The sequence below is a fragment of the Anthonomus grandis genome, chromosome 5 (genome assembly GCF_022605725.1).
Source record: "Anthonomus grandis grandis chromosome 5, icAntGran1.3, whole genome shotgun sequence".
Taxonomy (NCBI): Eukaryota; Metazoa; Arthropoda; class Insecta; order Coleoptera; family Curculionidae; genus Anthonomus; species Anthonomus grandis.
In genome coordinates this window covers 24967652-25076102 of record NC_065550.1, presented here as the reverse complement: position 1 = coordinate 25076102, position 108451 = coordinate 24967652, and the positions used below count along the sequence as shown (strand labels likewise).

The 108451-nt window shown below is 31.8% G+C and overlaps 8 protein-coding genes and 2 long non-coding RNA genes across 11 annotated transcripts; 6 read left to right on the top strand and 4 right to left on the bottom strand.

Moving 5' to 3' along the window:
* Positions 1 to 1113: 1113 nt before the first annotated feature.
* LOC126736381 (uncharacterized) lies at positions 1114 to 6427 on the top strand. The gene is made up of 2 exons (XM_050440710.1): positions 1114 to 1320; positions 6151 to 6427. The coding sequence occupies exons 1-2, from the start codon at positions 1238 to 1240 to the stop codon at positions 6425 to 6427; spliced, it is 360 nt and encodes a 119-aa protein (XP_050296667.1). The 5' UTR covers positions 1114 to 1237.
* Positions 6428 to 6430: 3 nt separating this feature from the next.
* On the top strand, positions 6431 to 7578 carry LOC126736380 (probable methyltransferase-like protein 15 homolog). The gene is made up of 2 exons (XM_050440709.1): positions 6431 to 6902; positions 6957 to 7578. The coding sequence occupies exons 1-2, from the start codon at positions 6431 to 6433 to the stop codon at positions 7553 to 7555; spliced, it is 1071 nt and encodes a 356-aa protein (XP_050296666.1). The 3' UTR covers positions 7556 to 7578.
* A 3536-nt stretch (positions 7579 to 11114) lies between these two features.
* Positions 11115 to 43479, bottom strand: LOC126735876 (C-1-tetrahydrofolate synthase, cytoplasmic). The gene is made up of 16 exons (XM_050439969.1): positions 43381 to 43479; positions 40264 to 40324; positions 39713 to 39911; positions 39525 to 39661; positions 39236 to 39470; positions 34679 to 34790; positions 25562 to 25784; positions 21924 to 22097; positions 21737 to 21873; positions 20839 to 21171; positions 17225 to 17463; positions 13939 to 14128; positions 13628 to 13880; positions 11557 to 11842; positions 11339 to 11491; positions 11115 to 11271 (listed from the first exon to the last, which is right to left on the bottom strand). Exons 1-16 carry the CDS (start codon positions 43430 to 43432, stop codon positions 11182 to 11184), a joined length of 2874 nt encoding a protein of 957 aa, XP_050295926.1. The 5' UTR covers positions 43433 to 43479; the 3' UTR covers positions 11115 to 11181.
* Positions 43480 to 49950: 6471 nt separating this feature from the next.
* Positions 49951 to 52405, bottom strand: LOC126736298 (protein FAM136A). Its single transcript, XM_050440588.1, has 3 exons — positions 52173 to 52405; positions 51889 to 52107; positions 49951 to 50376 (listed from the first exon to the last, which is right to left on the bottom strand). Exons 1-3 carry the CDS (start codon positions 52257 to 52259, stop codon positions 50254 to 50256), a joined length of 429 nt encoding a protein of 142 aa, XP_050296545.1. The 5' UTR covers positions 52260 to 52405; the 3' UTR covers positions 49951 to 50253.
* A 4743-nt stretch (positions 52406 to 57148) lies between these two features.
* On the top strand, positions 57149 to 60206 carry LOC126736518 (NADH-cytochrome b5 reductase 3). Of its 2 annotated transcripts, none has more exons than XM_050440905.1 (7): positions 57149 to 57317; positions 58325 to 58415; positions 58952 to 59089; positions 59141 to 59259; positions 59313 to 59526; positions 59584 to 59769; positions 59824 to 60206. In XM_050440905.1, exons 1-7 carry the CDS (start codon positions 57291 to 57293, stop codon positions 59994 to 59996), a joined length of 948 nt encoding a protein of 315 aa, XP_050296862.1. In that variant the 5' UTR covers positions 57149 to 57290; the 3' UTR covers positions 59997 to 60206. The 2 variants fall into 2 exon arrangements, with proteins under 2 accessions (XP_050296862.1, XP_050296863.1); XM_050440906.1 differs by lacking the exon at positions 57149 to 57317 and adding an exon at positions 57426 to 57610.
* Positions 60207 to 63268: 3062 nt separating this feature from the next.
* Positions 63269 to 64091, bottom strand: LOC126736513 (uncharacterized). The gene is made up of 2 exons (XR_007660682.1): positions 63812 to 64091; positions 63269 to 63744 (listed from the first exon to the last, which is right to left on the bottom strand). It is a non-coding gene; the product is annotated as an uncharacterized LOC126736513 (long non-coding RNA).
* A 36-nt stretch (positions 64092 to 64127) lies between these two features.
* On the top strand, positions 64128 to 66154 carry LOC126736525 (uncharacterized). Its single transcript, XR_007660687.1, has 3 exons — positions 64128 to 64230; positions 64439 to 64585; positions 65803 to 66154. It is a non-coding gene; the product is annotated as an uncharacterized LOC126736525 (long non-coding RNA).
* Positions 66155 to 70253: 4099 nt separating this feature from the next.
* LOC126736302 (UDP-N-acetylglucosamine transporter) lies at positions 70254 to 76363 on the bottom strand. Its single transcript, XM_050440592.1, has 7 exons — positions 76221 to 76363; positions 75717 to 75816; positions 74678 to 74786; positions 74489 to 74611; positions 73958 to 74172; positions 73714 to 73897; positions 70254 to 70880 (listed from the first exon to the last, which is right to left on the bottom strand). The coding sequence occupies exons 2-7, from the start codon at positions 75738 to 75740 to the stop codon at positions 70423 to 70425; spliced, it is 1113 nt and encodes a 370-aa protein (XP_050296549.1). The 5' UTR covers positions 75741 to 75816; positions 76221 to 76363; the 3' UTR covers positions 70254 to 70422.
* On the top strand, positions 75350 to 84407 carry LOC126736303 (growth arrest and DNA damage-inducible proteins-interacting protein 1). Its single transcript, XM_050440595.1, has 4 exons — positions 75350 to 75559; positions 75616 to 75824; positions 75884 to 76099; positions 84087 to 84407. The coding sequence occupies exons 1-4, from the start codon at positions 75430 to 75432 to the stop codon at positions 84333 to 84335; spliced, it is 804 nt and encodes a 267-aa protein (XP_050296552.1). The 5' UTR covers positions 75350 to 75429; the 3' UTR covers positions 84336 to 84407.
* Positions 84408 to 94177: 9770 nt separating this feature from the next.
* LOC126736172 (synaptobrevin homolog YKT6) lies at positions 94178 to 95777 on the top strand. Its single transcript, XM_050440410.1, has one exon. The coding sequence runs from the start codon at positions 94377 to 94379 to the stop codon at positions 94974 to 94976; it is 600 nt and encodes a 199-aa protein (XP_050296367.1). The 5' UTR covers positions 94178 to 94376; the 3' UTR covers positions 94977 to 95777.
* The last annotated feature ends 12674 nt before the right edge of the window (positions 95778 to 108451 follow it).

The window sequence follows — 108451 nt, the reverse complement described above, 5'->3', positions numbered from 1 at the left end:
CTTAACAATAACAAATAATGAAGTGTTTATAATTTGTGTGTCTATTAATTAACTTTCTAGTATAATGATGGCAAGAACATTTGCCGAAATGCCATCACTCCTGAAGTTAGGATTAGCATTTTATTCGTGGAGAAAAGACTTTCCCTATTAACTTTTTAAAGTTACATCGATTCCACTTCAGAATGGACTTTTTCCTTAACAATTTCTATACCACGTGCATATTCCCGGTAAACACAAAGACGTATAAGTAAAAAAATAATATCTAGCTAAGACGAATATTATAGGATAATTATTTTCATAACATTTAAAAACCATATAATTGCCCAAATCTGATCCCGATTTGATGGTATATGCAGCGTAATATCTCTTGAAGGATTGATTTCTGTACACCTTCACAAATATATAAGTGACGTACATATTTTGCAAGCTTCTGCATTATATAAAGAGGATATGCCAGCTTCCTGTATTGCTCCACATATTTGTAAATCTACCCGTAAGAACAGCGACTGCGGATAAAAGCTTGTCAGTTTTAAGAAGGTTAAAAACATATCTTCGCAGTACAATGGGTAAAGTAAGATTGAATGGGCTAACATAATATAATATAAATTCATCTCGGGAAATTGGTCTCGATGAAGTGATCGATCTCTTTTGCAAAAGAAGTCTCGACGGTTAAACTTGTCAAATTGGAAGTGGTAGCATAAATTTAATTAATAAATTAATAATATTTAAATACATTTACTCAATAAATAATACATGTTTTGGTCTGCTTTTAGTTAATATTCTTGTAGCCCTCCTCCTTTAGTTCCTCCTAGATCTGCCCCTGGCTTTAATGCAGGTAAGAAGTAAACAAAAAATGAGTTTATTTACAATTTCCTAGGTTTCCGCCAAAAATGGAACAAATCCGGACATTGGACGGAACGGAAGCGCACCAAACAAACAATTTGACAACATTGTCACGATTTTACCCAATTGAAATCTCGGATTCGCTGTAATTTTTCCGTTCCGTTCCGCTTTTATTAGCATGGGGATCTACCATGAGACGCCATTTCCATATTCCATAATTCTCCGCACATCTCTACTAATCGTCACTCCTGTCAACTGTCATCGGCTATGTCACGTGATACGTTTGTTATGACGTTTTAACACGCGATTCAAAAACTTGGCAAATTTCCTTTGCCAAAATTATATTTTTAAAGAAATGTCCATATAAATTTTTTTATAGTTTAGCGTTATTAATATGGCTTATGCGGCAGGAGCTTACAAACGAATTATTAACGTATTAGAAAAGTGGCCTCTTGACAAAAATAAATCCGGTGGAAGGTAAACCCAAGACACATTTTATATCTTTCTTTGAAAATATAGGTCTTTCGGAAAAATCTTACAGGAGAAAACCTAGCATTTAAATCTAGTTTGGATTAGATCAAATCGATGGAAATGGCTTTATAGACGAAACTATTTTTGCTACACTTTCCTGCATTATCTCTTTTTATAATCTTATGTTGACAATAGTAGGGGTGAACCTTGGATGAGACTATTGAACCATTTTGGCAAACACTTATTTTTTAATTTGCATCTCAGATTACTTAACAATATTATGATAGTTACAGTCTGGTTAGTATATAATTATAAGTTTTAATAATAATGGTTATGAACCATCCTATTATTCATATTCATAGTGTTCACAGTTCTTTGTCCAACTTGCTATCACAGATATTTATGTTATTTGGATAAAGTTTCCTCACCTAATGTATCCCAGATGTAGTCAATTAAATTAAATTATTTTTCTTTGTAGCTTGTTTTTCTCTTTTCGCAGTTGCTTTATATGTTCTCTGAACTTTTCCTTGGTGTTATTCTAGAAAATGTCAATGTTACAGGTATATAATAATAGTAATATTGTATTATATCGGATTTCAATAATATCAACTTGATATCATCTATCTTTATCATCACCATCTAGGCATGAGCCACTACACTACAGATTTTTTGTGATTCTCTGTTGATCTATGCTATACTGAGCCCTAGGGCACTCCACTACATACACTGTTGTTGTCTTATACCTGTTCATTGTTACTTGGAAGTTCTTGTCTGAAAGAAAACATTGAATAAGCCTCCAGAAGTTACCTGTTACACCATAAAGCTTAAGAAGAAGTCTAGTATGAAGAGCCTTGTCAGGGGCTTTTAAAGTCCAGGGAAATAATGTGTGTCAGCTCTCTTTCATCCATTGCATGTGACCAGTCATTAAGAAATGTTAATAAATATATTGTGGTAGATCTTCTAGAAAAAAAAGTTGAGTTACTGATTTAATATTATTCTGTGATATACAAGTAATATTTATCAGCCTGTCTCCATTTTAAAACAACTTTGTTTATTTTTAAGCTTAGCTTTATTTCCTGCAGTGCCTTCCAAGTGAAATTTATGTTTTTAAGAAATTTGTGATATCTGGTTATTGCTGGTAAAATGGGAAATCCATCTACAGATTCCCATGTGTAAATACACTCAAATCTCTGTGCACATTCCTCTGATATGTCCGGCAAATTGAGTATTTTCTCACTTGTTATCAGGTTTTTCAATGTCATAATAGTACTCTTTGGTGTCGCTGATATATTTATAGATCTGCTTTTGTGATTTTGCTGTCTAGAGTCCATTTTAATTTTTTTTTTGGACATATCAAGCTTTGTATTTAATTTAATATTATGCTCTTGATAGGCTCTGTAGGTTTGGTTTTGCCTGGTTTTTCTATATATCTATCCCACAATTAATGTTTTTTACCTATTTTGTCAAAAAGGTTCCCACTGATTCAATTCTTTGTTGGATTTACTTTATCAGTTCTAAGTGGCACAGATTTGCTGTTTGCTTCTGAAATAGTCTTACTGTAGCACTCACATTTTTCATTAGATCCTGCTAAGAGATTCTGCTCAGATAAATATTTATTAATTGCATCAAAGTCAGGCTACCAAAAATCTCTTTTATGTTTTTTTAGTTGGTTTAGTAGCGCAGTTATAGTTAGGTTGAGTTTTTGCTGTGACATGGTCGATTTGTCCTAAGAGAGAGCTGCTTTCAATATGATACAATGTCTATTTGACTAAGAAGTGGAAGATCCAGTATGAACTCTTCAGCATTGCATTCTTGTATTTAGATAACTTGATTTGCATTTATTTCCTTATCTGTCTTCAAAAAGTCCTGAGCACATCTAACCTGCCATTCTAATGTCACAGTTTTCCATGTGATCTGGGTTTTGAAGTGTGTGGGTGAGTAGTTGAAGTTGCTAAGTATAAAGTCTTTTTGGAAGACATTGTCAAACAATTTACAACCTTCATCAAATTGTTCTGTACTGAATTTTTTATCCATAACTCTCCACTTATTTTTATGAAACTGTGGGATCTTGTCACTTGTGCGATTTAAAGCACCAAAAAAAATTAAAAACTTGCTAAATATCTACTTAATGTCATACAAAGTAGGAATATATTTTAAATCAACTATAATGAACCTGTGACTGTTTAGTTATAAAATGAATTTATCAGAAATTATATAGGTATAATAAAATTGAATTTTTAAGACACTTGAAAGCAAAAAATTATTTCTGCTATATTTCCCATTTTTTCCTCCAAAATATTCCTTGCAATTCGCCACTACCATTTGAGCTATAAAAAATATATGTGTGCTACATGATCTGAAGAGGATAAAAGCAGCGGCAAATATGGAACCATCAACAGATATTGTTAATCTTTTGTGTAAATTATTAGGCATTCTAGTTGCTTACTTGTTCTGCACTATTCATATATCAGTTATTAATTGCAGCTAGTCATACTTAAATTAATTGTTTTTTCGTCTGCAGTATGGTTGATAATAATAAACAACTCATTCAAAACATCATATTTCCAATACCAATTTCACATATATTATTTTCTACTTGACAATTCTTGTTAAGAGGTGTGTTTAATATGAGTTAATGTTGTTCTGTTATAGGATAGGCCTGTCAAAAAATGGTCAATTTCAGTCAAAAATCATAGTAAAATTAATTTTCAATGCATATGGAGAGACCACTTCCCCTCCAAAATTTACCTCTAGATCTGCCACTGGTTCAAACTAGTTCTTTCAGATATATAAATATTTCATTGGAACAATTAGACTATGACATTTGCTGTATCAATACACAACATGCTAGTTAAAATATTTCTAGTAGGATTAATCTTTTTCATGTCTCTAACATTACTATGAAGTTTCCTATACTATTAGAAAGTATTTTTCCAATGTATAGTCATTCATTTTTAGTTGTAGGTTGTTATGGTCTTCTTATCTTGATAAATAAAATGCTGAAATAATTATTTTAAATATGAAATCTCAATGAGTATAAAATTTTTCCAATATAGTTGTACTTCTACCAGGATTACATATATAAATATATATTTAGTTATTCTTTATGTATATTTATGTTATAGTATATATGTAAGTCAGGCTACCAAAAATCTCTTTTATGTTTTTTTAGTTGGTTTAGTAGCACAGTTATAGTTAGGTTGAGTTTTTGCTGTGACATGGTCGATTTGTCCTAAGAGAGAGCTGCTTTCAATATGGTACAATGTCTTTTTGTCATTGGCTAAGAAGCATAAGATCCAGTATGGACTCTTCAGCATTACATTCTTGTATTTGGATAACTTGGTTTGCATTTATTTCCTTATCTGTCTTGAAAAAGTCCTGAGCACATCTATCCTGCCATTCTAATGTCACAGTTTTTCATGTGATCTGGGAGTAGTTGAAGTTGTTAAGTATAAAGTTTTTTTGGAAGACATTGACAATTTACAACCTTCATCAAATTGTTCTGTAAATGTTCTGTCAGAATTTTTTATTCATAACTTTCCACTTATTTTTATGAAACAATGGGATATTGTCACTTGTATGATTTAAAGCACCAAAAAAAAATTAAAAACTTGCCAAATATCTACTTAATGTCATACAAAGTAGGAGTATATTTAAAATCAGCTATAATGAACCTGTGACTGTTTAGTTATAAAATGAATTTATCAGAAATTATATATGTAGGTATAATAAAATTAAATTTTTAAGACACTTGAAAGCAAAAAATTATTTCTGCTATATTTCCTATTTTTTCCTCCAAAATATTCCTTGCGATTCGCCACTACCATTTGAGCTATGAGAAATATATGTGAGCTACATGATCTGAAGAGGATAACAGCACATGTAGATTTTTCATAGCGGCAAATATGGAACCATCAACATATATTGTTAATCTTTTGTGTAAATTATTAGGCATTCTAGTTAAAAATACTTGCTTACTTGTTCTGCACTATTCATATATCAGTTATTAATTGCAGCTAGTCATACTTAAATTAATTGTTTTTTCGTCTGCAGTATGGTTGATAATAATAAACAACTCATTCAAAACATCATATTTCCAATACCAATTTCACATATATTATTTTCTACTTGACAATTCTTGTTAAGAGGTGTGTTTAATATGACTTAATGCTGTTCTGTTATAGGATAGGCCTGTTAAAAAATGGTCAATTTCAGTCAAAAATCATAGTAAAATTAATTTTGAATGCATATGGAGAGACCACTTTCCCCCGCAAAATTTACCTCTAGATCTGCCACTGGTTTAAAGTAGATCTTTTAGATATATAAATATTTCATTGGAACAATTAGACTATGACATCATTTGCTGTATCAATACACAACATGCTAGTTAAAATATTTCTAGTAGGATTAATCTTTTTCATGTCTCTAACATTACTATGAAGTTTCCTATACTATTAGAAAGTATTTTTCCAATGTATGGTCATTTATTTTTAAGTTGTAGGTTGTTATGGCCTTAAGCCAATCTTGATAAATAAAATGCTGAAATCATTATTTTAAATATGAAATCTCAATGAGTATAAAATTTTTCCAATATAGTTGTACTTCTACCAGGATTACATATATAAATATATATTTAGTTATTCTTTATGTATATTTATTTTATAGTATATACATATGTACCTTCATATGTTCAACTTATTTGCTCATTTTCTAATTTCTCATATTAATCTATGTTATATTATAACTATGAAGTATATTTAAATTATCTAAATTAAGCTAGTAATTATTTCTTGATAATACAGGAATCAAACAACTGTAATTAGAATTTATTTTTAGGGACTACAGAGAGTTCCTTGAAAAATACATAACGCAAGCTTACAAAGACAACCAATTTGAAAAGAATTACAAATATTGGGACCAGCAGTATATCTCTCTGCAGAAATTAGTTAGTAACAGCAACAAAAATAAATACAAAAGGTCACTAACTTCATCAGCTACCACTCTTACTGCAGAGCAGTGCAACGAGGTACTATCAAATCAGTTTCTAGAAGAGTTACGGAAAGAAGAGCAAAAATCATTCTTTAGGAAGTTAATTTCTATTCGTTCAGAATAAAATATGAATATTTTAAGATTTAGCTCAACTGTTAGAAGGTTCTGTACTAATATAAGTACAGCTAATGTAGTAGAAGTACCTCATTTGCCAGTAATGGCCAGTGAAGTCTTAGAATACCTTAAACCAAAGAAAGATGAAGTAATATTAGACATGACTTTTGGCAGTGGTGGTCACTCAAGGAAAATTCTTAACTTAGAGCCAACAGTTAAAATTCTTGCTGTAGATAGAGATCCATTGGCTTTTTCTTATGCTCAGCAACTAGCAGAAGAATTTCCAAACAGGGTCATACCACTTCTGGGCAAATTTTCTGAGATTCCAAAATTGCTGAACCAAAATGGATTTAATAAGGGGTCATTAGATAGCATATTGTTTGATTTTGGTTGTTCTTCAATGCAATTTGATATAGCAGAAAGGGGATTTTCAATATTGAAAAATGGACCATTGGATATGAGAATGGATGGGAATAGAGATCCTGGTAAGATAAAACCATTAATATTATATTCTTTTTTTAATTTAGCAGGTTTTTCAGGAGTTCCTACAGCAGCAGACGTCCTTTCCAACTGCACAGAAGAAGATCTATATAAAATAATAAAATATTATGGAGAAGAAAGGCAAGCGCGCAAAATCGCCAGAACAATAATCGAATCACGCTATCTCTTTAAAAAACTAACAACAACAGAGGAACTCGCAGATTTAGTAGAAAGTGTAATAGAAAAAGATGGCAAAATAGATGAAAAAACGCATAAGAAAAAGCATGTTGCCACTAAAACTTTTCAAGCACTAAGGATCTTCGTAAATAACGAACTGAATGAAATTAACTATGGTTTACTTCTAGCACATCACTACTTAAAAATTGGTGGCAAATTGGTGACAATCACCTTCCACTCTTTAGAAGATACAATAGTGAAAAGACATATATCGGGAAATATGGTGGAAAACTGCGCGAATCCTTTACCGTTGAAGTTCAGTAGTCACAATTATAATGCCAACGTAGATGAAGTTAATAAGATAATGGAAAGCAAGTGGAAAATGCTGCATAAACATGTGATAGTGCCCACTGATGAGGAAGTGGAAAATAATAGTAGGAGCAGGTCTGCTAAGCTGAGAGCTGCTATTAAGGTTAGGTAGGAGAATAAATTGTTTAGAATTTATTATTGGAAGTTTTATTTCACTCCTCGTTGAAAATAGATATATCTTAATTATCATACTGATACAAAATTCGCAAAGAAATACACAAGTATCAGTCTTTAAGATCCCAAATTTTATTTTTCAGGTTAGCGGTTACCAGATTAAATATAACTGCATTTTTACACAATAATTAAGTAAAATAAAATACATGAGAACTTATAATCAATTAATTTTTATTTTACATGCAGAATCTATATAACCCCAATTTAAATTGAATTGAGGTTATATAGATTGAAATGAATGAATAAATAAATGGTCATGTATTTTATTTTATGTCATCCACCATGGGATACTCTGTATAATTGAACTTAAGGCATAAATGTCACAAACTTAATAGAACTTTTTTTTGTCCCCAATTCCAGAGGTACAAATCCGATGTAAAAAATACAGGAAAAGTAACTAAGAAAGACAGGAAACTAGACCTATAAATTGAATAAGGCTACACAATCTAAATGCCAGAAGCGTTCCGCCTAAGTCACCAGAAGGGTTTTCCTCAAATTTTTGTGCACTTGGTTGATCGATGTAGAGGCAACATATTTTAGATAACTATAAGATGGCTGCATATTTTTACAGCAACTCTTACGGTGGTGGTGTTGCAATCTTCGTTAGGACAGATTTTGGAACTTATGAGCATCTTGATAATAATAAGTTTAAGCAAATCATTTTGTGTGTGGCTGGTGTGATACAAACTGTATTCAATACCGAATCCTTGTTTGTATCATCCTTTTAGTTCCGATTTGTAATACTTTGAAAAATTGCTAAAATTTGTGTAACACTTCATTCACAATTCAAGGTTCATTTGTGTTAATTTTAACTATGAGTTTAATTGAAGGGTCATCCTGCACATTAAAGTTTTACTAATGCTACCCAGCTCTTAACTAACCTTGGACATATGCTGTTTTAAGTAAGTCCAGTTTGTTGAGGTTTATATTTTTTTTCTGAGGAAAGCATTAATTATTTCAATCATTTGCTTTTCAAAGAATACTTGCTGCCTACTTTTGATAGACTGGATTTGGATAGTAAGTTTACTTATTTTTACAGTCTGTTTGACGTGAGCTTCCCCTATGCGGCAAAACGTAGATGCTTCCAAAATAATTCCAATTCATAGATATCACCCTCCATTATTAACGAAGGTAAGCTGCTACTTACTAGCTTGTTCGTGCTCAACTAAAGTCTCCTAACAACGTTTTATTGATCTCATCTTGCGAAACCCGATAGAGTATATGCAGAAAGAATATAGCCACTCCAAAAACAAATTATATTTCGCAAAAAATATTAGATTCTTCTAATTAAGCGCGTGCATCTTGGAATGTTAATGTTACAAAAACGAACTATTTAAACCGCAGGCCAAATACAGTTCCTTCCTAGTCACAGATAATGAAATAGATATTATTGGTAGTAACAATATAGCAAATTAATTGAATGACTAATGTTTATGGACTCGGTGACGAAGGCAATTTTGAGGCCCCTACAATCATACAAATGCCTGACGTAGTCTCTCTCACTCTATTTCCTATGACTGAGAGTCAAACAGTTGAGTTTGTAATCTGAATTTAATACAAAAGCTCAAGTGGAGCGGATGAGGTACTTTGTCGTCTGTGTTATGCATATATTTGCTCCATTGACCAATCTCATTAATTTATCCTTTCAATATGGATATTTTTCAAAAGAATTAAAAACAGCACTTGTTGATACATCTTTAATTGGCAAATATAGATTTATTGGTCCTATTATCTCTGCTTTAAGAAATTTTTGAAAAATCTTATAAAGGAAAAACTTGTCGCATTTCTCGATCTTTTTAACATTTTGTCATGCCATCTCTTTTGTTTCAGGGCTGGAACTACAGGTGCTATAATGTCCTTTTATTTCTGTATTTTAAACAATTTTGATTTAAAATTGAAATCTGCTGCTATTTTCTTTGATTTTATTAAATCGTTTGGTACTGTAAACCACACTATGTTTTTTAAGTAAGGCTTTGCATTATGGTATTATGGTGGATGTGCCTATGGCTTTAATCATATTTGTCAAATTGATTCCAAGCTGAACAAATGGTCGAGTGACATTTTCTGACAGGGTGGCAAGCTCGTGTTCCTCAGGGAAGTACCCTGTCAAAAAGGATGACAGTTATATCACCTTATTTACTGGTGATACATCGGCAATGGTCTCAGGTCATGACTACTAGTGTCTTCATATGCGAGCTATTTGGTAACTCGCTTTGAAGCATAGCTGATCTTTCTTACTGGTTTCAACAAAATAGTTTTTGTCTTAACCGTTTAAGAACCTTCTTATCCTTTTTACCACTGTTCCGAGAAAGCTTATGGCGCAGGGAGAATTATACTCTAATTGAAGACTCACCTAAAGTTTTGGGCATTATAATTTAAATGCATGTGGCAAATTAGCTCCTACTAACTATTTCAAACTGAAATTTTTTCAGGCTTAGGGATTTTGTAGGTACTTACATACTTAAGACCTTTTACTATATGCTGCAGTACATTCTACTTTGGCCTGTGGTGACTCCTGCATTACTGAAAAGGCTTTGATCTATCAAAAAACCCATTATCCGAACCGTGTTTAGAATTCCTTATTGTCATGTCGACAAGCTTTGCTAGGTTTGGAGATATTATAATCATTATAGAACTCGAAATGGAGATACATTTTTTATATTCCTCTCACTCATTTATGCCAGGTACACGATGGCCCTGTGATTACCTTTCTCAGGATTTTTAACCTACTGCCAAACCACCTTAAGTGTTGAAAGTCTTTCAATTTTTAAAAGGTCATTAAAGACTATGCTTCCTGATCATCCGTGCTTTATCTACTTATTACTTAATTGACAATTCCGATGCATGGAATTATGTCTATTTAAATAAATTTAAAAAAAAAACAAAATAAGATATAAGTCTTTATATAAAGTTTTCCAGTATCTCGGAAATTAAATGGTTTAACCTAAGTTAATTCAGGGATCAAGTAGACTTTCAGAGATTTTGCTTTTTCCTCAAGGCAGGATTCAAGATCCTTAAAAAGAAATTTTGTAATGGTAACACCTGATTTTAGTAATTGCTCAAAAGTATTGAAACTATAGGAAAATGCTAATATTCATCTAAATGAATTACTCTTATTTTAATGCATTATAATTCACATACCGTGATAAACCTTCATAATGTACAGGGATCAATTTTTCTCCTAGGCGGACGTCTTTATAATTATTAGATACCAAACGAAACATTTTATCGTATTTTCTTAGGATGAAACTCAGATTGCGAGACAGAAAAATCTGACAAATTCACAAATTTAGATTCAAAATGTACAGAAACGTGAATTTCTTCAGGTTACATGCTTAAATAGTTTCCTTATAGGGCCTCACTTTCATAAATTAAACATTCACCATATTGTACATTTTGAATTTAAATTTTTGCAAGAATCTTATAGTCACTCCAGTCTTATATCTCTATAGACGATTTCAATGACTTGAAGGGGGTACATAAAAAAAAACATCGAATTTGTAAAAATAATTGTATTTATTAAAATTTAAATGAAAAACATGTTATGTATACACGAATTCATTTTTAAAAAAGTCCTTCGATTTCCCCCGTTTCAATGTTCAGATCTATGTCGTAGATTGCAGGCCTTGTAGGTAACCCTGGAATCCTTGTGATCTGCAAATAGGTTATCATAATTTAGACCCTTACTATCCAATTTAAGAGTTCCGGTTAAGATACTTACTTCTCCGGTAGATGGAATGATGAATCCTGCTCCTATGGAAGCAGAAACGTCCTTAACAGTGAGTGTGAAACCTGTGGGAGCACCCTTAATGGCAGGATTGTCACTTAAAGAAAGCTGAGTTTTGGCCATGCAAATTGGCAAATTACCGTAACCCTGTATAAAAAAGCAAGAATAGTAAAGGAGAAGATAAATTAATATTATTAAAAAAAACTCCGTACCTGATCTTCGTATTTCTTCAGTTTCTGCTCAGCCAAGTCGGTATATTTAACATCTCCGGCCCCGTACATTTCCTTGGCGACAGTTTCAATTTTCTTCTTCAACGGGAAGTCGAGGTCGTACAAGAATTTAAAGTTCGCCGGTTGTTCTACAGCCTTGGAAACGGCCTTGGCGAGTTCCTCGGCACCATCGCTGCCCATGGCCCAATGCTTGCTAAGCACTACGTCATAGGCGCCTGCCTTTTTCAGTTCTTCGATGACCAGTTGAACTTCTGCGTCAGTATCGTTTCTAAAAAGAGACATTTTGATTTATTTATTATTAAAAAAACACTTTAACATAATAAGAATAAGACAAATATTTTGAACATGCAAGGCTTGAAGTTTAGAAGATTCTTTCATAGAAGTGCAATGTAAGGAAATCACAAACAAGAAGTTTCAATTTTTTGAACAGGCCGGAGTACGACGATACGATTTCATGATAGTAGGTTTTGATATTTCTCTTCAATCTCCCCATAATAATGTTTACTATCTTTTTAATTACCTAGGTAACTGTCAAATTGTAATTTACTGTCAGGGTCAAGTGTGTGTAATTAATTGTGAGTTTCAAAATGAACAACTCTTCAAATTATGAAAAATACGATATGTTGGAGTGTTTTATTCTCTGTTGTCGAAATGGAGCGGAAGTATTTGAATCTCTTATAGGATATTTCCAGCAAAGTCATATTTTTTCACCTCATCAGCTTAGTTAAGAACTTATAAATGATTTCCAACAATTTTTTTTGGCTACTTATAATAAAATTAATTTGTTTTAGAAATACAAGTATAAATTTTTTCTACAGCTTTTTACATAAGACTGTTGGCACTTTATGTCCTCCTGGGACCTAGCGTCCATTTAAATGGGCATGCCAGTTTTATGTTTCCAGTTTCGTTAATTTATTATTTAAGCAGCTTAGACCTCGCATCCACTACGTTGGACACTTCTGTGCTGCCGCCCAGTCCGATTCGGTCGACTTTAATTGTGCACTTGTAATTGTTCTGTTGTGATGGCGGCTGCACGTGGTTCTCGTTATGATGGTATGTAGCCTATTTTTTAACGTTTTGTAATGATTTTTGTGAAAGTTTTTATTTGCAAATGTTTAATACACAAATTTAAATAACATTACAATAATAAAAAACTTAAATAAGTTTTGTATTACCCTAAGTTATTCGCGTCCATTTAAATGGACATTGGATCTATCTCATGCACATTTTAAATTAACTCATAAAATTTATTTTAGGAATTGTTGGCAATCAAAGAGTGCTTCGGCCAGGGGAAGATGACGAAAAATTGGAGCAAATACTAAAAATCATTGGAAATGATGACTCTGACATTGAAATGTCTGATGATGAAGAAGAAATTCCAACTATGGATAATTTAATGGGGAGAGAAGAAGAAATAATTAATGAAGAACTAGTAAGCAGCAGTGAGGAGGAAGAAGAAGAAGATAGAATTTCTCTTAGTGTCCTGAGAGAAAACTTAAAAATGGCCAAGCAATCTGTGGATCCTTTAAAGCGAAAGTTTTGGAGAAGAGATGATACTTTTGCATCTCCAAATTTTGAAGGCCCCTCTAGTGAATGCAGCGCAGAGCTCCGGTATGATTGGACTGCAAAATCGTATTTAGCCATGTACTTTAAAGATGAGTTATTCCAAAAAGTGTGTGATTGCACAAATGCAAGGAGTATCTCTTAAATTGACTCTTAATAACATTAGAAATTTTTTTGGAGTAGTTTGTTTGATGTCCTATCTAAAATATCCCAAAATCAGAATGTACTGAGCAAAAACCACTAAAGTTTCAGCTATTGCAGATACAATGACTCGAGATAGATTTTTTGCTATAAGAAGTAACCTTAAAATCGTCATTGATGGCAGCATCGCTTAAGATCTTACCAGGTTTCTTTTCCTGAAATAAGAAAAAAATACTTTTTTTTTCTAAAAACATGTCCTTATGCACCAATTAATAAATATTAAGAGCAAGAAACAGTCTTTTATTTCTTGATTTCTTTCCTTGGTATTAAAGAAAAAAACTCTACTCACGTATGATGATTAAGAGCAACAACGACGGGAACGCCAAACTTTAAGGCGTTACTAATATGCTTCATGGCATTCGGCAGACCTGCTTTAAGCAGTCCCAAATTTTCCTGAGTGTATTCCGGAGCCAATGGGGCTCCTGGGGCGACCGGCGGTCCACCGCCGTGCATTTTTAAGGCTCTTATGGTCGCTACCAGCACTACTGCGTTTGGAATTTCACCAGAAATTCTACATTTAATGTTGAAGAATTTCTCCATGCCTAGAGGTTTTTTTTGTTTAATTAATATTGTCGAATTTGATTTCAATGTTTTATATACCAATATCGGAAGCGAATCCTGCCTCAGTTACAACTATACCGTCTGGACCGACCAATTTCAATGCGATTTTATCGGCGATAATAGAATTAGCTCCGTGGGCGATGTTTGCGAATGGGCCGGCGTGTACGAGAACCGGAGAACCTTCTAACGTTTGTAACATGGTTGGCTCGATGGCATCTTTAAGTAAAATCTAGAAACCAAAGTTTTCATTTAAGACTCAAATAGCAACAAACTGAAATAAATTAAGCCCAATAGTTAGTACAGTAGAGCCTCGTTAATCCGAACCTCCAATAACCTAAATTGAAAAAAAAAACAATAATGATCACATGGCATAGGTCAGTGTACACTGATTTCTCGAAAGCATTTGATAAGGTTCATCATTCAACGCTTTTTGGGAAGCTGGAGAATTTCGGTGTGCAATATGATGTAAAAAATGGTGGTAGTAAGTATTGGTGGGAGTTCAGAAATGCCTCAAGCATCTCACTTGGGTCCGATATCATTTTCTGTCTGTTTTTCTAATAGTACAAAAGGTAATTTGTATACGGATGATTTGAAGGTAGATAAAGCTATTAAAAATCCATCAGATTTTCAAACATTGCAGTCAGATATTTCGAACTTACACATTACTACACTTTGAATAAATTATTTATTATTCCTGAAAAATGTTACTGTATACTTTTCTCAATGAAATCACCGCAAGTACAGAACAAATGTGATTTTATCTTGGTTAATTATTAAGATATTTAAATAGGAATTTGGTTGTAAACTTGGATTCCAGGCTGTCGTTTGATTTACATCAAGAGAATTGTGTTAGTCAAAGAGCGATTAAAAATGCAGGGTTCATATCTCGAATAACTACCGGTTTTAGCAATATTAAATCATTAATTTTATTATATAATTCGTTGGGAAGGCCTATCTTTAAGTATGCAACAGTTGTTTGGAGTCTGATGTATCACAAATATATTGATCAGTTGGAAAGGGTATAAGGTAAATTCGTAAATATATTAATTTACAAATGAAATTAGGCATTTTCTCAGCTATAGTGAAAACCTTACGGTACGGAGTCTTTAGAAAAACGTTATTTTTTATCTTATTAACTTTTGTATATAGGTTTATTAATACACAAATTGACTTCCCTTTCCGTTTAGAAAGCTTATGTATTAGTACTAGCCTTTTCATTCTGCGTAACAGGCAAACTTTAAATATTTTCAGGTACTCCAAGTATTTGTCAAACTCCCCATTAATTAGATGTGCTAGAAATTTTAATGCATTTGAACTTGCAAATTCTAACGCAAACTTATTAATGTATTTAGGCGCCATTTAAGACAACTTGATGCTTAGTTCTTGTAAGTTTAATTCCTTCCCTTTTTAGGTAACCATAGCATTATTATAAATTCTCATTATACTACTTTTTACTTCGATTGTTATAAATTTATTACCTACTTCCATATTGATTGTTCTTTGAGGATTTAAAAATAAGTCAAATATTAATTTCTGTTTACTTGTTAATTGGTTCCTATCTGTGCTTTTCGTTTTTTGGATAGTTAAGTCTTTCTGTTGTGAAGCCTTTGTAATAAATAAATTATGTCTCTTGTAATCCGAATTTTCATGTATGCACTAATCCGAAGCCAGATTTAACCAGTTTAAGCTACATACAACAGTAGTTCAAACAGGTTGGTTACAAGCATTTTAGATGTGCATACGTGTCTTTTCACCGTTGAATGACATAGTCGTATGTAGTTTATGTAGGGGTGTGGAAAAATTACTCCAAAACGTAAACATGTCACATTTCCTTTAAACCAAAAAATTGAAATATGGAACAAATTACGTCGTGGGTTTAATGGCAAAGTTTTAGCTGCAGAGTATCCCGAAAATTGTTCTATGATTGGTTCTGTAGGCAAATATTAAGGCATATTCCTATATTATACGACATTTTCGTGATAAAAACAAAGTAATTCTATACCCAAAGTTATGGCAAAGATGACTTTGTGGCTAGTGGGGATTGGATTGCGAAGTTCACAAGCACACATAGCTTAAGAGCGTTAAAAATATGTGGCGAAAAGTTATCCTGCAACGAAACCGCTATCTATCCTTTTCCTGACGTTGTCGAAGAAAATTAGGAGTTTCAATATTTCTCCTTCTCAAATATATATCGCCGATCAATCAACTTTGTACTGAAAAGTGCTGCTAGAGGAAATATTTTTATAAAAGATCAGCATTAGGAAGGAAAACGTGCAAATAGAGAGTAACAATTTTGGCCTGCGTAAATAGTGAGGGAGCTAAAAAATCATAACTGCTATATTACAGAAATGGTTTCACCATTCATTCGTGCCTCAGGTCAGAAAATACTTTGGCAAAGATACATGGGAAAAAGTTTTCCTACACATTTTGCAATATTGCTGGACCAAAATTGTATCCGAACGGTGAATATTTTGGAGTCAGACGACGATCTTCGTGACTTGATTCAGTTTGGTGACGCGATATGCTCTCGTCTCAGATATGCTATTATCTTTGTCACAAGAAACCTTGAATGACGACGAAATTAAGGTTTGGATTAAAAATTACAAAACTTTAATGCCACTGAAAGAAGGTACACTGAAAATAAGTGACAACGAAGAACAACAGGAAATTAGTAACTTAAAGACTGTATAAAGTAAAAAGTGGTCCTGTAGTGGGCAGAAGAAAACGACATTCGTTTAAATTATATTGAGTGCAGCAAAGATTAAAAGAAAAGTTGCTTTTTGAATGCATCAAAAAAATGTTAAACAAACAAACAATATTACAAGTTTTTTCAATAAATATTAGTTGTACATGTTTATTTAATAAACAGTAGTTGTATAGAACAGACTTTATATCCAGTAAATCATTTAAAATAAACTTGTTCGGTAGTCCGAATGTTTCACTAATCCGAATTACCCTGGATTTTAATAGTTGGGATTAACGAGATTCTACTGTATTACACTTTTGTATTTTATTTAGCATTAATGCAATGGTAAGGTTAATCCAAATAAAAATAAAAATGAGTAACACTTTTTCACCGGTATTTTTGTTGAACTAAACAACCCAATATCTATTTTTCTTAAAACAAATAGTAGTTATTATAACAATCAGGATTTCTAAGCATAGCGCTTATTTTTAAATAATAAAAACCAAGTACATTTGTTTTTTAGATATGGAGAAAATTTGCGAAACTAAATGCTGTAATGTTTTTTTTTTTACTTTCTTGCTTATTTAGTGCTTTGAAATAAATAATATTTTTTGCTACTTTGACTTGTAAGAATCGTACCATCAAAGCTCCAGTTACTCCCAAATCGTCGGCAGTCACGGGGTTGCCTTTCCTGTCAAAAGCCACGACCATTTTAGACAGTCTATCCTTAAAGTCTCCCAAATCTTTGGCTAAAGCCAATACGGCCATGATTTCGCTCGCCACGGAAATCATGAAACCAGTTTTCCTGGTCATTCCTTTTTCAGTTGGGGCTTGACCGATAGTGATTTCTCTAAGGAACCTGTCATTAATGTCGACCACTAAAAAAAAATCATATGTAATTTTTTCATGCTACAATTATAACTAAAAAACAAACTTTAAACGACGATTCTTTTTAAATAGGCTTATTGCTACAAAGCCGACTTTTAGGTGCTAACTTCTAGAAGACATAGAAATGTTCAACCTTCGAAGTTTCCTGCCAAGAACCAAAACACTCTATTGATTTGATATGTTATAACTAGTATCTGTGTTAGTGATCTGGTTTGTTTTGTTTTGAAAATTAAAGTATCTTTCTGGCAGGAAACTTTTATGTAATTCTAGTCTAAACCGCACGCATGAAAGTAGAATGAATTACCAACTTTGTATAAGTAGTACCCAATAACGCCATAAAGCAAAGGGCGCTGCGCAAGAACGATCATATGACTACGCTTCACATTCTTTTTTTTTTGGTGGCATGTGGCATTTAATCATGCAGCCAGTTAAATTTTTTATATTTTATTTGATTTGCCATTATTACGTATCGTATATTTCTAACTACTCGGATAATTGATTTAAAAATATCCTTTTATTATCCTTTATCCTTTATGCAAATTATGTTTTTTTTTTATTTTTAATATCTAGATATATCTAATTTATAGGACAGTTCTTAGCTACATTATCCTATCCTAAAACATTTAAGACAGTGAGACAAACTTCACGCCTCTGGGGTCTGTCAGGGCAACTTAATACAATACAAGGAATATTGACCACGGAAACATAAGGGAATGAGACCTGGAACTAGGATAACTATTCTAATTAAAAATCTAAACTAAATACTAAGTCTTACATTTCTAAGGAAGGTAATTAGATAATTAAATATTGTTGCATTTTTTAGTGCCAATAGATGCATAATATTAAATGGGCCACTTTACATTCCACGCGTAAATCAACCACTAGTATCTCGATATCTTGAGTATATTTTTTACTTCAAAAAATATGTGATTTAGGTCACCTGTAACATTACAATTTGTGCACAGATCAGTAGGTAATACTTTAATTTTGTTGAGGTGTGCTGGGTAGCAAACATGTCCCAATTTCGTACGAATTATAGTTGTTTTAAAACGACTTGGCACGTTTAGTTCACTATGCCAGTATGCAGAATGTATTTTTGGAACTAATTTGCAAAAACTTGTTGGAGATTCTTTGCAAATATTTTCCCAAATATTATTCCACTTAACATTTGTATTTTTCCTAATTATTGCGTATATATCACAAGGATATATATATAAGACAAGGAACATCAGGTATGTAGTTGTCGACGGCAATACTATTTTTGGCTAACAAATCTACCAGCTTATTACCTTTAATACCAGTATGAGCCTTAATACCACATTCGCGTAATATAATAATTACATAATCAACTGCGATTAAAACCATGAAGAAACCGAAGGCATTTGATTTCCTTTATTACATTTCAATTATTTAAAATACTATTCAACCATATCCAACCGGCCGATGAAATTTGGATGCGCAGTGTCAAAACCCTTTGACGAAGACTGTAGCTCATTTAAACAGCACCGGTGGTAGAGGCTACATCGCAGTGTTATAATCGAGATCAATTAAGTGATAGTGACAGATGTTTTTTGTGCATTTTCAAAACTTATTAATTTTAAAATGTCGTTTTAAGTAAAATAAAAAATAAATTATTAATCGATCAAAGTCGTTTACAGGAACTTTAGAGCCAGTTTAGGTGAATGGAAAGATTTGATTCCGATTAATTGCATTATTTGCGATTACAAATTTTTCTATACAGTTTAAAGTCTATAAACTAATAAAAAAGTATAACTCTATAAACAGAAGCTCAGAACTATGTTTCTCGTAAAAGAAAATCTTTCTTCAGGGCGGTCAGAATGTTCTCATAGTGTTCCATATTATTTATTAATGATTTATATTAATGATTAATTTTTACCAGATTTAAACTGTTGAATTAAATGTTTGCAGATGATTTATCCATAGTTTATCAAATTTTTGATGATCTTGATATCCAAAAATTACATTGACCGTTTTTTTTACCAAGTCCATAAGTACACTAAAACCAAGGTTTCTCTACTCAAACTCTTAATTTTTTTAAAAGTATATTTAAAGAATAGATATTAGTCTGTATTACTAGGCAGTAATGGTACATACATTCGGGCAGCAGATTTTCTGACTTTAAAAATGGGTCAATTTTATAATGGGACCATTGTTATTTTTAATGTATATTTCTGATATGAATAGATCAGTTCTAAACTCTTAAACACAGTAATATGCTGAGGACTCAGAAATATGTATCATATTTTCATTGTCGGATATGCAAGATATTAACACTAAATTTAATTCTGATATTGAGAGCATTGCGTCAATTTGTAAAGATCACAACTTAGAAATAAATCCTGCCAAAAGCTTGGTAGTCTCCTTTGGAAAAAAAGTTTTGAATCCAAATATTAAAAATAAATTCAGTATTATACCTCTCATACTACTGTATATACCATATCTACTATAACTATCATTTGAAAATCATATAATAAACAAAATAAAAATAGCATACATGCGACTAAATAATGTACTAAAAACTAACTTGTGTAACCACATCTTATCCTTTCTCTACTTAATTACGGCGATATAGCTTTTTCTGGAAGTTTAACTTTTTATATTTCTAACAAAATTCAAAAACTATAAAACTATTATAAAACTAGTCACCAGCATAATACGAGAAATATCCACGTGAACTTTTTAGTACCTCAACACCGATCAAATTACATGCATTGATCTTTCTTAGTACTGTAGATTTTTGTTTTGGTTAGGGCTAGTCTACATAGGTCTTTACATAATAAATTATTTTGATTTGATTTGAACATTTTTAAAGTCGATAAGTGTTACTATATAATTTTTTCTAAACCTGTTTCAAAATAATACTTGACATTCAAGAGTTTTTAAATCAACTATTTTTTTAATTTGGTATGTCATCTAATTTAATTTGTATTATATACATTATGTTATACCTGTGTTAAATATAAAAAATTACTTACCATTAAAAAATTCTCAATTTATGTTATACCACAAATTACTTTAACACACAAAGGGTTCGACCGATATGTATTTGGATTTTTCGCCTCCACAGAACAATTAAATACCAGAGCATCCCATATTTTAATACAGGATCTCATGTTATGTATGTAAATCTTTATTTTTTGGTACATTCGCATACACCACGTGCTTATGTTGCATACTATTTTATTCGTTAGGTTAGATTGATTGAATTACATTAATACAGGTTAGGTTTGTTCAATATAAATAAAACGATTATCCAACATCCATGTGGTTTGTCTGCAGCTGCATTTTTATAAATACAATACGCGCTTTTGTCAAACGTTATTTATATTAGTTATACTACTTACCCCTATTCCAAAGAACATGTTCTGGATCAATGTCCAACCTAGCAAATCGAACCCTCTCTTCAGGAGTCAAACTGTCAGGATCGGTTTTAGTAATGCCGAGTCTCTGTAGTCTCCTCAACTGGATCTTTGAGAAAGCCCTGGTGCCTTTAATTTTTGGCACAAGACGGTTGTACAAATCCTCGTCCTTTTGAGTGGCTTCGTGGAAAATCCTGGTGTCCAGTTGGGCGGCAAGGAGGTTATTAGCTGCTGTAATGGCGTGGATATCTCCGGTTAAGTGAAGATTCATTTCTTCCATGGGTATTACTTGGGAGTAACCGCCTCCGGCAGCACCACCTACGGGAAACCACAGAATTTATTGGGCGATCGAATGGTAAGTTCAATCTTGAATTTTAGGAATTTCATTTAGTCAATTCGGAAAGGTAATTCAGAATATTTATAATATTAATAAGAGCACAATGAATGCTGGAAAAGTCTTTAGAGCATCCAATTTAACACACAGTTTGGGGATGTTATCTAAACTCCTTTAAAGATAAAATACCAGAAGTTCAGTAGTTTAGTTTAATAGTTGGTATGTTATGATTTATTTTTATTGTAGCGTTTCGTGTTGCACTTTATTTTTAGGGACAGGTGCGTACTTTACACAAATATTTCATTTAAAAATCAACCATTATTTTAATAAAATAGTAAATTATACACGGTGTTCAAAAAACTCTGCTCTTCTAAATCATTATTTAATGTTATCAGCCTGTTTATTTTTCTTATAAACAAGCTAAAAGAAAAAAAATGGTGAACTAAAAGGAAATTATCGGCTAAACATAAAATTTTGCTTTTTTTGACCCATCACTATATATATTTATATATCTATACACTATATGTATAAAATATATCAATACCTTACCTTTAACTCCAAAGGTTGGCCCCTGTGAAGGCTGCCTCATGGTGGCAAAAGTGTTTTTCTTCATTTTTGTGTAGAGTGCTTGAGCGAGTCCCATCATGGTTGTACTTTTACCCTCACCAAATGGTGTTGGGGTGATACTAAAAAAATCAAGCTTAATACTGCTTTATTTTTTTGTAATATTACCTACGCTGTAATGACAACATATTTGCCCTTTTGTCGGTCCTTAACCCTGTCAAGGACGGAAAGAGATATTTTGGCCTTTTTGGTGCCGTATTGCGATATTTCGTTGGGCAACAGTCCAATTTCTTCGGCTAGTACGGAGATGTCCTTTGGTGTTTGGGATCTTGCGATTTCAATGTCACTAAAATTTAAAATACGTAAGAAAAAACTGAATTACAAAGATGAACCGTTGATTTTCTTTAATGTTATTTGGTTCAGGCATACATTCTTGCTTATTAGTTCTATGGTTGGAACCTTTGGTGTGACACTCGAATCCACATTTGATATATCATAATCAAATCATAAATCAAATAAAACTTCTCCCGAAAATGAAACACGTGTCGAGGGAGTAAAATAAAGAGTTTTGGTTGGTGGTAAATCTGTTTTGTGATTTTTTGCTTATTATTGAAAAAGACGTGTTATTACACTTACTCTATATATATTATTAACGTTGCACTTTTTGTTGTCTTTTTTAAAATTGATTTTAGTGCTATCAATTTTTAATTGGGGTAGTCGTTGGTAGCATTGTCAAATATCAATATCTATTGATTGTATTGATTCTTTTGTATCTACAACTTATTGGCAATCAAACAATCGATCGTGAGTAACTTGAGTAAATATTCGACTACTCGCAAAGACCAAAAGTTATAAGTGTACTAATTCAGCTAAATACATCGTCAATTTAACTGGATAGTCTCATAAGCCCAGGAGATTTGTACTACATTGAACAGTTTCAAGAAGTTGGACCCTGAAGTCTTTCCTTCCCATATAATGGCATTTAGAATCCTCATATTACTTCTCGCTTGTCGTGCATATGCTTTCGAAAACCAAATTACTATAGAAAAATTATCTTATAATTCCAGATTACTACCGATTAAATGAGGATTTGCTAAAGTTGAAGAATATACCCACATTAATTTATTATTACGACCTTAACCCTATCATTTTAGAGGTGAATAAACTGCATGTCAAGGTTTTAAACGTATCCACAACAATATATATTAACATGGGCTATAAAGCAGAAACTGTTGACTACCTTAAAATATTCGAGATTATCCAAGATCAAGAAAAATTCAATTTAAAAGAAATTATACCACGCAGGTTTAAGCGAGGTTTGACGGCATAGGTTCGATAATTAAAAATCTCATAGATTACATTAACTAAAACAAGCAGTTCAAATTTCGAACTTTTTGCAGAGTTCCGATTATATTAATCATACAATAAATCAATCGATTTATGTGAAATTATTGGCTCAATATTGCAAGACATTCAAAACATAAGTAACGTTTTCTAAACTGAAAGTTTTACAGCCCTGTATTATAAAAACTAATAACCTATATAACGAACTAAACATAATTCAAAAAATAGTAGGTGCAAAGCACATGCCTTTAAAAGTAATTAGTTTTAGAAAACACTTTGCTCTATGAACAAACAATTAAAATAGAAAGTTTAGAATGGCATTTTTATTAAGAAATACCAATTACATGTCAAATTTAAACTATTTCCATCTTTACTCGATACTTATACAGAAACAGAGCATGTGTAATGTTACAATACCCAAAAAAAATGTTTGATTAAAAACTATTTGCACCTCTCTTAACGGAAAAATTAGTACCAACAGATTTATGGAAAGGTCTTCTTCTGCAATAGAATGTTACAAAAGACATTCCTTGTGCCATCTAATTAGCAGAAAATAAAAATCGAAGTATCTGCCAACAAGTATAGGTGAAGATCTCCAAACCAATCTTTAATCAGCTGTATCTTCAAAGAAATATACAGTCATTATACCCAATGAAGAGACTCTGCAGCGCACACACTGATGACATCAAATGACTAGGTAAACTGCATAGTCAGATTATCCACAACCAATCTTATAATGGAGAAAACAATTCGCTACCCCAACATATACCACCCGAAAATAGAGAAGCCTAATAACTGCCATCAGTTATCTAATCTACAAAAGGATCCGACTAAGATGTGCCTATTCCCAGACAAATACCCCTGGAAGAACCCACCTCTCATTGATGAGCCTCCTATTCAACTACCCCATCAAGCCATGGAACTGAATCTGTGAGGGAAGTTAAATTATAAACCACTCACCCTATATAAATATTGTTAACTTTTTTTACTTTCAGCCTAGTTTGCATTTCATTTTATCTTTTGTTGTATTCACTGTGCTTTTCGTTTTAGATCTCTTGAAGTTTATATGTATTTTACCTTATATTTCTAATAAATAAGTGTCTTTATAAGGGGATTTTAGTGCTATCGATTTTTAATTCGTGTTTTGTAAGTGAAAAACATCAACGATTAAAAAAATATCTAGCAGTTCTACCACAAACTTTAGGGGATTTTTTTAAACTAATTACAAACAAAAAATCCAAGATGCGAAATTAAACATCAAATTTTATATTTAATTTCTTACATGGTTTCAGTTAGATATAATTTTTGTTCAAATTGATAATATGAGACCAATAATATTTTTAATATATTATCTGAAACGTACCAATATTTGTAAATATAAAGAGTGGCTAACAGAGGTTATCTAAATCGGGGATTTCTAATTCTTGTATAAATGCCAAATTATCATTTATTTAAAAATATCAAAATCATTCTAATGTTGCGCAATAATGTTAGAACTTTCGAACGAGTTAATATCCCGAGATAATTTTTTTAATTATTATTTATTCATGTACCTAAAATTTCTCATCACCTTATAAATTTTGAACCAAATAGTAGTATAAAGGAAAAAATTAATGACTATATTAAAAATTACCTATTTTGACAATTTCAGTTTAGACTGATCAACAAAATATCCTAAACAAACTTCAACACGATAACTATTTTTCATAAACTATCTATGAATTAACATAAAATTTAAAAATTTTTGTATTAATATTCAATCGTGAATATGTGATTTCTAAAAAATTAAATTATAATAGTTGACTAAAGTATGAATTTCAAAAATTAGCCTTTTGCATTATCTTCTATAAGTTGAAAATACCCAGTTTTAACCGGACTACGAGTAGCAAATTGTTAATAGGGGTCAAATCAATACAACACATTAAAACTGGAATACGACAATCAATAACGATCTAACTTTTATTTATTAAATGTAAAATGCTAAAATGGGCTTTTTTTGGTATTCATTTGCATTAAATTACGTAGATATTATGTATGTTTATTATGTTAGTCTTATATTCTTTAGAAGTGAGTAAAACTGGAAGAGACAATTGAAAACACACATTTTCCGTAATACAATCAAAAATATTTAACTTTCGTATGCCACTTTTACTCCATTTCACTAGAATTGCAGGTTTTCAATAATTTGGCGTTTTGATCAATTAAGGGAATCACCCATTTTCCAAAAGAAAGCCACTAATTTCTTGAAAAAATTAATATTGATTATCTACAGTATCATGCATTTTGTATTAGTCACACGTTTCGCTTATTACGGCATCTTCAGACCACAAGAAGTCTTTTGCTAAACTTATGATGCTTTGATAGCTGAAACATATAACTAATAAAAAATTCTCGATACTGTGGATTTTGAATTTTAATTTTTTAAATAATTTTAATGGGTTATTAAAGTAAAATTGTCTTTCTTACCTTGGTACAGGTGTTTTCAGCCTTAAAGGCAGTGGCCTCAAATTCCAAAAATGTCTTACTCCTCCTAAAGCTCTTTCGGCACTATTTACCGTATTTTTGATCAACATGCCTACAGTCATCGGCCCTACGCCGCCCGGAACTGGAGTAATGTGAGATGCTACCTCTTTAACTTCGTCGTAGGCCACATCACCGACCAATTTTTGGCCGGATTTTTTGGTTGGATCTAGAATTTTGACAAAATATGTATATTACCTGTGTAGCAAAAAAAAACTTTTTTTTCAATAATTTTTGGTGAAAACTGATAAAAATTTAATCTTATTTACAAAATTTAATAAACCTAAAGGGTTTACCGCCTATACTTATACAGAATAAATGAGATAGATATTTATTTCATGCTAATAAAGTATATTTTACAGAAGCATACAATATCTGGACCACAAACTGGAATAGTGGGGTTTTACACAAATACTATACATATACAGAATATCTAAACATCACACATCACAACAGTTTATAATAAAATATTTACAAATCAATTAAAATGTATGCATAAGACCAACATGAATTCTAAAGTAAAATTTGTCTAAATTCGCACATGTTTTTTTTAACTTATAAGTAGTATTGCCCGTTTCACAAAGAAATTATATCAAGTTAATACGTCATTATATATCCGATCTCCAGATTAAATTCATATAAGCATACAAAAACTTATTAATATATTGGGCAGTAGAAAATAAATTATTATTTTATTCTTTCATACAAAATGATTCCAAAACCATGATATCAGGTTTCTGGAGAAAAATTCTTAAAAACCTGGAAACCATTTAAAAAAAAATTAAATCCCTGGAAGATTTCATAAAATCTCCAAAATTTTTTGGATAACATTCAAAATTCCTGTAAGAGCTTGAAAAATATTTAAATATATCAGCTAGCAACTCTCCTTTTTTCAATAGTATTCATATTTGTAATAACGTTTCATTCTTTTAATAATTCAGCTTAAAGGCAGCAAAACACAAAGACATTAATAATCTAATATCTATTGGCAACTTGTAAATCCTTAATATAGATAAGATAATAGTGATTCAGAAAAAATTGAAAACTTCTATAAACTCTGATATATGCGACTACTATATTTTTACCAATCCTTGCAAGATTGTTATGAACGCCATTATATAAAGTATAATTATCCAGGCTATCCCACGACGAACTGCAGAAAAATCTATACACAGATTTTATGTATAATATTCTAAAGGCTAAGCGCTACACAACAGCCAGGAAACGAGAACGGGAAGAGAGTTACAAGACATTACTTATAATATACCCATGCACAACGGCTTCCGAAGAACGTGAATAATCCCTGGAACGGTAACGAGAAAGTTGGCCAAGTTTCAACTTAAATAAATAAATTTTAACTTGCATCACAAGATACCAATAAAACCATACTGAAATGATGTTTGTAATTAGAATATTGGGAACATGCTTCCTCTCAATAGCTCTCAGGGTATTTGGAAAATCCCATCTGTTATAGAATTGGGTACCAAGGGCAGTCCAGTGATTTTTAGTTAGTGTTTTTAAAAAACGTGCTGTGAATAAACTAAAAAGTGATAATACCTGAACGGTTCTGTTTACGACGTGAAAAGTGGAAATGGTCACGTACACAGTGTGAACAACCAAGATTATTTACAAGACAAGAGGTATTTTTTTCTGTTTTAAATTTGGAACGTAACTATTGGATCTTGCAACTTTAAATGCCCATTGGCTTCATTTTACTAAATTTGATGAATTATAATTTAGACGATAAAATTTAGATACATAATTATTTACTACATAATTATGATATGTGTCTATTATATTTTTGGCAAATTAAAAGTGTCGTGGGTAGGCCTTCGATATGTATTTAATATCATATATGTAAATATCACGCAAGTGTTCTATATGGTACGTATTGAAAATTGTTCTTTGTTTTTTCTTTTTCGAAATGCGCTTCAATTTTATTTAGGATTGTGAGTAGACAATATATGGGTAAAGATGTAAAATATAATGAACTTATTGTGTACGTTTCTAAGTTAGATTTTTTCAACATCGGTTTAATTTTTTTCTCTTCTTTTTTTGACAGTTTGTCTACACAATTTAGCTTATATATGCAATATCTGAAAATTAATATAAATGTAATATTCAATGGAATGGGAAAGAAAGTGGAATAATTCTGGTCTAATTGAAAATTTTATTTGAGATGAAGTTTTCTTTACATATATTTTGACTTTTCATTAATGTGAAATTTTCATTTATAATAGATGATTTGGGTAAAAATAAATATATAAAATATTGACTAGAGTTTTTTTATAATTAGTTTTTGTTTTGTTCTTTTTAAATTTTTTTTGTTATTATTCTTTTAATGAATAATTCCTGTGGTCACTAATATAACGACCTATATTAACGATAATTTTCTCCTTTATTTTCTTAAAATGTGTAGTTATAAAAATTTTACCATTGTGCTACTTTCTTCTTATTGTATTTAAAGTCTTATGGTCGGTTTTATAATCGTAATTATTCTATATAATACTTAATTAAATTTTGTTTTTATCTTTAAATTGTATTTATTTTGTGAATAAAGAATCCTCGTTTACGTTCTTCTTCCTGTTCTTGTTCCAGGACAATTGTGGGGAGAAAGCGGACTTTCCGGAGTCCAACCATTTTAAATTTTATGTAAAACATTACGTTTGCATGCCTATACGTAACCATTAATTTTTTTAAAACAAAAGCTTCTAATACGAATTGCTGTGATGAGAAAAACCTAAAAACTCGATAAAGATATCTTGCACAAATGTAATAGTTTTCAAAATATCGTCGATTTTATATATTGTTTTAATAACTATGATAGCTCATCAGGAGAACGTGCTGGGACAACAGGGCATAGCATAGGCTATACCCTCAGAAGTTTACTAAATAAATAAAATGGTTGTGTGACATTTCTATCTCTATAAACAATTTTACGAAGTCCAAATCATTTTGGCATTCATTTAAAGAAATAATTAATTTTGTTCCATTTTTTAGAGACCCATGACCATGAATGCGTGATAAAATGTGCCGGCACTATCTAAGTTATATTTCTTACAAAAGCAGTGGTATTGCACAGATTGTTAACGATGTGTTATGTAATCTTATAAAAGTTTGAGACTCAGTTGATCAAATGTATGATGGTTTAAAAACATTACATACTCTGAGAGTCATAATCGAAGACCTTTAAAAAAATGAGAATTTATATGAATGAACCCGAATAAATCCTCAAAAAGGCAAGAAATCTATTTGAAAATCCCTATAATCTTTTGATGCTTTTACTAAATTCGGTAAAATAAATAACAATAATACTATTAAATAATAATCACAAATTAAAAAAAAAACAAAAATTAAATATAAGGACTTTTGTATAGGTTTAATAATGTTATTTATAAGTTTTAAGGCTTCAAAACATATAAGAAAAGATATCTGTTAGATTCACTTCATTTATCAATTAATTCAATTTATTTAAGAAAGACAAAACAATATTTACCTTTTTGAGCCATATTAACAAATTAAATCAATAAAAAAACTCGTTTAAACACAATAAGCCTGCCTAATTATGATTATGTGTTCTCCGTACGACCTCGAAGGTAAAACTGCCACTGAACAGTCGTTCTTCCACCAGATTTAAATTACTTTACAATGGCATGTGTACGGTAATCGTGGGGACTGATTACAGTTTAATTATGATAATATAGACTGTCTCGATGAAAAATATTATTAAGTTATCGGAATGACTGATAAAGAATTTTCATGTATTTCGTGTAATTTAATTTAGTTTTTCGAACAGGTTGCACCTTCATAATTGTAAAATGCTGAAGCAAGAAATTTAAAGAGAGTAATGATAAAAAAGCCATAAATAAAAGTAAAAATTATATGTATTTATTATATTTCGACACTCTGTAAAGTAATAATGTAAAAATTAAAGCAATGTAGCAATTTTCATAACAAGTTTTACCATGGTGCATTGGGCATATATTTAAATCCTAAGGTGAATATTTGCTTTTAGTTTCTTTGAAGTATTTGATAGTTATAGTTATTTTTAAACTATTATTATTCTATAACTAACGATAGAAAAATAATAATTTATATGGGAAGTTTTATGAATAATAAATATACCTGGGTCAAAGCATCAACTATTTAGTGAAAGGAGCATATTGTTGGAAATATATATTTCGTGAATATTAAAAATGGACCACGAAAATGTCCAAAATTAGTTTTAATAACCATATTTTTTTTATCATTTAAACTAATATGATTAAATGCGTTTAAGTGCCTATCAAACATTTATAAATACGAAAAAGTTGCCGAAGGCTATCTAAAACGAAGCAAAATGATGTTTTATCCAGTAACGTTTATTGATAATAATTGTATTAATAAACAAGAATATTAGAACCAGAATGTTATGAAAAAACTAAGAAACAAGAAAAAAGTTTAATTATGCCTATTATCCAGTTTTGTAAATATGTTTTGTATCTAAATCGGAAGCTTTATTTACAATTTTGGAGAGTTTCTTAGAATAAAACCATTGATTAGAAACTAAATATTTGTATAGAACACTATAAACATAGAAGATCTTTTTGAATAAAAAGCAGTATTTTCAAAAATAAGGAAAAATAGATCAACCCATATTTATATAATGAGAAAAAGTTAAACAACAGATTACAAAGAAATAAAAAATTGGCATATTTATTTCCGTCTAGATATATTATAAAAATATGATAAATTTAAATAAATAATTTATTTTTTCTTTATATTTTAAATATCAAGTTTAATATTTTTGTATAAAGTTAAAATGCAGCAAAAGAGCTAATTTATTTTGATTGCTTTCCAGGAATTTAGGGAATTTTTCCATTTTATTCCAGGCATTGGACTGACATATTTTTTTTTTATTTTCTCCAGGAATTTAATGAAAACGGGGGATTATGGGCTTCTGGACTCATTTTAAGTGTCTTCCAAGAATTTGACATCATCTATATATCTTTCAGGCCTGAAAAATTGTTTTTTATGTTTTGTAGGAACTTGGGTATATATTCAATTTTATTCCACAAATCTGACATAGTTTCTTTGTCTTCCAGGCCTCCGAAATGATTTTTTATGCTCAACAGGAATTTGGAAACACTTTTCATTTTAAGCCAGGAATCTGACGTATTTTCTTGTCTTTCAGGTCTTGTAAATCTAATAAGTTTACGTCGATTTTTTATTTTGAGAGAACCACCGATTGATGATTTTGGGAGAACGGTTAGTGGTGCCAACATCTTTAATTTATTATTGAATTCCTTGGAAAAAAAAATAGTTATATAGAAAGAATATATAGAATAAGTAATATTATATATTATATAGAAAGAAAAAAGAATTTATATGAATTATAACTTCATAATATGAAATAAAATAATTCCCGTGGATCCCACAAAAAGTCTATTTTAACACAGTCCGTAACGGACACAATTATGCCATCCTGTACATTAAAATTGCTTATGTATGTGCTGATAATCGGAATATTTCATTTTATGCTTAGTTTACATTTTTAGTCTAAAAATCTAGTTATAATTTAAAATATAGCATCATCATATGGGTGAGTTATATAATAATAATAATAATAATAATAATAATAATAATAATAATAATAATAATAATAATAATAATAATAATAATAGACGGTTTATATTTCCTCATAAGATATTACATATCCTCACTCATAGATATAAATAAGTTTACAATATAAATACAAAGAAAAAAAAATCCATCAGTGTGTATTAATTCAGCATGTAACTGTAAAGAGGAAATAAAGGTCACGTTTCAGCTACCCTCAGAAGAAGGAGCTGTTAGGACCTTGAATATTACACTATTACATAAACACTATTACTGAATATTACATAATTTAAAAAAAAAAGTCACGAACCGCATTATAAACTGTACGAAGCATGCCCTACATCCATAACTAACCGAAAAGAAAAGAACTCTAAATTATCCTAGCTTACTTATTATTTACTAATAGGAGGCAGGAAAGGAGGGACGAGGGGGACAGGTATATTGACTATATTTCTGTTGTAGACTCTTATAGTAGAGAAAAATATACATATAAAAATTAATATTTCCAAACGCGCGCCAGATCCAAACACGGAATCCCGACACAAAAGAGAGCAGAACCAGGGCGACTGATTTACCAGATATGTCAGTAACAAGAAATAACATAAATTATTTCAATACATTAAATATTATTTTGGTTAGATGAAAGAACCACTTTTATTGATTTTTTAAAAGCCGATGTAGATTTAGAAAAAATCCCAAATTTTGTATTTATTAATTTTGGATACAATATTATAAGAAAATAACTTTTTAAAAATTTCTTTCTATGTAAAGGTATAGATAGACAAAAGGTCATGTCTGCGAATTTTATATTGTGAACGTTAGTACGATATCTGAGCTTATTATAGACATATGATGGTGCTTTAAATTTCATTATTTTATAAAAAAAGCATATGGAGTGCAACGCTCGGCGATTTAACATATTAAGCCATTTAAGATCAACTAATTTATGTGATACCCTTTCCCTACGTCTAATTCCACAAATAAACCTTATGCACGAGTTCTGTAATTTTTGAATTCTTGCAAGGTTAGCGCAGTCTAAAAATGGTCCATATGCTGTATCTGCATAATTAAAATGGGATAGAATTAACGAGTCGCGTAAATTTTTTTTTGTTTCTTTTAACAAATAAGATCTATGCTTGTAAAGTTTTTTCAGCATTGAAAATTCTTTCTTAAGACAACTTGTAATATGATCTGTGAACTTTAGCTTGACGTCTATCATTAGGCCTAGAGTTTTAGTTGAGACATGAAAGGGGATAAGTTCTCCATTAAGAATTAGTTGGAAATGATCCAAAACCGCCCTTCTGCTATTATCACCACAAAATAACATTGCCACGCTCTTGGCTGGATTCAATATAAGAGAATGATCTGTCGAGACTCTATTTACTAGAGCAAGGTCAGCATTCAAACAAAAATTAGCTCTTTCAATATTACTAGCATTAAATGACAAATATAATTGTGTGTCGTCGGCGTAGAGGTGGTATTTACAGAATTGCAATTTATCCATAAAAGCAGACGTAAAAATGCTATACAACAAAGGCCCCAGAATGCTACCCTGTGGGACGCCAGACCTTACTATTGCCACCCTAGACTTATCTTCTCCAATTAAAACTCGTTGTGTTCTATCACTTAAAAAAGATAAAATTAATTTAGTAGCTGTAGTATTAAAACCGAAATAATGTAAAATATTAATCAAAAGTTCGTGATTTAGCATATCAAATGCTTTAGAGTAATCAAGCAGTATTAAAATCATTGCATCACCCTTGTCCAAACTGGCGACAACCTCATCAGTGACGTCAGTAAGAGCGGTAACACAGCTAAATCCCTTTCGAAATCCCGACTGTTTTTGTAATATAATATTCTTATCAGTAACATAGGCGGTAATTTGTTTTTCCATTACTTTTTCCAAGATTTTTGAAAGGGCTGGTAAAATTGAAATTGATCTAAGTTCGCCAAAATTTAAGGGATTATTATTTTTAGGAAGTGGCAAAATAAAAGCAGACTTCCAAGATTTTGGAAAGTACGAGTTAGTATTGAAGTAGAAATTGAAGGTTTCGTTTGTCGGAGGAGTAATATTAGAAGTTAAATAATTGAACCAGTCGTTAAATTCATCGACTTTTTTTAGATGTTTGGGAATTTGTCTAATTTGTAATTTATTATATTCAACTTATAAAGCTCCTTCCATTTGTCTCGAGTAGTGCAGTTTTGAAATTTGTTATTTAAATAAGCCTTTTTTTCATTACGTACGGCGGTGGTGGTAAAATTTCTTAGCTGCTTATAATAGTTCCAATGTTCCAAATTTCTTGTTTTTCGAAAGCGCATTAAAGCCCGATTTCTGTGTTGCTTCATTATTTTTATATTATCAGTAATCCAAGGACAGTAAGGTCTATTTTTACAAGTTTTAACAGTAAGAGGTGCGTGAATATCTAGTATAAGTGTCTTTAAACATTGACAAAAATTCACTATAATTTCTCCTTTAAATAACTCCAACTATAATTATTTCATTCTCAATCTTTACTTTAACCCATAAATGCTCGATTGCATCAGCACACTCGCGGTATATAATTGAGTAATTTAATGTGTTGTGGATATATAAACCAACCCCACCACCTCTAGTGTGTCGATCTTGCCTTTCAAAGTTGTAGTTTTCAATAAAAGTAGCCTGATCGTCAATGCCCTGAAAGAACCAGCTCTCCGTTATGCCAATAACACCGTAGTCCTGGCCCGCCACATGATTCTTAAGAATATCAAAGTTATTAAGAAGTGATCTGACATTACCATGAGCACACAACATGAAATCAACAAATTATAATATAAGTTATAAGAAGGTGGTAAGAAAAGGATATGACATGACTTATAGAAATCTGGCAATAGATTAATATAATGTTTTGAAAGTAAAATTTCAAAGAGAGATACTTGTACTACATATACAGTGACATTCAAATATTTAATATTAGAAATCTTTAGGCCTTTTTTCATCAATAACATACTTGACAAAAATTCAAAAATTTTTAAATTTTGGGTGGTGTCTCACATTTCCACTCAAAAATGATTAAAATTTGCTAAAAATTTCAGAATAAGCATATTTAAAATGTATGCCACTGAGATATTATACCATGTAAGCAGGGTAAATAATTTGTAATATATTATTGTCTATTGTTTATAATAATTGTATGTAATAATTAAAATATTGTATATAATATATATTTTAAGCTTTTATCGTTTTATGAAAACAGTTTTCAAGGATTTTGATGAAACTGGATTTTTTGTTAAAAGTTAGGAGTTTCTTTAGGGTAAAAGTCCACAAAACCTAAATGGTGTCTAACCCTTACAAATTGCAGATTATTTTACAGAAAGGTTTAGATAGTATTTACTGCAAGATAACAAGATCTTGATTTTAAAATTAAAGCTTGTCGGAGCGACTTATAAATAACCTAAAAGCAATATTCAAAATTAAATAGTGCTCACCTGGAAGACTATTAATTCCACAATCAATGACCACAGCTCCAGGTTTCACCCAGTCTTTCTTCACAAAATGGGCTCTACCGATGGCGACTACCAAAATATCAGCTTGCTGACACTAAAAACATAAAAAAACTTTATACCCACTAGAAAACAAAACAATAATGCTTAGGCTAATAAAATAGTAAGCCATATCGCAGCAATAAATATTGAATTTTTTTTTATTAATTACTGCCTGATAGGATGCCTTGAACCTATTGGGTTAACTGGTAAATTACAAAATAGAATCTAATTTGCAATCGATATAATTTTCGTAAAAGCATTAAGGACGCTACTAAAATTGACATTTTTAGGCTTTAAAAATAATACATTATATCAGGGTGTATACAGTGCATTTTTTTTTTATCTCGGGTCATAGGGTTTTACGTGTAATATTTTCAACACCATGTTAGAACCTGTTATATTTAATCGGTAGGATTGAAACTTGGAACAAGTGAAGTTTAAGTTAACAGACTTTAAAAAATACCATTATTTTGCAAAAAAATTTGCGAGAAACCTATTTAAAATACGTTTTTCTGATGAAAAAGTTTGCTTTTTCTGCACCTCGTAACCTTCATTACCTTTACACTTCAAAGCAGGTAGACAACTTTAGTGTTATCCATTTTAAATTACTGTTTTATCGTTTATTATCCTTGTCTTGATAAAATAACCCAGCAGAAAGTGCAACGTGTACGAAATACGCGCGTATCAATGGCATTGGCTAAAAATGTCATTTCTTTTCCAAAAGTTTCATTTTCTTACATTTATGTATTGGGTATATCAAAACCAAAAGCCAAATTATTTGTTATAAAAACTCCAAGAAATGCGATTCATGATAGATAATATATAAGACATAAGACATAAGACTTCACATCATAACACAGCTCTTTTCTCTTATAATCGACTTAGACCTAATTTTTTAATTCCAATATCTCACTTTACAAATGATTATAAAACTTTGTTGACTTGGAGGAACAATTGCACAATTAGTTTTTTTTTCTCTGCAGATTTACAAATGTATTTAATATTTTTTTTTTTAAATTTTCTAAGTGTTCTTAATAAAGTCCCGGTCGATAGATGCAAGGAAATTATTTAACGATACAAAATCACCACTTTTGAAGTCGAAAAACTTTACTGAATATTTCAGAGACCTTGACATATATGGTACTGAAAAGACACATTCATACGGAGTGTGTCGAGAGCCAGTGACCGGCAATAAAAAATCATCCGCCAATCCAGAAGATTATTAGATTAATATTAGAAAAACAAAGATCAAGAAATGTGCCTTCCGGATTTGGTAGCTGAGACATTTCTTTACCATCTAAGTAATTAAATACCTGTCCAAGCAGTGAAGCTGGTGCGACATTCGAACACCCATCCGAAAAGGTAATTTTAAGATTTTGATTTTCATTAAACCAAGTGCAGCCAGGTAGGTTAAATTCTCCTGCAATACTAAATAAGCAATTCGGATGGGCTTCAAAGATCTCCAGTACTGTATCACAGAAAGCACTATATTGACCCATATCAGATTTTGGCGGCAGGTAAACCACACCAAAAACAATATTCTTAAGATTAAGTTGTACAGAAACAAAAACTTGCTCTAACGATGAACAAGAGTGTTTAATTAATCGCGGTTTTAACTCCTTCCTCACAGCGAGTAAAACACCCCCACCATCCCTCTTAGCATTTGGTAAATATCAATAATTTTTTTACTTTTGGTCTAAAAATAAAATTTGAAGTAATTTAATAACATCGCTATCAGTTTTTCAAGTCGCATTTTCAAAATATTAAGAAAAACCTAGGAACAAAATTTTAGTTTTTTTTTCGCACCCTTGAAGTACTTGCTTAATTAATGAAAAATAAAATTGTAAGCAAAAGTTATTGTATAATATTTTTGTTATATTTACAATAGGCGACATATTAAACTTGCTGTCGCTCGGTCATACGCTACTTTAAATATAAACAATTAATTACTTTTGATTAAAAGCCACAAAATTTTCAACAATTTTACTTGGAATTTAATTGTCTATCGATGAGTTATCTTTAGTAGAGGTTTTTGACGACATTCTTGACTTACAGAGCAAGACTTCTGCGGGACCGGATGGCATACCCAGCTTGCTACTTCGTGAATGTGTTTGTACTCTGTCGAAGCCTATTTGCACTTTATTCAATCTGTCTTTTGTCGGGAGTATTTCCTTCTTTTTAAAAGAATTCGTATATTACGCCGATATTTAAGTCTGGCAATACTAGTGATGTCAGTAATTATCGGGGAGTTTGTATACAGTCAACCTTGCCTAAACTTTTGGATGCACTTGTAACCAAGCAATTGTCATGGCAATGTAAAAGCCTTATTATTAACAGTCAACATGGTTTCCAAAAAGGTCGTTCCACTGTTACTAACTTAATATGTTATGAAGATTATTTGTTTAATGCTTTTGGTAAGGGTTCACAAGTTGATGCTGTTTATACGGATTTTTTGAAGGCGTTCTACTGGCAAAGCTCCAAGCTTTGCGTTTTGGATCAAATGTTGTTTGTTGGCTAAGGGACTATCTACTGGGTAGATCGCAATGTATACGGCTTAATAACTTCTTATCTAGCAGCTTTTCTGTGCCATCTGGCGTTCCTCAGGGATCACATGTGGGTCCGTTGCTTGTTACTATCTTTGTTAATGATATAGGATTATTTGTAAGACATTGTGAATTTTTATTATTTGCTGATGACTTGAAATTGTTTTTGTCTATTGATTCTAATGTTCAATGTCAATTGTTACAGGATGACTTGCATAATCTCTATGAATGGTGCAACCTTAATGGTTTAGATTGTGAAGTGTTATTCAATAACTTTTGGAAGAATTCGCAATCTTACATTGTTTGATTATAGTATAGGTTCCACTATTTTAAAAAGGGTAACGGAAGTTAGGGATCTCGGAGTAATTTTCGATTCTAAGTTGATATTTTTGTCTCATGCTGAAAAGTTAGTTCAGAAAGCGTATAGAAATCTAGGGTTTATAACTAGATGCAGTCAAGACTTCTCATGCTCTGTCTATAAAGTTCTGTACTGTTCGTTATTCCGTTCTGGTTTGGAGTATGCTAGTCCCGTATGGTCTCCATTTTATAAGTCGCATATTGAAAATATTGAGGAAGTCCAAAATAAATTCTTAAGAAATTGTTCTTTTAAACTTAAGGTTCCATTAGCTGGTCATACTGATTACAAGTCGGTCATGTCAGTTCTCTCTTTGGACTCACTTGAGTTAAGGCGTAATAATTCAGACTTGTGTTTTATTTTTAAATTAATATCTGGCATGACTGATTGTGATTATCTTTTAAAAAATAGGCTGATTAAATAGACTAGACTGAAAAAACTCTTCTATGTAGATTTTGATAGTAGTTCTTATGGACAGCATAATCCTATAACTAGAATGCAACGTTCTTTCGATAGGTATAGTCTTGACTTGCACGTTTCTTTTAGCAGTTTTAGGAGTTCTCTTAAATTAATTGATTAATTAGTGACTCGCTACTTTAACAGGTTTCTTTAAATTAATTTGTAACTTTGATTGATTTATGTCTTACTATTATCTAGCTTAACTTGTATTATTATTAGTATCTTTTGTGTTATTTTATTTTTGTAAAATTGGTGGATACCGTTAAATAAAAAAATAAATAAATAAATAAATAAATTTAAAGTAGAAAGTGACCGAACGACAAAAGGTTTAATATGTCGATTATTTTTAACGTAAGAAAAAAATTATATTGATGACATTTGTCTAGAATTTTATAATTTATTAATTGATGGAAAAAAATAATTAGCTAAAATTAAAAACTATAACAGTAGGTAGTAGTGCTAGGTATGATCCTCTCAAGGCTTAGAAGGTCGGAAGTTATTTTTTTTTACCGTATTTGAGAATACAAAATCGTGTGAAATAAATTTGCATGTTTCAAGGTCACGCGAAGGTCAAATTCGCGAATAATAAAAATTTAAAAACCCCAAAGATGTATGATATGAGATGTGATATTAAAAATGTTTTTTAAGGTCATTTCAAAGATAAGATGTGATTGAATTTGACTTTGAGACCTTCATGAGCCCTTGACAGGCGTCTTTGGTAAAATTGTGCGTACCTTTCAAACCCGATATAAGAAATAATAGCTTCCATAAAAAAAAATCACCTAAACCTTTAAATTGCCTTGAAAATCCCCTTTTCAAAAAGTGGCGGGAGTGTATGCATTCACCCACTATGTCTATAATGCTTTCTCTGAAACGTTTTTTTCATATATGGGCGACCCTCTATAAAATTTAGTAAGAAAGTATAGTAAATATAGAAAATTGCATCAATAACAAAAAAAACAGCATAAAAAGCTCAGTATATTGGAAATAAAGCATTTTCTCTCTGAATTAACTACCTGGAATGTATGCTTCTGCCACTATCCACATTACGATTTTCAAAATACCTTTCTAAATCAATTATTTCATTTCTTAAAAAAAAACCCCAAGTAATTAAACTACCTTCCCCAACAAAACCGAAATTACCTTCTCTTTCAAATTTTTCGTTTTTGAATGACACACCGTCACTGTCGCGTGATGCCATTTTAACAGCTCAGCTGCGGGTGTTCCGACTATTTTACTTCTGCCCAAAACGACCACATCTGCGCCCTCTATTTGTACTCCAGACTTTTTAATTAGCTCCAGACAACCTACCGGAGTGCAGGGAAGGAACCCGGACAAATCCCCTATTGCTAGTTTTCCTTCATTTATTGTATGTAAACTGTAAATGAGGAGATATTATAGAGGATATTATGAATTTTGGTGATAACATTACCCATCAACATCTTTTGAAGGGGAAACGGAGTCAGTCACAAGATGCGAGTCAATTTTGTTATCAGAGTCTAAAGGCATTTGGATAATTATACCATGAACTTTTGGGTCATTGTTTAAATTTTGTATTTCATTTAATAACTGAAACAAAAATTATAAGAACAAGACATGATGGTAAATTTACAGTTTTACCTCATCTTGAGTGGTGCTTTTAGGCATTTTAATGTGATGGGCGTGAGCTCCAACTTCTGCAGCAGCTTGAATCTTCATTCTGATGTAAACATTTGAATCTTCCCTGCCTCCCACTTGGACTATGGCTAGCTGCGGCAAGTATCCTGGTATTTTTGACTTGATTCTTTCCACATCACATTTTAGTTTGGCTTTTATTTCTCTAAAATATAAATAATTTCAGGTTTTTCTGTAATCATTGATAAAAGCCAATATTAGTACTTCAACAAGAACATCAATTAAAATTTTTTTGTTATCCATCTTAAGACGGTTTAGGATTATTTGAGGTCAACATTTCTTTTTTAAATTAGAGCACATTATCCAAATAACAAAAGCACCTAAATACAGTCACAGAAAATTAACAATGTTTTTATTAGGCAAATATATTATTTATTTTCTTGTTATACTCAAATAAAGAATGCCTAAAAAGTGTGATTTTCATTAAATATACTAGTTTTTATGTAAAAATTGTAAACAACATAACACACATATGCTACAAAAAAAAACAAAAATACCTGGCAAGCTCAGTTCCAGAAAGCACTTGTCCCCTAACAGTACTCATATTGGTAGTAACACCTAGACAAATGAATTAAGTAATAGGGGATTAAACTGAAATGAATTGATAGAATGTGTGGAATGAACAAAATTAAAGAAGATATGAGATTCTTGAGGGTTAAATGTTATCATATTATTAAAGTAAAAAACAATTCATGAGATATATTTAATATAGAGTTTTATGTTGTGTTTGCTGATAACATATGCCCCCTGCTGCGAAATAGGTCTGTTGATAAATTCGGATAATTGACGTAAAATAATAAGTTTTTGAATTTGTTATTAGGATTAATGGAGATTATTAATGTTAATTGGAGAATATCAGACATGCATTTTTTTTAGTTGAATATTTGTCTTTATATGTAAAAAATGTTAAAATTGGGTAAATTTTTTAACAGTAATTTATAGATCTAATCTGAAATATATGTCATACATAAACTATGAATGTTTGTAATGTGTTTATTTAATTATTTACAAATAGAAATATTTACTTGGATCAAATACTTTAACTCTTCCTAATTCTTCTATATTTTACAGCCTACCTAACAATTCCTATATGACATAAAAAGTCTCTAAATCATCTCTTAGAGCTCAAAAAATTAAAATTGTCAAAGAGCCAAAATTCAGCCTGTTGGGTACACATTTTTGACTTAGGATTTGCCCATTACTAGAAAAATATTATATGTAGGTATTATTATTGTAGCTAAGTTTAAATAAAATAACAAACAATTTGATAGAGCTAAAATCAAGAAACTAGTTTAATTGTTTTACATAAGAAATTACTATTTGAAAACTGTATGCACAGGAGAATGTTGGAGATGAAACTCTTATCTCTTCTGAGATCTTTTCTTTTTCTAATTTTAAAATTCAACAACATAAACTTAAACAAAAATATAATAAACTTCTCTCTTTAATGTCTTTGAAATCCAAAGTATTCCTATATGTTTCAAATACTAACATTATGATATTATTCTGAGATTTTTAAAAGTTATATATATCAATAGTATTGGAACTGAAACAAATTTAATGCTTTCTTTGCTTTAATAGGTTTTTATTGTTTTACTTACTGCAAATGACAACAGTAGGATCTCTAATAAATCTAAATCATAAACCTTTGTTTTCATACTTAGTCAAAGTCAAAATATACTTTATTTGCTAAGTTTACAAACTTGTTCTAAAAGCTTCCTAATCCTAGAATTTATAATAGAAGTATTTATTTGGTTATACAGGATACAGGACAAAAACAGAAAACAGAATCGATTTTGATTGTACATAGAAGCATATTTTATATAATCAAAGAAAAAACCAAAAAAGAAGAAAAGAAAAGGCGAGAACCAACATAAAACAAGAATAATAAAAAAAAAAAAAATCTGATCAACAGATATATAATTAATTTTAAATATTAAAATGAGTCGTTAAAATACTCTTCAATGCTGTAGTAAGCTTTTGGTAAGATTAATTTCTTTAGTTCTCTCCTAAACTTTTTAAGGTCTGTAACAGTCCTAATCGAAAAAGGAACATGATTAAATATTTTACGACTAATAAATATAAAAGAGTTTCTCGTAAGTGAGGAGGTGGGGATTGGAAGAGATAGGTTGCCCACTTGACAAGTATTATGACTGGTGCAGGATGGTGGACTTATGTGTGAGTGTTGCAGTTTCCAATATAAAGACTGAGAAAACTGTTAAAATTCTTTCAGCTACAAAAAGAGGTTTACAAGAGACTCTCAGACCAACACCACACAGATACCTTAATGCTTTTTTCTGAATAGTAAAAATTATGTTAAGGAGTCCCTTGGAGCACAAACCCCAAAATGGCAACCCATAACGGATATGAGGGTCTATTAAGGCGAAATAAACTGAACGAGCAAACAACCCCCACCAACTCATGCCTGGCAACCCTGACTGCAAAACAACTAGAAGAAAGTTTAGCAATGAGGCCCAAAACATGGTTGTCAAGCCTTAAACTCTCATCAATGAAGAGGCCGAGAAATCAACAATAATCCCTACCATGTAGTGGGCTCTGCTCATCAAACAAAAAACTCCCTACATTACACTTAAAGCCCAGAACAAAAGTCTTATCAACATTGAATACAAGCTGATTGCAGATGCACCACTCTTTAATTTTATGAAGGTCCTCTACTATGAGAGATGACTACTTTTTGGTCTTTATTATGCCACAGAATTGTAGTATCATCAGCAAACTGAACCACTAGTCCATGCAGCGATAGAGAGCTTAAGTCATTAACATATAATAAAAATAAAATAGGACGCAACACTGACCCTTGAGGTACACCACATTTAAGATGTGCTATCCCTGACAAAAATCCAGATGCAACCACCCTCTGGGTGCGGCCAGACATTTTATATAATTTAGATTTTTTATAATTCTAGAAAACCTTCTGGAGATATTCGCCACACTGTTGCCTACTACCACAATGATCAATATAAGCATCATATTGATGTGTTTAGGCAAATGTATATTATCATTAACATCAAAAAACCTCTATATGTCCCTTTTTGTAATGGACTACATGGTTTAATAATTTATTAAACATTGGAGGAGAGCTCCAAATGATTTGTTAAGTTTCCAAAGATTTTACTTAATTGAAAGCTTTCCAACCCTTGATACTCATACTGATATTATGCAGTTCTTTTTAAGTTTCTTACCATTTTCAGTACTTTCATTAGAGTTGTTCTCCTTATTGCCAATAGTTTCATGAAAATTAAAGGCATATTTTTCAGGTTGAAATAAACCTTTTTCTGTCCTAGCTGGGGGTAAAATAAAATCTTTTATTATAGGCATACTAGGAGTTAAACCTTAATATCCAGCAGCATAAAATAAATTCTAAATATACTGTTAAAAACCCTTTTTTTATCTTTGAAGGACTGAACTAAATGTGAGGTTATGTAAATGTCAACAAAAATGTTTTCCCGCCAAAAAAGGAGCACCAAGAATATCAAGGAGACTAAGAATTTACCGCGAAATTTAAAATCATAGAGAAAGTTCTCTTACTCTTTAATTTTGTTCAATTAATTCATTGTATTTAATAGAAACTTTAGTAAGTTATATAAACTTACCTTTTATCACTGTAACAAAATTCCTAATAATTAAATTCATTCGAAAGTACATTTAAAACACTTTTTTGCTTATAAATTCATATTTATACTGTTTTCTAGTGTAATTGCGGGTTTAGTACTACTATATAGCAAAATTTATCGTAAAAATGATCCTTCTCCGTCATCAAAAGTTATTATTATTTATCCTAGTTTTGCAAGAATACGTCTGTGTTCATATTGTTATATATTGAGCAAGAACAATTTTATTATTACTTCTAGGCAAATATATTTGTGTTAATCTATTTATGTAATCAGGTTTGCTGATTTAAAAGAAAACAAACTTTAAAGATTGATTAGGCGAATTGGATCATCTTTAAAACAAGATTCAATTTTTATATTTATATATATTATTGTATTCAATAAATCAATCATATAAACCTTTTTTATCATTAATTTAAACAAATTTTTTGACGAACGTAAAAGAAGAAACAAATAATCATCAGCATAATATTCGATTCAAACTTCAATATATATATAAATATATAAAAAAACTTCCACCTGTTTAACATCCTATATCGCACAATATATGTTTAAAGTTTAGTTAATTAACAACCCAAACAGCATCCTCCAATAGATGTCCTGCATTGGTCCAAACTAGGTCAAAATGTCCATGAATTAATTATGGACATCCTCTGAATAATAATTTTGTACAAGCCAATGGTTTTTAAATTATCTTTAACAAGGGAGTTTCATTGACTTACAAAAGATGTTTTGAAATGTGTAATTAGTTTGCCCGAGTTCAATGGATAGATTTTTTTGAGAAGCTTTGGACTAATATTTTTATAGATCCGTCAGACGCTCTTCACGATGTTTCTTCATTTTGATGAATTTGCATAACGTAACTTGGATTTACAATTTTTTTAATACAACGGCCTGAAAAAATAAGAAACCATTGGTTAAATTAATAATATGCCATTGAACTTATTATGATTGAATATTTGTACGGATCCATCAGATTTAAATCTTTTTTTTTATATGTATAGGACATATTATCAATTTAGGTTAGATTAGGTAGTACCTATACAAGGTCCTGGATGGAAAAAAGTGAAAAGGCATCCCAAGTAACAATTTAGGTTCTAAAAAGGTTATAAATAACTCCTAGAACCTGTTTAAGAAAAATTATTGATTATGTTATTAAGCACAAAACGTTATTTATTAGCCCGCATAACCTCCTGTAGTAAAAAAAGGCCCAGCCCTAAAGAGGTTGTCGTTGCCAATAGGCCCTGGCCAATTTGAAACCAGATCGCATATCGCAGAACCTATATAGCTAATAGAAATAACCTTTATCGAACCCGAAGATGCCTAAAAGTAACCTGTGTAGAACCTGAAAGCTTTTACGCCTACCTGTTTACAACCCTTAAGCAAAGTCCTTTTAGACTTTTAGGTGGTTATATTTGGCCTGTTCGTCAGCTTTTGGGATTTCAGATACATATTGAAGTATTAAAATTTTGCCATTTAGTTTTAAATATGCTATTTCAGAGATACCAAAGTATAAAAATCTGACCTTTTAGTTTTAAATATGATACAGCCAGGGTAAAAATAAGACAACGCCAAAATAAAAAGCAATGACGACATTTTCAGTAAGTATGACTTTATTTTAGAAAAAAATATATTATACTGGAATAGATGACCGATTTTCATTGCGCACACCAGTTTCTTGAAAAAGTTGGGTGTAATTTAACTGTAAAACACGCGCGCCTTTGATATCTTACAAATTAAACATTATTCAGTGCCAATAAAAAAAAACAAAAAATTAATATATTTTTATTTCTGAGATGCTTTAGTGATAATATGTACTTAAATGCTCCAGTGTCTTTATATATTATCTAAATTGTTTACATATTACATTATTTTTGCCTGTATTTGAATAGCTTATAAAAATGGAAGAATTACATTTTTTCTTCAAAATTGACGCCTAGCAGGGTATGCTTTTAAGCTGCTATAATAACTTAAGTAAGTATCAAAAGCTATGTCGTAGGACAAAAGGCTTAAAAAAATGCCAGTGGGTTTTAAAAAAAGCTAGAACAGGGCTAACTAGCATCTTCCAGGATTTATAGGCCACTTTTAATAACCAATTAGCTGGCAAAGTCTGGGCGAATTTCAATAAATGGCTTTTAGGCATTTAGTAGGATCTATTGGCATTATTTATTACTACGCGGGATTTCTTGATTCTTCTTTATTGCAATTCAGTTTGCGTTTGGTTTTGGTGGTTCCAGTTACTGTGAAAATAAAAGTGTGTTTTTTTATCGTTCAAATTGCATACAGGGCTGTATTTAGGTACATAAAAAGGTAAGTTCATTTTAGTTCATATAATAAAGATAGGCAATGCGATTATGATAAAGATAAATACAGATTGTTGCAAGTTTAGAGGTTATGAGTACCAAATCATTTTTCTCTTAACACACCTATGCAATATTTCAATTCAAAGTATATTAGCACCACAAAAAAATGGAAGAAATATAATGATTGTAAGATTGTATGTATTTCCAATAATTTAATACGATGTGAATCCCCGAAAATCAACACTGTCAGTTGTTATTTGTTGCCAACAATCGACGAAAACCAACCTAATGCGAGGGGATCCGGTGTTGCCATGTCTTGTTGCTAAACCTCTGTATTTTTATTTAAAATTTTTAAAAGATCTTTAATGGCAACGTGTCTAATGTTATATTTCAGTGCCCAATCTTTTAAATCTTGATTAAATTCAAATTTCTTAAAGTCATCAATTTCATCATCCTCATTCCAATCCATCGATGAACTTGGTTGTTCTGAAGCCAGTTTTTCTGTTAAGGTACTGGCATCGTGAATATCTGATTCTAGAGGATCAGGTTCAATGCCAAGACCGCCATCAGTTAAATTATGAGAATTATCTTCTTCCGGTGTATCTATTGCAAACTAAATTTTTTTTTACGTTATAATCTACCAAAATTGTCAATATTTTACTTGTCATATTTACCTGACCAGTTGTAATTCGTTGGAAATTTCGCTTCACTTTTCTTTTAAAATTACCACTTCTTACAATTTTGTGCCAAGACATCCCTGTATTCTAAGAATAAGTGACGTAGGTTTTAATAGTCGCGACCGTCCGCAAACTGTGTTTTATTGTGACTAGTTGGTTAAACCTTATCCCATAAAGTTATCTTATTATCCATATGACTTTTAGCAAATCCTTTAGGTGTTAAAAAATGCTATATTTTCCGGAATAGGCCGTATAAAGTGCCAAATAGTTAGGCAATTGATTCAAGACCATATGGTTCTGAATAGGTAATTTTAATGCTAAAATCGTTCTATATTGGAATTTTGATTGCCAAATTAATGCTGAAATATAACCTCTCCAAAACCTTATTATCTCAAAACCATCAAGCCCTCGTTTATGGCCATAACAATATTATTGTTGACACTTGACTAGAACTAATTAGATTTTTAATATACCTAAGGTTCCTAGTTCCTATTAGCACAAAATTTAACCTAAATAGTTCCATCAAGCAAACCAATGACTATTGCAGAACCTTGGTGCGGCTAAAAGGCAACTTTAAAAACCAACTGCTTGAGAAAATGTTACTTGGGATTGGACAAACTGACATGAAAAGCCACTGGACTATTTTTATTAATTCATTAGACGTCCATCTCTCGTCGAAAACTATATATCTTCCTTTTAATGAATATATATTTATTGTCTTATGGACTTACTAAATCCTTAATTTCATGGCTTCAGTAAAATAAGAAGTCACTGGTTAAACGATAATAAAAAGCCATTGGCCAATTCCCATGGATGTGTTTAAAATGAAAATCAAAATAGTACCATTTAATGGATCTGTTTCACAACTGTATAAACGTCCAATAGGCTTTTTGCACTGAAACTTATGTTGTCATTGGATCTCCATCCATGTTTTATTTTATAATTATTTAGATAAATTACGGATGAGGAAAAGTTGTCCAGTGGACAATTTTATTGAATGGTCCTATGGCCAGCAAAGTTTGTGATATTTGTAATAATCCTATGGACATCCGTTGGTTTTTTAAAAAAATTAAACGGATATCCATTGGACATTCATATTTCAAAACAGACCCAACTAGCATTTTTGGCAAAAGCTACGTAATCGCGACTATAAAGAATACTTTAAAGTTGTGGTTACTAGTCGCGGGAACCGTTTAGGCACCGTTCTGTTACCACTTTTTTACCAAAATTGGGAATGATTTTGCTGTAGCAAATACGTAATTCTATCGTCCCGGGAACTTCTTTTTAACGTCCCATAGTGGTTTTCGGGATGTCGTAAAGTAGGAATTGTACAGTGCTAGTTACTAAGAAGTTACTGAGACAATATTATGCAAACATTTTGATTCTCTTTCTTTGTCAACACAAATAATTTTATATGTCCGTCTTTATTCTAAGTGATGGCGTTGTATCGGGGTTAATCTAGTTCATATTGTATATTTAATATAGCTGATATTATCGCTTACCGGAGTGGAAAAATGTAAACGAAGCAAATTTTACTGTTAAACATAGGCAATATAGGACGAAAATAGCCTCATTAAAATAATGACTTTTAACAAAAAAAATATACCAAGTCTAAATATGTAAATTTAATTTTTTAAAGAAGGTAGATAATTTTTTTCACTCTTCTTTACTCCTATGAATATAAGAAGTCTATAATTTAATAAAAATTGCTTAAAATGTATAAGTATTCCAATATTAGCAAATTCATAAAATCGTGTAATACCTTTTCACAAAATGGAGTCAAATAATTTAAAAAAATATGGCGAATTATTGTTAGAGTTACCAAGAAGTTTCTTTTGTTACTTCAAAGTAAAATTGAATTTCAAAAAATGCTACTATAAAGTATATTTTACTGCATAGTAGAAATAATTACTTAAAGGTAATTTGCTTTAATACCCAAGGTGGTAAATATTACTTTAAAGAAGAAATAAGAATAACTATTTCGGTCTTGTTACTGATAATATTACTTCAAAGTGTATTACTGCGTGGTAATATTTTGATGTTCCTATGTAGTCGCAAGAACTTGAAATTTAACTTTGTAATCGCGCTTACTTCAAAGTTCCCATTTAATCGTCCCACCGACGAATATTTTCTACTTTATAGTAACGACGTTGTAAAGGTAATTAGGTCAGGTCGCTAAGCGGTATCAGCTACCATCAGAGTTACCGCAAAGTAATATAATTACTATATAGTCAAGTATTAAGTTAATATTACGTATTTCTTACTACTATTTTTTACTTGGCAGTTATTTAAACTTATAAGATATTTTTTTGGTACCAGTTACCGATTTATTACTTGAATAAAGTAATATAGTCAAACAATGTTGTAGCCCTAACTAAAATTGCTAGTTGGGGAGGAAACCTTTGTATGGATTTTTGCTTTCTGGGAAGTATGAAATCAAATTTAGATTAAATTAATTCAAGTTTTAACTATGGGATTCCTTAACGGAGTAACATAAGCACAAGATACTGAAGACCCTACTACCTCCTTTCCTAAGAGCCACATTCATAACTATTCAACTTTGGCAATGGCAAGAGTTTAACATAGCAATTATAAAAAAGTTTTTTGTGAAGGCAGTTAAAGGAATGGATGGGCAATGCTACATAGTGTGAACTCCTGGTACTAATTTTCCCTATAGTTTAGAAGAGATTCAAAATCTAGTCTGTATAATTCACCATAAGCCAAACCACAGACATCTCTATCATCACATCTCCTATTTTCTTTAAAATAGTGCTCTGTTGTAATACACGCAATGTGCAGTAGTCCTATAAAAGTCAATACCATATCTTATGTATGAACTTTACAGCTTTCCACACAGTTTTGAGATGTGGCAATCGTATTACAGCCTGGAATCTAAGAAACTTATCGGATTCGTTAGTCCTAATCAAGATAAGCGTATATTTTTTGATAGCCTAGCCTAGACCGATGCACGCATCTTGGGGTTCTTTTTTGGAGTCTTTTTTTGCCTCGTCTGTCCTCTCCTTGCGCTCGGCCGTTGTCGCACTGCCGCTGCCTGTCTTAAAATCTTAGGTTAATTAATTGTATATCTTACTTTGCATTCCTATATAAAAACGTTATTTTTATTTTTGTAAATTGTAAAGGGCTTTTTCATCCCTTCTTTGCTTGTAGGGAAAACGGTTTTATAATCGAGAGATTAGTCCTATTTGTCAATGTAATTTTTTTTCCTTATAATTTTTATTGACCTATAAAACTGTAAATTTTGACAAATAAACCATTTTGATTTGATTCGATAAACTTAAGAGAATGGCAAAAATTGCATTGTCAGTGTTCCTTGAACTTAAAAACCAAAACTACGAGATAGAAAGGAGTTTACGGTTTTTAGAAACTTAACATTCACACCTTGATAAGTATTTCTATAATTTTAATGTTTGCTTATAATTAGCCCCTATAATATCAATGTTTGTCCCAGTAAAAATATATTTAATATTTTATTTTATTTATTACTTAAAATAATATTGAAAAACCTCACCATTTTAATGGGGTATAAAACGACGGCAATAAAACTATGAATCTAAAAAATGACAAACTTTTTTATTTCAAAATAAAATCCATTCATAACAACCTCTCTGGCACACACAATAAAAAATGCCTCATAAGATTTATGAATTACACTAGTTTTGTACTATCACAATTATCAATATAATATGTAGCTTTAATTAATTTACATAGCTTTTCTACAAGTATATTTATATATAGATGCTAGCTTCATTTTGTAAATAATTATACAATAACAGTTGAATTTCAAGCACCCATAATACCTGTAGTTGATATTCACTTGCTATGTGGCAGTTTTGACACTCTATATTCATCCCTCTCTATTTACTGTTTCCTTTAGAAAGCTCTGTCTTCATCCTATTAAATAAGCTGGGCATATATCCTAATTGCTTATCAACACATTTTGTGGCACAGTCTTCAAATATTTTTGTAAATTTGTCAACCTGAAAAGATATATAGATTTTCAACTAAAAACTCAATAAAAAGCAAACAGTAAATCCCTTATACACCTCAGGATAAGTGTACTATTACCAATATAAGATGATAGCTTTGGAAAGTATTACTAGTAACAAGGATACATCCAAGCTTTTTGTAGAAGTGAATGATAAAAATTATCTTCGTAGGAAAAAAATTATTCATCAAATTAAAATCTTGAAGAAAGATGTGAAGTATCCTAATAAAAACTTTAAAAATCATTTCCACATGCACTCTAACGGTTTTTGGTCAATTGGTCAGTGAGAATTCTCTTGGAGGTGTCTAATAGAGAAAAGAATATAAGTGATTGTCAAGAGATTGCTAATGTTTTTGAAGGTTACTATGACTCTGGTTTAATGTTAATAAATGATTAAATTAAGGAGAAGCTTTATTGTTAAAAATAAAAGTTGAGCAGGTTCTTTAAAGCATTAAAAATTGAAAACAAAAAAAAAAATATAATTTATTGGCCTATATTTTTAAATTTCACTTTAATTTTTAACTCATTAATTCGACAAGAAGTTTCTTATTGCTTGAAATATGCAGTTACTCCAATAAAAAATCTGGCAATTACTTACTTTAAAATTACATGCTTAAATGCATTTTAAACTATGTAGCAAAAATATTTATTTTAGGAATTGCTCTATAATGACATTCTTCATCCCTTTAAAATTCACAGTTCACAAAAACATGATTTTTAACCTGGGAAGACCTAGTTGAATGTTATTTTCACTAACTGTAGAAAAGATTTACTCTATATCAATCGAACAAATAAACTTTAGTAATTGCAATGCATGTATATATTTAATCTCCACATCAAATGCAATTAATATTGTGAATAATCTTTTTGAATCTTTTATATCTACATCCATATTCACTCACTTTTTACCATATTCATTAATAGCTATATTGACAACATGCGGATCAATTAGTTCCATGGATTAAATGATAGACTATTTTTATTTAGTACAGCCCTGTTTACAAGGATTCATTTTAAGGGTTAAATTAGTGCATGATTATCTCTAGGATTAAAATGTCAGTTGAACGGAGTTTATCAGTTTAGTCGAAGAATAGCTGGTATGTATACTGAAAAAATAGTCCTCATGAGGTCAGTTATCCAAGTATTAAATATTTGGTACACATGTTGTAAATGTAGCTAATGATTTGATTAAATGGGTTAAATATTCAAAAACTATTTTCTTTGCAGACAATATTAAAATTCTTAAGAGATCTCTTCACTGCAGCATACTTGGAGGCTGCAATGTGGCTGGTAATGGAAATGCAATATATTTAATGAAATGTAACTCAACACATGTATAACTATCATATCTTTACAATTACATGAAAATATCAATTTTTTTATGTAATTACAAATGTTTTTGTTCAATGATATCTCATTTTCATTCATACAATTTAAGTGATTTGCATCTTTGAGATTACATACAAACTAATAATCAGTGATCATGGATTTTTACTATACTTACATCTGAATCTGTAGGATTAGGTCCCATTTTTACTCTAACTTCATCATTGCAATCCATAACGCACCTCTGAAGTTTATTTTGGAGCCCTTCTAATTCTTTTTGAACATAGTTTTGTGCCCAGGTCAATGATGTCGAACAGGATTCCACACACTTTTGCACTCTCTCCAGGGAGGTATCCTGATTGTCGCAACAGGTTGCGGCACATCTGTGCATGTCTGCCTGAACCCCAAATAAAATAAAGGGAGATTATTTGGGGGCTGAAAAAGGATTCATGTCATGTTTACCTGCATTTTACGTAAGTATTGTAGGTCTAGCTCGTTAATCATCTTTGTCATCTCTTGTTCTATCCGTTGCCTCTGTTGTTCGACCATTTTAAAGGCTGTTTTCTATTTTGTCAAATTTTTAATAAAAAACGTGATTTAAGCAGTGGAGAGTCAGTTGAGTTTTCAGTTATTTCTATTTTTACTTAACCTCAATCTTGTTGCGGGCGGTGACAGTCGAGTCTTCACGTGTCTGCTTGGTTGCATAACAACTTAGTAAGATATTAAAAGGGTGGGGAGGAGAATGACCATCATAGATCTATTTGTTAGTCCGGTCGAATTAGCGACAACATGGGTTAAAATATTAAGAAAATAATGGATGTTTTAATTATTTTTTTAAACAATTATTGCACAGTAAATATTATGTTTTTTACCTATCAATATCACAGATATAACTAATGGCAAAGACTTATTATCTCGTTCCATTTATATAAGTATTACCACGTAGGATATCGCAGTAAAAAAATTAAACACAAAAAATCTGTCGGGCTAGATAAAATCCACCACCTTACATTTTCAAATCATATTGATTTTCTAATTGAGTCCTATCCAAATATATGGAAAACTTGAAAAACAGTTTAACAAATAAGTTTGTCTCAAAATGGAGATAAAGCTGATGTTTTAAATTATAGACCTATGGCTTTAAAACGTCACAGTTTTATGAATGAGAAGACAACAGTTACAAATTTTATCACATTTTTGCAAAAACTGAATGACGTGCGTTGACTAATGGATAGGTAGATGATATTCCTTTTTCTAATTCTAAAAAATAATTTAAAATTATTGTGAAGGTGACACACAGTATTTGAAATATTTTCGAATTATTTTAAATTTTATAGAGCAATTAATGGTACCAGACAGCTTCTTCAACATAACCTGATGGACGTCGTAATGAGTTATTTATTCCAGAAGAACTATAGCCGGCTTGCACATAGAATTCTTCATAATAATATAGATTGTTCGAAAAGTATATAGGTGGAAAATTATCAAAAAAAATCCTATATACAAATCCGTCTCTAGAGATGAAATTAAGTTAATCACCCAATTACTAGTATCACTTCTATTCTTTATAAAGCCTTGGAATTGATTATCTGTGACCGTCTATTTCGTGAAATACTTCATGTCAACATGGGTTCTTGCTCAGTATATTAATGGAAAATGTCAAGTTGATATTATCTATACAGATATGGAGAAAGCATTTGATATAGTGAGACAGTGTACAATCCTGAAATCTTTGTCAGACTTGGATGTATCCTATTACTAGCCTAATTCAGTTATATCTCAGTTCTAGGTTTCAATGTGTTAAAATGAAAGTTTTTAAGTTATGTATCTTTAAAAGTACTTCTGGTTTTCTATAAGGCTTCAATCTTGGACTACTCTTGTTTTGGCTGCTGTCAACGGCCTGACTTGCAATATTAAAAATGCAAGGGGATTCTTGTTTGCCGATGATTTTAAGTGTTTCCTTCAGATTTAGATGGAGAATTCAGGCGTTGCAAGATAAATTTTGCGATGTTGCGAGCTGAGACCAATTAAATAGCTTCAGATGAAATGTCAGTAAATGTGCTTGTATGTCATTCACTCTAAATAGTAATCCTATAATTTTTAATTACACCTTAAATGGTGAAAAACTTCAAGTAGAGGGATCTAGGAATGCTTTTTGACCCGACTCTTTCATTTTCTAAATACATTTTACCTAGAGTAAGAAATGCTAAAAAATTTCTAGATTTATTATTAGAACCACTAAGGAGCTAAGTATAGAAGTGAGTCTTTATCTTTTTGATAGCTTAGTTTTTCCCAATCTTGGAATATGGGTCCATTATTTGGTCCCCCCAGTACAGTATCTAAGTGGCAATGGTTGAAGACTTTCAGAGGAGGTTTTTAAGGTTCATGTATTTTCGAAAATTTGGTATATATCCCCAGAGAGTCATAATCATAATCATTTAGTGCAGGTTTTTGATAGACTGTCTCTGAGTTAGAGAAGAATTAGAACATTTTTATTCACCTTTTTCAAAATACTGAAAAATAAAATACATTGTTGTCTGAAATTCTCAGTTACCTTTCCTTTAACGGAAATTAACACTCGCCGTCTATTAGTATTTTATCTAGCTTATCCACGAACCAAGTGTCAAAAAAATACTCCCATTTGTAAACATTGTGAATATTTTAACCTATATGCTTCCGATATTGACATTGACATAAATAAACTGAAACAGAACTGAACTGATCAATGATGTGTTAAGGATTTGTCATTGTATTTTATTAGTGTAGGTAATTTCTGCGTTATTATGCGCATTGTGTATTTGCTCATTTTTGTATTTCCTTTTATTATTTATTTCAGTACTTTTTATGGCACGTATCTGTAAGTGGCTTTGTAGCTGTTGATACTTGTAACAAATAAATAAATTTTTATTAACGGTAAACATTCATAACAAAAGAGATCGAAAGACTTTTTATATAAAAAAACAAATACCAATTTAGATAAAGAGTCGCAAATTTTTGAATATGCAAACCTACTAATGATATTGACATATTCTATGAGTCATTTAGGTTTAAAGAAATCATATTTAATGCAGAATATTTTTATTTCCTTCAACTCACTTATTGAGTTATCTGGGGCGAAGGGCCTTATTGGTAATCTGTAGCCCAAGTTATTGGTTATTAGTAACAAATTGTAATCATTTAATGGACTCTGTCTATAGATTGCATAAATAGCGATAAATATAGATGCATATATAGGGTTTTAGGGCAAGGTTTTAACTTGATATTTATATGTTTTTACACAAATTAGCATAAAAAGCTCAGCAGTAAATTTTGCAACTAATTTATCATAACCATAGATATTATGCTATATAAATTATTTGTAAACTTGTCTATTACTATTACCAACTTAAAACCACGATCCTAAATTCCAGAGTACGGGGCGCCATTACAGAAAAGTGCTTTTTTTTATAGTGTGTCTCATATAAGTCATATTCCAAACTAAAGTTCGACGATTTTACTTTAAGCTAATGTCTAATTTAAGTAATTTATACTCTCAACATATATTTTCTAAACATGAACATTTAATTGGGCTGTAAAAATAAAAATTGTGGGTTTAATGATAAGGATATGTCTTTAATAAGGTTTGGATCGTTAATAATAGTTGAATAAAAGTAGATAATAGCTTCTCTTTCTATATTATGAAATATATCCATAGGACTCACTTAAAAAGATATAGTAAGGTAAGCTCATTATGCTTTTCAAAATATCTTTTGATGAGCTGAAGGCCAATGAAACTTTATGGGATAATTTGAAGTCTAGTGGCTTGCTCCTTATTATCCATAGGATGGTCAATATATTAACTCTGGAAAATTCGATTTAGTTTCCACAAATACAGTATGTAAAGCATTTAGGGTACTCATTATGTACTGGGAGTTATGTGACCCAGTTCCTGTACAACCCGGACATCGACCTCAAGGTTCTGATGAAAGTGCTTATTTTATATTATTGTTATGCTTAGTTTATATTATTTTGTTACACTAATTAGCTTACGATTAATCGATATTAGATATAGAAAAACACTCCATAATTAATTCTCGTCTTGAACGTAGTTATTTTTTGGTTGTCATATTTAATAAAATTAGTTTTTTTAAAAAGTGTATTTTCAATATAAAATACATAACTGGCGCAGTCGGTCGTAACTCAGAAGATCTTTTGGACACCTGTGTGTTTGGAAACCGTGTGCGAGATTCCTGAAAGCACAAAATCCAAAAATCGTTAGTTTTTACTATTTACTGAGTAAAGAACCTAGAAGAAGTCACCGTTGCGACTTGAAGCAGCATAATCGTTAGTGATCCTTCATTCCTTCCTTATTTTAATAATTATTGTGAAAATTCAACAATCAACTAGAAGAGGTGAACTTGGAAGAATTGGCTGTAGCTCAAAAAACGTTGTCTTCAGTCAACCTTCATCTCATCGAAACCTCCACCACAAATTACCACTGGATAACCCCCACAGCGATGCTAGCCATTCTCATCCTATGTGCAATGGCTTATGGCTCATGGAAATATATCATGCAGAGGAAGAAGCAGCCTAAGAAAGAACACCCCGATGCCCGGATTCCTCTTCGCAAAACAAAGTTACCCATGTTTTCCGAACTTGAGGAGGGAGGAGTTATGTGACCCAGTTCCAGTACAACCCGGACATCGACCTCAAGGTTCTGATGAAAGTGCTTATTTTATATTATTGTTATGCTTAGTTTATATTATTTTGTTATACTAATTAGCTTACGATTAATCGATATTAGATATAGAAAAACACTCCATAATTAATTCTCGTCTTGAACGTAGTTATTTTTTGGTTATCATATTTAATAAAATTAGTTTTTTTAAAAAGTGTATTTTCAATATAAAATACATAACTCGGGTGACCCAATAAGACTGTTTCTCGGCGATATCTCGGAACCGTTCGTCATATGACTTTTAATATGAGGTAAATCGGTCATGAAGAATCGCTGGAAAATATTTCTGGTTCATGTTATATTTCTATTCGAAAATGTTTCTAGTTCAAGTTCTAAAAATGACCACTAGAAGACGTAACTGCCATCTTAAATTTTAAAATTGCATTTTATTTAAATTTCGCATAATAAACTAATTTTTTTTCACATTCAATTATTTTTGCAATAACCTGATTTAACTTCTTAACGGTTTGACCAATTTATACAAGTTTGGTATCCTTGAAAAGAGCATTTCTTGGGCAATAAGAATCAATAAAATCAAGTTAATTTAGCTCAATCATTCTCCGCCAGGAGGCTAATTTTGAGACCATGATCCAAGATTCTAAAATATCAAATGGAATATGACTTATATTCTAATTTACCCGTACTATACGCATTACAAAACATCGTAACGGAACTATAAATACCTCTCTAACATAACCTCTAACGCACGGAACTTGATTATGATGCCTCAGGGGGCACTCGTGGCCTCTTTGAGACATTAGACACCACATTTGAAACCACAATAGAAAAGTGTATATTTTCCTGTATTTTAATAATATTATTAGAATTTAAATAAATACTTAGCTCAAATATATAAATTAGTTATGGTTCAACTATCATCAGTTAGCACGGTAGGAAAAATTTTAAAAAAACCTATTAAAAACTTGTCCAGGTTATGTAATTTTAAGTGTGATATTGATGGAGATAAGAAATGTATAAATAATTTGTTTATAACCACTTTAATTAAATTGGTTGTACTAGTCTGAGAAGGTCACAGTTAAAGTTAACTTGACGTTTAATTTCAGTTTGGTACTGCTTTACTGATCGGTACCAAATAAAAGGTGTTTGCCATCATTTTTATTGTGCGAGTATATGCTGCAAAACACACTAAACATAAAGAATGTCCAATGAAGAGAGCAATCAGGTAGCTTACTTTAATCACAATAATACATATTTTAATTCATATGTAATTTTAATGATTGAATATTCATATCAGTCATTGTTATGCATAGGACTTGCTTAAAATTTACATTTCTAATTTATATCTAATGGCTTTTTATTGGAATAACAACATAATGAGTATAATCTATTCTCAGTAGATACTAGTCTCATCCATATATAAATGATAACAATATAAATGCATTTTTATTTTAAAGCAAGTTCAAAGTTCAATTATTGCTATTTACTGAAATGTTACTGTGCATGTTCATAATGTATTAAATAACTTCAAGGAAATAACATTTAAAACAGAAACAACATTTTCCTACCTAACAACAATTTGGCATTTATTGCAAATCCCTAGTTCTACTTCTTTACTAATCTAAACAACTTGATGCCTTTTGGATAAATATTTTGTTGACAACTCCATCATAACTGAATATCAAGCTAAGGGATGGTTTATTACATAAAAATACTTACTGTAGTCTAAGAATATTAGGGCAGCAGTTCCACTGCTATAATTTCAAGAACCTCTTTTATTAGTGATGTAGATGCCCTTTATTCTTTCCTGAATCCATAAATTTGGAGAATACAAATATTTTATGATAAGGAGGCAAATAATTAGGTCCTATGCTTAATCACTTAGGCCTAAAGTAAATCTTAACTATACATTTTTACTATAAAAATTATATTGTTGCAGGTGCTACCAATAGCTCTAGGAATTGGTGTTGTGGTCACCTCATTTGTAATTTATAAGTTCTACTTTGCAGCCCACTCGTCGTCCAGTCAAGGTAAGCTAAAGTAATAAATAGTTGTTTGAAGAAAATGACTATTTAGGTAAAAGTACTAAACAAACCCATATATAGGATAACAGGCTAAATGCAAAAAGAGTTCCCATTTTAAGAATGATTGTGAATCTTTTTTAAAAAAAGTTTCAATCATATTCTAAGTATTTTCCCTTTTAATCAGTGGTGGAATGATTTTATTTGTTTTTAAATAGAATATTCCAGGCATATTACATTGTCATATATTCTTTGACTGAATGAAATAAGGCTATAAAATCTTGGTATTATTTATTTTTATTGCTTTTTCTATCTGGACCTTAATATTTTGTAAGCAAATTGTGGAAACAGAATTTGCTAATTTTATTCTTTTTCCATTCCTCTATGTTATGTGCTGAGGAATATTAATTTAGAAATATGTGCAATATTGCATATTTCTTAGCACCTCATCTGATGCACACAAGAATGTTCATATATGACTATAATTAATTTGTATTTATAGGGAAGTGATTTATTAAAAATAATCAGGATTTTTTTTGATATAGGAAAACGTGGAAAAGGCAAAAAAGTATTACTTCAAGACCCTCAAGTGAAATATAAACTGCCACTAATTGAAAAAACTATTATCAGCCATGATACTAGAAATTTCAGGTTTGGACTTCCATCTAAAGACCAAGTTTTAGGTAAGAGTTGGTGCTATGAAAACTATCATATCTATTATTATCTTTAACTAGGGTTGCCGGTTGGTCAACACATACACTTATCAGCAGTTGTTGATGGTAACTTAATTGTTAGGTCCTACACCCCAGTATCTTCAGATGATGATCAGGGATATGTTGATCTGGTTGTTAAGGTAAAATAAATTAAAAAATGATTGTTTCAATTGTACAAGGACAATTATTTTAGATATATTTTAAAAATGTCCACCCTAAATTCCCCAATGGAGGTCTTATGACCCAATATCTAGAAGCAATGAAAATTGGTGATACAATCGACTTCAGAGGTCCTTCTGGCAGAATTCAGTATGTTAGTCCAGGCACGTTTTCCATAAGGAAACTCCGCAAGGATCCCCCAGTTACAGTTAAGGTTAACAAAATTAACCTTATTGCTGGTGGCGTTGGCAAGTTCATTTCTAAATTTAATTATTTTTTTTTTAATCAAGTGATTCGCATTTTAGGTATTACACCAATTTTGCAACTTATCAGGCAAATTGAAAAGGACGAAAACGACTCTACCCAATGCGCAATTTTGTTCGCCAATCAAACCGAAGATGATATTTTGTTGAGAGACGAACTTGAGGCCGTAAGCAAAAAAAATCCCGATCAGTTTAAATTGTGGTACACTCTGGACAGGCCTGGACCAAGTATGTCTCTTTTTGGAGCTTATTTTTTAATTCTTTAATCGTTTTTGATTTCAGATTGGAAGTACAGTTCCGGATTTATCAATGAGGAAATGCTTAAAGACCACTTGTTCCCCGCCTCTAAAGATACAATTACTTTGATGTGTGGTCCACCACCTATGATTAATTTTGCCTGTATACCAAATCTGGAGAAACTTGGTCATGATAAAGATCTACTTTTGGCTTATTAATTGGTTACAGAATATCTCAAAGGTGTTTTGGTTGTCTAGATGATAGAACTGACATTATCAACTTATAAATGACATGGTTGCATTTAAGATTGTTTTTATTGTACTATAAGTATTAATTCATGTGAATTTAATAAATTTGCAATATTTATAACTTAAATATAAGAGGATTAATGTTTTGAAATTTTTAATTAAAGTCGTTGTTGCACGTTACTCGGATTTTGTTTTATTTACAATATGGCGTTATGGGTCGTTACTGATTACAATCTTTCTGAATAATTTGTTTCGTAAAAAGGTCTTTAACTTTGAAGTAATTTGGTTCAAACAGCTCAATGATGAGCCACCATAATAAGTGCCGTATTTATTTCATTAGCCATATCGCAGTCACTGCATCATTAGAGTCTCTGTAAATTATCCTGAAGATTATCTTGAAGATGAACTCATCCTTTGACTTTACTTGGGCTTAAGGTTTAAGATCATCGGCAAAACAAATTCATTTTCTAAAAGTAAAAAACGTTACATTAATTATCTCTGACATAAACAATTCTACACCTGTGGCAGTTTATGATAGTGACATAAATATAATTGCGAAAACCATAAATGATGGAAACTACACATTAGCAGTGTATTTTGACTTGAGTACAAGACTTTTAATATAATGGATCACGGACTTCCCTTGGATGTCCTGAAATCAGTAGGACTTTGTGGTAAGGACTGGTTTAAGACATTTTTGTTCACTCAAATCAACCAATGTTGAGATTAGGGGAAGAAAAGATGGTATTATAAACAACACCTACAGATCAAGTTTCACAACCACTAAAACAGGGGCTCCCTAAGGTTCTCTTCTATCTATCTCCGCTTCTTTGCATTACATTTTGTAACGATCTAAATAGTATCCATTAAGACCCTTTGCTAATGACAATGCACGAGTGGTTTCGCATAGAAATGAAAAAAAGCCCTAAATCTTGAAAATTCCGTTGCGGCTAAAACGCAGAAGTGTGGTGTGATGAAAAGTTGTTTGTCCTAAACTCTGGCAAAATTAAGTTTATCCAGTTTCAAAATAGATATACAAAACAAAAAATGCTCAGGCTCTAAGTAAATGAGGTAACATTCAACAGACTGATGACTGGTATCTGATCCCTACTTGGAGCACTGTGCTCCGTTATTACTGAGACTGGGTATATAGACTATGTCTTCTCTCTTGATCTTTTATTTTCAATTTCAATTGCAACAAATTCCTTAAGAAAGCTGGCCTATAGCTGCTCATATATAGCTAAATTCTATATTTTATAAACAGGTGTTTGTCAAGTAATATGTTTGTGCTTTTATATCGTATTGTTTGTCTCAATAAGTTTGCATTTTTACTTTTACATGTTTTAGGATGGTTAGTAGTATCGTATTACGATTTTAGTTTTAGTAACATTTTTAGACCGTACTTATACATTAATTTAATGTAATCGACAAGCAATAAATTTTAGTTCATTTAAGTAAAAGAGACCTATGGGGATTTCGTGCAATGCTAGAAAATATATTGATTTTATTAATTTGAAAAAGAGTTTTTACTTTTACCCACCCTGCAAAGTTTATACACAAGACTTTAAACGATCAAATGCTTTTAAAAAATCGCTGTATACGAGACGAACCACTACTCCGTTTTCCATAACCTGAGCTAAAAATTCAAAAGGTTTAAGTTAAACATCATTGAAGAAGCTCAAATGAAAATATAGGTCTAAAGTCGTACTGTAGATAAATCGCTTCGAAAACTTTGGGTATATTATGTATTTACATAATAGATTAAGCACAGACCAATCAGGTCTACATTTAATATCATTTAATAAATATTCAGGTCATTTAATATCTACAAATATTAAATGTATATTGGAAATACCTGGATTAGTTCGTTAGAAATATTCATGGAATGTTTCATATTGATATTTTCTAAATGTTTTAGTTTTCTTATTTTATACATATTAATTAAAGGAAAAAATTAAACACCATTGTTCCTCTATATCTTCTGGTGCATAAACCCCCACTATATGAATAGATAAATATGTGGGTTAGGGTTAAAAATCTTCATTTCTTCGCCAATATTTTTTTTCTGAGTTAAAATTAATTTAAAATTTTGTTTGTTCTCGCATAACAAATTTAATATGCAATTTATAAGCCTTAAGCCTATTAAAACGTTTCACAAATGTATTTTCATTATCTGATGTCAGAGTATCATCACTTTAACTAGACATAATTAACGTCAAGCTCTCTAGACAACTAAGAAACAATAATTATTTAATTTAAGACCCTAAACTAAAGAATATAGATTATTGCTAATCCAAAAAACCATTATGAACCATAACTATAGATATAGGAACCAAAAAGTTCAGATTTGGTCTCGCATCTAAAGAACATGTTTTAGGCAAGATCTTTATATCATTTACTCGAATTATATAATTAAATTTCTTATATTCAGAATAGCTTACCTGTTGTTCAGTACATTCACTCATCAGTATAACAATTAAAGGTCAATTAATAGATCCCCCTATACCAGCCCTCCAGTGCCTTCAGATGATGATATGTCAGTGAAAGTTAAATAGTCGCAAACTACATATATATAAGTAAATCTTTCTCTATAGGTGCATGTTGAAGATGCGCTGCCAAAAATTCTCATCTTATGACCCGATATCTAATGGAATGAACATTGGGGACAGCCTTAGATTCTGTAGGACCTGAAATACAGCGATCGAGGTACTTTTTCTATTAAAAACGCCCCGATAATAATTCAATAACTGTTAAAGTTCAAAAAATTTATATGCTGGTGGTGTAGGTCGGTTAAATATTTATTAATTTATGTTTGAAATGATAGTATATATTACTAGGTATTACTCCAATGTTATTTTGCAATCTATTAGTGTAGACAAATTGGCAGTTGAGGTGGAAAAAAATTGTTACAAGTGTTTCTCAACGAGAATGTACTGGCAGTAATGGAAATACTGCCAAAATTCCAGTGCCAAAGTCCACTGGAAACAAATAATGCCAAGTTGCAAGAAATGGAAAACGCATTTTTATTTTAAAATAGGTATTGCAGAAACTACCAAGTGTATGTTCTGGAAAATACTTGTTAAAATACTAAATTAATTGTTTTTTAATTTAAACAAAAAGCTTTTATAATAAGAAGTAAATACCTATACAACAATGTTTTTCTGAGCTACACGTACAAGTCTAACGTAAAATGTTTTTGTTCTCAAGAAATGTATGGTCAAAATTAAAAAAAAATCTGTACATACAACCAATATAAGGTATTTATGTATTTATCTTTTTCCATCTACAACGGTTTTAACAATTAGATTGTCTGCATCCCTTTCTGCTTGTGCTTGGATGCCTGCTTCAACCAGACAAGTCTTAAGAAGATTAATAAATTCTCGTTTATTGTTACTGTTCTTCAGAAAATCATCTTGAGACATAGTAATGGTACCCTCTGGCTAAACTTTTATCTCAGCAAAGATACCCTATCTTTTGTTCTGCAAATTACTTTTTCATCTGCAAAAAATTTTCTCACTTTTTTAGCATTTTATGTCTAGATTTTTTCTCCAATTCCTTCTGCCAAATGACAATTCAGCTTCAGGGATTATTGCTGAGAAAATTGACATAAAATCTCTACATTGGAACAGATTGTATTATGTGTATTCCTCAAGCCAGTTTAGAAATTCTTGCAAATTGCTTCATCACGTTGTTTTCTTGGCTGATGTAATTCTAAGTGCTGCTTTAAAAAAAATTGATTTAATACCAGTAAAGTCCTCCATTACAGTAGTGACTGGTATACGTACCGACATGCCAGCGCTTCACCTTGCCAGTGATGAATCTGTAATTCAAATTCAAATACTTTTCATTTGCCAAATATTAAATTAAACAATAATGTTCATTTTGATAGTATTTACAATGGCAAATAGGAGTGTCCCTAGGTTATGAGCCAAACCGTTAGTCTGTACTCGTAAACAGATGGTACAGACGAGACAATCCTAATACAATTCTAAAAATGTTAATAAAAGAAAAAAATATATATGTAAGTATATCTAAAAACTAAAACAATTATTCATTAATATAACTATGTATACAAAAACCATGGTTACAGAAAAATTAACTCTCAAAACCATCTATGCAGTGGGGACAGCGCCTATGCAGGCGAGGGAATAAAGAACCGACATAGGACAAGAAGCCAAAAAACCCATATGGTACTATATTTCTAGTAATAATATGTCACACTGTTGTTTTGTACATATCTAAAAAGACGTGGAAAATATTATAAATTATGCTCTCTTAATAGCTTAAAAACGTGACGAGGATATTGTGCTGAAAGACCAATTTGAAGGTATAAGAAATAGTGGCATGTTCAATTATAGTTCTTTTAAACAAAATTAATGTTCTCCGTTTAGGTTGGTAATACGGTTTTTTAGGATTTATTAAAAGGGAGATGCTTAAAAATAATTTGTTTCCCTTTAGAAAGAATATAATTACTTTAATGTGCCGTCCACCACAGATAGCTCAGTCCTGCCTGTCGAAACTGGAAAAACTAGGACATGAGAATGATTTATTATTTACAGGTATAACGATTTATATTTATACCGATTGCAAAAGCTTCAGAACTCATGTATTCGCCTAATTTTTGGCATACGCAGACATAATCACGTTTTCCATAGATTTTCCGAGCTGGAGTGGTTAAATATGCAAAATCGTAGGGTTGCTCGTTCACTTAATTTTTTTTATAAAATTCTTAAATACCGTAGCCCACCTTACCTATATCTTAAGATTACTCTTAGAAATGATGTTCACCATTTGGGCTTAAGAAGAAACACAATTCATATTCCAAGACATAAGACTCAATTATTTAAAAGGTCCTTTTCCTATAATTTTGCATATTAGATGAACTCTTTGGGCATACATTTTGAGTTGGGTTTGGTGTCTGTTCAGACTTTTCGCAGGGGAATGATGGTGCGTCTGATGAGTCAACAGCTATCTGAGTAAAAGATTGAAGGGTCAATATTGTTAGTTTGGGTACGGGTGGAAACTGAAAATCTGTGTTTAGTGTGGGTAACTAATGTGCGTGTTTTTTTTTTGTGAGAGGTACTATGTTAATGTTAATGTTCTAAATTTCTTGGGTAGGTGTGTATAATTAAACTTAGTCGTTAGTTAGTTTTTTTTTCTAGTTTTTTTAAGTTTTGGCCACAATGTTAAAAACCAGAATCTGCCTTGGCAGAATTCTGAATTTGTCGGCCGTTTTATAAATGTGTATTTCTTTCTCTTTTTTTTATGTAGTTATGTTGAGTTTGCAAATAAAAAAAATATTAATTATTATTATTTATTATTATTCGTTTAATAAAAACTTAAGTTTGTCTGACTGGAATCTAATAATAAATGTAGTATGTCCTACTTTTAATTCTTATAAATGTACAGGGTGATGCAACGATTGTAGACACAGAGTAGCTTATTACACTGAACATAATATTTTTCTATAATGTGCTCCTATAATACTAAAATACTACTTTAAATACTAAAATGTTAACAGAACTTTAGTGTTTCGCATATTAAAATATACAACAAAAAATACCCGGAATTATGCAAATATGCCTTCAAATACTCGGTGTTTAACCTTAAAAAAAGCACCCTGTATATTACAACCTATTTTTAAAATGTGGAGAATATGCAATTATACAATAGCCCGGGAATACGTTATCCCCAAATAGAATTTTCAGGTCAATAAACTACACTGCGCAGAGAAAATATATCTGTCTAGGTATAAAATGTATTATAATATCTATAGTTTTTAGAAATATGATGAAAGAGTTGCAAGATACTTTCCTAGTAGAATACGAGCTTACAGAAAGAAATCGGTTCAGGCATAACAACGATATGCAATTTGGGTTTAGTTACTATTACTACCTCATGTCCGAGACTGTTAAAAGATCTGTTGAGGTCATTTTCGATGAGTTTCAAATTCAAATTCAAATTCAAAATTGTTTATTTTGCCAAAAGTAAAAAAATACAAGTATCATTTAGTTACACATAATATATACAGTTGACAAAAAAGGACCAATTCACGATTACAAAACCGGTAACAGTGACCGCTGAGCGGACGCCTGCGAAAGGACCCTTAACCTAATAAATAGCTACTATAATAAATACAAAAAAAAATAAAATAAAAAATAGTACATACAAAGTATGCAAAGAAAAATAAATAAAAAACTACTTAATGAAATAATTCCCAAAAAAAAAAAAAAAAAAAAAACAAAAGAAAACAAAAAGACAAATTAAAAATAAGAGTTCTGAAGAGAATGGGAGCGCGCAGAAGGAAAACGAGTCTTGATGACAGTTAGATTTTAGGGATAAGTCAGGGCGTGGCAGAATATTAGAAACAATACGAAATAAAAAAATAAAAAATCAAATAAAAAATCTCAACATCGAAATTATTATAATATTGATCTTATTTAAGTACTTAAATTTAGTTATGTGACTTTTAAAACTTATAACCTAGTCTGTTCTTCCAATAGGATCTTATTTATTGAATTTTTAAAAAACAAAAATTTTGAATTCTTAAGGACTTGTGTCAAGCTATTCCACATTTTAACAGCAGTGTATGCAAAACTTTTTTCATAGCATGAAGTTCTATGGTGGGGTACAATATAGCTTTGGTCATTGGCGGTACGCTGTAGCCCTAAAGTAGTTCTTGGAAGCGGTTTAAATTTTTCTAAAAGGTAGGGGGGTTTGCCAGTACTTATTACTCTGTGTATGAAACAGTAAAAATGTTGTTTTCGTCTGTTGGCCATATTTGAAATTTTAAATTCATTTAGATAGGGCGTTATATGCTCTCTATAAGATATATTATATGATAACCTCATACACCAGTTTTGCATCTTTTGAATGGACCTTTTAGTTACCAATGATAGCGAGTCACCATAGACAACATCACAATAGTCAAACAGGGACAGAACCAGAGAATTACATAAAAAATATTTTTGTTTTTGAGGTAGATACTTTTTAATATAATTAATATTTTTAAGTCTTAAATATGCAGTGGAAAGTTTACTATTTATGTGTTGCTGAAAAGATAGGTCTGTGTCAAAAATCACCCCCAAATTTTTTGCATTTTGAACGACTGGTATAGTATTATTATTTAAAGATACCTGAAATATTTGTTCAATTTGTTCACGAAGTTGTTTATCTTTGTTTATTATAAGAATTTTAGATTTATTTGCGTTTAATTTTAAATTATGGTTCTTTGAATATAAGAATAATTGGTCTAAGTCATTAGTAAGTTTTTCTTTAGCTTCTATCACATTACTTTTCACTACAGGTATAGTAAGTTGGATGTCATCGGCAAATTGATTGAATTTACAAAATTTAACACTCCTGTACATATCTGCTACATAAATGGCAAATAACAGAGGAGAAAGGACGGATCCTTGAGGTACTCCCTTTTTGACAAGTTTGAGATCCGACTTTATTATTGTAGAGTCTTTTTTTGTACTTACGTAACTATACCTAAAGGTTAAAATATTTTGTAACAAATTTAGTGCATCTGTAGAGAATCCATAATACTTTAATTTTGCTAATAACAGTTCAAGATGTACCGTATCGAAAGCTTTACTAAAATCTAAAAGTGTCATGCAAGTACTATTTGTTTGTTCTTGATTTTCTCTTATATCATTGAGGATATTAATTAAAGCTGATGTTGTGCTAAAATTCTTTCTAAAACCAGATTGGCAGGTTGGGACTATATTTTGCTGTTCTATGAATGACTCAATTTGTGAGTAGATATGCTTTTCAAATATTTTTGACATAGCAGAAAGTGTACTAATTGGTCTTATATCTTTAAGGGTTTTTGGATCGTTAGTTTTAGGTAGTGGTAAAATTTTTGCAGTTTTCCAGATTGTTGGATAAGTTTAAGTTAATATGCAAGAATTAATAACATTTACAATAGCATCCGCACAAAAGGGTAGACACAATTTTATATCCCTTATTGATAAAAGGTCCTCGCCAACAGCATTAGATTTTATTTTAGAAATAATTTTAAACAAATTTTCATGGGTAATTAATTTGAATTTTAAATTAATATGAGTAATTAGTTTGTTGTTTTTATAAAAGTCAATGAGATGATTTGGTACTGTATTAGGCTCATTATCTGTTTCTAAAAAAAAATCATGTATATGAGTGGCGTTATTAAGAGTTTCCGGAATATCTATTTGATTATTTTTAGATGTAAGATGAAGTTTTTTTGCTGTACTCCAAAAAGCCCTTCCATTACTCTTCGCAAAAGTATTAAAAAATGTAATTTTTTTCCTAGCAATTGCATGTTTTGTGAAGTTTCGAAGCTGTCTGTAATACTGTAAATGTTGATCTAATTTTGTTCTTAAAAATTTTCTGTGGGCATTATCTCTTAATTTTATTAACTTTTTAACATTATCTGTTATCCAGGGTAAGTAACACTTTTCAACAATTTTTTTAGTTTTTAAGGAAGCATGTTCATTTATTATTTGTATTAAAGTGGAATTTAAAATGGAAACTTTTTCATTTACATCGTTAGCCCTATACAATCGATCCTAAGATATTAACTTCCCTTAATTTATAAATGTGTCAGTGTTAGTCAGTCTTATTATGATTTTTTGGTATCTTGAGAAGAGAATATATTAAATTGTGATCCGTAATACTTTGACAAATAGCCAGGGATCCAGATTTTGTACAATTAATATTTTGACCTGTGATTATAAAATCAATGAGGCTATGTGTCTGATGTGTAAAGTCAAATCTAGTAGGTTCCTGAATGTGCTGAGTATATTGAAATATTTGTAATAACTGCCTAAGCTTGTTGGGGTAGGTAGAGTTACTTAAGAGGTTTATATTAAAGTCGCCCACTATAATAATATTGTCATAGTTGACAGATAAGTTACCTAACATATCCTCAAATTGATCAAGAAATAAAGAATTGCTCACTGTGGGTGCTTTATAAATATTGATAAAAATATGGTTTTTGTTTTTAATTATAAATTTTATAGCTATATATTCAAATAAATTTTGATTTAGATCAACTAACGCAAAACTTATGTTTTTATTAATATACAGTGCTACCCCGCCTCCCCTTTGAGCCCTATCTTGCCTAACAAATCTGTATCCAGGAATATTATACAAGTTATTAGGTATACCTGGATTTAACCATGTTTCAGTTAAACCCAGTATATCAAATTTATATTCTGACATATAATTTTGGAGTTTGATACAGATCAGTCACTGTAGGTAAACATTTATACCAAAAAGTAATAATTAATAATACTTGTTACAGCACCTGGTCTGATAGGGAAATCAGAAATTTGTTGACTAAAATGTATGAACTGCCTTTGAATTATTAAATGTTTGATCATTTCGAAAGCATTTTGCTGCACTGCAGCGAGCTGCTGGGCTCTTCTGAAGTGCCAACACCTCCTTATGAAAGATACATCGATTCTTGACTGGTAAGAATGCAGTTTAATAACAAATTATCATTTATGTTTATATTTTGTAGCCAACTATTAATAAAAATAACAGTGTCCATTTTTGAGTAAATTTTTAAAAAGCAAATTCGGGCAGAAACTAAAGTATCGGTTCGAAGTGATATAAGATGCGAAGAAGAGTGTTTCTACTTTTAAAATGCTTGTTTCGAATATTACAAACGCTGTTATGACCTTGGATGAAGTCAGAAGTAAACCAACGTAAGTATAAAGTAATCCTCAGCATTATCATTTATTAATAAGGTATATAAAATAAAGTAGTCAAGATTTTTTAAATGTCTTTAATTTTATATTCTGTAGATACCTAACATTTAAAAAGAAATATTTAAACATTCCAAATATTAATTTCTGACACCATGCAAAATAATAATTATACAGGCCCGGCTAATAAAGGTCTTGAATGCAGAATGTATTACATTAGAATAAAAAAAGAACAATAGCGTTTCTGTGCTCCCCCTCTATTAACCACGATCAGAATTAAATTGAAAGTAAAAATTGCCGAGACGTGCTGCCAAGCATTTTGGTTTTCTGTTTAACTGAGCGCTTTTGTTTTTTGTTGCATATTAATGAAGGGCATTCTGGTACCAAACGAAGAAATTTTTCGGGCGTGTATATATATCACAGTGCTGCCATAGATCTATTATAGGTACACATATTTTAGCCCTTGTATATATAAGCAACAAAACTTAAATATGTATTACTTTTAGTAGCAAAATATGTGTGAGTGTCTCAAAATAATACGTTTTAGTATTTAATATTTTAGATTGGACACCCCATTTACTTTTATTCAATCTTCCTTAGGTTTATCGTATAAAATAGCAATTAGAACACTATGTCACTATTGCATATAGTTCACAAGTAAAAAACCAATCTTTTCTATACTATAACGATTTTAGTAACTATTATACCTTATACGTCGCCGAAACATCGGGTTTCTTCGGCTGGTACCCGTACAAAAATATCGAGAAAATAACAAACGCTGCCCCGAACACAAACTGACCGCTCAATTGAAAATCAAATAAGTAAATCGAACCCAAACAGGAAAATATTATGGCCAACGAAGTCGCGAATCCTTTAAGGATATTATCTGCGTATTTAACCACGACAGCTACAATCAATCCTCCGCAAGCGTTTAAGACTACCAAATAGTTTACAAATTTATCGTAACCGAAAAAGAAACCTTTTTCAGAGATGGAGGATCCGTCATAGGCGTAGCAGGATACAAGACCCAATGGGATGGAACAAAGGGAGAGTTGCACGTTACGCATCCAGACTGTTACATCACTGCCTTTTAGGATTTTTTCAAAATAAACCCCGGCGAATCCTGAAAGGGCACAGGCTGTTAAGGCTGCCATGAAACCTGAAAACAAATATAATTTTATCCACATTGTTTTTTTTTAGTTTCAATAAAATTTAGAGATGTGTTCCTTAAGAATGGGCAATCTCTGAACTGGAGATACTACACACCAAAATATGGCGATTGAGCTTAACATGTCTTATACAAACATAGCAGGTCTACGAGATACTGGGTATTTATAACTTAAGCCTTTATTTGTTAGTCTATAACTATTTTTTTTTACCATGTGAATAGCGGCCTTTACACGTAACGTTTTAACCGCGCGCCTGCGGAACGCGCGATTGCTCGCATGCAAATTTGGATGGTAAAAACTGCGATCAAAAATGTGGCTCAAAAAAACTCTAGTAAAGTAATTTACCAAGAAACTCTTGCGTTTGGTTAAAACTGTTTGGAATGAATAGCGAGCGTAAATCCTTACGTGTAAAGGATAAATCGCGCGCGATTACGTGGCGCGTGGCACGAGACGTGGAATTTGTATTTTTTGAAAAGGTTTAGGAGAGGTTTTCTTTATATTATCTAATTTGTATATTCAAATATGTCGGTATCTGAGGAAAATAAACGTATAATTGCTATAGTGGCAGCTGGCATAACAATGATGCCCAAAAAATCGAAAAAGCGGAAACGTAGTGTTTGGGTTAAGGATTACCGGTAAGACTTATGTTTAATTACTTTTGTTATATGTAACGTTTGTAACTATTACTTCGTTTCTTCATCAAAATAATATTACAGGTCCCGGTATAATGATATTCCATTAATTCAACATTTGCGAGAAAACTATCCTGAAGATTATAAAAATTACCTAAGAATGGACAATACTTGTTTTGACTATTTGCTGAATTTGGTAAAAGTAAGAATATTAAAAAAAGACACAATCATGAGGAAAGCCATTGGTGCCGAAGAAAAACTAGTTGCTACTTTGAGATTTTTGGTCACTGGGCGTTCCTATGAGGACTTAAAATTTTCCACAGGGATATCTGCACCAACTTTAAGCATTTTAATACCACAAACTTGTAAGGCTATATACGAGGCATTGAAAGAAGAACATATTGTAACGTTAATTACTACAAACAAACAAAAAATATAAGAATGACAAATTACAATAATTGTATATTATCATAATAATGTTTCACATTATTTTGCAAACTGTGTTCTATTTCTACTTCACTATTTGAATATGACGGAAATGTTACTCCACCAGGGGATGGTGTAGGGGTTGGTACGTACTGATTTTAAGACGTTGATGAGCTTGCAGATGAAAAACTTAAGTTGCAAGAGTTTTGGCATATATATCGGTATTTTCAGATAATTGATTTCTTAATCCTTTTAATAGTGCAGAATTTATTACGGACTCTGCATATAGTGCTTGATCGGGTTGCATTCTTTGTAATTTTTGGCGTCAAATTCACTCAGATTTTTTTGGGACCTCAATGCCATTGTGCAGACTTTCATAAATTCATATACATATGGATACATAAGAATGGATGCTAATTGCAAAAGGATTTTACGAAAAATGGCAGTTTGTTCTAGATTTCAGATATTCCATAGACCTATTAATATGAAATATGAAAATATTTGTTATGTTGTTCTGGCCATTTGTGCCTTGCATAATTTTCTTCGTAATCGCTCCACTTCTTACATTAGTGCAACAACTTTTTATAGGGAAGACACATCACATATTTGTTAAAAGATGATGACTGGCGAAATAATTCAGTTAATATTACAAATATGCAACCAAGTAGATCTACAAATCCAACATCTGCATCAAAAGAAAACAGGAACAATTTTAAATCGTATTTTAACAGCGCCAAAGGTGTAATTCCTTCGCAAGAAGAAATGATTAAGTTGGGAAAATGTTAGTAATCAATAAAATATGTTTGTTTCGAAATAAATAATATTTACATCGTTTTTCTGTTGATTATTATTAGGCTGTGACGTAGTAGATGCGTTAATATTAGGTCCTTCACCATATTCAGATTCAATCAGATCTTCGGTAGTTTCCTCGTAATTATTCGAAACACTATTAGCCGGAATCTCTTCATCCATGGTGAATTGAAGGAGGTCAAAATACCATAGCACTGGTGTATATAAATCATCTTGCAACATTCCAGATCTTTTGCTATCCTTCACTTTTTTCAACTCTTTTCTAAATGATCCCCTTTAACAACAAAATCTTTGTTGGCCTCCGGAAACCCAGCTTCTTTGCAGAAGTTAACGAGTTTATCATAGGCGACATTTTTAAGATTTCGGTTACTGTATTCCTTGCTTTTTATTTGTCAAAGGCATGGACATTCTCGGTAAATATTAATAAAATCTGTAACAGCTTCTTTGCTGCAACAACGACTGTCCGACATAACGCGCTCCAAAAAGAAACAGTTCAACTGGAACAAATATGTATATAAAATAAAAACATGATCTTTTTATTTCGCTCAGTTAAAACCTTACGTGTAAAAAATCGCGCGTGCTTGTTCAGAGAGAATCACGCGTTCAAACCTCTCGGATTTATTTACCTTTACACGGAAACACTTACGGGTGCGATTGATCGTGCATTTCGAAAATCGCGCAGTTAAAACTTTCGGTGTAAAGGCCACTATTTACTTTCAGACCTTACCTTTTTATTCCTTCAGAAACTCAATATCATGACACTTTGGTGAAATAATAAAATATGAAAACTCTGTCACATAAAATCTAGTTTCAATAATAATAAGTAAATTTTTATTTTGGTAAAAATTTCAATAAAAACCTATTGCTAACATACAAAGGCATTGTATAGTTATAAAAACACTATAAATTACTATTAAAGTTTCTTACTACATTATTTTCTGTTTAATAAACTTACCAATTAATCTATTTTGTTCCTCAGCATTTTTAGAAATAGCTTGTTCATGTCCTTGTGCTAACTGTACCAGAACCACTCCAATAATTAGAGTTAGCAATGACAGCCACTGGGTTTTTAATAGGCTCCTCTTCAAAATGAATACTGAAAACAAGGCTGTAGTAAGGATTTTCAGTTGGTATGTTACCTAGAAATAAGACACTTCATTAAATTTTTTGATCCTTTACCAGATAATAAGTCATTATACCTGATATGTGGCAGCATCCAAATGAGAAGATGAGACATACAAAAGATTATTTTGTACTAAATATACAAAAGAAGGTACACAAACTTTAAGTGTGTCAATGGGTTGTTGGATGATTTGTTTATAAAGAGTATCTAGTAGACCCACTACACTTTTTGCTTCAAGGTAAACCAATGCTAAGCAGGTTATGAGTTTAACTACTTCTGACATCAGCACAGCTAAAAGAGATTTTTTTGTGAGGGAACAGGTACTGACATCATCAATGAAAAATTATCATATATGAGGTTTTATGCAAATTTCAATAAAATAATGATATAGAAGTGATAGTTTTTTAAGTTTAATTGAAATTCTGAATGAAGTTTTATTTTATGGAAAGAGTAGCACTTTTGTCTAAAACAAGTTTTCTTCTCAGAAAAACAAAAACTTTATATACCAGAGATTGGGGCAAATAAGGAAACAACTTTGACTATCTTTCATTCATTAATTTACCCCTTAGGCAATTTTCTATTTAGTGTTGTAAGGGACTATACTGACCTGTCGATGAAATAAACATATCTCCATCTCTGGTTCTACTATATCTCATACTAAGCCCAACAATAGCATTTTGTAAAGTAAGTGTTAACAAACTTACATATTTTAGGGTTTTATTAACCTCACCTTAAAAAATAGAGGAGAAGATTAGTTAATTTTAGAAAAGAATTTGGAATCCTTGTTGGATGTTACCTCTTTTCTGCATTTTGGTGCCTTCAGTTTGGTCACTATTGCTAACTTCTTTACAGTCTCTTTCTTGGACTGAATTTGAACACGCGTCAGCCGTTAATAAGCTGCCTTTCTGCAATTATTTTAATTCAATGTAACACAGAAGTTCAACATAATGACCTTTAAAAGGTAAACCAGTCATAAAAAGAGGAATATGAATTGTTTGTTTAAATGCTGGCAAATTATTTTTCAACAAAGCTAATACCCTCAAGGGTACATTTAATCCTTTATAAATAAGTCTTTGAATCATTACACGTACACAGATTTTTGCCACATTTCAGTAGTATTTTCATAAAATAATTTCAAATATCAAAAATATTTGTTGACACGTTGAAGGTAAACAAAAATATGTCTTAAATGTCAAAGTCAAAATCAGCTGATTTCTTAATACAACGTTGTCAAATGGGTCAAAACTTGTTCCGCAAGACAAATACGCACAAAAGAGATTAATAAGAGGCTTATTTCAAATTTTTTCATAATGAAATAATTTAACGTTATAATTATAAACGATACCTTTACACAAGTTTTCTTAATGAGCGTAACTGAACAAGCATCTAGTAAACGCTGCTTTACTATAATAGACGTGGCAACGCTGTTAGAAATTTTTATACAAACGCGTTTTGAGGTTAGAACTCATCTTAACCTCAAAACATTTCTATTTTCCTCTACATTCAATTTTACTATATATTAATTGAGCTGCAATTAAAGATATAAACATGTTGCAAAATAGTAGCTTAAAGCTAAGAAATTTGCTGGAAATTCATCGAAATGTACTCTTTGCATTTAGAAGCAGTTCCTCCCAAATTGACATAGAACAATTAGAAAGTGACCAGGGTAAAATAGAAGGTAAGTTTAAACAACTTTGTAGGTAATCATATTTAAACTATTGAAACAATTTATAGTAATTGATGAATCAAGCCGAAGGGAAGAATTAGAACTGAAAAGAAATAAATCCCGTTTAAAAGAGCATGACTACCGAAAACTACATGAACAAGATCCTTACCCTGAGCCGACTTTCTGGTACCATGGTACCTTAAAACATGTGAGACGCACCTACGGTCGATATGGCTCTGCTTCAGGGATGGATCCAGCGTTATGTTGGCCTGTAAAAGTAAATTAATAAAATTCATTCAAAATTTGTGTATAAAAAATTATCTTCATAATTTATAGGAGGAATTAGAAGAAGCCAAAGAATATGAAAGTGTTAAGTATCCATTTACTGTTAAGCAATTAATTGAACAAGCAAAGAAAAATAGAGAGGAGAAAGAGAAGAGTGTGTTGAAGAGGCAAGAGGAAATTTGCCAGAAAATGCTAAAACTAGAGCAGTGGAAAAAAGAGCTACATGCCAAGATTGAAAAACGAAGTGCAGAAGCAACAGCTGCAAGGGTAAATATGTTTATGAATTTATTATTTTACTTTTAAATCAATTATAAGTGGGCTCAATGAATAAACCTAAAAACAGCAAAATTTATTTCCTTAGAATTTTATTAATTTAAATTTTACTCACCCCATATCAAGTCTTCACTCTGATTTAAGTTAATTTCTTTACATCAATAAAATTCATTAAAAAAAAAACATATTAAAGATTATTTAAATGTTTACCTTTGCCACCTCACAAAATCTTAATGTATTCTATACACTCTGGTCAAGTTATAATATGAAAAGTGAAAGTGGAATCGCGAGTCAAGGCGCGTCGCAGTATAAGATTCTATTGTATTTATATTGAATTAACTTTTGAAGATAAAGAAAGGTTGTAGTATTCTAATCATTTGTAAATGTAGTTTTTCAAAAGAGATGTGAAAATATCTATCTTTTTAGTGTTAACATTTGTATGTTAATATCATGTTCATGCTATTTATTTCCCAAATTTTAGGTTTTTTTGAGTGAAAAAGTGCTAAAAAAATATAATAGAAAAAAAATATAATAATAATAAAAATAATTTTTTACCTTGTATACCAAATAAAGTTTGTTTCCTATTATTTTAAAATGTAGAACTAAGGGTATATTTATTGAATAATTTTGAAAATATTTAAAATGGTATAGATACATCCAATCACAATTTAAAATGAATTAATGTGGACATTTTGCTGAATGGAATTAGACCCTTGTGAGAAGAAATAACAATGAGGTTTTTAGTCCTTGCCAAATGATTTTGATAAAATAAGTGGAATTAGCCCTAAAAAGACCTTATATTAAAGCCAAAGATTATTACCTTAAGTGATTAATATGTTTTTTAAAAGGTGTGTCTGAAAAAAAAATTGTTAAGAATTATTAGATGAAGAATTATAAATTATTAAAAAAAATTAGATGCGTAAAAGAAAAATGAAAAAAGTAGCCTCAACCAACTATAGTAATAACTCCTATTTTACTGGTGCACATGTAAGCAAGCAATGAAAAACTCAGAATATGTAAAGAAATATAATTAAACAATAAGCAGTAAATAAATAAAAATTCTTTTGATATTACTTTAAAAACAGAAGATTATTAAAATTATACTGTAAAGTCCAGATATAGTCAACTTAAAAAATAGATCAAAATAGGTTCACTATAGTTCGTAAGTTCATTTTAAAAGAAAAACAGCATGATTCTAATCTTAGAATATATTTTAATCATTAATTGAAATAATAAAGATTTTAATTGACTTTTATTATAAGAATAAACAACACATACAGTTTTTATAATATAATCTTTGTGTATATAATTGTTTGAAGTCAGTTTGTTGAACTTTTACTCATATATCCTTCTAGGGTAGAAAAACTATTCCAAACTTCTTCGGGAACTTCACGTGATTGCAAAAAATGCGTATTTCTGTCATTTTCTGGGTCATTTCTCTTATTTATGAAGTTTAACATCATCTTGATCAAGATCTTTCTCGTTTTCGTCATCATCACGTACGACTTCTACATTTAATACTAAGAAAAATAAAAGACAAGTTTTCTTTTATTCTAAAGTTAATTTTATGTATTTTTATATTAGGGTCAATTGGGGTAATTGTGGACAATATTTAATGTTTTGACTTGCTAAACGATTTTTGTGGACTTCACGCATTATGTTATATATGTAAATTAGCAGTCACATAGCTCATAGTATCTTCTTTGATAATTACTAGTGGTTTTCTGTAATTACAAGTCACATTAAATATATTCAACATGCTTGTCCGTTTACATTTGCCCCTACTCTTTAGGGGTAATTGTAAACAAGCATCTCTTGACACATTTACTCTACCAGAAAAAAACCTGGGGCAAATGTAAACGAACTATATAAAGTCGCTGCGTAGCACAATATTTTTGGATATAAGTCGTGTTTACATTTACCCCAAAATAATGTGACCTTAAAGGTTTTGCTTGCAATATAAATGAAAAATCGAGATAAAAGTAAATATTTCCAACAGTTCTGTTTATTTTAACTAAAACTAAACTATTTTTCATAACGCTAATAAAAGAAATTTATTCTAAGTATGTAATTATAATAATATTATAGATATAAAAAATTAGTTTTGCTCATAAACAGGAACTATTGCTGGAAAGCTGTATAGTATTCTCTCTCCCTTCATTTGAATGCCAGGATCGGGAAGCACACCAATGATTTGATTCAAGTTTATATAACTGACATCAGTTTCAACCATGTTGAAAAGCATTTTTGATGCATCCCAGGATTTAAGACCAGTCTTTTTGATTTCCGTTAATTTTTCATCCACAGCTTCAATTAAACAAACATATTTAAAAAGAGTAGTCTTTCTCTTTCCACCTTTGAACTGCACAAGAATAAATTTCCCTGTGGACAAGTCTGAACTCTCGACTGTTTTAAGCTCTATATCTTGTTTTTCCGGTTCTGCCCAATCTATTTCATCATCAGTATCACCTAGACTTATTTCTCCATCAGAACTTTCCGACTCTGCCACTCGACTTCGGCTCTAACTTTTAATTGTCCATTTTCGGATTAGCCTTTTTTTTTCTTTATTTTTCTTCTTCTCTTCTGCTTCTCTTAGTCTTTCCAAAACTTGGTTGGTTGTTAATATCTTTGTTGCTTTAATCTCGGTATGACTTGTTTTTTCTCTTCAACAATATCTTCACGGCGGCTAAGTGGCAAGAAAATGTTGGTAATTTCTGTCGATTTACTGATAGTCGATGACGTCGATGGTTGTGGACTATGGGTAGATGCAAAATAATAGTAAACTAGTTAGTTCGTTAGTATAATTATCTTTGTTTTTAGTTCGTTAGTATAATTATCTTGGTAGATGCCACTAATAATTTTTGGTAGTCAGTTGACGATGTAGAAGGCTGCTGTCGGCTTTCAGCTGATGACACTGAATGATGTTGACTACAACATGATGAAGTTGAAGGCATTTGATCGTCGACCGTGGGTAGAAGTGGGTTTGGTTCAGAAATTGCAACAACAGTTGATTTAGAGGATACTGGTTGGATAATAATAGCATCGGATGTTACAGATTTCGGAGCTTTGAGGGCAGCTTCGTATTTGGCCAAGTCTGGTGTAAATTAATTTTGTGGGAATTTGTTTCGATCAACTGGGTATACGCCAATATTTTTAAATCTAGATATAATATTGCTAGAAACCATAGACTCTTGCCAAGTAATGCCAAGTAATTCGGTAAATTTTTCCTTAGTTAGCCGTCCACACCCTCGTCCCATTTGTTCCTTACCAAACTTCACCAATTGTTTATTCCAATTCACCTTTAAGGGTCGGAAGACACACTTGTCCAAAGGCTGAAGCTTATCCGTAAGATGGCTTGGAAACTTTATCAAAATAATATTGTTGTGCATTGCCTCTTCAATAATTCTGACGCTCATATGACTGCTGTTACCATCATACAACAGTAGAGCTGCTTGATCTAGAAGGTTTTGGGAAGTTCTTAAATCTTTAATGTGAGGTATAAACCCTGTCGTAAACCACTGGAAAAATTGCGGCTTCTTCATCCATTAGTGGATGCCGCATATAGAGTTCCTGGATAGGCGCTATTGGAAGTCCAACGAGCCTGAACTCCAGCTCCCTTGAATACGATGAGCAGTGGAAGTGCTTTTCCATCGGCAGAAACACATCCTAAGACTGTCGTCGACTGTCTTCCAGAGCCGCCAGATATCCGGCACAGGGCCTTTCCTTTCTCTCCAATTGCCCTAATACGATAGGGATCATTATTAAAACCTGACTCGTCAGCATTAAAAATAAAGCTTCCTTTATCATCTAAATTATTTTCATCAATGATTCTTTTCAGGTCATCAAGAAAATGGTAGACGATCTCAGGTTTTCTAGCATCCTTTCGCAGTTTTTGCAAATGTTCCGGTTTCTTAAGAGACAGTTCAGAATGTCTTCTCATGCATGAGTATTACCAGTTTTCTCCCGGTACTCCATTTTTAAATGGTTTTCTTAAACCTTTTGCATTAACATACTCTCTAACCAGTTGTCTAAGTTCTGCTTTGTCACATGGTAGACCCATCGCAGTACGTGCCAATAAACATTTCACTATTTCATTTTCGATATCTGAGGATAAAACTTGGGAACGTCCACCCTTTGTCACATTTAATGGAGTCTTTCTTCCTTCTATCCTTTGGTAAATAACTGATCTGGGAACACCATAGAACGTTCCTGCTTGACGATACGTTTTATTTTTATTTTGGACATCTGCGACGGCATTCGCAACGTCTTCAGTTGTATAAGAAGGTGCTTCTTTTTGCCTTACATAAGTACGAGGCATCTTTACACTGCAACAAGACAAAGAAATTACTCATTTTACATAAATTATCGGCGAGACACTAATTTTATTATGTTTACAATTACCCCAAAAGTGTGTATACATTTCCCCCAAGAACAAATTTAATAGGGAGAAATGTAAACACTGAATTATTTTAGTGATTATAAAATTTGTCGACAGACATTTAGGCGTAAAATAGACACAATAGTATAACAAACAATGTCCAAATGAAATATCTAACTTACCTCGATGATTTGCATTCGAAAACTTCAGTGCCGAAATTCAAATTGCATCAGCCAACTAATGCAAGAAGAGCACAAACAGGAGTAACATTTAGAGGGAAACCGAGTTCGCCCGACGTCGGCACGACTCGAATAGTGAGCTTCGCGCCAAATTTGAAATCTAAATGTTGTTGTGTTTCTTATTTTAGATGTGTCTACAATTACCCCAGTTTACGTTTACCCCAATTGACCCTACCTTTTGAAACTGACTGGATAACCTGCTCCTGTGTTATAGATTCGGTTGAAATAACATGGTCATCAATAGAATTTGTCAGTCATCTCTCTTTTTTTCATTTCCATTTCAATGGTCTTTGAATATCAGTATTTTCTTTATATGTTTTCGTATTATTGTTTATTATTTGCAGTCATTTAGGGGCAATTATCATCTGTATAAAATTTATCTTCCACCTCAAAAAATCCCGCACGTTTAAAACAGTCTGCAATGGTTTTTGTACTTCCTGCCAAAGCAGATATAGCACCTAAAAGACTCATTGGAAAATCTTGTCCATTATCAATTGCTTGTAAAATTTTTATTATCATTATCTTTGTATATTGACCCTTCAATGAAGGAATTACACCTTGATCCACGGGCTGCAGCTTTGAACTGATATTAGGAAGCATAAAGACCAATTTAATATAGTTTAGAGGAACTTCGGGATGTGCTGGAAAATTATCAACTAAAAGTTAAATTTTTCTCCTGTTCTTCTGCATCTCATTGGAGCAACTCTTCACTAAACAAATTAGATGTCATCCATCCCTTACTGTTTGCTCTGTGTCTAACTGGCAACATTTTGTTTTTAAAAAATTTGGGATTTGCGGACTTTCTTTTTTCTGCTCTAGACATATTTGCAGCGGCCAACAATGTTATTCTAACTTTAGACATTTGGCCGCCAGCACAGGTTTCTTCAACAAATTTTAATGTTTTTTTCTGGGGTTAGTCTGTAAAAAATTCCGGTCTTGTCAGCATTAAAAATGTCATTACTACCATAATTCTTACGAGGATCGGGCCCAACCAGTAGTAAACCACTTATTAAGAACACCCATGTCAGAGCACTAAAACTGTTGGGATTTTTGAAAAGCACTCTGTCTAACTTTGATATTATTGTGTGTTTTAAAAAAGTTTGCCGTTCCCTTGTGAGATCTGTTCTAGAATATTCAAGTAATATTTGGTCACCATTTTTTAAATGCCATATAAACAATTTTGAAAAAATAGAAAAAGTGACATTTTAGTGCCTATAAACTTAAAATCCCCACGAAAAAAATTCTTAATGACTTGGTAAACTGTTGTTAGAGGTTATTGGGAAAAATTGGTCATTAGTTATTGGGAAAATTGGTTTTAAAGTTCCTTAGAGAAACACTAGGTGTACTGTTCATTTTATTTAGAAACTTTAGATAGGCCAGTAAGTAAAATTTGCCAGATTTCTTTTCCTCCTCTTTAAATTCATTTAAAAGGAAAGTGATAATATTTATAAATAAACCTTAAAACTGTCACTGTCTCAATCTGATTTTGTTCCGTTCTGTATAGTCAAAGGTTTAATAATTATGTTATGTGTGAATCTAGAAAATTATAATACTATGATATTTATTCTTGGAATATTATGTTTATATTAATTTATTAGTTATTTAAAAAACAATTATTGTAAATGGAAATCCGTTAATAAACTATTCTATTTAATTCTATATATTATAATATACAGCGTGTAGAAAATGACATGAACCTTTTTTTAAAATACTCATTAATATAATGAATTTAACCATAAAACAATGTTAAACATTATCTTCTAACTGTAACCTGATTTTTACATGAAATACATTATAAACTGTCCTGCTTCAAAACTAGCAGAAAATATGAATAAAAAATACAAATTGAAGTGGAGGTGAATTGGTATAATAACTGCCGTCCTTATTTAAAACATCCTAACTCGCAAATCGATAAAGCTGAGCAAATTGAGATTTTATGGAAACTAATATGCAGTCCTCATATTTTGAAATAATTATCTGATTCTTTTTATACGCTTAGAAATTTGTTTTTTACATTTGTGGGTAACGTTTAGTAAAAGACTAAATTCAAAATTTGGTGAAATTTTAGGAAAAAAAGTTAGATAGGACTTTTTAACTTAGTAAAGTAATTATAATAAAAAAATATATCTGTTTTTGGACTGATTTTTATTAAAGACATTTCAAATTAACATTATAACTAAATTACTAACTATTAAAACATTAGAACATTAAAAACAGTATGAAAGTAAATCATTATGAATGGAAATCAGTTACTCAAAAAGTGCTTGACTCTTACTGGAAATATACCTTTTCTTTACTGTAAGTATCATTATTTTGGGAAACGATTAATTCCTCCCAGAATATCATTCGATTAGCCGGAATAATATGACGTAGCTTAGAAATCAAATTTTGATTTCTTTCTAATTTTACACCTCTACATTGTGTTCGGCAAGAAGGTTTTGGTAACTCATCCTTATAATATTTAGCACAACAAGTTCAAGAGCTTAAATTCTTCCGAAAAGGCATTTTTGTAGTACAACACATTTTCTCCCCTTTTAAAGTGCAATGTCAAAGTGCATGTTCCATATTCTGCAATTGAGGTTTGGGAACAATTTTTTGAAGCTTAAACTTGGATGAACAATCATTCCAATCAAAAAAGTTTTGTATGTTCATCTCTTTTACATGGACCTTAGATGAGTTTGCCTTTTCTACAGCCGATTTAAAATCATTAAAATCGAATACCTTACCGTCCTTTTCAATCATTGTTCTACCTGGTGATGGAACGAGTCAGCGGACATAAAAGTGTGACCAGATTGAAAGTATTTTATTTCCAAATTCTCCAGTTCAGTCCCAGTAGAGTTTACAACGTAAACAAAATAAGGCCCAATTTTTGTTTTGAGCTGCACAGTTGTCAAGCCAGATCGTAAAATTACGCATGTCTCTGTTATATAAAAAAAATTCAAAAAAAGTTGAAATAAAATCTTTCTTATCTCGACCCGCAACTCCTTCGTGTCATATTATTACCACCGGCTTTTCGAATATGCCCCTACTGGCACAAATGAATATTCTATAAACGGAATGCTACTTAGGACATTTTACCTTTGAAAAAGATAGATAGGACATTTTAATTTGGGATTATCGTCTTTGCTACACATAGGACAATATATTTAGGTGAATTTAAAGCATAAAAAATGTAGTTAGGACTTTCTAATTTAGCCAAGGAGGCAGATACCATTTGATAGGTTAATAAAATGTAATAATCCCAAAAAACGAGAATTTTGTAGTTAGAACGTTTTAACTAAGGAGGGCAGTATACTGGTTGTAGAAAAATGTCTTATAAATAATGTAAGTCAAATAACGCATGTAACGCTTTCTCTCAATTTAGGAAAGAAGAGAACGTCTAATCGAAGAAGTAAGGAGACACTTTGGGTACAACGTTGATCCAAAAGATGCTCGCTTCCAAGAATTATTAGAAAAGAGAGAAAAGGAAGAAAAGAAGGCAATGAAACAAGCAAGGAAAAAAGCCCATGACGAAAAAATAGTTAAGAGGATCTTGGATAAACATGGAAAAGCTCAGCTGCCGGCAGAAAATATATCAGAGGATCCTAAAAATGAAAATATTGAAAAAGAATAATATTTAAAGTAGTGTTAATGTTGTAAAATGAAAATGTAATTAGAAATGAATTAAAGTTTTTTTTTAAACCTATTTAAACATTATTTCATTTATTTTACCTTGTACTATGTACTATGTACTGTAAAGCACACGGCTCACGATACATTCCACACAGTTCATAACATAACGGTTATTTTGCTGCACATTCCAAATAATGTTTACCATTTGAAGAATTATAAAAATTTTCAATGGGATATGAGTAGACCAGAATAAATATTGACCACAGTTAGTAATTATATATTTGCCTTGTCGTCAACAATTTTCGATTTTAAAACAGGAAATTTAGTAAAATCTTTGAAAAACGTGGCCGACCAAGAAAAACGACGAACAAAAATTGAAATTTAGAACATCGCTCAAGTCAACATTTTTTATAAATAAAAATTATTCAACCGACTCCACTTCGCAAAAAAGGAAGTTAATAACTATCTAAGTTATAAACACTCTACTTTTTATTAAAAACGACATATTGATGCGGCATTCGCTTCTTTGAATTAACATCCACATGATGTGTTTTTATCCATTCAATAAAATAAGCGCCATTGTAATAAAAGATATAATCAAAACTATGTTTTCTTCCAGAGCACGGTATTATTCTTATTAAAAAATTGTCTAGTCTTATTTAAGCGGCCATTTAATCCAGTGCGTATTTTCGATTGCGTAGTTTTCATTCAAGTATTATTTTATTAAACTTTATTTTAATTAATTTAGGATATTATATAAATAAATTATGAATTATTTTTAAATAGAATTTTTGAGATATTGAAGATACCATTGACCTTGCTACAGCTGGCAATAGGTCGCAAAAAAAAAACGAAATCCATCAAACAGTACTAAAATAAAAAATAAACTCGGAAGGTACCTATAATGTGGGTGATGCATATTTGTAAATTGGCATGTTTGTTAAAAGTATTTTCTTTTAGATAGGGAACTAAACTTTACCTAGCCACTGAAGGTACAGCTATAAAAAAATTATTTTGCATGTGAAAATTTCTTCATGCAAGATATTCGATTTCAAAATTACTTGTACCCAAACGCTACCAAACTAAAACAAAATAACTTTATCCTCAAACATACATCACAGAATATTCTAAATAAACGATGTTCTATAAATATAGAACTTGAAATAACTAGGTTTCATTGACATATTTTATAAAAAATAAAGATGGAAATTTATCGATTTGTAGTAAAGCCTTTTTAATAATTTTGGGAATTTTAAGGTTTAGAGTTTAAAATATAGCGTTAATGATGTTGTTTGTCACATAGTGTATGAGAAAGGAAATAGAATAGGTGATAGGATAGCTAAGTAAGAAATACATGGATAAAAAAAGTAAAGACGTTTATTCCTAAAATGCGTCCAATCTCATTATCCTAGGAAGAAATCAGAACGTCAACACCTGCCAAGTGACTTATCTATAAGGCACCTATGGAAAACATACTGCAATGAAAACAAAAACTTGACGGTAACGTATACTATTTTCGAAAAATATTTACCAAAGATTTATGAATCCTGCAACTAATGCATGCACAAAATGTATCAGATCAAAAAGTTTAATTACTGCTGAAAGTAATAGTGATAATAAAGCTAAACTAATGTGTACCTTGCGAGTGCATAAACTTAAGGCAAAGGCATTTTATACAGCTCTAAAAAGACTTAAAGTTACCTTTGAGTGCTAAAAAAATATGATGTTGCTTCAAGTCCCAGATCAATCATATTATTACTCCAGGCAGCTTTTGTACCTTTTTAGCTATATGTGAAGAAAATTCAATTTACAAACAATCCAAATATCACTTCATAGTTAGAAACTTACTCATGGTTACAAAATGTGGGCGCCAAGGGATCCAATAAAATCTCGTCAATGATATATCATAAGTATCTTTTTCCATAGTGAAACATTCACTTCTACTGGCAGATTGCGTTTTTGGAAGGATAGAAAAAAAGAAAAAAGAAGTCATAGTTCATGCTGACGAGCATATATAAAGATATTTTCCGAATTCGCAACTGTTCTGATTTTGGAACCAAATTGTGAAGGTTTTGGAAATGGGTGCCTCATATATATATTATACACAGATTTAAAAGTTTTGCATCAACCTAAATTTCCGAAAGTTTTTTTAACGACAAAAATAGATTACAAACTTATTAATTGATTAATTCTAAATAAAAAAAACTACTAAAATGCTTGTAAGAAATCTTTATTAGTCTAAAGGTTTTTTTTTAATAGTTTTTCTTAATAAAGGTACCTACTGGAAAACTTTTTAATACCGTGTATTTTCACCTCTAGGATCTATGGAATCTTGAAGTCGTCTGCCCAGTCTGTGAGATTGGAGATATGCTGTCGAGGACTATTGTGCTATTCTTCCCGAGGAGCATTAACAAGCTCTTGGTTAGTCCTAGGTGAGTTTCTGCGTGCTGTCGTGTAACTAATAAACAACAGAACCGTTATATTCACTTAACCATCTGAAGAATCTCAACTATGGCAATACGAAAAGTGCAAGCAGATACGTGGTGGTTTGGGAGTTCAAGTATCGGTCTATAATAATAATTGGAACGGTATTTTTTTCTCAAGAAGCAAGAATTTGTTTGGTCATCGGATATGGAAGAAAGTGCTACTAGGAGGAAGTGCTATGTTCTGAGCTGGTGTCATGTCTAATGGTCGTACATGATTAATTTATATTCAAGGCACAATAACTGGTGACACATAAATGAGGGAGATTCTCGACCCTTACGTCATGTTATGGCGACGAGCTGTTGGTGAGGCCTTCGTTTTTATGGATGATAAAGCCCGACCTCACCGTACCAGAGCTGTAAATGAGTATCTGGAATCGGAAGGCATCAAACGTTTGGACTTGCCCGCAGATCGCCAGACATGAATCTCATAGAACACTAGCTTGTTACATACTTCCAGGGCAGTGACAGTACGCGTAAACCCACTTAGGACTATACAAGAGTTTGTTCATACTACTGGGGAAGAATTACAGAATATTTCTTAACACAATATCACCAATCTAATAAAATATTACAAAATATTACATTGGTGTGGTTTTCTTAGAAAAGGCGTTTAGGACTTTTCTATCTAAAGTCCTGATTTGAACCCCACCAAGGTTTTCAGGAACAATTAGATCGCCATCTATCAGCGTTCTACTATCAACGGTAATACTATCTAGATAGACGATATACAGATATATATTGTCCTCATCTCGTTATTACCTAATATAAGTAAAATTTTTGAAAGTGCTAAGGCTAGTTTTGTTTTTAGAAAGTAATAAAGAAATCAACGGAAGTCAAAATGGTTTTAGAAAGGGTAAGTCGACCATTCGTGCTATTTATCATCAGGTTATGATAAAAATACTAAACTCACTAAGTGTGCTTAGACTTTTCTAATGCTTTTGATAGTGTAGACCATTAAAAACTAATAAAAAAATTAGATAAGCTTGGTGTAAGGGGCATTGCACTTTTCGTTTGTTAAAATTATACGTAGAAGGTAGAACGCAGAGTGTTGTAGGAGTAGATTTTTAAGGTACAAAATTTTTTCCGAAAATGATAATGTAACAAAAGTTGTTTTCCAGGAATCAATTCTGGGACCTTTGCTGTATATTTTTTATATAAATGAGGTGGATGATGTTGTTGGAGATACTACTGTACTTACTCTACGCAGATGATATCACATCTAGTCACGATAACCTGAAGATACTGAGAGAAAAAGTTGAGTCAGTTGAGTCAGAAAAAGTTGAGTCAGTCACAAGTCTGTTGGTGCGTACTTTCTGGCCAATAACCTGCTTTTAAATGTATCCAAAACTCGTATCCAAAGTACGTACTCTTGAAAGTGCCACGATATCGGTATATCATGCATTTATTCATTCTCGAATGAATTACGGACTTATTTTTTGAGGACATTTTGCTAGGGTAGAAAGGTATTTTTACTTCAAATAAGATAAAATAAAACAATCTTTAAAATTAAACAAAGAGATTCATGTAAGCCTATATTTATCAAAAAAAAAATATTAACATGAATCTCAGTGTAGACGAGACTGTGTTTTGTTTGTCAAAAATAACGAGGAATGTTTTTAGTGAATCTTGTCCAACACATAATTATGATACAAGAACGAGTAGTAATGTGGTTACTCAATATTATGATTTTTCGTATTATCAAAAAATTGTAGAATTTTGTCTTGCAAAGATTCTTAATAGCTTTATAATAATAAAAATAATAATAATAATAATAATAATAATAATAATAATAATAATAATAATAATAATAATAATAATAATAATAATAATAATAATAATAATAATAATAGTTTATAGCGCAGCAACTGCCGTTGCTAAAATCATGAAGATTAAGATAAGGATCCACAATGACTCTGCAAGAACCGAGCTCCCGATACCGCCATGGGAGACCAGACTTCAACGAAAAATTCAGAGGTTTCGAAAAGATATCGGCCAACTAACAGAATATCTGAGGGGTACACGAACAAATAGACTAAAACAGAAAGTTGATGAAATTTTGCAGAGAAACAACATCCACACTCGGCATGAACCAGAAAATAATACAGCTTAACAATGCCTGGATACTCTAAAACAGAAACTTTCCTTATTTTCAGGGCGCCTACGAAGATACAAGACCAGTAATAACCGAAAACGTGACAATCTTCGTTTTGAAAGGGCCGAAAAACAATTTTATAGAGAGCTAAATTCAAAATCAGATCACCCAGATAAGCAATACCCCACGAAAGAACAAATTCAAGATTTTTGGGCCAAACAACTTGCAATATCAACGCAAGCTGGGTTACTGAAGAGAAACAAAATAGTAATAAATATAACCAGATGGAACATCGACCATTCACTATCGAGGAAGTCAACCAGATTATCCAAAAACTGCATAATTGGAAATCACCTGGCCCAGATGGAGTTCATAACTTTTGGCTAAAGAAACTACGGAGTGTGCATCCTAAACTCTCAGAATTAATTAACCACGTTATTCTTAACCCACAGGAAATGCCAGCGTTCCTAACGCAAGGAGTAACCTATCTACTGCCTAAAGACCAGAACAACACACAAGATCCGTCTAAGTACCGACCGGTAACGTGCCTACCTACTTTGTATAAAATTATCACTTCATGTTTAACACAGCGCATTTATCAACACTGTGAGGAAAACAACATCATAGCCGCACAACAAAAAGGATGCGCTAAAGGGTCTATGGGCTGTAAAGAACAACTTATTATCGACTCTGTCATCAACAACCAGGCATATCACAACAAGAGAAATATTTTTACTGCCTACGTCGACTATAAGAAAGCCTTCGACTCAGTACCACACGAATGGCTTATAAACATATTAAAAGTGTATAAAGTTGATGGCAATACTTTGTCTTTTCTAGAGAGCGCTATGACAAGTTGGAGAACAACGATCCAGCTCGAAGTACAGGGTAAAAGCACAGTAAGTACAAACAACATTCCAATTCGAACAGGAATCTTCCAAGGGGACTCACTGAGCCCATTATGGTTCTGCCTAGCTATGAATCCTCTTTCGAACCGTCTTAACTCTACAACTATGGGTTTAGCATCCGAGATAATAACACCGAGATTGCAAAGCTAAATCACTTACTGTATATGGATGATTTAAAAATAATGGCCGCAGCTAGGAACCAACTAAACCAAATGCTGCATATAGTAGAAGAGTTCTCCAATGACATCGGCATGCAATTTGGACTAGATAAATGCCGTACTCTCAATATAATCCGAGGAAAAATTCAGCCAGGAGAATATCAGATGCAGAATGTCCAGACCATCGAGGCCATGGGCGAAGACGAAATTTACAAATACTTGGGGATAAAACAATCACAAACGATTGAACAACAAACAATGAAATGCGAACTGACTAACGAGTTTGTGAAAAGGGTAAGACAAGTTTTGAGAACCAATCTCAACAGCAAAAATATGTTTAAGGCACTTAACTCCTACGCATGTTCAGCTCTTAGTTATTCTTTTGGGGTAATTAATTGGAGTAGGACAGACATAGAAAGGCTACAAAGAAAAGTGAGGACCCTACTTACTAAAACGCACAACCACCACCCTCGAAGTGCCACTGAAAGAACGATGCTTCCCCGCCACCTTGGAGGAAGAGGATTAATAGATCTGGGTAAACAACTTGAAAAACAAATCACTAACTTAAGATCCTATTTTTACAGGCAAGGAGAAAATTCCACGCTGCATCGCGCAATAAATCAAATAGACGATTCCACTCCTCTACAACTTAAGAGCGAGGAAGCGCGCAGCTACTATCATACGGACCAGGAAAAACTCCGCATCTGGATGGAGAAGCCCCTTCATGGGCGGCATCCTAATGAGATCAGCCAAAATCATGTCGACACTGCTTCGTCGAACTATTGGTTGGTATCAGGCAAGATGTTTCCAGAAACCGAAGGCTTTCTACTCGCCATCCAAGATCAGGTTATACCAACAAGAAATTATCTCAAGCACATCGTCAGAGAACCGTCCGTACAAAACGACAAATGCCGGTATGGATGCCAAACATCAGAGACAATCCAGCACATAATAGGAGGATGTCAGGCCTTTGCAGCGACAGAATACAAAGAACGGCACAACTCAGTTGGGAAAATTTTACATCAAGAGTTGGCAATGAAGTTGGAACTTATTACAACAGAGAAGGTTCCGTATTATAAATATACTCCAGAACCCGTAGTGGAAAATGACCGATATAAGTTATATTGGGACCGCAGTGTACTTACCGATCAACATGTAAGGCATAATAGACCAGATCTTATTTTAATAGATAAAATTTTCAGGAAAACAACTCTAATTGACGTAGCCATACCGAACAACGATAATCTGCAAGAGAAACACACTGAGAAAATCGCCAAATACAGAGATCTAGAAATTCAAATCGGAAGGCAATGGAGAATGGATAATGTTCAGACCATCCCAATTGTTATATCGACAACGGGTGTAATACCGAAGAGTCTACTGGAATACCTTAAACAACTAGGAACTGGCGAACATCTATATAAGCACATGCAAAAGGCAGTACTACTGGCAACTGCTCGCAGCACCCGGAAATTTCTAGGAGATAACTCTACATTTCAGGTCACTTGAGGACACCGAAAAGGCCCCCACAGACCACAGAGCTTAATCCTTTTCATATCGCAGGTATCTGGGATAAGTAAATGATGAATAATAATAATAATAATAATAAGTCTTTTATTTGCCACTATTTACATGATACTAATTAACATCTTAAACTATATCTAATTACAAAATTAAAAAAAAAAAAAACAAAATAATAAGTCTAAATTATCTATAAATATACATATTTACAAAATAATACCATATTATTATTATCTATATTACTCATAACACAATCCTATACTAATCCACACACACGCCATACACATATATGTATATTGACATTACTAGTGTAATAACAACTACTATAGCAACACAATAACGCTCAGTGCCAAATGAATGCGATAAAAATTTAGCAGGGAAACATTCTATTCTTGTAAAAATTTCTTATAAAAAAACTTAAATCTTAAAAATAATAATAATAATAATAATTATTATTATTATTATTGGGATAAAATCAAGTTAGTTGTAAAAGGTTTCTGATTAAAAAAAAAACTTGATAAAATTTTTAAATTCCATTCCCGAAAATGTACATTATTAGGACATACAGCGCTGTCCAGAAGGACCTAAAGGTGTAGTTAATAGACATGAGTTTTTTCAAGATTGATAATAACAAAACTCTTTATTTCAAATCACATGAAAAATTTACAAGTTTTTTAGTACAAGTCATACTTTTACCAAATATTTTTAATTTTCTTGAATATACAGGGTGTTCCATTGATCATGTTACAAACGTCTAGGGCAGATAGAAAACGTCAAAAGAAAAACAAAAGTTCATACAAACATGGGTCCGGAAAAGCTTCCTCAGGGAGCTAGAGCACTTTGAAAATAACCTTTAAAAACTAGGTTTTTTTTAATAGCTCCGGAACTACTTTAGCTACCGCAACCAATTTTGAGAGGTAAATTATTGTTAGTACGTTTATTCTTTTGAACCTACTAAATAAAAAAAATATTTACCAGGGGCTTCAGAATCAGGGGGGTATTTGGTAAATTTAGGCCCATTTCTTTAAGACTTTAATTTCTGCCCGTTTGGGCATTAGATTATGATGTTCCTATGCTTTTTACATAAAAAAGGTGCTCTTAGTAAAAGTCGGTAAATGGTAAATATCACCGTTTTTGTGAAAATTGACGAAAGGCAAGTTATGAGATACAAAAATGAATTACCTATTATTATTAATAAACAATTTAAAAAAAAATCTGACGTAAATAAAAAATAAATGTTTAAAAAAAGTTAAGGTAGCCACTTTATTAAATTGGTACTCAATTTAATTAACTGTCACTTTAATTACCGTGAAGCATAAAATGTTTAATTGACTTTAAGTGTAATAAAAAACCAACAAATTAACAATTTTAGAAACGTAAACAAATTTTATTAAAGATTGGTATTACAAAAATAAACTTTGCGTGGTTTGGATTACTTCAGCAGCTGCGGAAATTCTGGTCACCAGGTCTTCTTCTGACTCGACTGGAGTTTCATATACGAGACTTTTCATATGACCCCAAAGAAAAAAATCTAAGGGTGTCAAATCTGGTGAGCGCGCTGGCCAGGTGATAGGGCCTCCGCGGCCAATCCAGCGCCTTCCAAAATTTTCATTTATAAACTCGCGGACAATAAGTGAAAAATGAGCTGGCGCTCCATCGTGTTGTAGCCATAAGTTCTGTCGTATATTTAGGGGCAGATCATCTAATAGTTCTGGCAGTACATTTCTTAAAAAAATTAAATAAATATTTCCCGTTAAACGAGGAGGCAACATAATTGGACCAGTTAAGCGTTCTCCAACAATGCCGGCCCACATATTGACCGAAAACTTATATTGATAGCTCCTAAAATGAATGCCATAAGGGTTTTCCTCACTCCACACATGATTATTCTTAGAATTAAAAATGCCTTACTTTGTAAATAAAGCCTCGTCAGTAAAAAGGACATATTTTGGAAATTAAATTTCTTCTGTACACCGGTCAAGAAACCAGTGGCAAAAATTCACGCGGGGCATAAAATCATTGGGTCCTAATGATTGCACCTTCTGCAGGTGGTAGGGCCGAAGAAGCTGTTCATTAACAACGTTCCATAGCCTAACATGATTTACATGCATCGCATCAGCTACTGCTCGAGTACTTACTGATGGGTTATCTTCAAATCGCTGAAGCACTTCTTCCTCAAAATACGGGATTCGGATGTTCCTTTGCGCGCCATTATCTTGGCGTTTTATTTTAACGGAGCCAGTGTCCCTGAGCCGTTGATTGACCCTTTCAAAAAGTGTGTGCAAGCAAAACAAAGTGCTCTAGCTCCCTGAGGAAGCTTTTCCGGACCCATGTTTATATGAACTTTTGTTTTTCTTTTGACGTTTTCTATCTGCCCTAGAAGTTTGTAACATGATTAACGGAACACCCTGTATTTGCTATCTTCGCTAATATCATAGCAAACGGAATTGAGTTTTTTTTATTAATTTGATTTTTTATTAGATTAGATTGCAAGGGTTGTGACTCAGTAGTTAAACGAAATTTATTCATTCATACCCGCAGTCCATCATCCTCCACCAAATTTTAAAACGTTTGCGTGATTAAATTCCGCTACGCTCGCCGCATTGTTCTTGTACACTCGCCTTAATATCCAATGGCTTTCATCGCTGTAACGTCAAGATACGTCATCATTATCTTCACCCTACGTCATCCCTTTATTTGTTTTGATATTGGATATTTTTCTAGTTGGGTTTTTGAAAGTTTGCTTTTACTCTACATTCTACTTTACTACATTCCATCACTGTCAACTGAGTACTTTTACATTGTCTCTTTTTAGTCTTTATTTTCAGTGAAACATAAGTGTTGTTTGTGATAAAAATACCAAAACTTTCTGTTAAAATGGTCAAACTATTCAGTATTTGTGTTTTATACAAAGGACCCACTACAGCCACATGGTTAAAGTCAGCGTTTGACTTGCAAAGCTTCAGCTACTTCCAAAGAGGTTCTGTACAAGAATTTATGTTGTTCTGTGCTAAAACCATCGTCGAGAGGACTTTGCCTGCTTCAAGACAGTCTGTGAAAGAGGGAGACTACTTTTGCCATGTCTATGTTAGGGCAGATAACCTGGCCGGTGTCGTCATTTCAGACCATGAATACCCTTCTCGAGTGTCACACACTTTGCTCACCAAAACACTGGATGAATTTGCAGAAAAAATCCCAGCAGCAAACTGGCCTAATTTACAAGAACGCGACGTCGCTTTTCCACAACTGAATGTATATTTAGCTAAATACCAGAACCCCAGGGAGGCAGATGTACTAACAAAAATCCAGGCAGAGTTAGATGAAACAGTAATTATTATGCATGATAATATGACAGCTGTCCTGAATAGAGGGGAGAAACTAGATGACTTAGTTTCAAAATCTGAAAACTTAAGTATACAGTCTAAAGCTTTTTATAAGACAGCAAGAAAAACCAATGCTTGCTGTAGTTTTACTTAAATACTTTTAATGTGTGTCAAAATATTTGTTTAGGGCCTCTCAATAAAGCACAGTACCAAAACTTAATTTTATGTTAAAAACTGAATGCAATAAACCTAAGAATTAATATGGATAAGGGAGGTAGTATAGTAAACATAATTTAATTTTTTTAAATAATATATTAGTGATGGGATTAATTATTAATTTAATAATTACTACAAGAGAGGATTATTAAAGACACTTTAAAAAAATGTCCAAAATCTGAAAACAATGTGGCGATGACTGCAGTTTTAATTATCTGATGACCTAGTCTGTTAATTTTATGAGTAGGTTCAATTTAATTTTAAACAACACATATTATCATCAATTATAATGATTACCAAAAGCTGTTAAAGGGTAAATTAGTATTATCTTACTCTTGAATTTTTTTACATTTTGACAGTATTTAAAGTGTGGTGATGTGGTAGACAAAAGGATATACAAATAGAGAAGAAATAAATTTATTTCAAATCATGACATCTCCTAAGATCTTGTTTTTCATTAAGTATGGATAGCAATAATTATAAATTAAATTCTCGATCCATTATTTTCTTTTTTGGTCTACCACATCAACTCAGACGTTAAGTTTTCCTTTTCCCACACTGAGGGTAAATAAGTGTACTGTGCTTGTAAATTATATACCTACTTATACCTAAAAATGCTGTATGTGGATTTCTGTATTTATTATATATATGCAATTGTTAATGTTTACATGTTAAAAAATATGTCTATAAATTAATGGAATTGTAAAAAAATATAATGGAAATAAAATTGTGGAACAATTGTTTACAAGATGTTTTAATTTTTTAAATATATATTTACCTATCCTATTCCTCTTTTAGCTTTAAACTCTATGACCTCAGGAATAGGATTAGTTTTTAAGAATATGAGTAAGTAATGTTCTGGGCCAATAAAGTTATTAGCATATTTTTATTATAAAAACTTTTTAATAAAAAAAATATAAGTTTTTATAGCAGCTAAATTTAAGTCACCAAGATTAAATTGTCTGATAACTTTTAAATAGGTAAAACCAATTAACCTTTAACCAACCATGTAATTATAATTTATTGTAATTTTGAAACTACTGGAAGAGGCTTTTTTTATTTTTAAGGGTTACTAAGCAGAATATGCCCATATCACATATTATTTGGACTCCTATTTAGTAATTCTACTGACTTAAGTAGTTTTAATGTGTTTTATTGGATAATAAACTGTGTAAAGAATCATGGCGAGGCCATGATTCAAAGGGTAGCCTTCATAAGCATGTACATAGACTTACTTTAATTTTTTAATATATAGGTACTTTTGTACTTCTGGGATATAGAACTGTACATCCTGTAACATCAAAATATAATAATATTAATAATAGGCCTTTATTTTTTAACTTGGCGAAGTTCAGCATGGCTGTTACTAATCGAGCATACATACAAATTTTTACTTATTGGCAACTTAAGGTACTAACTAGGCAATGATACTTTTGTAATTATAAAGGTATACAGAAGGTAACGCAAGTGTAGGAATGACATTTTATAAAATCACTAAAAAAATTTGACGTTCTATGGCGTAAGTATATTGTTTTTACCAATTAACAATTTAAACTTGCCTAAGTAAATGTTGCTTATATTTTTTCTTAAATCTCAAAAATGGTAGGTCATACAGTTTGCAAAAAATATCAATGTTGGCTAACTTAGGTAACAAATAGAAAAACGAACGTTGGCAAAAAAAAAAGAAAAAAGAAATATCATCTCGAGTTTCAAAGCAGTCAAAACTCATTTTGTATTCAAGAGATCTAAAATTACCTTATCAGACTTCTTCAGATTTTTGTTTGAATTCATTGATTAAAACATCAATATGTATGCTTATAAATTATATGTTTAATTAATCTGAGACCATAGATTGTTCTGGTAAATGCCACTATGTTTGAATGTCTGTAGTTCCAAATATGATGTTCCTAGAATGCTTCTTTAAAAATAGTCATGGAAGTTTTGATATTGATATTCTCTGAATAAACCAAAATGTTCTAGTTTTATCAATACATGTTCGGAGACAAAAAGATATCCTATTCCCTTTTTCCCTATTTTGCCGGATTCCGAGCGTTTAACACACATTTAAACTTTAAAGTACTATAAGTTCAGACCTATTCCAAATATAAATAAAACTAAAAAGATGTTGTCATTTGGCAATAGCTGTAATATAAAATTCATTAAATATTTCAAAGTAGATAGTTTAAAAAAAGAAAAAAAATCTTTCTGCTTTTCCACATGTGTTTTCGTCAGTCATTAATGTAATTTTCGACTGTAGATCAATTTTTGGTTTTCATGAGTTTTTTTCCTAAATCTATTAAAAATCTAAAAAAAAAAAAAAAAAATAAGGCAAAGAGGTTTTTAATAAAATAATTGCATCAATGCAACCTTTTTGGTTTGGGTAAAACTTATACCAAAATACTTATGAAATTATAACAAAAACACAAAAATAAAATATTGAAATAAACAATAAAAATAAAATTGTAAACAAAAATTACATTCTTTTTTCTAATACGAATTACATATTGCCCGTTAGGGAAAAATTAGGTACACTTAAAATAGGTATAATCTTTTGTTTCTGCTTCTTTTTAACGTATTCATTCACAAATTTGGTACATCGCAGATGAAACCACTTAAGGCAGAATCACACCCAATGTTTTTCTATTCATCCTCCTCTACATCACTTATGAGATCTTCTCCACAATCTGCTATACTTGTCTTTTTCTTCCTTGACATTCTCCTTTTCTTGGTCACTATTAAGTGCATGTTTTTTACGTTTTGCCTTTATAATTTCAGCCGTTTCTTCTCCCTTTTTGTTATGAAGATCTGTCCAAGCTTGACTACTTATTAATAGGGGCATTGTGTCTTTATTGTTGGCTTTGTTCTCTTTTTCTGTAAAATTTTTAAATTTAAAACGTTATTAAGAGAAACTTTAAGAGGCACATAGCAAGTCTGATGATTTCTTGGCTCTACTACTACATCATGGTTTCCTTTAGTCGATTACGCTAGTTCTTTATATGAAATAGATTCTTCAGAATTATTACTGTCATTTTGCAAATCTTTCATCTTACGTTCTTCATTAATATTTAAACTCATACTTTTGCTAGTATATCGGTTTCAAAAATATTCTGGGCTGTTGCTGCCTTCATTCTGTTTTTAAACATAAACCGCCTCCACACTGACAACTAGTTCTTCTAAACTATAAGACTCAGCAATAAATCCTAATATGGAAGAATTAAACGCGAGCAGATCACTATTTGTGGACACATCATTATTTGGCTTAAAATTATGGACATCGCTGGAATGAGTGGAAATATTTATTTTCCTTTAAAGATTTTTTTTCGAATGGAATTTTATGTGATGTGGGAGTAGAAGTTGGATTTCTTCGTCAACGTCAAAATCGTCAATAGTTCTCTATGACTTCTTGACAATTAGTAACAACTTCTATGATCACCTCGGTGTTGTAGTCGATCTCAAAAGCATTAATTAGAAGGACTGCACCCAAGTTTCCATCGCCTTATCAAGGTTTGAAATTTCCCTAATGTGAATCTAAAGCATTAAATTCACATCCATGTCATCCATTCCATGTTCTACTAACTTTGACTTTTTCAATCAATTATTTTGCAAAGCTTATTTCATATTTAGATATACCAGGTAGATTAAGTTCCTTGTCAATTCCCGCAGTATTTTCCGGTTATGGCCAGAAGTTTTTGACACATTTTTTGATGCCAATCAAATCTTCTATGTTTGTTTGCTTCAGTCAAAAATATTTTATTTGTTGCACAGCAACTTTTAACTTCCGAATTTCTTATCCTACTACGAGCTGTATGAGCAGAACCAGGAAAATGCGTTTCTTCTTTCGCCTTTATTGCTATTTCAAACGGATTGTGTCTTAGAAAGCCAACTAACTCTATCTTGAATGTCGTTTGAAATTTTTGGTCGACCAGAACCTGGATTTCTTACAGTAGCTCCATATTCTGCAATTTTTGCCTTAGCTAAGGGAACGGTATTTTTACTAATGCCCAATTATTCTACGATTCTTCCTATAGGAACTCCATCCATCAGACGAGTGTAGGTATATTATCCCTTTATGGTTGAGGAGATAATGCGGGCATTTTCAAAAAACGATTTAATTTTTTTAGCACTGTTTAATAGACATTTAATGCTGTTTACAATGATATGTGTCACACGATGGGGTTCCCATTTGACATTTCAAAGTGAGGCTAGCTGGAGGTGAGGAGGTGATTGAAAGACTTAATAACTTTTTTATTTTTCAACATAAACAAATGATATTTGGTATATCGATAGAATAGTTATAAGAGCATCTTTTGACATATTCTATTGTTTACCATCACTTCCGGTTTAATAGGAAGAGACACTAACTTTCTTATTTTAAATGGGACACTTGGTATATTATTACGTATTTCGATAGAAAATAATATTCTGAAAATAATGATACTCTATTTGCTACTTTTTATTTTATACTGATAGAAAAAATCATTTTTTTTTTAAATTTTAAGATAGGGTGCCATGAATGCGTTAAAAGTTTTAGTTTTTAATCAAGTAATCACAGAAAAATAGTTTTCATTGCATTTTATGACTTAAATCGTTTACATGCCTATTTAAAATGTCCAAACTATTAACTTTGGCAATTACTTTATTTTTTTAAATAGCACATTATTGGGAACAACCACTTTTGAAATGCGGTTTCTTCTTCCCAATAATTTGATATGAAAATTTTTAATCGGTCGATAAATAAGTCCATAAAAAGAAAAAAACTAAGTCACATAAATAAACGCATTTAATTAATAAAAATAGAAGGCTTTGATTTCTTGAATAGGCTGCGTTCTTTAATTATTTTTTAATTGACATTATACATGACATCTTGTTAAGCGCAATTATTATTTGTTATTTAAATAAATTTGTTAATATTTTAAATGTTTACCAATGAAGAAAAAGTTTATATGCCGTACGCTATATTCCGCACATACGAACATTCATTCGATAAGAAGGGGGTCGTTTCGAACAATACATGTAAAAAGTTTTGTATTAAAATAATTTATAAACCTCATATTATTTCTATTTGTTTATGGTTTGTGTGTACCTATGTTATGTTAGGTAAATGGAAAATAAAATATGTAGTATTAATATACTGAGTATAATATACTGAAAAAAAAAATTATATTGAAAAATTTGTTCTTTTATTCTCAAATAGTAATATGATGTTTGACAAAATATGATGTGTTATATCATTTGAAAAAAATACGCAGGCGTGTCATATCTATGCTTCCTGTTCGTTCATTTTTGTGAATTAGTATTTTTCTTCTTATGGGCTTATTTATCAACCAATCTAAGAAATAATCATATCAAATTATTGGGAAAAGGAAACCGCATTTCAAAAGTGGTTGTTCCCAATAATGTGCTAAATAAAGAAATAATGTAAATTCAAAAATTAATGATTTAGACATGTTAAATAGGCGTGTAAAGAATTTAAATCATAAAATGCAATGAAAACTATTTTTCCGTGATTACTTGATTAAAAATTAAAACTTTCAACGCATTCATGGCACCCTACTTTAAAATTTTAAAAAATGATTTTTTCTATGAGTATCAAACAAAAAGTAGCAAATAGAGTAGGTACCATTGTTTTCAGAATATTATTTTCTATCGAAATACGTAATAATATACCAAGTGTCCCATTTACAATAAGAAAGTTAGTGTCATTTTCTGTAAAACCGGAAATGATGGGAAACATTAGGATATGTCAAAAGATGTGCTTATAACTATTCTATAGATATACCAAATTTTATTTGTTTTTGTTTATGTTAAAAAGTAAAAAAGTTATTAAGGGTTCCCTCTTTTCTGTGTCACCCGGTATATCTAAATTGACTTGTTTTTTATTTTATTTCTTTTATAAGAAGTTATTAAAGGGGGATCGTTTTGAAATAAAAGCACTGTATATTAGAACACATATATTATCTTTTAATTATTTGTTATCTGTTTCTTTCCAGGTTCTTTCCAAAAATGTAAAAAAAAATATCCTACTATCCTAAAGATACTTAATTATTGTCATTCAACGCTATCTTGCTACCTGATTTTTTATTCTTCTTATCTTTATTATGATTAAGTTGTTATCTCTTATATAAAATTTTATGCGTTATATAACCTATTGGCTCTTATACAGGATGTCCGAAACTTACGCGTCAGAATTTCGCTGGGCGATTCTACATGAAAAATGAATGCTTATAAACTTATTTTCAATTTTTTCGAAATTAAAGAAGATACAGGCTGTTAAAAAAAATATTTTTTTCTAGTTTTTTTAAATAACTTTTTTCTAGTTTACTGTTTTGCGCCAAATTTAGCATGCATGTTACTAGGTGTTTCTTTGTATTCACCCTATTAATTTGACTTAATAAACGACTTTAAACGACTAATTATTGATATAATTAGTCGACAATGACAAAATGCTTAAGCTGTCCTTCACCTTAGAAAAATGACTTAGAACTTTTTTGTTTTAATCTTTTTATAAATTTGGATGTGAAATGAGTAAAGAGCATCAAAATATCTTTAAAAGATGCTCTTGTTGCAGCATCGTAGAATTAACGGTTTCCAAAAAAACGACTTTAAACATTTACGAACATTTAATTAGAAATTACTAAAAATTATCAAAGCCAGCCTTGAAACGAAACGCTTTAGTTTCCATGGAAATGAGTTATTATATTGCATTATAAATTTTGACAAATATTATCTGCAAAATTGATAATTTTAAAATCATTGAAAATAAGATGAAATAAGATGATAATAAGATGAATGAAAATAAGATGCATAATAATAGGCCCTAATAATAATTTGTATTCCAACGCAGATGCATTATTATTATGGTGCAGCTGGGGGAAATGTGTTAAGGGCACAACCTTTGTATAGAGAAACATTTTCGAATAGAAGAATACCACGATCGCAAATGTTTAGCACTATCCATCAGAGACTTTGGAGGATTTAAAATTAGTCGACATGATGTGGGCCGTCCACGAAGGAACTAAAAGCGTAAGATCAATTGCAGCTCAGGAAAAGTACAGTTCTTGAAATTTTATAATAGCAACTCCTACATCCCTCTCATTATCAAAAGGTTCAAGCTTTAAACCCTGAAGATCCAGTGGCTCGACTTAATTTTTGTAGGACCATTAGTAGGACCTTCTTAATCGTAATCAAAATTTCACACGTTGTATTCTCTTCACCGATGAAGCTGGCTTTGGACATGATGGTTTAATAAACCTTCATAATAAACATTATAGAACAACGTTTTCAGAATAAATTTCCCTCAATGTGTGGTCCGGTATTGCCGACGATCATTTAATCACAGAATAGCCCCGATCATTTTTCGGGGCTATTCTGTGCATTTAATAGGGCCACCTTTTTTCACGCAAAGGCTAAGTGGTGAGCAGTGTTGCCAACTCGCTGAATCCTTTCTCCACTGTTTATGAGAAGAAATTCCGTTAAAATCCGCTAGACCCTAAAACACGGTGTTAAACGGTCGCGGCCGGAAGGGGGCCTTCCCCCTGCCTGCCAGACTTTTGTCCAAGTCTGTAACTTGAGAATCCTTGTACATAAAAACTTCGAACCAAAAATTGTGCGTATTGTCAATACTTTTCCATGGAAGTAAATGGAGTTTTTTCCAATGATTGTCGATCAGTGCTATTTCTGCGTTATTTTTATTTATTAATTTTAATAAGATATGAATTTTTTTTTCTATATTGCCAGGGACTCGACTTTTGATTTCGGTAATTAAGACCAACAACGAACCTTATACATCGATCGCGTAGGCCGTCTTCGTCGTTAAAACCTTTTGCTACCATAGTTTTTAATTGATTTTCAAAGATGTATTCGAGGTAACATCTTTTATCGATATAATCCTCCAGCTTATCGGTGAATACATTACATTTTGGTTTTAAAAAACAAATATAAGCATAATTGAAGTCATCTGAGTACATTTGATGTAACAAATCCGCAGTATAATATTTATCATTACTTAATTTAGCTGTTTGAAAGTGAGTTTTCAACTCTAACCACTGAGTATGTATGCGAATAAGAGCTGGCTCAATAGACAACCATCTATTTGCACAAGCTTGCACTATCTTAAGAGGTTCAGCACCGTCATTAATTGTTTTATACAATGCATTATATATAATGATTGTCTCATGGAGGACTTTGAAAACCAGTCATAGGTTTTACGAATTAAAAATTCTAAATTTCGTGGTAGTTCTTTTGTTGCAGCTGATGCAGCAAGCTATAATGCATGGCATATACAGCGAATTAAAATAATATTGGGATTATAATAGGCCAATAACTTTTTATGAACGCCATTGTTTACACCAGTCATTACAGCTGCATTATCTGTTCCTAGGCCACGTAAATTTTGAATTTTTAAATTATAATTTCTTAACATACCCAAAAGGCATTCCAAAATCCCGTCTGCATTACCAGAATCCAATTCTCCTAGTCCCAAGCCAGTTGAAATAACTTTATTAGTTTTTGCGCTAAAATATATAATAAATATACCTAAATATTTGGTAAAAGAAATATCATTGGACTCATCAATTAACATGCTATAAGGTAGATCTGCAAGATCCTCTGTAAGCTCATTACGGAAATAAGGTGCAATTACATTTATTACTTCAGAACATTTGGTCCGTTGCATTTTCAATTGTTCAGCTTCAAAACCTAAAAAAGATTACAATACATGAACGTATTTTTATTATGTAACACTCAAAAAGCCTTTAAATGAGGATTTACAAGTGGGAATCAAGTGTTCGATACTTAATATCGAAGAATGACATGCAATATATATTGCTAGTTTGCCCTCGGCCTTTTTTACTGAGTCTAGTTGACTTTCTGGCTTAAAAGGCAATTTGGTATTTCCCAAAACAATCGTTGCGTTGTTCTTATGCCTTTTGCTATTTGCATGATTTTTCAAATCAGAGTATTTATTTTCAATTGTGGTCATACAAAATTTACACTTTGCCAATTTACCGTTGGTTGACTCAACGAAAGTTAACCATGGCGATAAAATGGGATCTTTCATCTAAACTTTTGACTATACGTATTTGCCATTTCAAAATATAGGATCTAACTAAAATATTTTATCAACTAATCAAATGTATAATAGTTCCAAACATTGTTACTAAAACTTACCGTTATTTTAACTCAGTAGAAGTTAAATTAACTATTTATTAACCATGTGGAAACACAATTAAATCAATAGTGCACTTTCAATATACAGACCAGGGAATCACCGAACGGCTTGTTGTTCAAATATTCAGAGGGCGCTCAACACCAGCACATTGACCGAAACGAATTTCTCGGGCGAATGTATTTTTTCCCGCTGCCTAATAGTGCCTACACTTCAGCATGGGCGTCCGAAGAGTAAAATGGGAAAGATATAATTTATTAAACCACCAAAATCCGCCTAATTATAAAATTATTCCGCTAAAAATTCCGCTGTCCGCTAAAATGATTTTTTCTCCGCTAGGGTAAAAATAATTCCGCTAAATCTAGCGGCAAATCCGCTAAATTGGTAAAACTGGTGGTGAGGTCTACTTAAACTTTTTAAGAAATGAGTTGCCCAATCTACTAGATGATGTTCCTCCTCAAATAAGGCGTGAAATGTGGCTGCTACAAGACGGCGCTCTACCCCATTTCAATGGAGCAGTGAGAAAACGTTTATATCAACATTTTCCTGAAAGATCGTTTGGACGCGGTGGGTTTGCGCAATGGCCTCTCAGATCGCCAGATCTAAACGTATGCTTTCAAGGCTTGCTGTGTTAATTTTGAAAATATGAATTTTTAATTATTATATCTACGATGATGCAACAAGAGCACCTTTTTATAAGATATTTTGATGCTCTTTACTAATTTGACATTCAAATTTATAAAAAGAGGAAAACAAAAATGTTCTAAGTCATTTTCCTAAGGTAAAGGACAGCTTAAGCCTTTTGTCATTGACCACTAGCGTCAAATGATGCGAATAGGGTGAATACAAAGAAACACTACTTTGCAACACTACTGCATGCAAAGTTTGGCAAAAATCAGTACATTTGTATATCATCAGAAATACCGTAGCCTGTACAGAAAGACAATTAAAGCAGCAAAATCTGATTATTATAGGGATCGCTTAAATATGACATCAAATAGGCAAAGAGAGTGTTGGTCGATTATTAATGATTTTAGACATTGCCATAGAAAAATATCTGAACCGGAGTTAAGACCTGACATTTTAAATAACTGTTATTGTGATATACCTAATATCTTGCTCAAGGGCATTCATAGTAACATTGATCCCTTACACTATCTTCAACAAGTGTCGGTTGAGCATTCATTTTTCTTTCATCCTGTCGATCTTACCGAAGTAAAAAATGAAAACAAACGCCTAAAAAACCATAAATCATCTGGAGCTGATGGGATATCTTCGAGGTTGTTACTCTTTTTGCCTGATTCAGCCTTAAATGCTTTAGTTTCTGCCATAAACAATTCTTTACATGAAAACATCTTGTCGGACTTGCATTGTCTTATTTATTTATTGTAACACGACGTTTCGGTTGGTAAGTATCTCCAACCGTTATCAAGTGTAAACTGAAAGCAAACTACTATTCTATAGGCTTATATACTAGATGTGTGCAGCGATATGGAAGGGGAGGGAAGGGAGGGAAAGTCATCCGTGAAAAAGAGTTGGAGGGGGGAAGGACACGCGTCTCTCTAGATCCTACACTGTCCTGAGAGTAGAGGCTTCCAGATGTTGGGTATATCGACGCTTGGCTGGCTGAAGATTCTCTGATTCTGTGAAATGAAAGCTGCCTCTACGAACTTCCTCTTCCGCCAGTGCTGTTCCTTGTGCAGAATCTTGGCTTCTGACCAATGGATATTGTGTCCATTATGCCACGCGTGCTCTGCTATCCCGGATTTGGAAACCTCTCCTCTTTGGGTCCAGCTGCGATGTTCCTTCGCTCTGATTTCTAGGGGGCGCTTCGTTTCACCTATGTATGAGTCACCGCACTCACATGGGATCCGGTAGACGCAATTTTTGGTATCCACCATGCCATCTGGTTTGGTCTTTGAAACCACGCTTCTGATAGTGGTGCTAGATCTAAAGGCAGTTCTAATATTGTACTTGCTGGCAATGCGTCGGATTTGTTCCGATGTACCCCTAATGTAAGGTATGGGTAGAAGTCTGGTTGTCGTGGTGGCCTCGTCTCTGATTTGATTTGGACGCGTCCTTTGGATGGTCCTACTTATTAGCTTCTTTGGATATCCATTCTGTTGTAGGTCTTTGTAGATGGTATCCACTTCAGTCTTGAGATCCTCGTCGTTTCTACAGATGGTTCGAGCTCTATTGTAGAGGGATCTAATGATGCCTACTTTGGTGGTTGCAGGATGGTTGGACTCATAGTGCAGATACTGGCCCGTGTGTGTTGGTTTTCTATAAACTGAAGTTCGTAGATTTCCGCCGACCTTTTTAACGAGAACATCTAGAAAAGGTAGAGCTGAGTCCTTTTCTGTCTCCATCGTGAATTTGATTGTTGGTCTAAAACTGTTGAGGTGAAGCAGAAACTCCTGAAGTGCTTTTTCCTCTTTGTCCCAGATGATGAAGGTGTCGTCCACATATCGAAGCCAGAGCTTCGGTTTGCACCGGGAGGCATCTATTGCATGTTCCTCAAACCATTCCATGAAGATATTTGCTATTACTGGGGAAAGAGATGAACCCATCGGAAGTCCTTCGTCTTGGGCGTAGAATCTATCCTTGACCTGAAAGTAAGAATTACGAAGACAGATCTCCAAAAGTTCCATCACCCCGTCCAGAGGCAGTGTGGTCCGAGTTGAGAAAGCTGCATCCTTGCTTAGTTTGTCTCGGATGATGTTAAGAGACTCTCCTATGGGTACATTGGTGTAGAGACTTTCGACATCAAAACTCACCAATCTGTCATTGGTCTCGACTTCGATCCCTCCAAGAAGGTCTACAAAGTGGGCAGAGTTTCGCACGAAAGACGCTGCATTTCCCTGGATCGGTCTAATGATCTCCAAAAGGAATTTCGAGAGTTCTGATGTCGGCGAATTTCTAGAGCTCGTGATGGGCCGCAGAGGCATTTGCTCCTTATGAATCTTGGGTAGTCCGTATAGGTGTGGAGGTTTGCTATAATGTGGTGTCAGCCTAAAGCGTACCGCATCCGACAATGTTGAGGAGTACTTTTTAAGTGCTCTGTAAATTTGACTTTCTATGGTTGTCGTCGGATCCTTAGATAGTAGCCTGTATTCGCCTTTGTTCAAAACTTCCTCAACCTTGTTTTCGTAGGTTTCCAGGTCCATAATCACAGTTGCATTGCCCTTATCTGCAGGAAGAATTTTGATGTTCTTTTCACTTCTGAGGTTCCTGAGAGCTGTTTCCTCTTCTTTGAAGGCGGAAGAGGAAGTTCGTAGAGGCAGCTTTCATTTCACAGAATCAGAGGATCTTCAGCCAGCCAAGCGTCGATATACCCAACATCTGGAAGCCTCTACTCTCAGGACAGTGTAGGATCTAGAGAGACGCGTGTCCTTCCCCCCTCCAACTCTTTTTCACGGATGACTTTCCCTCCCTTCCCTCCCCTTCCATATCGCTGCACACATCTAGTATATAAGCCTATAGAATAGTAGTTTGCTTTCAGTTTACACTTGATAACGGTTGGAGATACTTTTACATTACTTACTTTTTACATCATAATGGCATTTTGTCTGCAAATCAGTTTGGATTTCAAGCCGGTAAAGGGACTCATGATGCTGTTTTTAGCTTTTTGGAGAGCGTCTATGTGTCCTTGAATTCTGGAGAGTCATCGGCGGCAGTGTTTTGTGATCTATCCAAAGCTTTTGACTGTGTGGATCATGGAATACTGTTATCTAAGCTCGATAAATATGGTTTTAGGGGCATAGCGTTGCGATGGCTTGAGTCCTATCTATCAAATCGTACTCAGAAGGTTACAGTGTCTGGGCGTTTGTCTGCTTCTAGATCCCTAAAATGCGGCGTTCCCCAGGGTTCAGTGTTGGGACCACTGTTATTTTTACTGTATGTGGATGACTTGAGTTCATTGAAACTGCAGGGCAAGGTGGTTCAGTTTACTGATGATACCACCATACTATGGAGCCATAAAAATTCTGATTATATTAAGACTTGTATCCTTGAAGACCTTCAGATTTTATCAGGGTGGTGTGCTTCCAACAGGCTCGTGTTTAATGTAAGTAAGACGTCTATTATGGGGTTTAAGTGCAAAAATTCCCTCTTGCAGAATAAAGAGTGCTGCAAGTTCCTAGGAATTACCATTGATGGTCGCCTTCGGTTTGAAGATCATATTTTACATTTAGCTGGGAAACTATCTTCTGGATGTTTTGCAGTAAGAATGGCAAAACAAGAGCTGG

Bases quoted from the DNA above. Each gene is read 5' to 3' on its own strand.
- LOC126736381 (XM_050440710.1), top strand. From the start codon at position 1,238: ATGGCTTATGCGGCAGGAGCTTACAAACGAATTATTAACGTATTAGAA. The intron at 1,321-6,150 runs GTAAACCCAAGA...ATTTATTTTTAG, and splicing joins AAAAATAAATCCGGTGGAAG to GGACTACAGAGAGTTCCTTG.
- LOC126736380 (XM_050440709.1), top strand. From the start codon at position 6,431: ATGAATATTTTAAGATTTAGCTCAACTGTTAGAAGGTTCTGTACTAAT. The intron at 6,903-6,956 runs GTAAGATAAAAC...CAGGTTTTTCAG, and splicing joins GGATGGGAATAGAGATCCTG to GAGTTCCTACAGCAGCAGAC.
- LOC126735876 (XM_050439969.1), bottom strand. From the start codon at position 43,432: ATGTACTTTCGAATGAATTTAATTATTAGGAATTTTGTTACAGTGATA. The intron at 40,325-43,380 runs GTAAGTTTATAT...TCATTTGTCTAG, and splicing joins TTTTGTTACAGTGATAAAAG to GTGTTACTACCAATATGAGT. The intron at 14,129-17,224 runs GTACGATTCTTA...TTTGGTTTCTAG, and splicing joins GAGTAACTGGAGCTTTGATG to ATTTTACTTAAAGATGCCAT.
- LOC126736298 (XM_050440588.1), bottom strand. From the start codon at position 52,259: ATGGTCGAACAACAGAGGCAACGGATAGAACAAGAGATGACAAAGATG. The intron at 52,108-52,172 runs GTAAACATGACA...TTTGGGGTTCAG, and splicing joins AATACTTACGTAAAATGCAG to GCAGACATGCACAGATGTGC. The intron at 50,377-51,888 runs GTAAGTATAGTA...ATATCTTTTCAG, and splicing joins CTAATCCTACAGATTCAGAT to GTTGACAAATTTACAAAAAT.
- LOC126736518 (XM_050440905.1), top strand. From the start codon at position 57,291: ATGGTTCAACTATCATCAGTTAGCACG. The intron at 57,318-58,324 runs GTAGGAAAAATT...ATATTGTTGCAG, and splicing joins AACTATCATCAGTTAGCACG to GTGCTACCAATAGCTCTAGG. The intron at 59,260-59,312 runs GTAAAATAAATT...CAATTATTTTAG, and splicing joins ATGTTGATCTGGTTGTTAAG to ATATATTTTAAAAATGTCCA.
- LOC126736303 (XM_050440595.1), top strand. From the start codon at position 75,430: ATGTTGCAAAATAGTAGCTTAAAGCTAAGAAATTTGCTGGAAATTCAT. The intron at 75,560-75,615 runs GTAAGTTTAAAC...AACAATTTATAG, and splicing joins TGACCAGGGTAAAATAGAAG to TAATTGATGAATCAAGCCGA. The intron at 76,100-84,086 runs GTAAATATGTTT...CTCTCAATTTAG, and splicing joins CAGAAGCAACAGCTGCAAGG to GAAAGAAGAGAACGTCTAAT.
- LOC126736302 (XM_050440592.1), bottom strand. From the start codon at position 75,740: ATGGTACCAGAAAGTCGGCTCAGG. The intron at 74,787-75,716 runs GTAAGGATCTTG...AAATAATTGCAG, and splicing joins TACCAGAAAGTCGGCTCAGG to AAAGGCAGCTTATTAACGGC. The intron at 70,881-73,713 runs GTAAGTTTATTA...ATTTGTTTTCAG, and splicing joins GGAACAAAATAGATTAATTG to GTTTCATGGCAGCCTTAACA.
- LOC126736172 (XM_050440410.1), top strand. From the start codon at position 94,377: ATGGTCAAACTATTCAGTATTTGTGTTTTATACAAAGGACCCACTACA.